This window comes from Astatotilapia calliptera, chromosome 15 (assembly GCF_900246225.1).
Source record: "Astatotilapia calliptera chromosome 15, fAstCal1.2, whole genome shotgun sequence".
Taxonomy (NCBI): Eukaryota; Metazoa; Chordata; class Actinopteri; order Cichliformes; family Cichlidae; genus Astatotilapia; species Astatotilapia calliptera.
This window is the reverse complement of record NC_039316.1, coordinates 15,451,725-15,593,782: the sequence shown is the minus strand read 5'-3', so window position 1 is coordinate 15,593,782 and position 142,058 is coordinate 15,451,725. Positions and strand designations below refer to the sequence as shown.

At 39.0% G+C, this 142,058-nt stretch overlaps 10 protein-coding genes, 1 long non-coding RNA gene and 1 other non-coding gene across 17 annotated transcripts in view; 6 read left to right on the top strand and 6 right to left on the bottom strand.

Annotated features, from left to right (window-relative positions):
* Positions 1–5,293: 5,293 nt before the first annotated feature.
* On the bottom strand, positions 5,294–24,936 carry nudt14 (nudix (nucleoside diphosphate linked moiety X)-type motif 14). The gene is made up of 5 exons (XM_026142379.1): positions 24,759–24,936; positions 16,186–16,229; positions 10,360–10,424; positions 9,589–9,880; positions 5,294–7,284 (listed from the first exon to the last, which is right to left on the bottom strand). The coding sequence occupies exons 1-5, from the start codon at positions 24,837–24,839 to the stop codon at positions 7,035–7,037; spliced, it is 732 nt and encodes a 243-aa protein (XP_025998164.1). The 5' UTR covers positions 24,840–24,936; the 3' UTR covers positions 5,294–7,034.
* A 1,536-nt stretch (positions 24,937–26,472) lies between these two features.
* LOC113006460 (uncharacterized) lies at positions 26,473–28,873 on the top strand. The gene is made up of 4 exons (XR_003269756.1): positions 26,473–26,582; positions 27,286–27,403; positions 27,518–27,686; positions 28,198–28,873. It is a non-coding gene; the product is annotated as an uncharacterized LOC113006460 (long non-coding RNA).
* A 12,217-nt stretch (positions 28,874–41,090) lies between these two features.
* Positions 41,091–54,039, bottom strand: knl1 (kinetochore scaffold 1). Its single transcript, XM_026142595.1, has 32 exons — positions 53,735–54,039; positions 52,948–52,982; positions 52,782–52,818; positions 52,643–52,702; positions 52,454–52,536; positions 52,320–52,375; positions 52,211–52,235; positions 52,061–52,101; positions 51,919–51,971; positions 51,131–51,797; positions 50,766–50,818; positions 50,179–50,566; positions 49,744–49,781; positions 49,019–49,610; positions 48,809–48,861; positions 46,157–48,505; positions 45,955–46,069; positions 45,774–45,832; positions 45,583–45,681; positions 45,373–45,488; positions 44,699–44,789; positions 44,368–44,484; positions 44,164–44,251; positions 43,792–43,854; positions 43,657–43,696; positions 43,417–43,521; positions 43,225–43,325; positions 42,959–43,018; positions 42,693–42,802; positions 42,249–42,370; positions 41,996–42,121; positions 41,091–41,811 (listed from the first exon to the last, which is right to left on the bottom strand). The coding sequence occupies exons 2-32, from the start codon at positions 52,974–52,976 to the stop codon at positions 41,715–41,717; spliced, it is 6,033 nt and encodes a 2,010-aa protein (XP_025998380.1). The 5' UTR covers positions 52,977–52,982; positions 53,735–54,039; the 3' UTR covers positions 41,091–41,714.
* Positions 54,040–54,120: 81 nt separating this feature from the next.
* On the top strand, positions 54,121–58,298 carry knstrn (kinetochore localized astrin (SPAG5) binding protein). Its single transcript, XM_026142597.1, has 9 exons — positions 54,121–54,197; positions 55,924–55,988; positions 56,063–56,198; positions 56,471–56,500; positions 56,591–56,690; positions 57,331–57,445; positions 57,536–57,597; positions 57,885–57,959; positions 58,046–58,298. The coding sequence occupies exons 2-9, from the start codon at positions 55,967–55,969 to the stop codon at positions 58,172–58,174; spliced, it is 669 nt and encodes a 222-aa protein (XP_025998382.1). The 5' UTR covers positions 54,121–54,197; positions 55,924–55,966; the 3' UTR covers positions 58,175–58,298.
* An 84-nt stretch (positions 58,299–58,382) lies between these two features.
* LOC113006557 (adhesion G-protein coupled receptor G5-like) lies at positions 58,383–69,611 on the bottom strand. Its single transcript, XM_026142596.1, has 18 exons — positions 69,555–69,611; positions 69,361–69,465; positions 68,993–69,145; positions 68,844–68,891; positions 68,584–68,739; positions 68,394–68,432; positions 68,155–68,235; positions 67,773–67,926; positions 67,113–67,275; positions 64,984–65,118; positions 64,799–64,909; positions 64,666–64,702; positions 62,870–62,970; positions 62,376–62,497; positions 59,741–60,009; positions 59,531–59,633; positions 59,158–59,441; positions 58,383–58,943 (listed from the first exon to the last, which is right to left on the bottom strand). Exons 2-18 carry the CDS (start codon positions 69,416–69,418, stop codon positions 58,801–58,803), a joined length of 2,157 nt encoding a protein of 718 aa, XP_025998381.1. The 5' UTR covers positions 69,419–69,465; positions 69,555–69,611; the 3' UTR covers positions 58,383–58,800.
* A 3,797-nt stretch (positions 69,612–73,408) lies between these two features.
* On the top strand, positions 73,409–73,481 carry trnav-uac (transfer RNA valine (anticodon UAC)). Its single transcript has one exon. It is a non-coding gene; the product is annotated as a tRNA-Val (tRNA).
* Positions 73,482–75,190: 1,709 nt separating this feature from the next.
* mtif3 (mitochondrial translational initiation factor 3) lies at positions 75,191–77,915 on the top strand. Its single transcript, XM_026143567.1, has 4 exons — positions 75,191–75,291; positions 75,918–76,386; positions 76,871–77,022; positions 77,634–77,915. Exons 2-4 carry the CDS (start codon positions 75,927–75,929, stop codon positions 77,880–77,882), a joined length of 861 nt encoding a protein of 286 aa, XP_025999352.1. The 5' UTR covers positions 75,191–75,291; positions 75,918–75,926; the 3' UTR covers positions 77,883–77,915.
* Positions 77,916–79,478: 1,563 nt separating this feature from the next.
* Positions 79,479–91,818, bottom strand: heca (hdc homolog, cell cycle regulator). The gene is made up of 5 exons (XM_026142889.1): positions 91,390–91,818; positions 86,804–87,866; positions 85,030–85,196; positions 82,514–82,668; positions 79,479–79,995 (listed from the first exon to the last, which is right to left on the bottom strand). Exons 1-5 carry the CDS (start codon positions 91,526–91,528, stop codon positions 79,831–79,833), a joined length of 1,689 nt encoding a protein of 562 aa, XP_025998674.1. The 5' UTR covers positions 91,529–91,818; the 3' UTR covers positions 79,479–79,830.
* Positions 91,819–93,505: 1,687 nt separating this feature from the next.
* Positions 93,506–98,889, bottom strand: abracl (ABRA C-terminal like). 4 transcript variants are annotated; one of them, XR_003269841.1, is made up of 5 exons: positions 98,838–98,888; positions 98,041–98,151; positions 96,385–96,450; positions 94,799–95,896; positions 93,506–93,852 (listed from the first exon to the last, which is right to left on the bottom strand). XR_003269841.1 is itself a non-coding variant. In XM_026143362.1 (4 exons), exons 3-4 carry the CDS (start codon positions 96,443–96,445, stop codon positions 95,712–95,714), a joined length of 246 nt encoding a protein of 81 aa, XP_025999147.1. In that variant the 5' UTR covers positions 96,446–96,450; positions 98,041–98,151; positions 98,842–98,889; the 3' UTR covers positions 93,506–95,711. The 4 variants fall into 4 exon arrangements, 3 of the variants coding, with proteins under 3 accessions (XP_025999147.1, XP_025999145.1, XP_025999146.1); XM_026143362.1 differs by having other exon boundaries at positions 93,506–95,896; positions 98,842–98,889; XM_026143360.1 differs by having other exon boundaries at positions 93,506–95,896.
* Positions 98,890–101,378: 2,489 nt separating this feature from the next.
* On the top strand, positions 101,379–121,042 carry reps1 (RALBP1 associated Eps domain containing 1). Of its 3 annotated transcripts, none has more exons than XM_026194252.1 (20): positions 101,379–101,562; positions 101,961–102,130; positions 103,431–103,554; positions 106,646–106,875; positions 107,694–107,856; positions 108,635–108,765; positions 110,316–110,478; positions 110,559–110,622; positions 111,393–111,547; positions 112,082–112,203; positions 112,602–112,682; positions 113,888–113,975; positions 114,492–114,593; positions 116,122–116,182; positions 116,383–116,581; positions 116,669–116,863; positions 117,304–117,393; positions 117,543–117,700; positions 117,787–117,892; positions 117,988–121,042. In XM_026194252.1, exons 2-20 carry the CDS (start codon positions 101,978–101,980, stop codon positions 118,054–118,056), a joined length of 2,454 nt encoding a protein of 817 aa, XP_026050037.1. In that variant the 5' UTR covers positions 101,379–101,562; positions 101,961–101,977; the 3' UTR covers positions 118,057–121,042. The 3 variants fall into 3 exon arrangements, with proteins under 3 accessions (XP_026050037.1, XP_026050036.1, XP_026050035.1); XM_026194251.1 differs by having other exon boundaries at positions 101,379–101,576; XM_026194250.1 differs by having other exon boundaries at positions 101,379–101,597.
* Positions 121,043–121,716: 674 nt separating this feature from the next.
* Positions 121,717–132,191, bottom strand: clu (clusterin). Its single transcript, XM_026194253.1, has 10 exons — positions 132,102–132,191; positions 128,280–128,455; positions 127,279–127,427; positions 126,768–126,938; positions 126,457–126,627; positions 126,105–126,318; positions 125,242–125,382; positions 123,106–123,326; positions 122,601–122,788; positions 121,717–122,351 (listed from the first exon to the last, which is right to left on the bottom strand). Exons 2-10 carry the CDS (start codon positions 128,398–128,400, stop codon positions 122,339–122,341), a joined length of 1,389 nt encoding a protein of 462 aa, XP_026050038.1. The 5' UTR covers positions 128,401–128,455; positions 132,102–132,191; the 3' UTR covers positions 121,717–122,338.
* Positions 132,192–140,223: 8,032 nt separating this feature from the next.
* The window catches only part of scara3 (scavenger receptor class A, member 3), an 18,650-nt gene continuing 16,815 nt past the window's right edge, over positions 140,224–142,058 (top strand). The window contains exon 1 of the mRNA XM_026142836.1: positions 140,224–140,704. Coding sequence (XP_025998621.1) covers positions 140,698–140,704 — 7 coding nt within the window. The 5' untranslated portion in view covers positions 140,224–140,697. The remainder of the gene's footprint in view (positions 140,705–142,058) is intronic.

The following is a 142,058-nucleotide window of genomic DNA, read 5'->3' as shown; positions in this document are numbered from 1 at the left end:
TTTTTGAGAATTTCAACACCTTAGGGTCAAGCAAACGGACACAAAACACCTTTGTTGTGTGCCTGAGTGATGGAGGTAGAAATGCTGGGCAAATGGTTGAAAATCCAGCATAGGCAAGAATGAAATACTCAGTCATTTGCTTACCATAAATATGAGTTTTCCTGTATATTAAATACAAGTAGCATATGGCTTACCTGTAGCACAGTCTGCAAGCTCACTCTAAACTGTCAAAAATGTGTTTAGATTTGTCGCAGAGGGGCAGGTTAGGCTTGTTGCACTGGTAGACCTAAAGGGACAGTTAACGGACGAAACGTGCTTATTTGCTTTTTTGACACTGTGGCGCCGACACAATGAAGTTGAGCTGCAGCCAGCAGTTATCAGCAAGCCAAAGCTAACTGAGTGTCTACACAGAGAGCACAATGCAACCAGTACATCTAGTAGATGTACTGGTTGCATTGTGCAGGTACACGGTTTGAAGGTGCTGGAGCCAAAGACATAATGACTGTAGTTAAAAACTGAGCAAAAACGACTTGAATAACGTAAATGCATAATGTTCTCTCAGATGTGACAAGTAAAAAAAAAAAGATGGCTGAAATGTTTTTTTGTGAAAACAGCAAAACTCAACTCAAGTCTGGACACGATATCCTGTTCGTTACACAGAAGTGTGAAGAAAACATTTCACAGTTTAGAAGAGAATCTGTTCTCATATTCTGACATCTCATGTTCGCTGCTCCGTAGTATAGTGATTACTATATTTTGCATTAAATGCAAAAAAAGATCTGTGTGTGTGTGTGTGGTGGTCCCAGGCCTGGACTATTGGGAGCATTGTGTCAGGGTTTTCCTCTGTTTCTAGTCCTTATCCCTGTAACTGCCCAGACAGGTCATCAGTCTGCAATTAATTTCCGCCAAAAAAAGGGCTAATAACCACATTCCTCCAAAACTGTGAAACTTTTCCTATAAGTCTCCAAGAATAATGTTAGTCACCAGTGTTGAATTAGTAAAAAAAGACCTCAGAGATTGCCTTTACACTCAAAAGATGTGTGTTTAACACAGAAACACACAGCTGTTTCTAACTAAATAAGATTACACAAAAGCTGATTAAAAAAAAAAAATCAATGGGGAAAAAAAATCCTAAGTACAAAATTAACAGCAGGCCTGATAACACAGAATACGTAATACGTTTTGACTCCACAGGCTAAACAAAACTAAAATAACTCAAATACAGGCTGAAGCTGGCCGAACCAGCTGAACCTGAAGTGCTACCACTCTGTTTGTGCTTCTTTTGGCAACCGAATTCTCTGCACCAATCAATCACATTAGCAGACATCTGACACGATCCTTCCCACTTTGCAGCTGCTATTCACCCGCATGGACGGTACTTTTATTTTCAGTCAGTGAGTCATAATGCTGCTGCAAATCCTCAGCAATGTTCACCAAATACTCTTAACAACTAGAAGGGAAAGTGTTAGGAAATAATCACCTGATAATACTTGCCTGAAACAAACAAACAAACAAACAAACAAATCTATTTCAGCCTAAAGAGAAGTCACTGTGCAGCTCTTCACTTTTGACAGGCACGTTAAAAGTTACAGACTGGCCTTAAAGTTAAAATGGCTTTTGCGTTGAGCCAAATCAGAAGCAAACACTGGTAAAACACATTTCTAAAAATATTTTTTTCTTCCAGCCTTGAATCCTCATGGCTAACACATTTCATGAGTTATTTCTAGACACAAGTGTGATACTTCTATTATACTCCACCATACTAGATGAGAACAAGACAATGGAAAACTGTGAGCACCATTGGAAATCCTTCACTGAGGTTCTCCAGTAAACCAAACAACAAGTGCTGAGATCCACTTTGACCTTAAAAAAACAAAACAAAGGGCTGTACGATTGTCATATGAGAGAAATGGGACTGCAGAAGTGTTGAGTAACTTCTGAAAGCTAACAGCAATTTATGATGTTACAACATATAATACACTGTCTGGCCAAAACAAGTCACATCTGAATGTAACTAAGGAAACACATAAAAGCCTATTACTGCAGTAATGAATATGTTTTTGCTAACAGATTATCCAACACTAACCAATGCAGTTCTCAAGCAACCATGTTTGAAGATATTCTGCGGTTGTGGAAAAGCCATTAGTCCATTTCAGAACGGTCAAATTATTGGCCTACATGGTGAAACTACTAAAACAGATCAACAGCAGAAATCAAGGATATGTTTAACAGTGAAGGTAAATATTTCTAAGTGCACACTGAGAGCTCAATGGAAGCTACGTTGCTTTAAGAAAACGTGGCTTAAATGAGGTTTATATTTGCTAGGGAGCATGAAGATCAGACTCTGGAGCAATGGAAAAAGGTCATCAGATTGATGGGAATATTTGGGGAAGAACAGGCAGGTGAAATGCCTACCACACAACATCCTGTGGGATCAGCGTTATGACCTGAAGTTGCTTCAGTTGGTCAGGTTTAGGTTCGAGAACATTACGTGCCCCAAGAAAAAGGTCAGCTGACAACCTGAAGCTACTGAAGTCAATTAACTTCCATTTTATTTATATATTGCGAAATCACAACATTGGTGGCCTCGAGTTGCTTGAGGTAAGGTAAGGTAAAGAGCCTAAAATAATACAGAGGGCAAGCACTTGGCCACTTGGAAGGAAAAACTCATTTTATTTAACAGGAAGAAACCTCGAGCATGGGTGAGGCGCTGAATTACTAGGTTTTTCCCAATAATGGGAATGGGAAGTTCGAGGGGTACGGCAGACTGGAGAGCGCTTTATCCACACTGAGAATCTTTGCTGAAGAAGGTTTTATACAGCAGTCTGACTCTCCCATCATCAATGATGAAACCTTTGGAAAATCCTAATAGAACTCTGGATGGAAATAAATGCTGGGGTATTCCCTAACCTTACAGAAACAAGCCCACGGCAAGTGCACGTTGTCATCAATGCAAAATACTGAAATTTGTCTTGGTCAGGCAGCATACAGCAGTCTTGTTAGGGGTACAATGTGTAACACTAATAAGTAATCTCATGGTTTTCCAAAGGTGCTTTCCACATTTTTCCAAAGTGTCCCGATATCACGCTCACAAAAGTAAATGCATTTGAGAGAGAAAATATGAACCTATTGAGCAAATGTTTCAAGCAGTCTGAGCAAACTCTACAATCGCACATCGAGGAACGATCCATGGTTGACGAAGGACAAAGAAGCTCAACAAATTATATTTATGGCTTTAGGATTATGCATATTTTTCTAAGCTATTTGGGTGGAAGTTACTCCCCAAATGTTTGCGTCAGTGTGTGGAATAAAATACAACCTTTGATTTTTTTAATCTGCGCGGGTGACGGAATTTCAGGTGGCTCCATGACACACTTATAGGGATATGCCCAAAAGTTATGCTCTTCTCTCTGCTTGATTTCTTAGTATGTAGAGGAGAAGAGCCTCACAAACATAGACATAAACCAAGTGAATAAGAAGCATAAGGTTTAAAGAAAAATTAATGTTGAACTTTTGATTGTCAGCTGTTCTTGGTGCTTGAAAAGCATTTAAAAAAATGCTAGACTGATTGTTCATATTAACCTAGAGTATTTATTCATATGCGCACCTGGCTGCTAAAGCTGAAAGTGCTCTTCTTTCAGAGAGGTGCTGATTTTGGACAATGTTGTCTGTAATGCTAGTAGTAATATTATTTTCTCCCCCCAAACTACAGAGATAAGTACAGAAATGTGGCTGTATATAATATAGGATTTACTGTTATATTACACTGCATTACTTTAAGCTTGTTGTCACTATCTGTACTCAGTCATTGCATTTCTGAAGTTAAAAAAAAAACATTTCTGCAGGTGCACCATAAGGATTTCAGCTCTATTAATGGTTGTTTCAAATGTAGTTCTCTTATTATTATTACTGTACTAATGTTAATATAATGAAATGTGTCTTTGAAGGTGAATTTTTTAAGACAGTATTGGCTTTGCTTCGGTTTTTGTACATCTATATATGTACTTTTTGTTAACAAAACTACAAGGTGGGTGGTTCTCTTCCTCACATATTAAATAATGAATGATGTACCAGCCCTTTTTGAGTGAAGAAAAACACTAACATTTTATAGTATTAGTGATAACTTTCTTGCCTAGTTAGTGAAGCTGCAAGTGATTTTGAAATGTGAAAATATAGTAACAGACATGCTGGTCATCATCACATTCAGAGATCCACTCTGAATATAATCAAAGATTGGACTATTTGGACCTGAGATTTTAAGAAGCTGCTGTTGAGAATCACTTTGTGAGTTCAGAGGTGCGTCTCATTTTCTGATACTTATGAATATTAATTTTGATGTAGTAAACCAAGTACCTACTTGTGTAGGGTGTGACATTTGACAGGGTACTGTCATTTCAACTTGAACATGGCAAGCTGTTCACTCAGAGAACTACTATAGTAGCAGGTAGCTCGAACTGTCGCAATACTTGCAGCATTACAAGTTACAAATCACTGACCTAAAACTAGTTTTGCCTACACTAAAACAACCCAAGCTACGAATGCAGATCCACTGCCTAAAAAAAACAGGTTGCTTTTTGCTAAATAGTGCGCAGCGACTATTTAGCCTGCTCCTACTGGTGGAAAATTGTTCACCGGCTCCTCCCTTTCCACTTCAACCATTAAGGGTCCAGTCATACAAGTCAAGAGACTGGTTGGCAGGAGCCTGGCAACCACTGGTCACTCCAGCAACCATTGATTGTTAAGGTTTCTATAGGCTGCTGACAAGAGACCAGTCAGTGGCTTGTTGGTAATAATTGGTCACTAGGGAAAAATGGGTATTTCTTAATCAGTAGGCGAGTGGTTGCTAGAGGCTGTTGCTAGTTGTGAGGTGAAATCGGCTACAGAGAGGTATACAGTGTGTAACATATTGCCAACACCTGAAAACTGTTCGAAAAGTGGTACTGAAACTGTGAAGAGTCCAATGTAAACACAAATGGATAGTCTTGGTCTTCAGAGTAAAAGTTGTGGTTTTTGGAAGATGTTGGTGTAAACGGTAAGGCACAACTTTTACTTTGAAGGGGACCACTCCCAGTGTCCAGGATGTAGTCCACTTTTTCTTTCTCAGATTCTTGGTGGTCAATTAGTGTTTTCATCTCCGTGTCTTCCATGAAAACTAAGGGCGACTGCAACAATTTGCTAGCGATGAAAGCAATCACAAAAAAGGCAACAACATCGAGGAATCACTCACCAACTGGTCAGGGAATACACAGTTCGGTGACTAGTCTCTAGGCCTATAAGTGACAACTGAAAAGCATTCTCCAATCAACTTTTAATAAATGTTATGTTTACAGCAGGTACTTAGTGTGAATTGCATGTAGTGTACAGAAGCATACAATAAGAGACAGAGCAGGTTTGTGCATTAATGGTTTTCAGCATGTGAGTTTTGCAAATGAATTATTATAAAAATCAGACTTTCACATGGGTTACATTTTCTGAACATTTTTCTAATTAATATTGATGTGATTTATGGGTTCATAATGTAACTTTGATGTTGTGTGCAAAAAATAAACAATCTAAAAATCAGAAAAATAGAGGCTACTGCCTTAAGACATCATGTCCGCAACAGTATACATTTGAGTTCCTCCAAAACTCTAAAAAACAAACATACAAAATAAAAAACGAAACAAACTGTTGTTTGTCTGAGACTCCACTGATGTGCTACAGGCTTGAAAACGCCTGTAACACGGCAGTGTGAAGATGTCACCAGAAGTGGATTTAAGTGTCTCCAACTACAAATAGGCTGCTTTTAATCACGATCGTGCTTCAGCGCAATTGAGTTAATTAAACTGAGGCCCTCTGCGCAGAGGTAAGTGTTTGCTAATGTTAACTGGTTTGACTTCATGAAGAATTTGATGAAAAGGATAAGGGCTGATTTCAATGATACTACGATTGTTCAGCCTGGAGTACTTAGGTAAGTATTGCTTGAAGGCTATGATTCAGAACTTAAATGGGGCATCCCTGAATACCCCAATCATTACAAGGCCCCATGATTGACTAGTATAGTTTTTGCATTACTGGATCATGGATTAAAGGAATACTCCACTGTTTTTTTGTAACCTCATCTATCTATCTTTACATTATAAACAGTGCAAAAAGTAGCTACTGTATATGTGCTTTGCATTGTCACAGTCAGACTTTTTCAGGAAAGCAAAAATGCTTTCAAGATTTCAGTGGAAATGCTGGCAAACTGAAGGTAACCAGCGGCACATTAGAGGTTAATCATGAATACTGACAGCCGTGTTTAATGTAGCAGAGGTGAGAAAGAGGAATATTTTCACTTGCAAGCCTTCTCATCATGTGTGAAAATGTGTGAAAACGGAAATACAGTGCATTGACCACAAATAATTTTGAAACTGGGTTTAATTTAGTCGAACAGTGGTTTTCAGTGGCCTCCAATCTGGTTTTGAGGCATTTCCACATAATAATAGAAAATACAATATTGTTACAGTATTATAAAATAATATATACTGGAGCTTTAAATTCTCTTTACTAAAGCAACTAGCAATGGAGAAAAAGTTTAAAGAACTTTAAAGGCCTTTTTCTCAACCAAATTTTGATTTTAAAAACACTAACATGTAGATAATATTTAATATCTACATTAAAATAAAATTAAAAAAAACAGTGGAGCATTCCTTTAATTAAGGGCAGGCAAATGAAATCTGTGATATGCAGCCACTGATAACAAATGGCACAGTAAATGAATGATTTACGTATAAAAAGAAGAGAAAAAGTGCCAGTGACAACCAGCTATGGCATATTTGTATTTAGGAAAAACACTAGGACCACATAAAACAATTGTCTTTTTAAAAAAGCTAATAGGACAAACCTTAAAGATACCAGCTGGCAACAAGACAAGGGGCCCACCCTTCATCATGTACCAATAAGCAAAAAGGCAATACAGGATGAAGAGCCTTAAGGGGAGGAGTGAGTGTGCTGGGCCAGTGTTTGATTTAATCTGGAATAAATTGTAGAAAGAGGGCTTATTTTAATACTAGTTACACATTGGTGGAGATCTTGTACTTAGGAGACATGTTATTATGGAACCAGATGAAACTAAAAATGACGCCCATGGTTTTGGGTATACGCTCGTCGTAGGCAAACGTCATGGCCTCGTGCAGCGGGACTTTGACCACCTCGATAAGCTCTCCCTCCTTTGGCTCACCTCCACCTGGGCTGACGCAGTTGTCATCGGACACCTCAGCGTAAAACATGGTCTGCTTGGCACCGGTTACACCGACACCCGACCTGGAGGAGAGACAAAAAATAAAAAATCTAAAAGGACATCTTCTTTCATTTTTAAACAGGGCTGAGTGTCTTGTGCTGGTGCTTCAGTATCAACACAACACTCTTAGAGACCAAAACAAAGAACTCAACAAAGTCACATATGAATTCTGTAAATCTGTCTTTCACTCTTTATAATAAAAAAAACCCATATGGTGTAAAAACAATAAATTCTTTAGCATTTCAATAAAATATTAAATCTCTGCCGCAGGCGACAGTGCCCTCAGGTTGCCTGCTATTAGCAGAGCGCTTCAGTATACTGAGTACTTCTGTCAGAAACACCCTCATAGGTGTTATGAGGGTTAAGGTGATCCCCGTCTGTATAATGGAAGCAGCCTACACACAACAATGGTCGTAGACAACACCAACAGAGCTGGAGGTGGTGTGTAAGCTATATCAAAAGCGTCCTTATGAGAGTCATCACTCAAAGCTGTCCAGCTGCTGCTGTCTAATGTGGGACTGTTCGTCTCCTGGGTCTTTTCACTGCCGCTTCAAGCTCTACTCAGCTAATAATACATGGACAAAGATGGATGACTTGCCTAATGCTTATTTCCAGGTCACTTATATAAATTGTGCACTTTTAGTTTATAATTTCAGAACTTCCTCCAACCCCCGCGCCCCCCCCCAAAAAAAACAAACCATACAAAAAACCCTGCACTGTCACAAAGACTGTTAAGTAATGTTCTTATAAATCTCTCTACTTGACCACTCAAAGCGCTTTATTCAACATGCATCATTCACCCATTCATAAGAGCAATTTTTCTATGCCTTTCTAACATTCACAATCCAATGGAAGCATCAGATTGTGCATCCACTGGATTGTGAATCAATTGGAGAGCAACTTGGGGTTGGTATCCTGCCCAAAGATATTTGGGCATGCAGACTGGAGCAATCAGGGATCAAACCACCAACCTTCTGATCAGTAGGTGCTCTTCTGAGCTACTGCCAAACAGTGTTAATGCACTATTAAACCACTGTAAGGGTAATTGTCAGGCACTTTTTTCATTTTTACAGACTAAACTAGTGAAAGAGCACCAAATCACAGCAAGAAACATTCATATATAGAGCAAAGAATGATCTGACCTAAAGCCAGACTGATATATGATTTTAAGACCCATATCGATACCGATATTTAGTGATTTGAAAAAAAATACGATATAGCCTTAACACATGAAGCATAAATGGATTGGTTATGTGTATTTATGAGTCTAAAATATTATGATAATGCAGTTTAAAAATAATCTTGTTTTAGTGTCATAACTAGTGATGGACTAATCGTTTACGCTCTGCCCAACTCTCGGATGAGAGAGTTGTTGCGTTTCCAAACAAGTATTGCCAACAGGAATGTTGTAGAGTGCCCTCTGGTGGATAATCTATGTAACATCAACACCACTAGCATGGCTGTGAAGGGTGTTCCTCCTTTCTCGTCTTTATGTTTTTACATTTTTATTTATTGTCCGTTAAAGCAGATACAGATATGTCAGCTAATATTGGCTGATATATTAGCCCTGTCTACATATCATGTTCACGCAGCTAGTGAAAAAATAAGTGGAAAAATGTTCATTTAGATGAGGTTAATAAACAATCATATACCAATCCAACAGTGACAGCTTTTATAGACTAAGCTCATTTTCAATGGCTGTACCTATTAGCTGAAAGAGTAAAATGGCAAACAGTTATAATATTTGCCTGGTTATTTAAGTCTTTAAAAAAAAGTCTTCTTACTTTATTTTCCAAGTGAATTTTGAGAACTCACTTTACTCCCAGTGCTCAGGATAAGGGGAGCACTGGTTTTGCTATTCACTGGCAGATCATCACACAGGAAAATTGCACACATGATTTGACTAACACTTTCAGTCTGGCACCTTTTAAAATCCATCCATAAAGCTTTCCCAAGCCTTTCCAACAGACAGGAGTTTTTGTGTGTGTGCTCCAATAATCTACAGTATATATCATTTAAAAGTTTGAAACACTGCAAATGTAGGTTATTTCCTAGTAAATGCTGCACAAGGAAGTTCAGAATGTATAATTAAAGGAAATTATAACAAAATAGGACAATAGGAAATTAATTGTTAAGGGACAAGAAATCCAGTGGGAGTGACTAAAGTAGATAAGATACACAAGATAATGAAAAACATTGCACTGAGACTTTCCTGTGATTTGAGTTGATACTTGACAAAAGACCTTGACCTTGACCGAGTGCTCCTAACACAAACCATCAGCTGTAAATTATTTTTGAATTATGCGCAATAAACCCAAAAAACTAACCTGTAAGAAGTAATCTTCTTCAGCTTGGAAGCTGGCACATCGTAGCCACATTCTTCCAGCACCTCCTGGCGGGCGATCTCCTCCAGAGAGAGGTTAGGTTTGTCCACCAGGCCAGCGCAGAGCTCATAGGTGACCCCCGCAGAGGCAGGCAGCCACTGAGAAGTGCTCTCCCCTTCTGAGGCTGACTGGCCCTCCTGAGACTCCGTCGCGGCTTCTGCAGCACCCTCCTCGGTTTTTTCAGCAGACTTTGGTGGCTGCGTCTTGGCTTTTTCCCATTCACACATGTATACAGCTGATGGTGGGAGAAATGGAAGAAAATGCCAATACACTCGGGTAAAAAAAGCTCATTTTAACTGCAATGGCTACTTTTCAATCTTTAAACATTTATTGTCTGATAAATTCTATCGTGAGCTCAAGGTTTAAAATAAAGTCCCATTTTGCACTGCAGATAAATACTTAAAAAAAATGGCAAAACAAACGGACAAAACAAATAAATCAGTGCCCAGGTGTCCTTGAATTTAATAAACGCCAATGTGGAAAAGTCTGGTGACTACTAACAAAGGAGGCTAGGTTGCATCGTAATGGGACCTCCTGCAGTCTATTTATGAGTCTGTATTGTTACTTCCATTCATTTGAATAAAAAGTATGCACAGGATGTCCATAGGATGTATACCAAACTTAATCTAGATTGGTGAACATAATGAAATTGAATAAACTGTACTGCAGTGTTTTTGGTGTGCCACTTTGTGAACACAGAAAAAGAAAACTTACCTGGACGGAACTGTTTGACGAGGACAAAACAGTGTGAGGTGGTGTTGAAGATCAGCACAGATACACTGCAGACATTGGGGTGTGGGAGAAAGGCAGAGTTAAACAAATGTTATTCTCAAAGGACATGTTTTCTACCTGCCAAAATGACACATCACTGGTGCAGTGACGTCAAGTTCAAGAGAGCAATAAGTCAGTGGTGAACCATTTTTTAAATCCCTTGTGATGGAATCACCAGTCTAAAACATGCACAAGTCAAAGAACCCTGGATTCATGTATAAAGGTGGTCAAGCGTCGGGTCCAAACGCTGGTTTTTGCCAGTTGACAACCAATACTTAGACTTCCTGAAAACAAAAGACCGCCTGGTAAAAACTACTACTCTACCAAATTTCTTTACCTGGCACATTCTCAAAAACCAGTATAAAGCTACCATAAATAGTGACATCACAGCTGTTGCACGACACAAGCAATGTCATGACTTTAAACTTAATGCAAGATGCTACTTGGTGAGGGGGGGGGGGGGGGGCTTCTCGTCGCTATGTCTGTGTGACTGAGGCTAAACAATCATACCTGTGTTTCATTGTGTCTGGTTTCCGTTACAATGTTCATCCACTTGAAAGTAGTTTTACTTGATTCTGCAGTTTATAATTAATCCTGGTTAATCGTCTACTGGGTCTTAGTCCTTCAGTTCATCCTCTGTCTGAAACGAGTTGTTTCAGAGACTCTCCATTTAAATAAACCTTCGTCCAATTGGTTACCCTTCACAAATGGAAGATGTGAAAAGCAGGTGTGTGGGGCTTCTGTGCAAAAAAAAAAAAGCCATCTGCCTGAGACGCCCATGTTAAGAAAATCCACCCTTACTAACATTAAAAAGAAAGTTGGGGAAAAGAAACTGAAATATACAAAATGTTATGTAGTTCTGTGTCATTCAGGGAGACACACATCTCAGTGTTTAACAAAAATCATAACCTACAAACAAACGGAACGATCATACCCCTGACTTAACCTTTGTATTAGACATTTCCTGTTACAAAGACCTAAAAATAACATGCCACTAAAAATAAAATGGTCTGCCAAAATGAACAGTTTTCTAAAATAAGAGTCTTGCTTCACTGCTGATATTCACAATGACTCTTAACAAGCAGGATATGGAGATAAAATAGAAGGAAGGTCAGCATGATATGCTTCGCCACTGGCACCCAAAGAGCTCTATAGGCACAGGTGGGTCACCGCTCGAGTGTGTTTGTGTGTATGTGTGTGAGAGTCTGACTGTTGCTGTTTGTGGCGACTTGAGGCCTGGGGTTTGTGTTGGGAAAGCGGATGCGTCTGAGGCAGCAGGAAGCCCTGCCCTGTCTTTCCCATGGAAAGAAGGAACCAAGAGTTTGCTGGTACAACACCTAGCTGCAGCTCCTGGGCTGATACTTGGTTAATGTCTGTTTGCGTTTTAGATTTTCAGTTTTGCCTTTTCAAACATGTGTAATGTCAGCTGACTGGTTAATCCTTCTTAAAAACGGGATCATTCCCTTTTTAGTTTATTTTATTGAATCCACTACCTCATTTAACCTTCAGTGAAAACAAATGTCTAGTCCCTACAGTGTGCATTAAATCAAAGGAAAAGTAACTACAGACCTCACTTTTATTGGTACAAACACAGATCATAGCACACACCGATTAAAAAGTCATTAAAAACACCTCTACTGTGCATACTTAAAGTTAATAAAAAAGGTAAAGGAGACTACACCAGGTAATAAATGTAGCAGCAAGCAGGCCTGTAAACTATGACAGCCATTAACTGCCATTTTTACAAATTCAAACATGCTTGCTGCTTTGTTGGGTCCTTTTTCAAAACACTTTTGTGTTCAAAATTGCAGAATTGAACTTGCACTTCCAGCAATAACAAGTTAAAATCAAAGCTGGAATTAACTGTGGGGTTAACTTATAAATCCTTATAAATTTGCATAAAATATACCATCTTATGGCCCTGAAAACAGCTTCAGAAAAAGGTCAACCATCTTTCTATTACTGATTAAAAAGCCTTTGATTCATATCTGGATCCAGTGAGCAAACTCTGCGACTTATCTATTCAGCTCCTTTCGCCATACTCCATTGTTTGCTCTCACCTTGAGAACACAGAACAGCCATTTTCACCTCCTCCCTTGCATCTTTCTAGAGCTTCTTTTTCACACTGATATTGCTGAAGCTGATTGCAGATATACACGAGAAGACTGCGCTGTAGGGCAATATCACCTCACAAGACACAAGTGAGGAGGATGTAGACAAAAAGTGGGTCACAGGCCTGAGGCATTGGAGCTGTCCCTTGTGGCAAGTCATGGTCTTATAGTGCTGTTACACACCATTACTGCTCTTCTACTGCTTCCTGGTGAAAAAAAGGAGCTCTAACAGTTAAACCAAGAAGCAGGCTAAACAGACACTCAGGACTTTTCATGCACGGTTAAGCTTTCTCTCTGGGGCATCTGGCTGAACAGCGGGAAATCTGGGTTAAGGCAGACGTATGAGACGCAGGACTAAGGTGACTACTGGTAGAAAGCTTATGGTTTAAGGATATTATTATTTGGCCCAAGTCCCACTAGAAAAAAAAAATGGGTTAAAGGCTACACAATCCATCTTCTGCTGTCAGATCGGAGCCAAGGACATAACCACATCCCTTCTTTCATTTACCAGCTTTGGTTTAAATGAGTCAAGTGTCGTAATATTACATTTTTTAAATGTTTTTTTAAATGAATTATAAGATGCAAATTCTTTATTGATATAAACAGAGCCACATTACGAACTAATAAAACTTACAGCAAGCTAAAATGCATTAGAACAAACAAACAAACAAGGGTTTAACACAGTAATCATTTTATTTTTATCTTTGCCTTTCTGTTGCCTCTGGGCGTCTTTTATTCTCAGATTCATTATGTGAAGCTTTCTGTTATAAATAAGGACTACAAACCAATAAGAATGGCACCTGTGCAATGAGAAACCTCCTATTTCCAAAGGTTTATCAGCAAGCATCTTAATACACATATATAAAAACAGGCAAAGAAGGACATGAAACTGATGTCCCATAAGTATGAATGATCTAAATTATAGTTTAGAGTGTAGTTTTTATGTTTGTCTTGTTTGGAAAACCATTTCCACGCAGTCAAGTGTGATTTTACAGTCAGGTAGCTTTTCTCAGAAGGCAATATGCAAACTTCAGTTAGCTTTGTAAAGTTTTAACGCTCTCCAAGCTCTATAGAAATAGCAGTTTCTTAAATAAGTTAAAGAGGTAAAACTATATACTCTTCAGATACTTTATTACTAATTCTGTTAAAAATGTTGCAGAGTTTGTTGTCATCCATGACTCACCTATAAAGTAATTTGTGCTGTTGTGTCTGAATGTCTCCCATGGAAGAGCAATTCAGTTTCATGTGTTTTTGTAGTTTTCAGGTCAAACCCTGCTTGTGCAAACAAAGTAAGCACTTGCTCTAGATAAGTGGCAGCTAATGAAGCATGTACTTCCAGAATCTTTGGCTCCTGCATTGACGATCTGCACCTCTAAGTCAAAAGCCACTGAACATTTTACAGTCAACTGTCGTATTTACACTGAGAGTAAATTGTTCCCCTTGTGCAGAGTTAAGTACTATATCTAAGGCAATATCCACACACGGAGCTATTAGCAGTTGTGTGGCAATCAGAGCCCATAGAATATCAATTACATTGAGCAATTTCAAGTGACAACGGGAGAAATAACCCCCGGGCAAAACGATATGGACAGGTACAGAGGTAAATTTTTCCCATCTTAGAGCAATCGAAGTGACTACCAATGAGAGCAAAGGATATGCAGCAGTCGATTGAAAAACACATGGGTGGCAAATGCATTAAAGGCTTAACAAGGCAAATAGAGCCTGGAATGTCCAGTAGCAACCAACTGTCACAATATTTAAATATTGACAGGCCTTAAGAGGTGAGGCCTGTCCAACAAGAAGATGAATCCATAACATGTGGAATACATGTGAATAGGTGGATAATCCACATAGTGAGGGAAAACCCTTGGGATCCTTCAGAAGAAGCTAAAAGCAAAGACTGTGAACCAGATACACCCTGAAACATCATGAAATATCATGAAAACCCAGGTTATCAGTTAACCTTACAGTTTAATTGTATTTATTTATGCAGTACTGTCAAGACCTTTTAATAATCTTGGTAAATGAAATTTCTATTAACTACTGTAATTTCCCCAGGAGGCCACTTATCAAATAACCGCAAATCTTGGTAAATGTGCATGCTTATGAAGCAGATGAATAACTGTGCACGTCGCCACAAACTCATCTTCATAAGAATTTTAGAAACAAGCTGAAAAAAATGTATTCAATAACGCATCTCATAGCATTCTGACTACAGTCTCTTCTAGTCTAATGTTGCCTTTGATAAAAAAAAATCTGTCTTTCAAATCTTTGACTAGTTCTTCTGAAAGACAACATCCTGCTGAGAAGAAAATGCTATGCACACTTGCACAAAAATGCAAAACAATCCAGGGTCTATTTGATACATGCCCCACGGGGAATAACCCGTTTCGCAATATCCACATGGGGTAGAGAAATGCAGGTTTGGGTTTACTGCTTCTTCCCTCTGTGGCACTATTTTTCAGAAGAACTTCTCTTTGGGGTCATTAGGAGAACAAAATGGGGCTGAAATAACCCGAGACTTACCTCAGGGCATTATGGCAGACTGCGAGTTGGAATTACGGCTTTGACGCAAATGTGTGATATTTCTCTTACAGAGCCCCACTAAAGTTCAGACATTTATTGCCACTTTCCCTGTATAATTGCATGGCACTGCTTTCTTCAAAACAAGGTGTGTTAAGGTTGACGATCCTCCAAATACAATGCATTTTTAAGAGAAACCAGATCATTGTGGTGTAAAAATACCAGAGAAGTCAGATGAGAGGAAATTGGTTTGGATGTTCAGGAGCAATCTAGGAACCAATAAGGCTTAAGCCTACCATGGTCTGGAAACTGCCGTTTTACATAGCCAGAATGACAAGAGGTATGTGTGGAAGACTAAAGGCTTTTAAACTTAAGTACACTGGACCGACTGCCAAGCATGGTGGTGGTAGCATCTTGCTCTGAGGTTGTTTTACTGCCTGTAGTACTGATACACTGCATAAGTGGATGTAATAATCAAAAACGAGAACTACCTCCAAATTCTTAAAGCTTTACTCAACAGTTAGACAACTGAAACTTGCACACAACTGGAATGATGCTAAACACACATCAAAACAGGTTTTGGAATGAATAAAGCAATCTAACATTAAACTTCGGAAATGGAATCCCAAAACTGAGTCTATCCCAGTGACGTTAAAAATGTTATTGCTCCGACTTGTGAAATTATGAATTCTTATAAAGCAACAAATCTTGTCATGATCTAAAGAAACCTGAGAACCAGTAAGAACCAAAGTCATTGACATCTATCAGTCTGGAAAGGATTACAAAGCTATTTTTAAGGCTTTGGGACTCAGGCAAACCACAGTGAGAGCCATTATCGACAAATGGAAAAAAACTGCCAATAATGAGAAAACTTCTGAGCACGGCTTTATGTTTAAAACAAGCTCTCGAGATTGAATAACCCCTCCTGACATAAACATGTATGTTATACAATTTCTCAACAATAACAATGCTGTGTGTCAAGGTCTCATTTCAGGCTACATTAATGTTTTCTTACCTCTTCTGTGTAGTCTGGTATTATTTATTAGCCATTTAGTTTGCCAATAAGATGTATTGAGTAAATATACATGCAAGTAAAGGACAGGAGCAGTAAAAGTAAATTGAAAGTGTTTTTTACCTGTCATGGGTCCGCATGAAGTCCCACGATTTCTTTGTACCATTCTGCGTAGAAATAAGATGACAATAAAACACCATAAATTAAAAAAAAGTATGATCTCATAGTAATTCTCAAACACTGCTGGGTTCCAGCTGCATCAATCAAAGTGTTTAAAAAGATAAAGAGTGCCTACAGTTTGCAATCAGTGTATTATAACCTGTTTTATTTCATATGACTTGCATGACAAGATATCAAATCCCCTCTCATTTGGTTAACAAGAATATTTGCTGCACAATTAATGTTGTCTTATTGAAAAAAGTGCACCCAATAAAAACATCTGCAGATGCAAAGCAAAAGAAAAGCACCACGAAAAACGTGTTTTCTTTTTATGCCTTGCAATTGCCTCACAATTGCAGAGAGAGATTCCTGATAACTAAACAATAAAACCCTTAAGTGACAGAAGTTGTTGTGTTTGAAAGCCCTGTGGACACATCAGCACATTGGCATAACAGGCAGCTTCACTCTTTCAGTAAATTTCCATCTGTATAATTATGATCAAGCTGCAAAGGAGGTGTGTTACCCACACAAAAGACAGACAAAAATATTCCAGAAATCACAGGGCTTCAATTTATAGCTTGTGACACATGCATTGTCTGGCATGTGACTCTCATCTGTAAAATGATGAGCTAACATCCTGAAAGTTTGGTTTCCTTTCTTTTACATTATTTTCATTAAAAATGGCTGGAAAAGATTTTAGGAGTTTGTTCCGAAATGTATAAAGCCAAATTTGTTCAATGGAAAGCTACATGCTCTAAGCTTTGCTGCTTTTTGAAAATATAAAAACTGGCATATCCACTTCTTTTAGCATGTATTGGCCAATACATGTCATTGCTTCAATCAACTGAATTCCTAAAGCTACATTTAGCTACATGGGTCAAAATGTCAGGATAAGGCTCAAGGTCAACCTGCTTTCTACATACAGCAAGGCCAGTGTAAAGCTAGCATGACCTAATGCTACAATACTCAAGGTGAAATAATACCAAAATGTTTGTCTATTTCCAGCATTTACTCAGCCAATACAGTGGCACTGAAGAATAAGTCGGGCAGATGAAAACAACATTCATCAAAGCTATAATTACATGAGTAATGGAAAACAGCGTTTTTTCGTCTGTTTTCCGAAAACAGCTGAAAAAGCAGGAGTAACTTCCAAAGAAAAGGTGTGCCAAGCTTATAGGATCATTACCAAGAAGACCTGAGGCCATCATTGCTGCCAAAGGTTGACTTCTTACTTGTCATTTAAATAATTGGTTCATGTACCATCAACAAGCTCTCCCTGTGTGAAATAACCACATTAACCTAGCATATTCCTATCTCTGCATCCAGTGCTGTTTAAATATGGTAAAGTTGGCCTACATTTTCTATGCCTGAAGAAATATGGCCTTGATTCAAATTTAGGCTGCACCTCCTCTCCACCTACGAGCTCTTTCAAACGCAGGGATGACAGTTTTACTAGAACAGGCTTATCCCAGCTACAACACACGGTGTGTTAGTGAGCTGTTTTCAGTACCACCCAAGAAAAAGGGAGGTGGTACGGCTAATTTCACTGATTCAATCAGACAACATAACTGCTGTTGTAGCAACATGATTTGTGGTTAAAGCTGCAATATGGAATTTAAAGATTTCTATCTGAAAGGGAAAAGTTTAATCACAACTACTTGATTGTGTGGAAGTTAATTTCCTTTCAAAGCATGTTCCACAAACAAAATCAGCCCAAAAAAAAAAAAAAAGAAGAAAGAAATGAGAACGGCAAGCTTGGAAGGAAGGAAGAGGCTTTATTTAGCACCCATATTATCTGCTGCTGCTGGAACTAACCAGGTATAATTAATCATAAAGAGGTATACGGATTTCACCAAAAAACAAACAAACAAACAAACAAACAAACAAAATAGCAATACGACTCAAAACTATGATATTTACAAGACCAAAAAAACCTCACATTTTAGGAGACAGTTCTGTCTTATGTTGATTACTTTTGCTTGATAAATATTTTGAAGACAAGTGAATATCATAATTTGCGCTGTACAATAGCTGTGTTACTACATTACTATCCCCTCTGTAAATCTGCGTCTAAGCAAAGGAACTAAAATGCACATCAACAAAATGCAAGCTACTGCAAGAACACGGCATCCAGCGAATGATGTAAGAGGTCATAGTCACATGACCTTAGCATGAAGCCAAGCCAGGATAATTCTGTTCATGCACCATTAACTGTCCTGATTTGGTGTGAAATGGAAGCATAAAACATTTATGTTCATTTATTTGGCTCCACAAGTAAAAGACTGCCCACTTACATATGCAATTTTACTGCATACTTTTATTTTAAAGCTGAGATAGCAACACTCAGTGATTAACTGAAGGCATTTTCTGTGTCAAATAAGAGAGGAATTCCTGTCAAAAGATCATGAAAGAGTGAAAAAGTCACTGCAATGAAGTCACTCAGAAATGCTGTAAATAAAAATACATTTTTACTCCAATTGCAATGACTAAAAAAAGAAAAAAAAGATAGAACAATGAGAGTCATACATAATCTCATGTTCAGCCATTATTAAAGGCCTGATATTATGTGATTAAAACACTGCAGACATGCTGCGGGTGTAATTACTCACTAAATCCTTCCATGTCAGAAATTGGTATATGTGTTTTACATGCCATCATATGAAACCAAGCCCTTTCACTTCTCCTTATGAAAGCAAAGCTGGTATGGTGATGGAGTGTGTGATAAATCATTTTGTCATGACTGAGGTAGGGATGCACGTCTCGTAGCTTGTTGCTTTATAAAAATGCTTGGCTCTGGAAAATGCTCTGCTGAGGCGGAGTATTTTTGCCATCACTGAACGTATTACATGGAAATTGCAGGGTATTTGCATAAGTAAATGGTTACAAATGCATGCACTAGGGCCCCTAAACCCATCCATGTTGTTCAGAACTGAGCCTTTGTCAAACTGAGGCTATACATTGCATTGCTGTACAGCAGACACATTAAAATATACAATAGAGCTATACTTTGAGATAAAATGGCATTTTATAATCCAGTCCTCCAGCTACGGCAGGTTATGGTTAAAGTGGCCCTACAGCCAAGTACAAAAACAAGATCTATCACAGGACCAGAGCCTCTGTGTGAAGGCAGCTGAATAATCTCGAGAACCCCCAGAACAACCTGGTCAACCTCCCGGTACAGAAACACAAAACAAGAAGAATCTGAGCAAGATTTTAAGACAGAGACTGAACCTTCAGAAGAAAACCTTCAGATCTTTTGGAACAAATGCTAAAAGGAGTCAAAAATGCTTAGGTGGTCAATAATGCATCTAAAGGCTTCTGAATTTGCTCAGTGCAGAAGAAATGTGCAGGAAAGGTGCACCATCAGTTCAGAGTAAGCTGCAAATACTATACAGACATTTCTGGTAACAACACAAACTCAAGGTTATGAAACAGTGAGGATAAAAATAACATCCAAGAAGGTCTTTCTATTTAAAAAAGCAAAAAAGAACAAAAGTCATCTGGATTTCAAGATTAAAGAAATACCTTAATGTTGTCAGCAATTTCAGACAGCACCACAAAGAGACTAGCAAACACCTCGAATAGGGTTTGTTTACAGTACATCACCATTAATTGGCCATGATTACTGTTAAAAACACTGTAGATACAACACATTTATCTTCCAGCAGTGACCTACTACATAAGGTAAAACTGCACCGCATGAATGTGTCAGCGCACACACATTCCCTCTTTAGTCTCCTGTCACCACTCACAGATGGCGGGGTTCCCCTCATTACTCAGGCCACTTGCTGAGAGAGGGGAGGCGGGGACAGCTTGAATGGCCCAGGGGAGATGGAGAATCATGGCCGACACAGATTACGACAGAGAGATTAGCCCACGGGGGGAAAGAGAGAGACACAGGCAGAGAAAGAAAGAGAGAGAGCAAGGCAAGCAGAAGCAGGCTACACAGGACCTTGAAATTAATGTGGTCCCTCTGGCTTTGGCCATCCGAAATGACAGGCTCGTACGTGAATGGCTGTTGTAGGGAGGGATGTATGGTCTTGATCTTTTAGGTGCTTAAAGTCTAATAACCATCACACACACACACACACACACACACACACCTTCTATGCTGACTATAAAGCAGACAGCTGCAGCAAGAATAAAAAAAATTAACTACCATCCTCAAATACAATAGCTCCCTTTGAGTCTCATCATGCGCGCTCCAGTTTTTTTCCTGGTTTCATTTATAGTCTCTCTGTTTGACCCTGCTGTCTCGACAAAGGCAGCAGGACTATCATTACAACGGTCAACGTGTTTTAAAAGTAACAAAAAGCATCTACACGTGCAGGGGGGGGGAAAACCAGCATGTGCAGTTTCTTCTCAAGGACGCAGTTTCCAAGTACAAACTGACTGTGTCCTCCAGTGAAATCCACAGAGAGTATATAAACCTCAAATCAAGGCCAGTATACATCAGTGCCATCACCAAACTGAACTTCAAACCTCCTGCCTGGTCTGTACCATACACACACTGAGCCATATTATTTTATTTAGATACTTCCATTAAAAATGTTCCAAAAGGTACAAACACCACGAACAAGGTTGAGTAGTCCAAGTCAGTGATACGAATTAGCAGACAAGAGGCTAAAGCAGTCACAACCGCCGTGTTCCTAACTCTAAGCCTCACCAGACACAAAAGTAGTACCATAAAGCAAGCACAATACGTCATTCTTCTTGAAACAGGAGCTTTACTGACCTCTCAAAATTCCTTATAAAGTGTTGTGAATGTCAACTACTTCAGCTGCTACTGAAGGAAGGGTTGTCTGCCAATCTGTCTCCAGCACTACTGTTTGAAGTTGTATGCCAACTGCAGGAGGCAAGACAGCACTGTTGGTATCAATACTGTTGCAACTGAGTATCCAATAGTAACATTTTTAGTACTGATTAATATTTCAGTATTGATGTATTTTTTTTTTTTTGACAACTCTGGTGGATTTTAGTTAGTTTCTGGAACTTATTCACAGGGGAACAAAAACTAGATGCTCTCTCTGGATCAACTAAACTGACCATAGTGCACCAACGTTCTATCTTCTGTCATCATTAGCCTAAATTGAGTCTAAATGAACATAACATAGTGCTTATGTTAAGGACATAGTGTTTTCAGTGAAAGAAAAGTTTCGTAGAGTATCGAAGAAATCAAATACTTTAACGCATTTATCTCATGGCAAACCTGTAAAATCAAATTTTGAAATAATTACAATTGATGGAACCGTTATTCATTAAATCTAGACTGTTTAAACTGTGATAACCCGTGTTGTTATTGTGTTGTGAACAAATAATTTTAATAATTATATCCTCCTGGAACTGTGCCCTTATTTATAAGCAGATAATCACTATGGCAATCAGTTAACTGCTGTGATTCAAGCACGAGCAGATAAATAACCATTCACGTAAGAAAATGTGCGCTTCAAGATCATAAAGATCTCATATTCATTCACTGGCTGAAAGACGCACAAGGTACATAATTCTAGATGAATAATTCAAATCATTATAATGAATAAATAGAAGGTAATTATCTCGCTCTAAGCACCAACTCGTGATTCGCTGTCAGCACGAGGCGACAAACATAAGAGGGGTTTCCCAGAGTCAACAGAGCACAATCACCTGCTTTGGAGAAAGCACCAATAAACACTAATGATGCAGAGAGTCTCTTATGCATGACATTATGTACTTTTGGAGTGTGTTGCTGTGAGTGTGAGTAGATTTCTGTTAATGGCCAATAGCAAAAGCTGAAGATGTACAGATGAACATAAAAGGATTGTGGGAGAGATGCTCCCTCGGCATGACTGAAAAGCCTTTGTGGGGAGTCTCTGAACAGCCCCTCCTGACGTGCAAGGCAGAAATGATGAGAATGAAAGAGAAGGCAGGACAGAGAGAGAAACACAGAGGGTCCACCCGTCATCTCTTTTGTTGTCCATCTGCTGTCTTTAGCCGTTCCACCATCCTCTTGACAGGCTTAACCTTCCCCCTCTGCTGTCACAGGTGTGTACCCCAAATGGGACAAACTCCCAAAAAGAGTACCATGGTACTTGAGTTTTTGGATTACACTGAAAACAACAATACAAAAAAGAAGCTTCCATACATGTAAACCACAATTTGTCACTGCAAGTACCAATTAAAAGCCCTTTTTTCTCATTTGTTTCCAAAACAAAATATACAAAAGAGTCTTTTTTGGCATGTACTAATTACATGAAACAGATGTCATTAACGTGCTCTTATAATCTACTGTGTAAGTAACGCAGCAGCTCCTAAGTTTTAAGAATGAGTTCAGCACCACAGTCACTATCCAGGTTTTACACAACCATATCCATAGCCCAGCAACAGAGAAACTGCACAAATATTTTGAAACCTAAAAATAAATTCATCCTGGACTGCCGCCCGTGTTTGGGTAAGGAAGCACTTCTCACTTTGCAAGGAGACCATCGGGACACAGTCATCACACTTTGCTTTTAGTGGGAGGACAATTTTTATAGTAAATTATTAATGGCTAACCTAAAAAAAGTCAATCAAAGTTCATTGGCGGGGACACTTTCGGAAGCCCAGACCTTCTCATATTTAAGATGCATATATAAAGCAGTGCAGTGAGGTAAACGATGAAAATGAATATCAGATTTTGGTCAGAGATAATCAGCACTGCCTAAATTATTTTACCACCACCTGGATAAGAAGCTAAAGGTGGATAGATCATAGATAGATGCTGGCATGGATGGATGAATAGTGACTAAAACTGCACCCGCAAGCCCCTGAGACACCTATGTCCTTGGATAATAAATATTATCGACCTACAAGACAATTGACTCTGCACAAGAAGCGCTGCAAAAGCAAGGACGTGTTTGAAACGATTAAGTCATATTTACACCTGAATGCTAACTAGGAATAACAAAGTCTAGTTAGAAAAAATGAATCCCATCAACATGAGCATAAACATTTTTCCCCTCTTTTAGGTGACTTGGAGATTAGCACTTGCTATTTCAACCTCACTGAACTGCATTGCATTCATATTCAGAAAAATGTGAGATAACTGTGGCACTATGATCTGAGTCACAGCGTGACTAAATGAATGACTGAATGAATAATTTGTAACTGATAGGAAGAAACAGTGAATATCATTATGGCACTGACAAAGAAACCAAATTTTATTGGGGATGGGAATCAAAACCAGTTCACAAGCTTATCAGTTCATTTCATCAGTGTACGCTACATCTCTCAAAACAATCAAACTCAGAGGAGTAGCTTTCCTTTTGCAAATACTTTTTTTCTCCTGTTTTTTCCCATGTGTTCAGGTGCAGTGAAAGTAACAACTGCAGTGCTTCTAAAAAAGTTAAGTAGGCTTATTTTTTTCCACACCTAAAATTGATGATGAGCCACTAAGAGAGTCCGTAAAAATACCTACAAGCAGAATTAGTAATCACATTAGCAAAAAATATACTGACTTATTTTCTATTCATCCTCACTAAGGAAACTTATTGGGCATGGTCAGTAACAGTCCAATCTTACTGATTACAGTCTTCCTCTTTTCCTCTTACCTGGTAGCTCTATATTCAACATCCTTTGTTCAATATATACTCACTATCCCTCCTCTGCACACCTCCAAACAATCTCAACCTTTCCTCTCTGCATCTCTTAATAATGCTGACTCAAATTGCTTGATAACTGAAAAACCAAATTTAGGTACTCAAAATAACTGGGTAAGCCTTATTAAACTAAAGCGTTTGAATATAAAGGCACATCTACTATGGTTTATATTTAAGACAGGAGCATGACGTTGATACTAACAAAAAGACTTATAGTTATATTTTCTTAATTGAAACTTAATGCAAAAGAGTGATGCTGATCTGAGGTAGGAGCATGTTTCTCTGCACAATGTTCTGTCCATGATCTGCACATTTTTGCAGGTCAATAAAACACAAACACACGCATAACACTTTAAATCCCGAAAGGATATGAAAAGGAAAAACTACTCAGTGTCGCTCAAACACAAGCCTGGGCAACTTAGCTCTCTACACATCTGAACTTTCAAAACCTTCGACCTTACTAGACCCACCAGACTGGGTCACTTTGACAGCTGAGATCAACAAGTCTCGCCTGTCTTTACAGTGCAAATAGCGCGAAAAAAACCCCTCTCTTTTCACGTTAAAAAGACCAACTCGAGCCATCTACATCTCCTCGCTCTAATATAAAGCATGTGCCTCTGTTAAACCATGAAAAAAACCCTCTGCAGTAGCAGCAGGCTACCGTTAGCATGGTAGCTCATAGCTCCCTGTTAGCTTAGCTGTCTCGTAAAACACAGAGGTAACTGCGTTTCAAACCAGACCAAATACAGACCTCTTTAGGTCGTCGTGGTGCATGTAATGCCAATTTTTGCTGTCAGTGATTGTGTTTAAGGTCGGCTTAGCCTTCATGTTATGCTAAAAAAAATGAATGGGGGGGGGGGGGGTTGGGTTAGCCTACATCATCCAACAGCATCTACTAGCCGTTATTACTCAATAATAACTCACCTGGCTATAGTGCACCCTGAACGGCTTTAGATAGTCAGACTCTGTGCACGGAACCACTTCAATGTTGTTAATCTCTTCCATAGTTTACACTTGGAGCTTAGATTTGGAGGCTCACCGCTGTTGTCTGTCACCCGCACACTAACTGACAGTGAAGGAATGCCTACGGAAGCCGGGAAAGGACATGAGACTTGGCAGTAAGGGAACAACAAAGGGGGGGAGTGAAATGAATGGCGTTAAATTTATATAACAATATAAATATATGTGAAATAAAGAAGAAAAGAACAATGTTTTATTGTTGCATCATCTTAGCCCCAGTTATCTTTAAATGATTAGTCTAGATTAACCTAAAGAGCCAAGGACAATGCAATATTGCACACTATACATTCTATGTCACTCACCAGTGCTGCCCATAATACTAGGATAAAGGATGTAGCTATCTTCTGATACCTGTTAGATGGCAAGACAATGTACTTTGTGCAAAGGGAAACGTGGTGGCTGATGACTGAAACCAATGAAAATGCAACAGCCTGCAGTTGTCAGCTTTTCAAAGCCAGCTACAGCAGTCAAACCATCTAAGGCTTCACTCACGCAGGCCTAGAGACTGTTCTGACAGCATCTGATTGCTAGGGAAAAATCTGTATTCTCTGACTGGTTGGCTCTCACAAGGTGACTGCGTTGCAAAAAAGGCTACTGTAACAAAAACCTCAAAAAGCTCTTCCGTTCTCCTAACCCTGACTTGTACATTCTGTAACTCCATGCATACATCACCGCTGACAACCATATCCAGGATGTTAAATCCAGTCAGTCAAAACCACATGAGGTTCTACACTGTAAAAAAGGGCAGTGAAATTGACATAAAAACCATGTAAAACCCCTACAGAAATGTATAGTAAACCCCAAAACACAACTTTCCTGTTTCGATCACAGTGAATTATTGTAAACCTTTAAACAGAATGTTCCTGTTATATTTACAACATGAATGTGTGATTATAATCAAATTTATTGGTTAAAACTACAAATACTGTGAATAAAAACAGTGAAACACCGTAATACTCATAACCAAACAATCATGTTAATTTGACATGCAAATACTGTAAAAATCACAGTTTTAGTCAGTTTTTCTTAAAAACACATGACGTATATGTAAGTCACTTTACAACTGCATGGATGTACTGGGCCTACTTTTAACATGATTCATGAAATGATGCAAAGTCATGGATTGGACTAATAAAAATGTTTTCACAGAAGATGTCATTGTGAACCTGAGAGGTTGCCTCTCCATTTATAGGCTATATAAAAATATACAATTAAAATTTTTACATCATGTTTTTTTCTTAAATCATTTGCAGCCTATTGTAGGGTAACCAATAAGAAATTATTATTTAACGACTATGCTTCTGTCATAATGCTTGTATTCTTTATGTTTCTTTTAATTGCAATGTGATACTTAGACTAGAATACTTTTTTGGGTTAGGTCAGCAATGTCTCATTATTACAGGCTAAACAAACTTACAGTGCCTCCCATAGGATCTCTATGGTGCCTCATCTCCACAGAGCTGTAAGCTACTTCAGGCCACTCACAGTTGCACTGAGCGCGCCTAATTTTGAATGTGCATCTGAAGCTCGTCTCTGATTGGATAATGACGTGAGGGCGGGAGGAGAAGAGCGCCTAGTTCACGACTATAGCTAACGAGCCAGCACGAGAGACAAGACGGGAGAAGAAAACATCGAACTTTCAGCAACTACGTTGTTAGGACAAATTACAAACATACGATTTCAAGTGTTTTTTGAGGATCTGTGTTTGTTCGTCAGAAAGTCTGCACGGTAAGTTCAATATCTTGGCGACGTTTTTTCGAGATAAAAGCACCAGTTGATATTTAGACCAAGGCTCATAACCTAGCGCTAGCATGCTAGTTCAGCTGAAAAGCACAGGCAAACTTTAGAAATACTAAAAATGATCATCTGCGTCTTTTGTAAAAAGGTATTGGTCACATTAAGAGGCTATGTACTACATTGCAGAGTGCATAAGAATGAGCCTTGTTGTATTTTTAAATGTGTTGGCGCCAATTGCAGCCAAACATTCACCACGTACTCTGCTTTCAAGGGGCATTTTTATCGTGTGCACAATGCACCTGCACTTCAAGCTACTCCTAAAGCTCTTGTTGCAGATTTAAAATGTGCAGTTTCATTATGTGCCCGCCATTTTCAAACAGTGAAAGAGCTAGTGTCTCACTTAAATGATCATATTGCAGGGGGCAGGTCTGTGTCATGTCCAGTAAGTGGTTGTAAGCATATGTTTACAAAAAAGTCATCATTTACTTCTCACATGTGTAGGAAGCATAAAGCTTGTTCCCCAGATGGTATTGATGACATGTACAAGGAATCTCGTCCTCAGCCCCCAAATGACAGTACAGAATATTCAGAAAACACACATGAAACCATGGCATCTGCTAGTTCAGCCAGTGATATGCCAGAGAAGGATAGTCATTCTTATCTCAGAAACATGTGTCTCTTTTACCTTAAACAGCTACTCAGCTACTTTGAAGAGAAGGAGGAGTCCATGCTTCTCTGTGTTGAAGATACATGTCTGGCAGATGAGGTACAACTGGAGCAAGTGCCTCTGACACCCACTATTATCATGTGTGGTAAGTCTGTTTCATAGCTCTCTCTCTCTCTTTTTTTTTTTAAGTGCATTTTTTATAGAATGTCATGTGACTGCCGTGTTTATTGATATAACCTGTTAAATAATTTCTTCACAGGACAGTCCTGCTATTCCTCAACAAGATACATGCTGAGTGTTGATCGGCACCTCGTCAGCACAAACATATCCTCCTTCATTTCTGCACTGTGCCTCATGTTCGGGAGCTACTACAATTTCAACATCCATTATCCATCTGAGCTGGCTTCCACTTTAGAGTTTCTTCAGAGGTGAACAAATATGGCTTTGTTATTTCTCATAACTGAGACTCTGGGATCTGGAGTCTGGCTTTGATGTGGTTCGAGTCCAGGTCTGGCTCTGAGTCTCGGTCGGCTTTGGAGCCGGTTTCAGTTGTTTTTTCTGTTTTTTGTTGTTGTTTTTTTTGTTTGTTTGGTTTTTTTAAATACATTAACAGTCTGAATCTGGGTCCAAGCCTGGCCGAGACTCAGGGCTAGACCAAGCGTCAACTGACGTCTGACTACCTATAACCTTTGCTTTGGATTTTAACAATGCTAAAGTGTGACATATCACTGCAGAAGACACTCGTGAAGGGTGCCAATACTTTTGACCATGCATTGTTCACTTCCCCACAGCATTTTGGTTATACTTTGTCTTGAACGTGGTCATGGCCATGACTGTATATATATGTATATACTTAATTTTTACTTACTTTGTATGTGTATTTTAACTGATCAATTATAAAAATGCTTAATAAACTTTTATATGATTGTTATTCTACAGGTGTTTCTTCTCCATAAACCCAGAAAAAGGAACCAAAGTAGAGAACAAAAACTCAAAGCGTCGTCTCAGTGTGAACCCTCGAGTCCTCACCCTGATTTAGGATCTCGCCGACCACGAGTGGCGCTAAGCCTAAATCTTGACTCTCTGTGGACTGTTAGTTTTACTTTGTTAATTTTGTTCCACAATGTGTACTGGAACCTTTTACTGGTCGAATGCATGAAGCCAATTCATGAAGATGTTCTTTCTTTGTAGGAATGTTCTTTATTTACATAAGAAAAGAAAAAAAACAACATGCTGCTACTGCAGTGTTTCTAGACCACATGTGTAGGTTTGTTTCACCACGTGGTTTTGCTGATGTTTTCTGACCAGGGCCATGGTTGTGGTGACAGCAGGGTGCGTGTTGCGTTGCACGGTGATTATGATCATTTTTGGCACAATGTGTTTTTTGTTTTAAAGTCTTAACAGGTTATTTAACTTTTTCTGGTGGAGGGTCTAACAAATGCTTGTTTCATGAACATGGTTCTTGCTTTGCAGGAATGTTCCACAGCTTTTATAGCCTATATTTTGATTGAATTGTGTAGTTGCTGTGTGCCTTGCATATTGTGTTAGTTGGAAAAATGGATCCATTTGCTGTCATTTTGCTAATGTGGCTGCAAAATAAATTTCCCAAAAGTGATATTTTCCTCTCTTGTGTTTTCTCATGTGTATTTTTGCATGTTTGGGTGTAGGCGTAGCAGTAAGAAATTTGCTGGGTTATGGTTAAAATTTTACATTAAAACATATAATATTCAGCATAGATTTTATGTATAATTTACAGAGCAGCTCCATTTAATATGCACAGTTTCACCGTAGTGCTACCATTTTAAATTAGTTCTTTGTACGATATTTCCCTGTTAATTTTGCAGTTTATGGATCCACAAAAAGCATTTATTACTTGTAAAAGATACAGGAAATAGTGTATTTATATATCACATCTATGTGTGAAATTAACTTCTTTTTCCTGTAGATTTAACAGTTTTAATCTGAGATTCATTCACTGTAAATCAATTTACAAGTTGCATCTGTAAAGCGTTTTTACAGGAAGTCCCTGGTAACCCCAGCTGCCAGGGTTTTCCTGTAAAAACAGCACGTTTTTTTTTACAGTGTACCCTATATTGACTGTTCATTTATCCCACCTAATAATACCACTTGGGTCAGTTCAGCACAGAACCCAAGGTTAACAGCGTTAAGTTAACTGCCTTTTGATCTGTGTGGATAGTTTTCCTCTGTGCTGGGTGAATTTTCCTTTTTTCATTACTCAGTCATGGATTTGAGCCCACTTTGATTGGCAGATGTTCTAAGACAGGCAGCTGTAGCTGATATGTGTCTGGAAGACAAACTATTACAGTACTGTTTATGTCTGTCCATCACCTGTACACACTTTTTTCCTTTCTCTTTCTTTTGCTACTTGGGGGATTTTTCCTTATCTAAATCAAGACTGTGAACACAGAGGGTATTTTATGCTGCAAAGATTTCTGTAAAGTCTCTTGAGGCCTTGTGCCTTGTGATATTGGGCCATACAAATAAAAGTTACTTTATCCTGTGAAAGATCACAAGAGACCGAGTGCTATTATCGTAACACAGACACCAATTTATTGCTGTAAATAAACCTGCTGGCAACTTTTGACATGTGAGTAAAATGTGAGCACTTGAATTAAACCCATAAGACATGAAGATAGGCTATGTTATTATAAGTCTTCTACAATTTTACTTGAACAGGTTTGAGCTTGTCATAAAACCCTGATCAGTACTAACAGGCTTCAAATAGGGTAACCAGCTGCTGATTGGACCCATAGCTGTAGCTTTCTACCAGCTATGAGCGGCCATGCAAGCCAGGACATGGTGGTACTCTGCCTTTATTATAAAGCTGGCATTCCGTTAATTCGTTCCCCTTTGCCTGCCTATTAGATGTCTTCACGAGGGAAAGACTTTCTAAAAAAAGGGAAAAAAGGCAAAGTATGCAGGAAAAAATATTTGGATTGTACCTATATATCTACAAAGATTAAGCTAAGAATTAAACAGAAGAAGGGTTATGCTGTGTGTCAGTCTGCAGTCATGGGTCACATAAAGGTGGCATAGCTATTACCAACAGTCTCAAATTAGTACTGCATTATTCACAGGCCGCAGCATGACTTATGTTATTGTCTGGCATTTTTTGCCAGAGGAAGCTGAAAGTAGTTCACTATTTTAATCTATCTAATGAAAGAGGGTTCCTGTACCTTCATATTTTTATACATGGTCCGTTCATCCATCTATCTTCTTCTCTTTATCCAATGCACGGTGGCAGGCGGGCTGAGCCTATCCTAGCTATCATGGGGCAAGAGGCGGTGCACAACCTGGAATGGTTGCAAATCTGTTCCTGGACTAACATAGAGAGACAGACAAATATGGCCTTAAATATATTTCATGTACTAAAAATGGCATTGCATATTCTCTTTATGCAAGATTACGCCACTGATTAACACATACTGTAAAAAGTGCAAGGTTGATTTTCAAACTGCTATTAAATAGTCTTCACTGTCTTCATTGGTAAATATAAGCCTTTGAAATGTAACCGCAATGCCCTGAAAAAGTGAGAAAATTTACACTTTAGATTTGAAACATAAAAGAAAGGTTTGGTATTTTATGGGTTTCTGTTGCTCAGACTGGTGCATAAAGTGCTTTTTGAAAGTCATAGGAACTTTGAAGTCTTATTCATCCTTCTTAAAGTCATTCTGTTATATAACAACAGCCACAGGTCCATTTTGTGTGAACCAGAGGCCAGGTATGCTGTGGCATTTGGGCTACATCTGAACCACAATACTTGCATTGACCCATGACAAGCCTTCTTTACAACATCTGGACCACATCTGGCCCCCCTCAGCATTAGCAAGTGCAGTAAGTGAGTCATTAGTGCCAGAAAGTAACCCAGATTCAGCCAAAATGTGTCCGTTCTCTGGGCCTGGCTATAGCTTTGACTGCTTGATTCACCAGAATGTTAAACTATTGCTTTTACAGCACATTTAGGTACTTGCTAGTCAATTTCCATGCTCCAGCCTTCTGCTTTGAGCTTAGCTATTGGAGTGACCCTTTTGCGGGATGGGGGGACTCTTAAAACCTCCACTCAACTTATTTTTGGATGAAACATGAAGACAAGTCCATCCTCCTCGCTGTGCTGAGTAATGAATAAGAGATAGGCTCTTTCTCACCAACGCTGCCTGTGAGGGCGAGGCAGCATGATGTCACCCTCTCACATCAATAACAGCCTTATAATGGAAAACAATCTGCACAGCTCCAATCTCGATGGGGCTGACTTCCTCCAACAAATGAGCACCAGTCCTCCGCCCACTACACAAGGGCAGGACGTAACACTTTTGCAAACTGATTTACATCTAAATAAATACAGGCCTAGACGAAACAATGTGCGGACCCAAAAGAGAAACCGGCGTCTCTCTGCTGGGCAAGTTCAATTTATATTGCCCAATCCGGCCAAGCTGCAGGGCACGATAAGACGGGAGGGACTGCTGAATTAAAGCATTGTACAGGAGTCACCGCCTCTGGTTTGCTGCCACACTTAGAAAAGTGAACACAAAGGGACTATAGCAAATGACAAAGGGGATAAAATGAGAGTGAAGTCTAAAAAAAGTAAAAAGCACAAAAGTCAACAACCAAGAGTAAGTGCAGCCAGTACTCAACAGTTGTAGAGGTTTCAAGGGAGATTGCAAAGTGACCATAGAAACACAATGTTATACACTTGCAGGGCAACATTGGAAATAATCCATATTTTTATGCCTCCATGCTGGAGAACACTGTTGTAGCAGGCGTTGTATTTTCAGGTCGTTCCTTCACCTGTTTGTATGATACATCTGTCTCACTGAAAGGTATATTCTTGGAGTACCTGAACATCCACGGGAACTCTGAAGTAATAATACTTAGGTGGACAAAAGCCAGGTTTAGGTGTTGTGTATGTGCCTAATTCTAGTTATCATTGTCAGCATGAAAATAGTGAAAAGACTAAAACCATCAATGTGTGAACTGATTTCTCACCAAGCTCATCATCTCTTCACCTGCTCTTACGGAGGACTTAAATTTTAAACATTACATAATTCCCTAATATTATCCTTTAAAATCTTACAGCGGCGTGATTGTTGGTGGCAAAATATCAGAGTATGTCTGGAACTGCAGAACTACTTGGCTGTTCCCACATGATCAGCTCTTGGGTTTATAGAGAAAGGTCCACAATAAAAATATTCAGTTCTCTGGCAGGGTAACTAAAACTGGAAAATATGTTGCTGGTCTGACAAGTGTCAATTTCTGCTGTAATGTAAAAGCACAGCCTTGTATGATTGATTCAGGCTGCTGGTGGTGTGAGCTGGTTAGAAATTCCAATTTTTATATGTTTAAGATATTCTCTGTAATTGCTGCAACTTTCATGGGAACCTAAAACGTTAAATACAACAAGTAGAAAGTTTATCAAAAAATTCAATGGTTTTTTTTTTTCAGTTGACATATACAGAACTACTTAAAAAGATATTTATCAGTGCCATATGAACAAAAGACTCCCCCCCTTTCTTAAGTATATTTCCTTCTAGGAAGTGGAAATAAGGGAAGGAAAGAAAACTGAAGTTTGACAATACGCTGTTTTAAGAGGGTCGTTACATGTTTCAGTTAATAAGTACCACTTCACATGCTTATACTGATACTTTCAAGATAAATGGTCAATAGAAAAGACTATTTCACTTCATGTGAACTAACAATACAACAGTGTAAAAAGTCCATACATTTACAAAGAAAAGTCCTGTTTAGCTGTAAAAATATGTAATATTGTTAGGTCATAAATGACCCAAAATCTTATCCTAATTTTTATTGCTAATGTTGCTGGATAACTAAATCTTCTCTCATGTTTTGATTTTTTTTCTTCGTTTTTTTAATTGTTTTATATTTCTTTATATTTACTATTGTTTCTTCCTAAAAGGTGAACTTTAATGCCATCACCCAACGATACTACTTCCTCTCTGAGGCCTCATTTGAACATAACCTGCACAAGAGGCCTCCAAAAGTCTTATCAGCTCCTCAGCCAGAACCCGGGGCATCCATAACGTGTTAATTCCATTCTTCCAAGAACATGTGGGTACAGGAGCCTCTCAGTCATGACCAATTATTGTCTGCATGCGGATGATGCAGGCCAGATCTCCTTGGACTATGTACAACTCCAAACCTGGAGCCTGTTGAAGTCATCAAACCTGGTCCTTCTGTCTGTCCATGTAGCTCATCCTACTTAGTATATTTTTATTTTATGGCATATTGATTGAAAATAAAAGTTTGTTAAATTTATGTAGATATGATTCACACCCAATAATATGTAGAAAAAATAAACCAAAAAAAATCAACACGACTTTGTGAAAGCGTTTAATTATTAATAAAATTGCGTTATTCAATGTTAAGAGTAGAACGAAAATCTTTTGGGGCCCATATTTTGAGTCACAATAGTCCAGTTTGTTGTTGTAAAAACTTTCCACTAACCTTTATTTCAAAGGTAAAAGCTCTCCTTTGGTCTATCCATAGTGTAGTTTATCAGTCAGGGTCAAGCAGGGATTTGGGCTGGGGCCTTTGGGAATGCACTTAGCAAAGGTGGCTGCTGCGTCGATGTTAGTGGGCTCAGGGTGTGGGTCAAGATGACCAGTATCCGTCCACCAAGCAGTCTGGACAATCAACCACTGCCGGCCTTGTTCAGGAGAGGCTCCTAAATCCTCCCACACAAGCCTGGATTTCAAAATAGCCCCATGTGTCAAAAGGGCACTCGATAACGCGGCACAGAAATGTGAACTCTGTGTAACAGAGGTGTGTGGGAAGTTGATGAAATGGCGAGGATGGAAAGAGTGACAGAACTGGAGTTTTCACACTGAGACACATTAAACTTTTTCTTGAGACTTAAATGTCAGATTTAAGCAGTGGGCTTTTAGACCCCACGAATTTGTTGTTTTGGTTTATCACTATCATTGTGTTTCTAGCTGCAGCAGGTAGTTGTTTCATGAAGCAAGTTCAGATAGCAAAATAAGGCTGAGGGAGAAAGGCAGAATGAATATTGATTTCATACCTGCAGGATTTATAAACATGCTATTACATCTTGGAAAAGCTTTAACACCACTTAATGTTAAAATTGTAAAATAAAAAAAGTATTGATTATTTCTTATGAAAACATGAAATAATGCTAAATAATAAGCCAAAATAGTTACATCATCAATTCATCTACATTAAAGCAAGCATTCCAAACTGATCACAATTCAGTTTAATTCTCACTGGATTTGGATGGTAAATTTAATTAGGGATTTTGAGACTGTATTTCAGAAAACCTGTGAGTGTGACTGGGAAAAAGTATTTGTATAAAGTACAAATACTTGGTTACTGTACTTAAGCAGAATTATCAGGTATCTTTTTGACAACGTTATACTTTTAAGCCTTACATTTTTACAGAAATATTTGTACTTTCTACTCCATACATTTTCAAAACATTTGGGTTAAGACATATGAGAGAAGTTATTCTTTCAAGCTATTGTGGGCCTTCAAGCATCAAACCAATTTGAGCCTGAACAGTACACGAAACATGAAAGGCAATCCTAATGGTCTATCAATCACTGGGGGTTATTGCATACAAAAAGATGAAAGAGATAAAATCCATACAATTTATGCATAATTTATAACCCAACAGTCAGGGATTAAAGTGGGCATCGTTTTTTATGCACAAATGTCCATAAGCTGTAGTCGTGGTATTTCAGCATCCAGCCAGCTCTACAGAAGAGGAGCAAACATAAAGGGGAGCAACACTTTTTAAGTCAAGTCATTTAAAATGCAATGTTTCTATCAGCTCAACAAATATCAGCAAACACTGTGTGCAGTTTGTCCCACAATGTGTTGCTAGCTAAAACTCCAGCTGCTGTATTTCACAAGGAGAGAAGTGAATGTGAGATAACTTCTCTCAGAGATGGAGAAAGATGTAAAAAAAAAAAAAAGAAAAAAAAGACAGTACTGCTCAGTGGTATTTAATAAACTGAAAATTTAAAGTTTAGATGTAAGCCCTCTTTTGTTAAATCATATCTTGGATCTGAGGTGTGTATTGACTGACTTTGTGTTATTAAAGGTTCCATGCAAATACTCTGCAGTTTAGTGCAGCATAAACAGGTTAGTCTGCTGTACTGTGAGGGATTTAAAGCAAAGAACAGTTTGTTGGACTGGTGCAAAGTGGCTGTGGTGCTTGTGGTCAGGGTTAGGTTACATTAAGTGTAATAGAGATGGATTTGAAATTAAATTGATGACGCTTAGATTTATTCACAGAATTCCACCTACATACCAACTGTATACTGTCTTGTATAAAGACAGTGTGAACAGTAGACCGTCAGTGTAGAGGGTGGAAATTATCCAGGACAACTCTTACAACTGCTTGCAGTTGGGTAAATCCACTGTATCTGTACTTCTATTAAAGAATGTCTGTATTCTTTCCAGACTTTTTGCACTGGCAGTATTAATTTAATCCATTAATGTGAAAACAAACTGTAACAAATTGCCTTGACTGACAGTGTATTGGCAGTCACTCTGACCATAGCTGATCCCATGAGCACTAACCTAGTAGGTTGCATAAAGAAATCCCCTCTGCAATGGCAAGCTTCATCAATCAGGCTCTTATATTTTTAGAAGAAGCTCTCATTGTCGTGTTGCTTTGTTGCCCGTGTGCCCCAGGATGTGTTTCCCTGTACAAGATCAAGATTCCTTCTATGTCATCGTTCTACCAGAGAATAAGCATCTCACCCACAACAATGCTCTCAGTTGTTGGGGCTCCTGATACTTGTTTTTCTTCCGTGAATACAAACAGACCTGAAATGGCAGTTGGATGAAACATACAGATTTAGTTGAACTCAGCTGGAAGTTATCTGATAGATGAGTTAGGATTCCTTTCCATTCATATATCCTTGGAATCTCCCAAGGCCGACCCCAGCACAAAATAATTACTTTAATCACATGAACTTCTGTATCTTAACATACAGCATATTTTAGTGTTTTATTTAATTTTTCTGCACATTACACATAAATTCTCAATGTTTTATTATCACCTTATTACAAATGTTTTTTTCTGACATAAAATTTCAACTTTTCGTGACTAAAGTTTTTGCCTTTTTCTGTTGAATGTTACATTCTTTGCAAGTCAATGCAGAAGTGCCTTAACCCTGCATTTTTTCCAGGGACCAGCAGGGGGCGACACCTGTGGTAGCAAAAAGAAGTGCTCGTTCATTAGAAGCCATTGGAAAAATGATCCTTTTCCTTCTTTGGGCTATGACCTCAGTAAACATTTGCTGAGTTGTTTGTCTCTGTTTTAAGTCTTTTTTTTTTTTTTTTTTAGAAAGAAAACAATGTATGTTCTACAAATTCTGGCTCCAGTTGGAGTCAAATAGGAGGAATAAAACAGGAAATGCTTTAGAGTGGAGCCACTCTCAGATTAACCAATCGTAACAATATGAATATCTCGTGTCCCTCAGTGTCTTAGTCACGCCCACCTCTACTCATTATGGCCATTCAAAACCTTAAGATTCTGACAAAACAACAAAATGCTCAGCTTGTGGCTCCAAGACAGGACTTGTCTAGCTAGTGGATGACGTCATCATTCTTTCATCTTTTATATACAGTCTATATTATATAAAGGCTGTGGTCTAACATTGGATGACTCACTCTGGTCCTATCACATGCCACATCCTGGATTGCAAATATCCCTTTTTTTGTACATTTTACCCCTATTGTAAAATTACCGTTAAATAAAAACAGACTTTTAATTTTCACATTTTTATGAACAATAACCTTTCTAACATTCTCACATAGTAGCGGAGATCTAGGGAAGGTTTATGTTAATACTTTTAATATTTCATTCCTAATGAGATGTTGTATGTCCTCACAGAAGTATAAAAAAAGCAAATCTTTGTACTGGAGGTTCTGTGGTTGCTCAGACTATTGAAGCTTTATACTATGGGACAGCTGCTGTGGCTCCTGTGTTCCCCCGCTGAGAGGGAGCCTATTTTAACAAGCCAGACCTATTGTCTTTTCCTAAGAATGACCAGAGAATGTGGCAACTCCATGGGTCACATAGTCTTTATTTGAGTGTTGATGATTGGGGTGAGGGGCAGGACGTGGCTATGTCTCTGTCATTCTCATCACCATGGGTGCACATGCCATCAGAGCTAATTACCTGCCTGGAAGGATCAATTAGAACGCCCTCTAATGCCCCCTAACAACAATGCCCCCAACCTCAGCTTTGCAGTAGCGCAGGAAGGCTGTGAGTGGGAAGTGGGGAGAGGCTGATGGTGATAACAACAATGCTTAGTAGTAAACTGTGTAGTGACACAGCTCCCTACCATCAACACACTATCGCAGCAGAAAGCCTGCACATATCCCCTGTTGCAAAAACACCTTTAACCCTTTTGTTCATTCCCGTCAACTGGATATACAAAAGTTACATACAATCCTATTCTTGTTACGGAAATTTGGAAAACAGACCTAAATAAAGTGCTTATGTTCTTCATTTTCATGCATGTTTTATTTCTGGACTAGTTCTCCAGTGTGTCTGACAGATGGCTGCATTTAGATCTAAATACAAATAAACGCTCAATGAACTTTTCCATCATCCAAAACCAATTGTATTACCTCAAACCTTCCGTCTTTCTGATGTCAGTGAAGGACACTGATAGGGTTACTAAGGTGAAATACTGCTCCTAGATCAGAGGATAAATAGATTTGAATGAGGCCACATGAGGCCAAATGTTCCACTTTAGAGAATTAGGCCTTTGGTGCAGTGACAACATGCTACCACCTAATTTCATCCAAAATCACAATGTGACTTTATATTTGTCTCCCAGAAAGAAAAAGTGTTTAATCTCATATACCGTGTATCTCATACAAAGATGTGAAACATGTATGCTTAGGTTCACTTGGACCATCTCCAATCAAGCACAATTTTATTTTCTAATGAATTCTTTATAAATCAGTAAACTTTTGTGCGAAGTGTTGTTTTTATGTTTGTGCTTCAGCAAAAAAACGAACCCTTTAAATTTTGGTATAGATCGCGATCACGTTCTAGAAAACTCTAAGAAGGGGCATCACTTAAAAAGCAGCAGCATCCTTGGTGGAGGATTTGCCAAGTGTCTAAATGCCCTTCTAGTTCTCACCTTCATGTGGTAATTACTAATTAATCACCTCCAATCTGTCCAAAACATCACTCTGAGGCTTTTAACTTACTCTCATAAATTCTCTCATATCACATCAGTTTTAAAGTGCCTGCACTGGCTTCCGGTCAGCTTTAGGTATCAATTTAAAATTGTGTTTTTTACTTTTAATGGCTCTCATTTATATTCTTGATCTACCCCACCACTTTTCTTCAAGCTGGATCCTTAGTCCGTAGACCTTTTTGTTATTCTACGTATCTGTCTAAAAACTAAGTGGGACTGTACATTCCAAACCTTAGCGCCAAAATTGTGAAACACTGTAAAACTCTTTTTGGAACTTTGTGGTATTTTTGAAAAACTAGCTTAAAACTCATCTATTCAGACATTTGGATAATGTTTTTGTGTTATTGTACTCATGCTTACGTGTTCTTACGTGTTGATTAAAAAACAAAAAAAAGCTCTGTAAAGCACTTTGTGACTGACTTCTTGTTTTAAAAAGCACTGTACTGTAGCTCTAAGACTTTCATAGTATTGAGATATTGAATCCAGTTAATTTTTGGTTTCTTCTTCTTGAGGAGCACATAGGTTTGTGAATTACATTGGTTATGCCTTACTCTTTAAACAAACATCAGGTTAGTATTTAGTGGCAAAGTTGATGGCTTGGTAACTGGTGAGCATTACAGCAGCAGCATCATATCAATTGTATGCTGCTGGTTGATCTGTTGACTCTAGTCTTCTAATGTGTTTAAGTACAAAGGAAAGCCCACTGATCTGAATTATTTACCTTTCAGGTGGTTTAATAAATGTTCAGTTGCTTTTCACCCGAATTTGTCCGTAACCATTATTTCATTTTGGGGTAACACTGAAATTACAGTGATGAATACCCATGTAAATAATTGTGCAAAGTGGATTATTAGGCACTTTTCAGGAATATCAACACATAATTATGGACAGTGAAGAAAGGCCATGCTAATAAGATTTAAAACATCAATCAGTCCATCCATTTTCTTAATCAGTTGTCAGTCACATGGGGGCATATCCTGACTGGCACAGGGTGAGCGGTAGGGTACACCGTGAACAGCTTGCCAGTCTGTCACAGGATTTAAAGCAAATTACATAATCATATAATACATTAAGTCTGGAATCTGTTTTTAACGACTTAATTGCACAGCTAATAAGAAGGTCACATAACTGCAATAAACTGGTAAATACGTTAGAAAGGAAATCTTTTCAAGCAGGAAAGGAAGCAATGACTGAGCCACATTTCTTCTCAGGTATTTGCAAAACAAAAAGAAAACCAAGTGAAATTCAATCACGTAATATAACAAGAGTGACCTTGAGGAAAAACTTTGCTCCTGTTCTCAGTGTTGTATGATAATCTAATGACCGAATGAATCGCTCACACACATAATGAAAAATCCTTCGGTTGATCGATTAAAATCAAATTGAGTTGACCCTCAGGAGGTCAGGAGACCCAAATGTTGCTGTCCTCTATTTGGTTTGACAGCAGCCGTTGTTCCTGGGGGAGGAAGGGAGGACTTCATCTCCCCTTGTGGCTCACTCGAGGGTGACGGTTTGGAAACATCCACTTTGACCCTTGATGTCGGGGCTCGGGGAGTAGACTGTCATTGCCCACCCCCATCCGTCTTCTTAGAGGCTCGTCTCTGGCTGTTTGACCTTTCAGATGAACTCCGGACACTGTCCATGTCAGTCATGTCTTGGCTGAGAACAGAGCCAGGATCAGGCAAGGTTTATGCCCGACATTATTTTCACGGACCGGCCTTAAGGTGTCACGGATAAATACAACAAAATAAAACTAGTATCGGTACCGAAAAAAAGAAGATTTATTCATAACACACCTGAAAAGACCCAGGAAAACAGAGTTAACGATAAAAACGATAACAAAATTAACGCTGAAAACCAATAAAAACCCTGAAAACCATACATTTCACACCTGAGCCTCAACTCTCGCGGCCCGGTACCAAACGACTCACGGACCGGTACCGGTCCGAGGCCCGGGGGTTGGGGACCGCTGCCTTAAAGTATAGGGACACAGTATATAATATAGGTCCATAACCTGCATACTCCATCTACCTACAAACTACATATAACATCTTAAAGGTTTCTTTTATTTCAGGACAAACACTATCATTTGAAATGTGGGACAAAACTTTCTAAATATCTTGATTTTTTTTACTGAACAAAGGCAACAGCTACCAGAGCACCATATATTTCAGACCCATAGTGACCTCCGAAGTCTAACCAAAGTACAGCAGTTGCAGAGGAAGATGCATTTTGATGCCTTATTTGTAGAGCTTTCTTTAGCACATTTAAGCTTGCAGTTCAGCTGTTTTGCAAAAGTCAGTTTTTACCCTATGTCCTTTGCAATGCTTGAGAAATATGTTTAAGAATTAGAAATACTGACCATTTCAAAGACTTATTGAATCATTTGAGGTCATGGAAATTTTAAATTAAGCTTAATGAAGATGGATTATTCTCAGTGGTGTCTACTCACCTGCAATCTAATTTCACATTTTAATTTGTATTATTGATCATAGCACGTGTCACATGTTTCAGCCAATTTAACAGACACCCTGTTTTATTCTTTACTGTGATCCATTTTCAAACAAAGAAAATTGGGTGAAAATGTGGCACAAAATACTCACACAGCCATTATAATGCAAAGCATGTTTATTTTACAGTTACTGCTGTCTAATAAAAAGGCCTGGAAAGAGAGTATGTGCTTATAATCATTTCAGTATAAACAAAATGAAGCGATACTGATATTTACATGTGGGAGGTTCAGCAAAAACTTCCAACAGGTGATGGGTAATGTCCACCATCTAGAGGCAACTCTGGGAACTGCACCACACCAATAATAGGGTTTTATGCTTTAAACTACAGTGACCATAATCGTGCAGTCAGTAATGCTGGGTTGTTGTTGTTTTTTTGTTTTTTTTTAAAGAGTTGGGATTTCAATGTTTGCAAATCCTTTTGCCTCCCAACATAGCTTTCATTTGAGCCAATTCATCTTTTTATTTTTTTGCCCATATTGGGACATTAAAGTCTGCAGAAACAGAACAGATTTGTACAGTGAGAACTGTTTGTGTGTACAGCAAAAAGCAAAACAGCACATCTTTCAAACACCAGAAGAAACAGACTAAGACTCTGTACATTATACTTATTCTTTGATTTGTAAAAGAATTTAAGTTTTTAGTTTTTCCCCTCTATACTGTACAACAGAGTTTAATTACAAACAACTAGAATCAAAATGTGATCCTGGACTCATTCCTGGTCTCAACATAATAACACTTCATGAATCTCTCTGACAGTCTTTGTCAGCAGGTTCTTGGCGGGAGTGAACGAAGCCACAATGTCTTCAATCTGTTGAATCCTAGCAATACACAAAAATGTAAAAATTTAATGTTATACTTGAAGATAATATATTATTCCTTTGACACGGTTACCTTCAATAGTAATATGCTCCGTAAAACAACGTAATTTCTGTCAGTATTCATTAAATAAACAATAGGTTTTTTAAATCTAAATTTCTTGATTTATATTAAAATTTTACTTACGTTGTGCTTCCAATTAAGTTTTTAAAGCTCTCTACTTGCAGGACACAGAAGTGGTTGATGAGAGAGATGCCAAAGACTACCTCAAATTTGGAAAATTTCTTCAGAGTGCTGAAGACAATGCGCACTCTGGAAGAATAATTGAATGTTATACACCTCAGTATTGCAAAATGCAAAACTGCATGCAGATGTGAATGATTTTTTTGGATCAAAAAGTGGAATATTTGTTATTTCTGTGAAGCACTGTAGTTCTTACTTGGTGTCCATGCAGCTGATGTCGAGTATATCCAGCCGTAGCCCTCCCCACAGTTTCAGGAGACGCAGTTCCTCTCCCAGAAGACGACAGCGACTCACCACCAGGCTGACATCATGGAGCAGCTGGGAACAACAGCAGGCAAAATACGTTACCACAGACTGTATAAACAATAAACATACATCTTCTGGGTCTCATCACTTAAGCTAAAACAGAGTAATTTAAACTGGCATTTGTTTTAATGGCCACCAGGGGGCGATCACTGCAGATGCAACAAAAGTATGCGAGAAACAGCCCACAGGCCTGATCTAATTAAACACAGGCACTTTTCTCTAGTGCTTTATCACACGCATTCACATTGGGAGCAACTCGGGGTTAAGTATCTGACCTATTTTACATGAGCCTGTTTCTGTCCTTTGTATGCATCTGGTGTTTATTTACACTTACCTTTGGTACTTGTCTTCTTGTTGGGTATTTCTTTACCCAGCAACTTTCACCTTCAATGTACTCGGAGACCAATTTGTGAACAAGGCGTGCATGGCACTGCGACTTCTCATCTGGTAGGAAACATAATTGCTTTCAGTACATATTCTTCATAGTAAGTGCAATTAAAGGTAGCCAAAGGCCATTAATTTAGCATGGCAGGTAGGATGAAAAGAATAACCATCTAATAACCATCCATCACAGAATGCTTCTTGTACTTATTTTCTTACCATCGAGTTCCAGTTTAAAAGTGATGTGTGTTATTTTCTGCTCAGTGTCGGCATCATTACCTTCAAAAGCAGAAAAACAAAGTTATTAGAGTGTGCCTTAAAAAAAAAAAAAACCCAAACCAACAGAATTAAGCAAAATCTAAATTTTAATATTGTTCAAGGTTTGCGCAAACACTACTGACTGAGGTGCAACCATGAGTACAAGATATTCACAACTGTTAGAAACTGCTTTAAACTGTATGAGAAAACATGAAAAAAAGAAATACCATTGGCCTTTTCAAACACCAGCTGCAGATGCATGGTCTCATGGAGGAAAGTGAAGACTCTGCAGTTGTCCCTCATTTCTCTGAGCTTCCATTCATTCATCCTGATGTAAACAATGTACAAAACCAGTTTTGCGTTATCATATTTGTTTACAGGACTGGTCTAAAGCTGTAAAAAATGTTCCTGGTACTGACATATTCAGAAGGCCCATATGAATCTCCAGGTTCCTCGTTTCAGCTCGAAGCCTTTTGACTTTACTTGAATTCTGCTTCTTCTGCATCTCTAGTTCAGATATTTGTCTTTAGCAGGAACAAAGAAAACAAAGAAGAAATAAACGAGACCGCTCAAAACTGGTAATTCTCAACATTCACTGCATAATTCAACGAAGAAAAAAAAAAAAAAAAAAAAAAAAAGGATAGTTAATTTTAACCGACCTCTCATTATCAGCCGTCGTCTCAGTGACTCTCTTCATTTCTGTTAAACAAAATGAACCAGTAAAAGCACTTAGGACTTATTCAATTAAACTGACGTAAAATAAAAAACAAATAGATGAAACTGTATTAAGTTACCTTCCTGCAGCGACTTCAGACTTGGTTTGTCTTCAAACCCTTTTTCTTCAACTGCAGCAAATTCTAAATGAAGGAGAATATGTTAGGCTAGAGCAACACATCCAACCTACTTGTGCCCCCAGAGAAGGGTTTGCTAACAGGTCATCATCTTCCATCAAAACTACTGACAACTTTGGAAATGTGCCAGCAACAAAAGCAATCACATAGAGATTTGCGGTGCAGCACCATCTTTGCGATCGATTTCATCTAGCAACAGCCAAACGATAGAGAAATACATATGTTAGTGACTGAAACATTAGTTAATATCTACAAAACGAGCAAACTCTGTGGTATATCACAAACAGGAAAGTCATGTTTTCAAAGTAGCTATACCTGTTTCTAATTCACAAATACAGTCATCCAGAGTTTTTATCATCTCATCTGCTTCCTGAATTCTTCCTCTTAACTTCTGCTGCTCCTCCTGGAAACAAAACAAAAACAAAAAAACAAACCCCAAAACAAAACAATGTCAATTTCATTTTGAAGTCCCCAATTTTGCATTTTAGTGTTTTTTTCTAAATGTGTGGAAGTTCTTACCAGATTCGCCTGCAAAAGATTTGAGTACAGAACCTCCTTCAGTTCATGTGACTGAACTTTGCTTGTTTTTCTGAAGAAGTTATTTCTCTCCTTTAGTTTAGCACCGAAAGATTTCAGCTGTTGATTCAAACAAACGCCGCATTGGGTGAATTGTGGGAACAGATGCCAAATTCATGTCACACACAAGCGCACAGCAAAGGCCAATAGCTAAATAAAGTTAAATAAAATGCATTGCAATTAAAAAAATATACACTGTAAATTACTTAATGTTCATCCTGCCCAAATAAATGTAAACATATCACATAAAAAAAAAAAAAACTTTGACTAATACCTCTTTATCTGAAGCATATCTCATGTCCTCCCACAAAGATCTATTGACAGTATTAAGAGGTTTGTTTAGATCCTGCATTCGCACCTTCAGCCTAGAAAGAACAAAACAGACATGTTTTTAAACTTCAATTGTAACGTATGAGATTAAACATAAAAAGAATTGTACAATTTCTAATGAGTTATAATTGTGTTTGTAAGCTACACCCAGTTTTTCCTTGTGATTTTGTCAGTTTACAGCGATACAGCGCAATTCATCTAAACCAGTGGTCCCCAACCCCCGGGCCACGGACCGGTACCAGTCCGTGAGTCGTTTAGTACCGGGCTGTGAGTGTTGAGACTCAGGTGTGAATTTTATGGTTTTCAGGGTTTTTAACGTTAATTTTTAAATTGTTTTTATGGTTACACTCAGTTTCTCTGGGTCTTACCCCGTGTGTTATGAATAAATTTTCTTTTTTTGGTACCGGTACTGGTTTTATTTTGTTGTATTTATCCAGGACACCTTAAAGGCCGGTCCGTGAAAATATTGTCAAACATGGTGCAAAAAAGGTTGGGGACCGCTGATCTAAACCACAAGTTTAGATGAATAAATGTATTTAACTACTTAATGTTTTCAGCATATTTCTGTAGGTTTAATCATGTGTACAGTATATGTTATAAAACTTGAAGTGCACATACCCTTCAACCTTTTCGTTGAGGTTAAAGACATCCGTCTCATAAACCATCTGTTTAGGACGACTGATATGTTGGTCTTTCAGTAAATCCATTGGTGAGGCCTCTGTGTCTGACAAAAACTGAAAAAACAACAAAAAGAAGTCACTATAACATAATATTTTTTTTGTGTATATATAATGGGGAAGTAATTTTTAACACAGAAGATTGACCTACTCTGCCAGGAAGGACACTCTCCCGAGGATTATGGATGACAAAGTCAATGCCGAAGAGTTTAAAGAACTCCAAGACCGTTATGGTGCCATCTTTGAGTTTCTGTAATCAAGGCATCGAATGCAGTCAAATATGAGGCAAGTGCACATTTTCAGATTTCAAATAAATCAATTTTTAAAAATAAAACTTCTTACCATCTGCACATCAACAGCACTGTCTTCAAGCTGAGATTCAAACAAGCTGTGTTTAAAAGCTAAAAAACAAAACCAAAAGAAAACAAAGATATTTAATAATAATAGTGTAAAAGGAAACATTATTTCAATCAGGAATACAAGATCTTAATGATGCCCATCAACGTCAAAGATAAGAACTTACTTGACTCAGATGCAGTTTCACATTTGATGCTGGCTGTGTGATTGCTGGAGGAATCTATTGTCTGTGTAGTCGTACGAGCTGTAGTAATATTACTGTCACACTCTATGACCTCTGACTGCAATGCACAAGAAGAAACAAAACACATGGGATAAAAGAAACCATATTAAAGGTAAATTACGTAAAACAGAGAAAGCTGACCTACCACTTCAACAGTCACACAGGATGTTTTCATTCTCTTTTGATCCTCCACATTAGTTTTATCTTCTGGCAGAAGTCTCTTTTGTCCATGAACAGGGCTAATGACATCTTCTTCAAACACAGTGTTCTCTAAAGGCTCGACCATGTTGAACTCTTGACTTTTCTGAGGACTCCTAGTGTCCAGTGCTTCTGACATATCTTCATAACTACCCAGCTCTTCATCATAAATATCACTAACATCATCATCAAAGTTGTTCAGCTCCTTGGCAACGTTGACGGTGATCGTCTTTGTATGGTCTCCTGAAGATTTCACTCTCTTTGACTCATCAGGTTTGCATTTTTGGGGCAGTTTCGGCTTAAAGCCTCCCAGTGAGATTCTTGACATAAGCTGTTTGGTCTTTGAGCTGAAAGGAGTTGTAGTAATAGCATCACTGGGATGCTCTGCTTCTATAAAACACTGAGCTCGTGCATTGTCTTCAGTGTTTACCAATTCCATTTCAGCTTCTGGTTCTGCCATAGTGACAGGTAACGTTTTATCTTTTGAGTTTTTCCCCAGGTCTTGTTCCAAATGATGCAAAGGTGCAGTGCAGTTATCAGTTACGACTGCACTGGGAGCTGCACTTATCATGTGACTCAAACGCCTTACTTTTGACTGAATATCAGCTAAACTGATTCGTCTAGACTTTCGTGAGCACAATGCATCCACATCCTTTCCAGGAACCTTGGGTGAACTTTCCATATCCTGTGATATCAGACAAGCTGTAGTTCTTGGTTCAGGTTCTTCTGTGTTCTCCCTTTCATTTGAGTTCAGAGAATCTGGCACATTCATAATTTCCTGGTCATCAGGATTGGATAACCCCAAATCACCACTCCTCTGTGATGCAATCCCAGTTTGCCGCAAATGGTCTGAATTGGGATCTTGTGTGGAGGACAGGCGCTGAAGGGGGTCATCTGTGCACGTCTGACCCAAAATGCATCCTGTTTGAGCTTCAGTCATATCCATGCTCAAATTGATTTCTGTACAGTCCATCATGGTTGTACTTACTGGCTTCTTTATGAAAGATGAAACCAAACCTGGAGCTTCACTTTCAGTATTCATAGCAGGTTTCTGTGTTTTAAGCTGTATCAGTATGTCCCTTGGGTCAGTAGCTTTTTGAGGGGATGGTATATCATTGTCCTGTGATTTAATATCAGTCCATGGGTCACTTGTGTTTGACAAGTTTTTAAATTCTTGATATAAATCATGTGCTGATGAAGATATGTTTCCACGCAGACCACAGGCTTCACTATTTGATTTCTCTACTTTAAAAGAAAAACCCTGGATTTCCTGGATGGGCAGAACCTTTTGCAATGGTAGAACCAGGTATGGTGCAGAAACACTTGGAATACTTTCAGTGAGGCACTCTGTCATATCCATTGCTCCATCATTTGCATTGAACCTCCCCGTTTTTTCTTCGGAGGTAGGTGGAAAATCCACATTTTGATGTAACTTCTTGTCAAAATCAGTGGCAATCTTTACAGTGTGACTTCGTGTCATATCCATCACTGCATCATCTGTACTGAACCTCACAGTTTTTTCTACATTGAGAGGTAAACTGTGATCTGACAGCAACTTTACATCGGTGGCAATGTTCACCGTGTGACTTTGTGTCACATCCATGGCAGCATCATCTGTACCGAACCTCACAGTTTTTTCTCCAAGAGGAGGTAAAAGGTCTGAATTGTGATCTGACTGCAGGTTAAGGTTGGTGGCAATGTTCACCGTGTGACTTCGTGTCACATCCATGGCAGCATCATCTGTACCGAACCTCACAGTTTTTTCTCCAAGAGGAGGTAAAAGGTCTGAATTGTGATCTGACTGCAGGTTTAGGTTGGTGGCAATGTTCACCGTGTGACTTCGTGTCACATCCATGGCAGCATCATCTGTACCGAACCTCACAGTTTTTTCTCCAAGAGGAGGTAAAAGGTCTGAATTGTGATCTGACTGCAGGTTTAGGTTGGTGGCAATGTTCACCGTGTGACTTCGTGTCACCTCCATGGCAGCATCATCTGTACCAAACCTCACAGTTTTTTCTCCAAGAGGAGGTAAAAGGTCTGAATTGTGATCTGACTGCAGGTTTAGGTTGGTGGCAATGTTCACCGTGTGACTTCGTGTCACCTCCATGGCAGCATCATGTATACTGAACCTCACTGTCTTTTCTCCATTAGCAGGTAAGAGGCCTGTGTCTTGGTGAGACTGCAGTTCTAAATCACTGACAATGTTCACTGTGAGACTTTGTGTAACTTCCATAAGGGCATCATTAACAGGAACCACTGTCTTCTCTTTGCAGTCATTGTCCACATCAAGCTTAACCTGAGAAAGACAGTATAGCAGAGCACATGTGTTCATGAAGATATGTTTCCACACAGACCAGAGGCCTCACTATTTGATTGACTTTTTATGACATCTCAGGTTTGTAGTAAAATTAAAATGTCTTACTGAAACCATATAAACTTGATAAAAATAAAACAAATGCCTTTAATGTAAAGCAAATATTGACCAAAATGACCCTGTCTCTTTAAATTTATTTGATCCTTTGTTAAAACAAAGGCATTATTTGGTGCAGCTACCTGAATAAAACTAACCACAAAAAGATCAAGACATGTTTATGCTCACCTGCTGTCTTTGCACCTTTGTGTTTCCAGAAGTCTTCAGGAAGTTTTCTTTACCTTAAGGTGGACATGGTAAAACTGAGTGAGAAACAGCTACCTGACCATAACTTCAATATATAATAATTATTAAAACTTAACTGAGGCACTCTGTACATTTTCTATGTAAAAAAAACAAAACAAACAAAAAAGCCCAATAACTTTGCCGTTTTCATACCTTTACAGCTTGATAATCCAGTTGCTTTACTGTTCTGCCAGTCAGCTTTTCTGACATTACCACTTTGGGCGTGTATGCTTTGCGTGGGAAAATGATCCTGAAGACGGGCATCTGTAGCTGTGCCTGCATCCCCTTCCAAAATGTAGCCAGTTTGAGCTTCAGTCATGTCCATGCTTATGTCTGCTTTGGGACATACTGCATTTCCATTAGAATTCATTTTAGTAATCATAGGATTAATGCTGGAGGAAGCTGTAAGGTTTTTTGACCCTGGATCCAAACTATGTGCTGACAAAGATGTGTTCCTAGGCAGATCACATATTTGACGGTCTTGTTTCTTCTCAGAATTTACTGAATTGGATGCTGAATTACTGGCAGTGTTGGTAGTGAGGCCATAATTCTTATCCATAATACAGTCATCTGGAGTGAATCTTAAAGTTTTCTCTTTAGCAGGTAAAAAGTCAAAATTTTGGTCAGACTGTACTTGCAACTGGTGGATATTTACAGTGTGACTTCGTGTCACATCCATACAGGCATCATCTGCAGAAAATCTCACTGTTTTCTCGCTGTAGTTGTTCTCAATGTCAGGTTTGTTCTGTGGATGGGAAAGGAAATACTTTGAGTATACAGCAAAATATCAACCTTGATTTGGCAATATGTTCTATCTTCCAGACCAGCTAGAACAAGTATTGCGTTGAAAAATAAAAGGGGAAAATATTTAATCTCACCTGATTTTTTAGTGCCTTTGAAGATGAAGCTTCAATGCCTAAATGTGGAAATGGGTAATAAATAAATAGATTAGCTAAAGAAACCAGAACACTGCAAAACTAGTGAAATCATTAATTAATTGGTTGAAAATAAATAAATAAATAAAGGAGAATCTGTTTTGGAAAATAAATTTCAGGAAATTAAATACAAAAGCATTCACATGACCTGAAACGAAGATTTAAAGTTTCTGTCATTTCCTTTTTTTATTCTTAAGCTCTGGTAGAGTAACTTTGTATGGATTACAGTTCAGTTTTGCTTTTCCCCCCTCTCTTACAATAGGTCTTGGTTCAGCAATTAAATTCATCTACTGTCTGAAATTGTGTTTAAGCTCCTCCTCACTTTAGATTACCCTTTTCCCCCCTCTCAGAAACAACAGGGTTCGAACAGCACCTTACCTTTATGGTTAGATGATTTGAGTGCTTCACTTATCCGCTGTCCTGAAGTACCATCTGCTTTCTTGAGACAGTGGGTGTACATGTCTTGTGGTGGAAAAAGAAACTGAAAAGGATCGTCCTGCACACCTTCCAAAACGTGGCCAGTTTGAGCTTCTGTCATATCCATGCTTAGTTCAGGACAGATGATAACGGCTTTAAAAGGCTCTCTAACATTTTGAGTGGTATTTAGTGGCAAGTTTTCTTTATCAATATCTGCTGATTTTTCCTCTGGAACCAAGGGACCACAGGCGATGTTTACTGTGTGACACCCAGTCATGTCCATAAACTCGTCATCTGCAGCAAACACTACTGTCTTCTCTCTGCATTCGTTTTTCGCATCAGAGCTCACCTGAAGAACAGAACACAAACAATTACTACATGCCAACCAAAACTTTACTTTGAAATAACAATTATTAGCATTCAAAGACAACATTTTAAATCTATACTATGTTACGAGCAACTAAAGACAAAACCTCCCATGCATGACTTGCTTATATGTTCTATTTCATCTAAAAGCAAAGTTTAAAAAAAAGAAATGCCAAACTTACCTTATGTCTTTGATGAGGAGCAGGTACGAGAGGAATTATCAAGGACACTTTATCTGATAATTAAAAGTGAAATGAAATTAAGGCCATTTGAAATTCCATTCAATTAGCATTAAAACTGATGAAGCATAAAATTCATACAATGCATACAGGGATAATTTCCTTGCTCTAGTATTAGACTTTCATAAAGTTGTGAGCCTAGACGACAAGATATTTATGAAAAATGGTCTACATTAAAGGAACCGTGGCAGAACACAAATTTGTCGTCTCTGCTTGGCATCCCATATTTTCTTCTTATCACTTATAAGCTGATGTATAAATGCTGAAGAGTTGTCCTTTAATTTGAGTGACAGACATAAATGTGATACCTTTTGGGTTGGTTAATCCTGATGCTTTACTGCTCTGCTGCCGTTTCATCTGTGAGTGGGTGTACATGTCTTGAGTAGGAAAAAGACACTGGAAAGGATTATCGTCATCATCACAGACTCCCAGGATGCGACCTGTCTGGGCTTCAGTCATATCCATGCTCACATCATCTTCTGGACAGAGTGCACTCCTGTAGGAGGATTCTCCAGTTTTCCTGGTGTTATGTGGTGTCTTCTCCATCACAGCAGAAACGGACACTGGAACTTGATTTTCTTTATCCAAATTAGGCCTTTGTGTTTTAATCTGGACCAGGGAGCCTTTTGTTTCTTCAGAGGATGCTTCAGCAGGAAGAGTCATCGTTATGTTTACAGCATTAGTGCTCTGGCCACTTGGTTTAGACAGACTTGCAAGGAAGTTTTCAAATCCAGGATCCAAACATGACAATGATGTGCTTACATCGACATTTCTGCCTGTGGATAGTGGTGGGACTGTGGCTTTATCATTTATCAAGCGATTTTCTCCAAGAACTGGGAAAATGTCATACTTGTGAAGGGGTATATCTTCAGGTATGTCTGCAGCAATATTTATAGTGTGGCTTTGGGTCATGTCCATGGCTGCATCTTCTGTGGAAAACATCATTGTTTTTTCCCCAAAGTCATCTCCAGTGGCCTAATAAAGGTAAACAACCTTTGGTCAGTTAATGGGAACAACAAATGTTAAGTTAAAATACTTCTGCTATTATTAAGCATTATAATAATGTAATAAATGCAAATATCGACTTCAAATTTACCTTATCCTTTTGTTGGGAAACATGTAGAGGAGCATTCAAAAGAGTTTCCATACCTACATTTGGAGACCTGAATTTAGTAACAGCAATCTCTATAACTATCTAACAGATAATGTGGACAGTACATTGAAAACAATGATCCTACCAATTATTTCACTCCCATCTTCAGTGACTCCCTCTTGCACCCTTGTACAAAAAAATCCAAAGCATTTATGTGAGAGATTTATTTGACTCTTTGTGATAAGACTTGAAATTCACATGACAGGCTGGACCTTAATAGCTCATTTCACCTTACCTATTTTGTGTGGTTGTTGCTCCTGCTGTAGAATAACATACAATATAATTATAAAAATTACAAAAAGTTTTAAAAATTACATTCTTATACATAATACTACATTACATACTTGCTGTTATTATTTCTTGCAAAGGGCTTCGGACAGGGGAGGCATTTTTGACATCCCTATAAAGAGAGAAGCGCTGATTAGGTCAACTTGTGGTTAGGTACTTTTTGTAAAAGGAGCATTTCTTCGTGTCTCACTTAGAAAACAGAAGGACGTCATTAGCAGGGGCAAAACTGACTCGTCTTGAATTCCTCTTTTCCACTGGTTTGACACGTTCCACCTAAGAGGAAAAAGGCTAAATTATATCACCACTTTTTAATTTTTAAACCTTAAGGGTGTCTACTGCCACAGGCAGTTGGAAATCTTATATCAGACTCTCTGTTTACCACATTTTCTTGCTGATCTTGGTCAGGGAACCTGGCTGATTTCCGTGGTGCTTTTAAAATCTGAAAATTACAAGGTGCAAACAGTTTAGTTCATTTGTACAGAAATAAATAAAATCACACCTCTGATTAAGATACTTACCGAGGAAAGGCGGCGCCTTGAAAATCCACTGCCTTCACTGTAACACAAAGCATGAACAATAAAACTATTACATAAATATCACAATACATTTGTTAACATAAGGTGTAAAGTAGGAATGCCTCGATATCAATGTCCTTTTTATTTAATACAGTAATTTCGCACTCACTTATTTTTTGGAGGATCCAGAGGCTCCATCGTCAACTGTACGAATATAAAATAATGCTTTATATAGAAATCATTGTTTCTGCAGTGTCTTCCTGAAACCCAAAATGTTGCTTAAGAAGCATTTTTAATTTGTCCTGGGTATTTGGGATTAGCAGACATGATAAGTGTAAAAATGAAGCATTATCTTTGGACACAAAAACAATTGTTTCTAAAGTAGTGGCAATGGTTTTATTTGACAATAATTACAATAAATTCACCACTGTTTAACAAAGTTTAAAAGACTTTATTAAGCAGAATGAAATGCTGGGGTAAGACCTTATGAGCATGAACAAATGCCAACAAACAGTTATTGCTGCTAAGGTGGTTCTGGAAGCTCCTGAATCTCGGTGTGTAGTTGCACAGTCCTGTGCAAACTTTCTTTTTCACATGACCGTAAGTTACAACCTTGATTTAAAAAAAATTTGAAAACTTAAAGTTACTACGCCACACCTGTCAGGTGTGCAAAAGTAACGCCACTGTTCTCCAGCAGCCATGAAATGGGAAACCACCACTACACTGTCATTCAATTTACCAAGACCTTATGAACAAATGCAGCTCGATAAATACTGCTAACGTAACTTATTTGAAATAATAAACAAAGCTAGGCAGCGTTCTGCATTTCCCCTTGTAAAAATCATATTTTAAATAGACAAACCGATAACCACTAACTCTGACGTTACTATTAGCTTCCCATTCACGTAATCAAACAAGAAAACAACCGAACACCAAAGAAGCATTACGGCGCTTACCTTGCTATTGTTGATTGTGATGTTGCGGCGTTCTAAGACAAATACGTTTTTTATTATTACTTCTTAACTAACTTGAAACCATTTTCAAGTCGTTTATCTTCAACCACATTGCATACGATACGTAACAATTTTGAAGCTAATGTGAACAAGTCTCGATGCTAACGTCTTGAGTTTTGAATTTAGCCGCCTTCACGCGTGCGCACTGAGGTCCGTCTGTAGCTTAATTTTTATTTAGATAACTGGAGTGTAGTTAACAACAGCCTGTCAATTAAAATGTTAAAACTGATAACTCAGTTTAATTAAAAAAAATCTTTTGAGGAACACAATTACTGAAAATTTATTTTATTTACACAGGAAATAACGTTAAAACCGGAAATGGTCGCAGAGGGCGGGACGTTTTTAAAAATTGTCAACTGGTATTTGTCTGTTGAGAATTCAGCTTGCATACTTAGTGTCCTTAAAGGTAAGCATTGATATTGTGCTAATTACCTAGATCACATTCAGTAAGCGACTATTATTTAAGTACTGCTTTTTTGATTTGTTGAGTATTGAAGAAACTACGACCGATATCTATTTTTCCATAGAGGTCGGTCGTTTTAACAGAGTTTTATGTGTCAAGCTCCCCTAGAGGGATCTCAGTGAGGCTGCGGTGAAGAAATAAATAAACTTAAATAAAACGCATCGATTTTTGAATTATCTGGTCAGTTTGTCAGACTTCTGATTTAAGTAGTTTAACATGACTGATATCCAGATAGTTTAGAGTTTTATGTAGTCTTTGCTGTCTCCATCAGGGATTGGGGAACTCCAGGCCTCAAGGACCGGTGTCCTGCAGGTTTTGGATGTGTCCTTGATCCAATACATCTGATTTAAATAGCTAAGTTGTATATAGCATTCGTATTCTATTTTTATCTTATTGTATATTTTTATTCTATTTTATTCTACTGTATATAGTATATTATTTTATTCTATTCTGTACAGCTGTGTACTGTATTTATTCTTATTGTATTCTAATTTTTGCGTCATAACTTTTGCACTGTCCACTTCCTGCTGTGACAAAACAAATTTCCCACGTGTGGGACTAATAAAGGTTATCTTATCTTATCTTATCTTATCTTATCTTAAATTACCTCCTCAATATGACTTGAAGTTTTCCAGAGGCCTGGTAATGAAGTAATCATTTGATTCAGTTTGGTACGGAAGCTGCTCTGCCAGCAGCCGTAAATCACTACAGAGGGTGGTGAAGGCAGCAGAGCAGATCACTGGCATGAGGCTTCCTGCCATTCAGGACATTTATCTCCAGCGATGCCTCCGTAAAGCACACAGCATCATCAAGGACCACAGCCACCCAGCACATCAGCTGTTCTCCTTGTTACCATCTGGCAGACGTTACAGGAGCCTGTCTGCTCGGACTACAAGACTTAAAAACAGTTTTTACCACCAAGCCATACGACACCTCAACCACAACACTTAAACACACACAACACAGCACTCAGAAGCTACCCTGCAGCTTCACAAGTACTCTGTTAATCTGCACTGGTCACTCCACTTTATTGTTATTGATATTTATATTTAAAAGTGCAACACTGTAATTTTCTGCTGCTCATTCCTCCCGTCATATTTCTTTTCAAGATTTTCTTATTTAATCACTAGTGTACATATATTTATAGATGCATATATATTAAGATAAGATAAGATAAGATAACCTTTATTAGTCCCACACGTGGGAAATTTTTTTCTCTTTTACCATGTCTCTCTAATATTTTGCTCCTTACTATTTTTCTATTTTATTTTATTTTATTATATTTTCTCCCACTGTATCATGCTGCTGAGTGACTGCTGCTCATAAAACACATTTCATTGCAATGTTGATCCTGTGCTAACTTGCATATGACAAATAAAACTGAAACTGATTCAGGTGTGTTGACCCAGGGTGATATCAAAAACCTGCAGGACACTGGTCCTTGAGACCTGGAGTTCCCCACTCCTGGTCTACATTCATTGAAAGTTTATTGTTACATACCTCAGTCGCAAGATTTTAGAGTAGCCTGAATGCGAAACAAACCCAACAACAACCTCTTACAGCAGTTAATTTTATTTTACTGTTATACAACATCTTAGTGAAAAAAAGAAATGAAAACACCCAGGATACAAATACGGTCTTACTGTCTTGTGTTGTTTTTCCCATGCAGGTGCCTTTTATTATTGCTGACATTATACTTTTTAGGAACAGTCATGTCTTCAAAAATTCCAAGAGGTGAGGTGAATTTGAACTTTTCTAGTTATTTCAATGGATTACTTTAATTTTGTTAACAACTGTCATTCTTCCAGGTATACACCCATCTACAGAAACAAAGAAAAACAGTCATAAACAAGAATCCAAAGACATAGCAACTGCACCCACAACAAGCACTGCTGCCCAGAGACCAGATGGTGTCCTTAAACCACATAAAGAAAATGCACCAAGGTAACAAATTATGACCAGGTAGAATGGTCACAGTTGTATGAGAACAATAAAGGTTACCAAGTGCATGCATCTCAATGTTTCCCTAGTGATGTTAGGAGTCAACTGTGGTAACAAAACTGTGCCTGATAATTTCCTGGCTTACCTATTCAGCATCATGTAGTGTAAAGACTATCAAACGTTTGCTAGTAAGCCTAAATGTGTATATTCTCTTAGTACATGCCAGACTTTAGATCTGCTGAATTCTAATTTTGTTTCACTTTTTTGTCTTTTAGGAAAAATGTTGCTCCTAAAGTTCAGAAGGCGTGAGTCTTTCATAATCATTAACATGGGTATTGTTTAAGCCTGTTGGTTTTTGCTTTTTTTCCTAACAACTTTGATGCACATTTTCATAGAGTCTTCACTAGATATGGACAACAAGCAGAGCTCAAAGAGCAAAATCAATGTTTGATTGCTGCCAATGAGGAGCTGGCGAAAAACCTCACAGACACACAGGTATAGAAAGTAATCGCTACCACACATGACTGCCCACTGATGTTTGTGGGCTTTTGGTTTATGCACAGCTCTCTTAAGGTTCCACCATACCATTCAAATCAGGTTGAAGTTGAACTTTTGACTGCTTTGAACAATCTTTTCTTTTTTAGCCATTCTGTTGTAGATGCTGTAGATACTGCTATGCTTTGGATTGTTGTCCTGTTGTATGAACCAGTTTATGCTTCTTTTTTTTCTTTTCTTCAAAATTGTGCTGTCATGAGCTTTATCGTTTAAAATATGATTATTTCAGGCCTACAGAATCTAAGGTGTAGCCCTTGTTTTGATTAGGTTTTGTTTTTGGCACTTAACTGAGCACTAAAACTGGTGCTCGGTTAAGTGCATTTATTAGCAGCACCTGGCTGCTACTTACTCTCTTAATTCCTATTCTTTTCTTTATGCATCTGTCCTCTTTAACATTATCTGGTACAAGTTTATAGGAGAAAATGCAAAAGGGCTACTTCATGGATGGATCTGACACAAAAGACACCAAAAACCCAAGCGGAATAAATGCCATGTTTGGTATCAGCCACAGCTGAACAGCCCTTCTGTGTTATCTTTTTACCATATTCTATTTAATTCTGAATTCATTTTCCTATTACAGCAAAGAGTAGCTAAGCTGGAGCTGCAGTGCTGTGACCTTCAAAAAGAGAATGCAGAGGTTCAGAAAAACCTGAAAGACTGCCATGCTCTTCTGATTACTGCCAAAATAGACCCAGGTAGAAAAAATACAAAAATATATTTATCAGTTTCAGTTTCTTCAGTGGTTTCTGTAAGAGACTTAACAGAAATACATCTTTCATTCTTAGTATTGGGCGAAAGAGTTGGAGACACTGCACGGCAGAATGAAAGTCAGAGGAAAGAGGTTATGGTATGTTTATTTGATTTCACTTTACATTATGATATGTTTACACTTGGGTTTTATTCGTTAAACATTTAAGCAAACTTTAAATCATATTCACGCAAATAACCGCAAGCTGGAATATAAAGGAACACCAGAAGCATGCACTTATTAGTTTGTTTCATGCAAAAATAAATGTGCAAATAAAGAACAAATATTATAAATGCACCCAATATACATGTATTGTAGACACCCACAGGATTTATATAATCATTTACAGAAACACCAGGTTAAAATATTTACTCCTTGTATTTCAGAGCATCTCTGCAGACCTGCTGAATGAAATAAAGGCCTTTGGTGATATTGCGTCACAGCAACGTGCTCGACTAGAGGTGAGTAAAACTCTGCTCAGTGAAAGTAACAGGTCACTAAAAGTTACGTTTTATTTATTATTTTTAATTATTTTTACAACCTTTAGGAAATCCAGGAAACGATGAGAGGCCTCAAGGAGGCACGAGAACAAATGGTTCAAGAAAGGGAGAACTTTTCCTCTGAAGCAGCTGAACTGGAAAGAGCTCTCAAAGAAGCGGAAGCTCTTCTACTCTGAACATTTTCATTGATTTCTTAATTTAAATTGTGTCCATTTAAAGAGTAAACGTTGTGTATATATATTTGCAGATATGTATTTCTATGGCAGTGTGAGTGAAACTGAATAAAGAACCATTTCCACACGTTCCACATTCCTTCTTATGTCAGTGTACAAAATTTAATGTCACCCAATTTGTGTTTTTGTTTTGTTTTTTAAGAGGGACTGGCACTTGTATAGAGGCAGTGTGTCTCTTATTCACCCGTTCACACATCAGAAGCAGCAGTTCAAGGCACTCACCTGCTACCAAGTGCAACCTGAGGTACATCCTTTGCCAGGAGATATGGCCAGTTAGTAGTCATGGCTATTATAGTCTTTAGTACTTGACTAGAGCTATAAAACTATTAACAGTTTAAAATGGCTAAAAGAAGGACAAAAGTTTATTATATTCTATTGATTTTTCTCAAACTATCAAAGTTCATTGCTTCCAAGACAAATTAAGACCTTTAACAGTAAAGCCATTTTCTAACATGTATTTACAATATCAACAAACCTAACTGGGACTCTGTGTGTTATTAACTATTAGAGTGTTTTACAGCAGTTTACACTTAACGGTACGGGTCTTCAGTCTCAGTGTGTCTGTTTCTTCAGCTCAGCCAGTTCGAGTAGGGGTTTGTAAAGCTGCTTAGACTGGTTTTATCAGTGATGTTACTGACGCTGCTTGACTTCTCATCAGAGGCTGGAGGTAACATGCGGGAGGTTTTGTAGTAGTAGACGAACAGGAAAAAACCTGGCAAGCAGAGAGACATGGTCAGTAGTGTATAGAGAAAAGGCAATTTGCATGAAGAATATGAAATATTTTTGTTCTTTCAAATAAATATGCACAGTTTTTAATATTAAAAACTGAATTTAATCAATAAAAACATCAAGTGTTATCCTGTGAGTGTTATTATGCAACACGGTTGACTTAGAATGATTGAAAGGTGCTTGCTGGTTGTCAGTACCTTGGAAAGAATTGAGGATGGTGAAAAGGTAGAGCGCGGGGACCTGGAAGACACCATAGGCAAAGAAAGCAAAGCCCCATGTAATGCCCAGCATGAAACACAGGCCCATGACGCTTAAGATGTTTATGCTACTTTGCTCCCCTTTTGCTTTGGCTCCTTTGACATTCCTGAGACAACAGAGCCAGGACATCATGATGATGAAGGTGGTAAAAGTGAAGAGGAAGACCAAAGCATAGTAGCCTATGTTGATGATTAAGTGGACACTGTTGTCTGTTATCCAACACCTTAGAAGGAAAAGACAAGTCAGCTTTTCTGAAATTTAATATGAAATGTAATGGAATAGTAATGGTACGTGATAGTGTAGCAGGCTCACATCATCACTCTATCTGCAGCGTTTCCAGTGTTTTGGTAGCTGATGACTTGTTCACCATATTTCCCAATGCAGAGCAGGACAATCCCAATAACTGAAGGCAGTACTGGAAAAATAAATGGGGAAAAAAATCAGGTGAAACAGCAAGAAGGAAAGAGTGAAACTTTCAAGAAGTCTATAGATGTTCAATTTTTAATTATAACATAAACTTACTCCAGCTGGTAATGGCGATTTTCAGTATGTAGCGATGGATTGCGATTTTCCCTCCTGTATACAGGCTCAGACACAGGTGGAAGGCCTGCGCAGCAAACCAGGTGAAAGTGGCCAGCATAAAATAGTGCATTAGAGCCGCCATGATCTTACAGCCCACACTGTTGTTCAGGTTCGCCACATAGTTATTGACCAGGAAAGTGAGGTTAAGCAGGAACAAGGCACACACAAGGTTGATGAGGATCTTTGTGGCATTAGTGGCCTTGATCCGCCTGTATGGGGAGATGATTAACAGAGAGGAAACAAAGCGTGAAATAATAATGCCCTGTGGGTCTAAATAATTAGCAATCAAGGTATTTGTTGATTTTGGTAATTATTTCATTTTTAATTAATATAAATTGGGAAAAACTGACAAATTCAATATTCTCACATGTGGAGATTCGCTGAATTTAACAGTTTGTAAAAGACTAAAGCCTGCTTAGTCTTTTACAAACTGTTAAATTCAGTCAAAGAAATGTGAAGGGCAAGTTGCTTCTGAGAGAAACTTGGTTTTGAATATCAGCAACCACAAAAGGTCAAATTTCCATATTGCAAATACAGTAAAATAAACATGGTTATAGACAGTAAAAGTAGGAGAGATGTTACATACAAATAACTGTTTTAAAGGGAAATTATGATAAAAGTGATATAGCCTCAAACAAAAAGTATAGACGATCATTTCAAGTTACAGTTGAACTTCCCTTTTTAAGCCATTTTAATACAAAGTCCCAAGTTTTCAGAAGCTCAAATTTTAGATTGAAAATTGACTGACAATCAGTTTCACTGCCCAATAAAACCCGTTCCCTTGTTATTTCATGACAAGTAAAGCACACATAATACCTGAAGTTGATTCAAACCCTTGGACTTTATAGCTTTTAAATGTTAACATTTTGTATAGGAGGGCCAAAGAGATGTTAGCATAAGAGAGACGTTCCATTTTTTAGCTGAAAAAACACAATAGACCTATGTGGGAGATAGCAAAAAAAGTTAGGAGTTTGCAAATCTAAAATCTGGTGCTTTCTTAAATAGATGCAATACTCTGCCCAGCTCAGGAACATCAAAAGACCGCAGAGGAACACTTCACAAAATCTAACCAAGTAAAGACCACTCTTGAGAAGGTGCGTGGATCACTGTCAAGATCTACAATCCAGAGACATCTTCATGAATGGAAATGGAGACAAGAATCTACACAGCACAACAAGATGCAAACCACTGGTTACATTCAAGAACAAGAAGGCCTGGTCAGCTTTTCCAGAAAGATCCCCAAGAACCTGGTGTGGTGGGATGTGGTTAGCTGCACGAGCAGGGTTCAGGGGACAGTGCCAGGGGAGATTGGCCAACACAGCTGATTTTTATCATCTGTTTAACCTCTTGCAGTAGCTGCTGGGGCCTGGGGAGAAGCAGCATGGACTGAGAACGGACTGCGGAGCAGAGCTGGGCTGAGCAGGAGAGAGCTCCAGAGCAGAACTGAGCGGTCAGCTCTGGACAGTGTGTAAATAAACGTCACCTAAAAGTGCAACTGAGAACTCTGTGTATGCATGTGTGTTGCGCCATGGTCAGCTAAACAGTGTTATATCTGGAATTTACTGGGGAAAAAAAAATCTTCGGCCACACGAAACCAATATTAACTTGTATCAGAATGACGCAAAATGTCACATATTAGTCATGGTGGAGGGGATGCTATGCAACTGGCAAAAAACGCAGGTGGTGCCCGTGTAGGCTAGCCGATGTGTGTCATACATCTACAGAGATGCAGGTAACATGCACCTGCTTTTCTTTAAACAATGCTCATTCATAGAGGGTTGTGTGCTGAGGACTTAGAAATACCCCAGGAAACATGGCAGGTAAGGAAAGTATTATATTTGCATAAGATGTACACTGATACATACTGCTGATATTTCCATTACATAACATCAGGCCCCTGTTGATGAATCTCATTTCCCTGTGGTAAACATTATAACACCTCATCACAGTGTTCCACTGTCCTGGAAAGCAGCCTTATTTACATGAAGCTTCATCACACCAGCTGCCAGAAAAGCACGTCTTTCTAAACAAGATTTTAAAAAAAATTCTGTACAGTGTTTGAGGCTATTGCATCAATAACAATTTTGCTCTATTTTATTCATAAAGATCCCAATCATGTTTTGTTTTTTTCAGGAATATATCACCTAGTTATAGTGAGAGCTGTGAATTAATCTGGTAAAGACTTAGTTGCTTACCCTTAAACAGCAAGACTTTGCTCTTATACCCCTTTGTGCAATAAACATTACATATTAAGGTCCAAATTATTTAAAACCTAAACAATATTTCTATTCACAATTAAGGATTTTGACCTCTGATGATGAATTTTACAGTTTCTCTTTACTGAGTCTCTCTCTTTACAGAGATTTTTAGAGTGATTTTATATCTTCTTCCTGGGATAAGTATTAGAGACCTATACAGCGCAGTACTTATTATATCAGCTAATTTTCAATAGATTTTCTCTGTAAAGCTTATTCTGTTCTTCTGTTGTCATCTGTATTAATGCACACTTTTTCTTTTCTGACTATTATATAGTTAAAATGCTTCAATATTGGGAAAAAAAAGCCCAACTTACTACCTTGAAAGGAAGTGCATGAAGAGGACTATGGCGAGGAAGAACATGGAGAGTCCACAGCCAACTTGGGTGATGATTGTGAGGTTTTTAAAATCAGAATCTGAAATGGTTTCATTAAGAGGAGTCTGCAAAAAGCACAGCAAAGCACATCTCATATGAAAACAGTGCCTCGAACAGAAAGTACAGCCCCAGTAATAGTAGCTAATTAGATAAATGGGCAAAAAATTAAGTCCACAAACTGTGGAAAATGTCTGAATAATATTCCTCAACATAAAATTGTGACCAATTTGATTATCGCCTAAAGAGTCAAATTCAAAATGAGCTCGTATTTCAAAACAGTTTAAAGATTTCTTATGTTTTCTGTGATACATTGTTAATAAATTGTGGGTTTACTAATGATTTATAAATCACGTCATTCTGGTTTTATTTACGGTTTACACAGCATCCCATTTTTTGGAAGTGGGGTTGTACATCATTACAGAAGAAGAAAAACATACCATCAAGATAGCGAAGAATGTCAAATGTGAACACTGACACGTAATGCCATGTTTAGTTACATTTGTCACACAGCCATCACTCGTCCAGTTTGGTTGACTTCCTAAGAGAAATAAAACAAGGAACACAATGACGGCCTAACCATCCATAAGTTCAGTTTGCTCAAGTGTCAGAATTTATCTGCTTGTGTCATTTGTACTGCTGATGAGAAATGGTTTCAAGACTGGTTTAAAATAAAACTTCAACTTCTGTTTCCTGATAAATAATTCCACACATTGAAAGCACCATAAAACTCACACCAAAAACTTTTAGCATGCATCTGTGAGGAAACACACTTTCAAAACCATAAAAGTAATGTGATCAGTTTATGTCCATTTTCTGATTTTTACTTGATACCATGATACAGCTGAATCTTTAAATTGGCCATCAGATACGTGGCCTTTGCAGTGGAAACCATGACCCTGTTGTTGATTTTTACTTTGTTAGTTATTCATGCTATGATGTGGCACTCACCAGAAACTGGGTTTCTGTTTTCATTATCTCTCGCAGTGTTTTCCATGTTAAAACATTTGCATGAGCTTTTTTTTTTTTAAAGTTCACCACAGCATGTATTATTGTGAATGCAGGCTAAACTGGTCCGATACTGATTCCAGTAAAACCAAAGAAATGTTGAGTTTATTTAGTCATGACAAGTCATGGCAATGTGGTTAGTTTTGTGTTTTTATAACCATCTAACACCAAATCCAGTCTCAGAGAAGTTTGGAAAAAAGAAGACACAACCTCCAGTCTATTAAGTTGTGTTTCTGTACTTAAAGTGTTCTTCTTCTTCTTTCCCAACCTTATTTATTGTCCCTAAACATCCGGTACTGATTTTTGTTCATTGTCATTCAATTAATATTTTCCACATTTAAAAACTAAAGGTTGGAGTTGTTTCATATTTTTCCATACGATTAATTAATAATACATTGTTAATTAGCATTAAATGCTAACTCGATTAGCTTTAGGATATAAAAACTACTCGGTTAGGGATAGAAAAAAAATCATGCCCTTTTATTCTTGTTTATGCAAATATCTAGTCCCATGGCAGGCATCTAGTGCATTTAAGCATAGAGAGATGACCTGAAACCGAGCATGAGAATGTGGAAGAAAGGTCATTTAAGTGACTTTGAATGTGGCATTGTTGTTGATGTCACGTAGGCCGGTCAGAGTATATATGCAGAAGATCGGCTCTGACAATAAATTCACTTTACTCAAATGGACTCCATAGTGACCAAATCCCAGTCCCATAGGGCACCTTTGGGATGTGGTGAGATGAGATGTGAGATTCACATCATGGATGAACAGCCAAAAAATCGGTAGCAATTGTGTGACGCCAGTGCGAACCAAAATCTCAGGAGAATGTGTCGAGCGACTCGTGGAATCTATGCCATGAAGAAATAAGACTGCTCAAAGCCAGTATTATCAAGACAAAGCGTAACTAATGACATGGCTGATGAGTGTATGCTTCCTACTGAAATACGAGAGTTACAAAATTGTGTTGATTGTCCTGAAAATATGTGTCTACCAATACAAGCAAATACAGTGTTTTTCTGTACATATTTTGGACTTTTACAGAGAGTGGGCTCAGAATTCACTGGCGTCATCATTGAGCTGATCACTTAAGACTGTAACACTTCTCTCTTAAATAATGTAGAGAAGAAACTTTTTGCTCAGCTTTTCTCAGCAATACATAAATAATATGTAACACACAACACTGTAAATGCCTTATGTCAATGTGCAAATGAAGCAGAGAAGCTACCTTGACCATTCCATGAATGACAAGACGGTATCCCTCTCTGCAAACAAATCAACAGAAAATTAATGAATTTATGCTCTTAAAATGGAAAACAAAATAGAGAAAAAGACCCAAAAGACCCAAACTTTTCACTTACATATGTCATATTCGTAAAAACAATGTTTATTTTGTCTGTGAGGTTGGCGATAGCAGCTCCCATTTCAATGGCTAAAACTTCATTCCCTAAAACAGTACTGTTCTTCTCATCCTGAAAAATCAACTTATGGTCAATCCATCACTGAACATGAAATTTTACATTTGAATTAGCCTGTAGCCCCTTACCTTAGCCATATTAATAAATCGGAAAAGAGCTGCAAATGGGATACTGACGTTTTGAGCGATAGCTTTATCAAAAGCTTCTTTTGGCAGCATAACGGCTCTTGAAAATGTTTTCAAAGTTTCTGTGTTGTCTATAATCTGCAGGAAAGAACACAGAAAGAGTCAGGCTCAGTGCATATTTACCTGGATCTTACTCAAAATACCACAAAAATCTGCAATGTGATGCCCAAGTAAGCGGTAACTTGAACATACTATAATAACTACATAATAATCTTAACTGTTGTTTTTAGTTGCTGTAACTGTTTCAATTGCACAAAAAAATCTATAATAAAAAGGAAGTCGTAGGATTACAGTGGGGCAAAAAAGTATTTAGTCAGCCACCGATTGTGCAAGTTCCCCCACCTAAAATGATGACAGAGGTCAGTAATTTGCACCAGAGGTACACTTCAACTGTGAGAGACAGAATGTGAAAAAAAAAATCCATGAATCCACATGGTAGGATTTGTAAAGAATTTATTCGTAAATCAGGGTGGAAAATAAGTATTTGGTCAATAACAAAAATACAACTCAATACTTTGTAACATAACCTTTGTTGGCAATAACAGAGGTCAAACGTTTACTATAGGTCTTTACCAGGTTTGCACACACAGTAGCTGGTATTTTGGCCCATTCCTCCATGCAGATCTTCTCGAGAGCAGTGATGTTTTGGGGCTGTCGCCGAGCAACACGGACTTTCAACTCCCGCCACAGATTTTCTATGGGGTTGAGGTCTGGAGACTGGCTAGGCCACTCCAGGACTTTCAAATGCTTCTTACGGAGCCACTCCTTTGTTGCCCGGGCGGTGTGTTTTGGATCATTGTCATGTTGGAAGACCCAGCCTCGTTTCATCTTCAAAGTTCTCACTGATGGAAGGAGGTTTTGGCTCAAAATCTCACGATACATGGCCCCATTCATTCTGTCCTTAACACGGATCAGTCGTCCTGTCCCCTTGGCAGAAAAACAGCCCCATAGCATGATGTTTCCACCCCCATGCTTCACAGTAGGTATGGTGTTCTTGGGATGCAACTCAGTATTCTTCTTCCTCCAAACACGACGAGTTGAGTTTATACCAAAAAGTTCTACTTTGGTTTCATCTGACCACATGACATTCTCCCAATCCTCTGCTGTATCATCCATGTGCTCTCTGGCAAACTTCAGACGGGCCTGGACATGCACTGGCTTCAGCAGCGGAACACATCTGGCACTGCGGGATTTGATTCCCTGCCGTTGTAGTGTGTTACTGATGGTGACCTTTGTTACTTTGGTCCCAGCTCTCTGCAGGTCATTCACCAGGTCCCCCCGTGTGGTTCTGGGATCTTTGCTCACCGTTCTCATGATCATTTTGACCCCACGGGATGAGATCTTGCGTGGAGCCCCAGATCGAGGGAGATTATCAGTGGTCTTGTATGTCTTCCATTTTCTGATGATTGCTCCCACAGTTGATTTTTTCACACCAAGCTGCTTGCCTATTGTAGATTCACTCTTCCCAGTCTGGTGCAGGTCTACAATACTTTTCCTGGTGTCCTTCGAAAGCTCTTTGGTCTTGGCCATGGCGGAGTTTGGAGTCTGACTGTTTGAGGCTGTGGACAGGTGTCTTTTATACAGATGATGAGTTCAAACAGGTGCCATTCATACAGGTAACGAGTGGGGGACAGAAAAGCGTCTTACAGAAGACGTTACAGGTCTGTGAGAGCCAGAGATTTTCCTTGTTTGAGGTGACCAAATACTTATTTTCCACCCTAATTTACGAATAAATTCTTTACAAATCCTACCATGTGAATTCATGGATTTTTTTTTCACATTCTGTCTCTCACAGTTGAAGTGTACCTCTGGTGCAAATTACTGACCTCTGTCATCATTTTAGGTGGGGGAACTTGCACAATGGGTGGCTGACTAAATACTTTTTTGCCCCACTGTACATGCAATTATGGACAAAGGCCCCTTCCAGTTTGTAGGTGTCATGATTTCTAGGTAAATCTTAAATCGAAGCAATGACATTTTGGGAACCCGCTACTGCTGGGATTTTAGTGGAGGAAATGCTAGGACAGAACAATAGAACGTGTAAAAGTCAAAATAAATTTAATTCCACCTACATTTATGCTGTCATTTGGAGACTGATAAGCAAATAATACTTCTTCTACTTCGTCTTTATGTGTTTCTTTCACCAAAACTCCTTTGACTCCTTCTCCTACAGATATTTCAGCTGAAGATCCATTTATGTTGGCGGCCAAGTTGCTCATGTCATTCATTAGTTTACTGCAGACAAATGTGAGAACATTTCTATATTATACTATAAATGTAAGATGCTGTACGTAAAATCAGTTTTTAAAAAAACATGTTTTACAGTGGGGGGGGGGGGGGGGTTAAATGTCAAAAACCAAATTAAACTTTTCAGCATTTTCCTTCTGGGGAAAATAATGTAGGAGTTTTTCAAAGCTGCTAGAATGTCTTACACGTAAGTTGTTTTTTGGCAGCAATGTGTGACGCACAGTTTAATTGTATTAGTGAGATATGGAGATCACTTTCAACTCTTCAGTTCAATAGTAAGGTTTACTGATCCTGAGCCCAGTAGGTAGTAGTGCCTAAATCTAAGTAGCAAGTGAAAGCAAAACTAGACAGTGAGTGGAAAATGAGAAAAACCGAGTGGAAAACTCAGATTTAGATCTTCTAGATATAGATCTTCTTAAATAACTCAATAGAAAATAAATGACGAATACATGCAGTATATCATTTGGTAAGTGAGTGTGTCTTACGCGGCATTTGCAGGAATAATTTCTCCTCCTTTTTCAGAAAGTGTTGTATTAAGTACTTTTTTCTCCTCAGGCTTTTTCACTGGATTGTTACAGTTTATACAGTTGGTGGTTGTTGAGTTTATGTCGATTATGTATTCATTCTGGAGATTTGGAGCTGGAAGGTGGAGAATTTAGGTTTAAACTTAAGAACTCAACATTTAACAAAATATAAAGAAAGGTGTTATTTTACTCTCAGCATTTTACTTATATGAATTTTATTTAATCAAATTATGGCATAATGCAAAGACTCTGTTAGGCAAGATTTGTCCGATTCATTGTGCACTCATCAGGAAAAATGACTATTATGAAAGTGTGATACTTGCCTGCACTTATCTAAACTTACCCATGGTACTGCATTCTTCTTTACCATAGGCAGAGTTTTTACACACCGTGTCTGTATTGATACATCTGATGTGACATAACTCTTCAGAATTATTTTGTCAGATTTTACCACCACAATCAGAGAAAGAAAGGCAGGAGAAAAAAAATTAACATTGCATTCTAATCCTTATTTTCAAGGTTTCAACTTTTAAATGTTTCCTATTAGCTCTGCATTTTATCTTTTCATTGATATGAATTTACCTGTGTCTGTGGTATTGAAGCTACAGTTTTCACCTTGATCTGGATGACAAAAATGTTTGGTTAATTAGATATTTTTTTATTTTATCATTTATCATATTTTATCATTTTTTAATCTTTTTTATTTTAATTTGCTAACAATGCTGAAAAAACAAGAAGTTCAAAAATATAAAATACTGAAGAGTTGTTTTACCTGGAAAGTTCAATTGTGTGTCGTTGCAGAATGTCCCATACAGAACGTACATATGCACACGTTGATCTATATGCCATTTTGAAATGTGAAGTTTCAAAATGTTGCTATTGTTTTTAATTTTTGGCCAAGTGTCCTGAATTTTTCTGGTATAATTTTCTGGTATTAAAAAACAACATACAGATACATTTTTATTTGCTAAAATGCTGATTAGAAAGTCAAATATTGGCAACTAAAACAATATGAAACTAAGCTGGACTCACCCAATTCAGTTCCGTTTGTCTCTACAAATACTATGCAATTCACTTTTGCTGTAAAGGCAAAGAACAGTGTGTGTTTTTAATACATTTAAATCTTTTACATGCCTTAACAACTATAAATCAATATCTAGAAAAAAAAAAACATGACTTACTCTGTCCCCAGTAGTTTGTTCCATTGATATTGCCATAGAAACTATCGACAACAACAGAACTTTTTTTCTGCTTGAAACAGTTTCTGATATCCATGAAATTATTTTTATTGGAATTTCCATTTCTTGAACAGTCATGTCCAGAATTGGATGACCCTGAAATAAAAATTGACAAATATTTTTATCGATTTAGTTAACACTGACATTATAGCTACCATAGTTGAACTTGTGATATTCAAAATTTTTGGTCATCTTGTTTCAAAAGTATAATTCATTTAAAGAAAAATGAATTGTGATACACTAGCACTTGCTGAACGTTTAGCTAAGATAACAAATGTCCTGTAAAGATTCAGCAGAATTCATGTACTCACCTGGACCCTGCAAAATGCTCATTAACAAAACCAAAGCAGTCCAACTGAGCCGAGTCATGTTTGGATGGGATGTGATGTGAGTCAGGATGTGTGACTCATTCAGTCCTGCAGTTAACATATACCAAGTATTGTTCAAAAGCCATTTTTAAAAAGGAACTTTCAGCCAAAGATGCCCCAAGCATTTCATTTTTTACCTTTCTCTGGCTGAAGTCAAATCATTAGTCAGCAGAGCACCTGGAGAGGAACTGAACCTCTGGCAATGTGCACTTGTTGTCAAACTTTGGGTAGATACCCACTGCACAAATTTTGTCTTGCAAATTCAGTTTCTGAATATGTCATCAGACTTGAGTGTGCTATGCAAAGCAGGCATAGGAACTGTGATGTGCTTGGATGAGGATCCAGGTCTAATTTTGTGAGCTGCACACTGGCTGTTATCATGTTGTGCATACAGCATCATTTTTCCATTGAAGACGTGTTAAAAGCGTAACCTTTCAGGAGGATTTGTTTCCTAAAACTCTCATAAGTGATCATTTCTCATCATTTCAAGCAGATGAAATATGTTCATATTATTTAACAGCTCAGATGCTATCTGTGTTGCCAAGTTTAATGGAAACATAAATAATGTTATTCACAAAAAACTACAATGAGCTAAATTAAAACTCGGAGTAAAGACCCGACTATGGCCTTTAACAACAAAGTGGAGGTTATCAGTTTCAGTGTCAATCTATATTTTTGGAAACAAGTCTGCGTCACAAACAACCTCCCACGTTTTCAAAGGTGTGACATTAAAATCAGTATCACAGTGGGTGGAAAATGAAAGATTTGACCTGTTTTGCTCAGTAAACCACATTTATTGACACAACTATATGAATATTGCAATATGTAGTCCAAATTCTTTGGGCTAAATATTTGGCCTCTGGACACCACCACAGAGAACATTTAGGATGTGATCAAAGCCCTGATTTTTGCCCGTAATTATAAAGGTCTGACAAAAGTATTTCATTAACTGTTAATGAATTACAGCCATTTTTATATATTTCCTCTTATTTTCAGTGCGGCTCAAAAGTAATAAGTGGTTTTATGGCCACGCGAGCTCAGTTTCCTTGTCATTTCATTACAAATGAAGCAGTTAAAATATCTGGAGCTAATTTTTAACTATTAAACTTTTTTTTTAAAGACCATCATTAGGCTGAAAAACCACAACAAACCTATCAGAGAGAAAGTCAAAATTTCAGGATTATAATTACTCTAACTATGACGATAAACTATAATCTATAATCTATAAACTATAATCTATAATCTATAGCTAACTATAATCTGCAGACACCTTCATGAATGTACATACTGTGATTTTACAGTGAGGTACAAATCACTGATTAGAAAGCATCTGTCTAGTTTTGAAAAGAAAACGAAGATTAACTCGCCCTAGGATGATAAGAAAAGTATACAGCAGGAAAGTAATAGTCCATGATCCAAAATATACTGCACCTGTATATGTATACATGTATGTATGTATTGCATCATCTTCATTTGTGGTGCATATAAATTTTGCCGTAATGTTACGGTACGGGCATAATGATGATGATGTGACTGCTGACAGAAACAGCTGGATGAATTGTGACGGCTATCTCATAATGACCAAGGGAAAATGTGCTCAGATTTGTAGCATTTTATTGGCCGTGCCATTTAAAAATCAGAAGATCAACTATATTCTTTAACAAAGTGTGGAGATCGTTTGCTGTGGCACCTCAAATTGGGGTTGGCTGCAACTTGTCTTGAAATGTAACAGCTTCCTAATGTGACATCATTAATCAACTACCCATCAGTTATAAAGTCACAGTGTATATAAGATTTCACTCTGTAGACTTCCATGATGAAACTGTGATGGAGGTATAGATCGGGGGAGGGTAGAAAACCACTTCAACAGCATCAGTGGAAGATAGAAGAAATCTGTGCTGTTAATAAGATAAGATAAGATAAGATAAGATAAGATAAGATAAGATAAGATAAGATAAGATAAGATAAGATAAGATAAAACTTTATTAATCCCTCGGGTGGGTTCCTCTCGGAAATTCGGTTTCCAAAAGCACAGCACCAACAAAAGTTACAGAGTTACAGAATATTATATATACTGTATATATACACACACACACACATATATATATATAAATACAGAGACATATATAAATAAAATATATGAAGGGGATAAATAGAATAAATAGGAATAAAAATAAAAATACAAGTGAATTGCACATTTCAAGTATTGAGGTCTATTGCACCATTGACTATTAACAAAAAGTATTGCACAAAAGGTATTGTACAGTGAGGTGAAGAGGCACTACAGCTTAGTTGTTCCCCCCTCCTTTGTCCTCCTGTTTCCCCTCCCTCTCCCCTCCAGAGAGCAGTTAAACAGTTTGATGGCGTGTGGGACAAAGGAGTTTTTAAGTCTGTTAGTTCTTGTCTTGGGGAGAAGCAACCTGTCACTGAACAGACTCTTCTGGTTGTTAATGGCCGTGTACAGAGGATGCCCAGCATTGTTCATAATGTCCAGCAGCTTTTTTAGTGTCCTTTTCTCTGCCACTGTCACCAGAGTGTCCAGCTTCATGCCGACCACAGAGTTAGCCTTCCTGATCAGTTTCTCCAGCCTGGATGAGTCCTTCTTTGCTGTGCTGCTCCCCCAGCACACCACAGCATAGAAAAGTACTCCAGCAACCACTGACTGGTAAAACATCCTCAGGAGCTTCCTGCAGATGTTAAAAGACCTCAGCCTCCTGAGGAAGTACAGTCGGCTTTGGGCTTTTTTATACAGGTGCTCTGTGTTGCATGACCAGTCCAGTTCATTGTCCACCCACAGCCTGAGGTACTTGTACTTGTTGACCACCTCCACCTCCTCCCCCTCTATCTGAACCGGCAGTGGATGGAGCAATAACGACCCTCAGTGATGTGACTAAGAGCCCAACACTCATGTTATACAGCCTTAGAAGTTAGAAGATGACTCTTGTAAGGCACACATCTGCCAAACAGTATTTAAAGCATCCTGAGAATGAAAGAATTTCTTGGAAAAACATTGTTGGAATTTTGTTGGCTTTCCAAAAAAGGCAGACATTTCATATTTGCACAAATAACCTGAAGGTATTCCATTGAATTTAATTTTGAAACTCTCTTTCTCAACATTTGAAGTTACTGCTGTTATTGTAGTCAGTGTGACTGGGAATTTGACTGTCTGGCAATTCCCACATGCATGCCAGTTATTTCCATTTCTGCTTTCTTCTAAAAAAAGGGGCCCATAGGGGCTGCTTGCTGATAAGCTCTTGCTGCTGATGTATTTATAGTACTATCTTATATACACAAAACCATTTACATTTTGTATTTTGTTTTTTCTTGGTAACAATATTTGCATGCTGTTGTGGTTAAGTGGAGTGGTTGAGCTGGAATTAGTTTGCATTTTCTTTGCTTACCAGTTGCCTGTGCTGTCTGAAATAAACATGTTAACTTTTAGATTTATGAGTTTATGTTTCAGTTCCCACGCTCACTAAAAGCCTCAGGGTCTCAGTATTAGTCTGGATGATGAAAACCTCACATTATCTGTGCACTGTCTCCAGTCAGGTTAGTGTAACCTGGTATTAACAGTCCACGGAGTGACTTTTTCCAGTCAAGAAATAGTGTGGCACGCAACTCTTCGTATACCAACAGTGACACATAAACAAATAACAGGCAAAGTATGTACCTGTTGAGCACATAAGCTCTTGGAAGCACACCGAACACTTCCTGTCCAGCACAAAACAGCACACATGTAGTCAATGTTTAGCCAAATCCCCCTCTATGCCACACACAGAGGAGCGTTTATCAGCAGCTACAAAGCAACGCTTTTTCTTGCATTAATAGATAAACATCAAAATGACTGAAAAGAGCAAATATAAGCTAGAAGACTCTTGCAAACACTCACATGGACAGATATGAAAATGTTATTACACTAAATAAAAGACATATTATTCCATGCATGCACAGTAGAATGCGGATGAGCGACGAAGGGAAGATGTATTCTTCTGGTTCCATAGTGTAGCGGTTATCATGTCTGCTTTACACGCAGAAGGTCCTGGGTTCAACCCCCAGTGGAACCACTTACTTTATAGCAGCTGGACAGTGTAGTGGTAAGATACACGCCTGTTCAATTCCCACCATGCTAAAAACGAGCCCTGGAGAGGCGCAGCCTGCCTGCAGTTCAGGACAGAAGCATTTCGCTATATGTTGTACTGTGTAAGTGACAAATAAAAATTTGTATTTGTAACCGCCTCTCTATCAATAATGAGGACCAATAATAAAATGAATACCATGTTTTAATCAGTAAAACTTGACACTAGTATTTGAGCCTATAAGCTTATCAGCAAAGGTGTTTACTCTTATCACAAAGCAAATGAGCCAAAGGCCATTTTCTCTTTAGTCTTTTATAACCACAGGACTCGTCCCCTGTTGGCAATTTTTTTTTTAAAAAGCAGTTTTAAGTAAATTTGGATTGATTTTACCTGAAAGCAAGGGCAATTTTTTTTAAATGTGGTCCATGTTTGAGTTCTAAAACTGGCAAGCTTTATTAGCAAACTGCATCCATAGACTGCATGAGTGCATCACACAGGCATACATCTGTTACTGCCAAGTCACATATAAATTCACAAAAACTATAATCACACTCCTTAGACTGGTTGCACACTTCAGTCAGCCTCTAGTAGATGGTGGCAGAAAGTCTAACACTGAATCGAACTGAGCATCAGATTGGGAAACAAAGGTGATTTAAGTGACTTCAAACATGGCATGGCTGTTGGTCCCAGACAGGCTGGTCAGATTATTCCAGAAACTGTTGATCTGCTAGGATTTCTAACAGAGCTCAGTTCAGTTCATTTTTATTTCAAACATATACGTTCACCAACATTTCATAATATAATTCCATGCAGTTGTAGTTGAAAAGTTGTAGGCAGAAGTATATACTTATTTAGCCCTACCCTCTTAGATTTACGTCTTAATCATTTCCTCATAATCTAAATTTGAACAACAAAAACGTATACAATGCCTTCAACTTAGCACATAACGTCACAAAAATATTTTCTCATATACAATTAAAACTATATTTAGATTTACTGATTTGCAGAAGAAAATAAAAATCACTTTGATTTGATAGGAAGGCAGCAGTAACTGAATTAACCACTGGTTGCAGCAGAAGAGCATCTTTGAACATACAACACATCACACCAAAAACAGACAGGCTACAGCAGCCGGTCGTGTAGTGTGTGGGGAACATTTTCTTGGCACACTAAAGGGCCCTTAGTACCAATCAAGCATTCTTTAAACACCACAGCCGACCTTGGGTATTGTTGCTAACCATGTCCGTCTCTTTGTGACCACACTGTAACCATCTTCTAATGACTGCATCCAGCATATTGCAAGGTTTCAGTATTCTCACAATGGTTTCTTGAACATGACTGAGGGTTCACTGTACTCAGATGGCCTCCATAACCACCAGATTTCATTCCAATAGAGCACCTTTAGGATGCAGTGGAACGGGAGAGTCACATCATGGGAAATGATCAGCTGCCAAAAAAGTATTTGCCAAAAGGTGATTGTAGGAATTTAAACTGTTGTTAATGTTGTGACTTTTCCCCCTGTAATCTGTCAAAAAGGGAGAAGGTGCAACAGCCTCATAAATCCAGTTCACTACAGTGCATTTACCAACATAAGCAAAGCTATTAGACATTACAAAAACAAAAGAAATAGAAACATCGGCGTTAGCAAGGATTTGTCCAGTGAGTGTAGTGTCCTAGGTTTTCCTCATGAGGGCAGTATAGGGGTTATTTGAAACAAAGTAAACGAAGAAGTGCATGGCGGAAGGAGTTACAGTAGTCACCCTGATGCGGAGAGCAATAATAAACGGCACTGACACGAGTGAGTAGCAAAAACGCACTGCAGGAGATAAAACGGGGAGGTTTAGTTTCTGTCTGGATTCTTGCGCTTCTCTAATTAATGCATGCATTGATGTTTGTAACCCGCTGGCTCCACAGACAAACTGCTCTGTCTAGGACACTTAATGACATCCAACCCGAAGTGCATTCCTTTTCTCTGTGAACTGTAACACACCAGACACTTATGTGCTAATTTCACACTCATTAAAAGACATTCACTCTTATATACTTCGCAAATAATCAAGGTTTTCTAGCTACCATCGCATTCCAGTTTGCCAGACTATCCATTGTCCCAGTGTAAAATGCCCAAAGTCAAGCGATGAAACAAAGCTGATGTGTCCCGAATGACAGATGGGACCCCGAAAGTGTTTTTACTCGTAACTTGTGTGGTTTGTTCAGTAACAAGTAAAAGTAAAACAAGCAAAGAAAATTAAATTCGACTATTTTCGAATGGAGGCTGGCTCGATTATGAAAACTGGATAATTAAACTGTTTTTTTCGCTTGAAAGACAATTATTGATGTTTAAATTGTGTTTGATGTTGAGCTTTGTGATATTAGTTCTTAAATTGTGAATGCACTGTCGAATAATCTCATCATTTTTTTCTTAAGGTTTAGGATATGTCTGCAGGCTGTGTAAGATGGGTGCTAAGCCATGCAGTGAGAACGGTGTGTGGTGGGAGTCCCTTGTATACGCCACCAGCCTTAAGATTTACAATATGCAGCAAAAGATGTAATATCATCGCTGCCTCTTGGAGACAGTCTGCTTTCTCCACTGAAGTACACAATACAGAACAAACTCCAGCCACGCCAAAGAAGAAAAAGCAAGATCCCCGAGCAAATGCCTCGATCAGCAGCATCGGCCGTAAGATCCCTGAGCGTCAGATACAGGTGATAAGTGCAGCTGGTGAGAACCTGGGCGTCATGCACCGTGCAGATGTCATCAGAATGATGGATGAGGAGGGTCTCAAGTTAGTGCTACTCAGTGAGCACAAAGACCCACCAGTCTACCAGTTGATGAGCGGCAAACAGATCCACGAGGAGCAACTAAAAATGCGGGAGAAGAAGAAAGCGAAAGCAGGTAGATGGTTACCAGATGCTTTTCTCATTCCTCTCTATCCTACTGCCTTCAACCCAGACATTATGTTGAAGGATATCTCAGTTCCTAAAATGTATATGAAGGACAGAGGACAGGGGAGGTAAGGCAGAGGAGCTATAATTGAGGATGCTCAGGTGTATCCTTTGCAGAAGTGTTTTCACCTTGAACATATTAACGAGGCATGGCACACAGCCAGTTCTCTCTACTTGCATTCCTTCTTTGTCCTCGCTGGGGAAATAAGGCTCCAGGAGAGGATGTGAGGAAAGGAACTGGGGATGTACAAACTGAGAAATGAGAAAAGAGGCATTACCTAGGTCAGTTTAAGGACGGTTCAAGAAACAAAGAGTTACATTACACCAAAGTCATGCTCTTTGCTTGAAATTGTCATAGACTTTAGAAAAGCACTTTTGGGGTGACAGGTTGACAAGCAGCTGTAAGTCCAAAAATAGTTGTTTTTTTGCTCCAGTTCCTGTGCAGGTGAAGGAGCTCAGCTTTTCAGGTGGCATAGCGTCTCATGACCTCACCACAAAGCTGAAGCAGGTGGAGAGCTGGCTGGAAAAGAAACACCATGTGAAGATCACTCTGCGGGCAGTGCGTCGTGAATCTGCAGTTAACCTGGTGAGGAAGAACGCCTATAAACCTGAGCGAATTCCTTGATTATTCTTTTATTCAGTAAGGGTCTGAGTTGTGACTAATATAACATAACAAATGTATATACATATATGGTTGCAGTGGTTAATCCACCACTATGTCAATTTTCAAATTCATTATTTCACAAAAAAGCAGAGAAATGGGCAAAGCACGCTATTATTTTGATTAAGATGCCAAATTACAATTATTCAATTGTATTGATGAACAAAAAAATTAGTTTTAGAGATTAATTGTTTTGCTTGATTAATTTCTGGCTTCTCAGAGAAGTCCCCTGTGTCGTTTCAAATACAGTAAGGAGCTTATTTAGCAATAAGCTAATGTATTTTATTTTAAATCCCTGTTATTGGTTCAGAAATATTTAGATGTAGGTCTTGCTTAATTACTTAAACAAAACTTTGCACAGCAATTTAGGGCTGTTTATAGCAAAAAAAATTAAAGTAAAATATGAGTAAGTAAAATCCTCAGTAAAAACTCAGTATTGCTCATATTTCAGTAAAAATTACTTTCACATTTAGGTTTTTTTTTTTCTTCCTTAAAAGCTTTTTATGCAGAAACATCTTTGTGTTTTCTTTCCACAGGATGCCACTCTGGAGCAAATCGTGGAACAAATGGAAGTAATGGTGGGATTTGTCTCAAGGCCAAAAGTGATACGTGATGGCCAAGCAGCCGTGTGCATCCTCCGACCGCCTTCAGCAAAGGAACTGTCACAAAAAGGAAAGAACAAGGCTGCAGAAGCACAGCCTGCCAACTCCACTTCAGAGGCCGCTCAGAGTGAAACGTCTCCTGTTGGCAGCACGGACACAACACAAGGGTCCACACAGCACTGATGTGACAGAAATAAAACTTTTTCACAAAAGCAAGTTGGAGTCTGTGCCTAGTGCCACAACTTGTTTCGTCAATCAGACTTTGTAGTTTAAAAGTTTATAACCCAGGGCATGGAGGTCCCACGGGATACAAGACCAGGCTGTCATGTAACCTTTGGCCAAGTAGACACAAACACAAACGCAAAATTGCTTAACAGAGCCACAAAATGACTGTACAGAAAACTGCAAACAACAAAATAACAGTGAAACATAATGAGATACAAACGCACAAAATGTAGACATACACAAAATATTTCATGTAGGCAGCCACCAAAAGGCAAAATGACTAGAAGCACATGTAAAATAAACACAAAAGTGACAAAAAAAACATCAAAAAGAGACACAAAACGATTCAAAACAGATAAAACATAGCTTTAAACACAAGGTAACAACAAGGTAAACACAAGACTTAAAATAGGAGAAAATGTGTATGAATTAAACAATAAAAATGAAAGACCTAATACAGCAAGAAACACTTGCAATAAAAGCAAGATTAAGCAATATGAACAGAGGGCGAAACAAACATAGACAGATAAAAGCAGTGAGAAATGCAGAAATGCAACAGTAAAAAACAATTATACATCTTATTTGTTGGCCTCCATGTGAGGGGGAAGGCTGTTGTTTTCTAATTATGAATAAATGGATTAAGGGCATTTTTGAGAGGCTGAAACGTGCAGGTTTTGACTTAAAGTTATGTGTACACTGCAGCGTTCCAGATACGGGATGAATCTGCATCTGGATTCATTTATAAGATCTTCTTGAGCAAATCAACATGTCTTCAATGTTTTCTTATTGTGAAGCTATGACGGGAACTTGAAATTACTTTTTGTAAATGTCTGAGTTTAAAAGTCATTTTAAATTCGCAAAAACTCACTAAAACCATCAACACGACGTGAAGAAATGACTTCATGTCCAAAATCTATATTGAAGTGAGATCAGCTGAAATCAAACTGAGGTCCAGTTGTACCTGTTTCTACCACACGGTAGTGCAGTAAGTCAACGTTGCTTTTGTTTAACCAAGAAATGGTTATTTTATGTTTGAGAGATGGCAGCGTGCAGACAGTGTTTGTTGTCAGACGAGAATAGTGTTAAAAAATGGGATTTTATATATATATATATATATATATATATATATATATATATATATACATACACATATACACACACATATACACACACATATATATATATATATCTATATATATATATATAGATATATATATATAAAACAAAGACCTCCATCATGGCTGCTCCCTGTCAGACACCCTACAAGTCTTCAGTAAAGTCATGAAGAACATAATCCTTTTAAAAGGGAGAAAAAAATATGTGGAAATCGTTGACACAGTGTACATCAGGTTGGTCTCTCAGGATGTAGTGTACAAGTTTTCTAAGATGTTCACAGCTCAGATAGGAACATACTACATGGTAATACCAGACTTATAAACTGATGAATCTGTCATAGAGTAAAAGGTGTACATTTTATTTATGACGTTTTTAATCAAGATAGAACATATTCTTATCAAAAGCTGCTTTAACAAAGAGGAGCACACCAAACCAGCACCAGTGTCTATCTCTCTCAGCTTTATTCAAGATTGTTTTTGGTAAAAAATAAAAGTAAATTTGGCATACAGATACATTCACTCGTCACGGATAAATGTGTTTGCTTGACTGAAATGTCAGTGCAACACTTTCATCAACACTTATCTCTAACCGCAGAGATACTGCCATGGAACTTTTCTCTAACTAGAATCATACATTTCCTATACATTAAAAAAAAACTGAAATCGTGAAATCAAAAGAGAGAACTTAAAAGCCTCCTTAAGGCCCCAAAAAATAAAATCTTTCCTAGATTGTGTTAGAAAAAAACAAACAAACAAAAAGCAGCTCAACTAGCATGCAAGAGCAACATTTGTCAATAAGCCTCAAGAACTTTGTAGGAGGAGAAAGGTTTAACAAAGTGATAGTCCAGGTTGCCGCAGTGGGGGCACTGCTGGACGTTGCTGTACTCGGAGAAATACTGCATCCCGACTCGAACGTCCACCACCGGTTTCCCGCAGTGCTTACAGTTGAGACGGGCCTGAGGACATACAGGACACAGGTCAGCAAACAAGAGGCTGGAAAGAGGCAAGATATCAGCATGGAGGTTCACTCGTGACTCCCTGGGATCTAAGTGTGACAAAATCATGTTAATTCAAGGGTCCAAGCAGCTTTAAATGGGTCTTTAGATGCAAAAAGTGACGGTGAAACTAGATAACAGACTGGATGCACTTTTACTACTATAATACAATCACTATTTTTAGACTAGCGTAGGTTATCTAGCTATTAGGCTCTTCTTCCATGGAACCAGCTTCCAGTGGATTCAGGAGACAAACACCTTTTTGATAAAGCTTATAGTTAGGACAGGCTCAAACCGGCTGCTAGGGGACTTTCCATGATGCAATGGGCATTTCTCTTCCCCATGTGTTTACATGCCACTATTTCATGACATTAACGTCAGTCTACTCTCTCCTGTAGTTTGTGTTTTGTATTTTGTCATTCACGGTCTCTCTACGCTCCTGTTTTTCACCTTTTTATTTCGCCTCATGCTCCAATAGTTTGCAGCGGATGGCTGTAGCTCCCTGATCTTGGTTCTGCGGCAGGGTTCTTTCTGTTAAAAAGGGAGTTTTTCGTTTCCTATGTTGCCAAGTTCTTGGTTGTAGGAGATCGTCCAACTTTTGGGGTTTAAAATTGCCTTAACATTTCTAGAGCCTTGGGATAGCTGTTGCTATGAATTGGTAACAAATTAAGTAACAAATTAAGCGCTACAATTAGCAAACAAATGCTGTGGTTTTTTTGCTATTTGGTAGATACTTTGTAGATGCAGGTAATGCAATAAAAATATTATACGCCATATTCCAAATTATGCAAACATCCAGTTTGTCGTTTTCAGTTAAACTTGTGGATGGTATTGTGTCTCAGGGCTCTTTGGATCACTGATATGAATCTCAGACAGTTTTCATAATTAGGTTGCCAGGCAAGCTCAATTAAAGGAAAACTAGCTAAAAAAGATGTTCCAAATTATTAAGCATACCACAGGTTCCATGCAACATGGGAAAAAAGGATTTCTCTGCTGCAGAAAAGTGTCAAATAGTAGAATGCCTTGGACAAGGTATGAATACATTCAATACGACACAAAAACTTAAGCGATTATTGTACTGTGAAAAACTTTGTGGCTGATTCACAGCACAGACGGGTTAATGAGGAAGGTTTCTGCCAAAGAAATTCATCAGATTAAGAGAGCAGCTGTTAAAATGCCATCTCCCACAAGCAGAAATACATCAAGATTCATTTTCAAACAGTCTTCCAAACTAATGGATGTCGTGCAACCCTGGGTTAAGGTTAGGAATCATGGGGAGAGAGCTGGTAGCCCCCTTTAGGATGCCCAAAGGTGTGAAAATGACCTCTGCAAAATACTGGTATGTAGAGTTTCTTCCTATCTTCATGCATGACAATGCACCATCTCATCCTGCAACGAATACCTCTGTGGCACTGGCTGCTCTGGGCATAAAAGGAGAGAAATTCATGCTGTGGCCCCCATCCTCCCCTGACCTCAACCCTATTGAGAACCTCTGGACCATCCTCAAGCAAAAGATCTATGAGGGTGGGAGGTAGTTCACATCAAAACAGCAGCTGTGGGAGGCTATTCTGACATCTTGCAAAGAAATTCAAGCAGGAACTCTCCAAAAACTCACAAGTTCAATGGATGCAGGACTTGTGAAGGTTATATCAAAAAAGGACTTTTGTTTTTGATAGAAATAGCTTTTGGTTTTTAGTAAATGTGACCTCCTAATACTGCAAATTCAACAAATGACCATTTTCAGTTCTTTACAACCAATAAAATTTTTTGAAACTCTATTGTGCATAATAGTTTAGAACAGTGTTTTTTAAGGTTTGTTTTATTTCTGCAAAAACATGGTTATCATTGGGAGGTATGTTCAATAAAATTTGAATTTGCAAAGCCAAAAACAATCCATTTCCACTAAAAAGCAGGTAAGCGGAGCTTCTATTGAGATTATTTAACCCCAGAAAGGAAGATTTAATAATCCAATTTCAAGTCAGACAAACAAAACTTTATATTAACAACGTGGAGTCAGTAGTTCAGAAAATGAGTTATACGTTGTCTGACTTTTTAAATTGGTATTGAATCATTTAACTTTTGTCAGATCGGTGCTAACAGTTATTTTGGTGTCCATGAGCAAATGTTGGCATCTGCAAGTAACATGGTCACAGCTTTGTAGGAGCTGCAGCTGTTTAATCTCTAGATTTGGTTTAGAGCTTTTTTAATTAACTTTTTGGCTCAAAGTGGCAGAGGAGAAAGCTGTAAACACAACACTGAATTGCTATCACCTCATAAATTGATAACTTTAGCAAACACCTGCTTACACACCCAGCAGAGATAAAGCATCATGTCACTGTACCTATTTGTTGTCAGAAATTACTAATACGGGGAAGGTCTTTGGTTTTTGCTCTTATCGCTTTTGTCTGTCATATTACTCTTCTTCTTCTTTTCTATTTATTTCAGTAGCATGCTCTTCTATGCCCCTCAGTGTTTCTACCTGGCAACACGGTGAAGCAGCCAGTATGTCGTAGGTATACATGGTGCCCAGCTGGTGCCAGCTCCCATCCCAGCGTGACTTGCACTTGATGCAGACAATCTTGTGGACGCCCTCTAGACAGTCCACACAGATGGCGTAGAGGTGCATCAGCCGGCCTGTTGAAAGAACCAAAAGGAATAATTAATCATACATAAAAAAATAAAATAAAACAATAAGCCTCCTCAAAAGTCCACTGTCACATCCCTGCAGTATATGCAGACCTTTACGTTGCTTCATGAATATTATTCTTTTTCTTGCTCTGGTGTTTTTCCACTCCACTGCATTATACAGAGTCATTTTATTACCGCCGCCAAGGAGGCTTTTTTTTTTTTTGCAGCATTTGTGATATGATGATAGCTCAAAAAGTTTTCAATTAATTAAAAAAAAAAACCTTTGGACTGGTGTAGAGTGGGGTCATGTTAACAATACATTCAAATTTTACTTCCATCCACTGAGGTCTTCAGGGTTAACTTAATGATTTATTGGTGAAAATTTGTCAAAAAATCAGAAGTGTATTGTCAACATATAAAAAAGTACCATAAAAAGAGTTCTAATATAATGTTACATTTGACCTCTGACCTCTTCTTCAAGGTCAGTGGATTGTTCTGAAGGCCAAAGGAATAATAATGCTGCACAAAGCTATTTAAAACAATTTTTTACTTTTATTGTTTGTACTGACGATATAAAGGCATATACTGTAGGGGATGATATATGGGGATTCTAATTATTGTGTTATTTTGGACTTCATAAAATGTCTTGTATCTATACAAGACTATACTTGTAATGGCAAACATTTAGAAAATCATACTGGCATAGATTTTAAATATCACATTATAGTTTTCATCCAAATGTCATGTCACATTTGACCTCTGACCTGACTTTTATGTTTGACATCTTCCTTCCTCTTAAAATGACCCCAAAAATTGTTGCATCTTAAAGTCAGTAAGTTAGAAACATAATGTAGAAATATAATATTATATATTGAGCTCAAGTTATTCGCTTAACATTTACAAATCAATATCCATTACCTACTCCTACATAATGTTTGCGTACTCAAAGTAAACACCTGTCACTCTGCCCTTATGTCATTTTTACTGCACTATTCCCTTAAAGGTAAATACAGCCCAGAGAGTGAGCTGTCTTAGCGGAGGCTTGAACTCTCTGAGTGCTTCTTCTTCATGTTTTTGCCACACAGTTCAAGCCTGAGTTATGATTATGTTTTCTGGGGGGTTCTTACTTACTTCTTCTGTTTTAGCTCAAATATAGAAAAGTATCATGGCTAGTATAATTTAACTGAACTCTTTTTTTTTTCACATCTGTTGGACAGAAATTAAGCTACTCCTTCACCAACATTTAAATTCTGCCTGACAAAAAGCAGCAAAAATGGAATAAATAAGCCTTTCATACTGATGCATATCAAGGACATACATATCAAAGCTTGGAGGCCAGCACATCAAAGAAGCTTCACGCTGATTTACATTCATGTAGGACTGTGCAGAAGCCAGCAGAAAACCTTTCATGTGTATTCACACAGTGAATATTGGGCTTACTGATGGATCAATTTCTCTTTATATAAGGAAAACACAGTTTGAAAACACTTTAAAGGAGCAGGAATGTATAATTGAGCATCATGATGCACTAATAATTTATTTATAACCACTGAGAATATACATTTTTCATGATTAGCGGCAGTCCTGTTGTCGTACTCTGCGGTAGTCTTAACAAGGCGGTGACCCTGAGCTCTCAGTGCGCTGCCAATTAGGAAAACATGCAAATACACAAAAACAAATGAAGAACTTATTCTCATGAGTTTGAAAACGTAGTACACAACAAGATGATTCACAGATCAGTTTCATTTCCTTTAAAGGTTTAAATATCTTTTTTTACTCTAAATAGTCTGATTGCGTGATGTATTACGACTTTATTACATTTGTTTGCTCACTTTTGAGTTTGACTGCCCAAGTCAGAAGCTTAATCACAATAAGGTCTGTGTAAACTTAAAGGTTTCATTCAATTTGCACCACTAAATAAAAATCTGATAGAAAATGGGTGAGGTTAGAAGCCTCTGTTATACATTTTTCCCTATTCTCCCTGCCCCATGTACAATACACAGGCTGTATATCCTCACCAAATCTGATGTCATTCCCCCCTTTCTCAACTCTCCTGGCGCTATACATTAAAGGCAAAATAAGCTGATGAAACAAATCTTGCGAGGTCCTCTACTTCCGCTATTTTAATCTTCTGTCTATCTTCTAGCCAGGCATTGTAAATACACTTGATTAATTGATGGTTAGCAACCGTGACGACCACTGAAAAAGCAGAAGTTCTGACAGATTGCTGTTCAAAATCAGACCGCTCAATGCTGAGCGAAATTTCAGAAAACTCAAATAATACATCTCAGACTCTTACATGCATGAATATTTACCTCCACAAATTAAGCACAGGCCTCATTCCATGCAGTTAAAACCATGTCTGACCTTGAAGGTGGCACGGCACATCGTACTCAATCTCATCATGGCGTGAAGGGCTGAGGAACAGCGTCCCATCCACCAAAGGAAACTGCTCAAATACAGGCAGCGCCCGGTGGCACAGTGCACAGTTGACCACGTTTCTCTGGCTCGCACTGAGAGCTGACAGGATGAACCTACAGGGTGGCGACACAGTAAGAAGAACCATCATCAAATCACTTGCACTGAAAGTTCAGGCAGTTCTTCTATGTAGGATATCAGCAGAAATGATTGTGGCACTGCATCTCGTGACCTAAATCAACAATCATTTCTTTGTTTTAATCAGTGCATGCAGTCAAAATTCTGCTAAAAACAGTGATAAGCCACTCTGTTTACAGGAGGTACAGAATTATAATAGAGGAAGCATGTATGAGGAAAGAAAACCATATCATAGATCCATTTTAAGAAGCTTTTTTTTCTGAATATGAACGATGAACTGTGCAAAAGTCTCTGGCCACCGCTCGTTTCTTTATATTTTGTTAGGAAGATTGGAAATACACACAGTGATTTAGTGAAAGATGTGCAAACATAAATATGTATTTCAACAGTTTGTACAATTCTATCAAGCTGTCGCCAATCAGACACTTTCAGGATGACGGATCCAGATGGTAGATCAAAATCTGATACAACTATTCAGCATTTATATTTCCATCGCTTTTAACAAGATCCTCACCACCACTTGGTTTTTCCAGATGGCTGTAGACACAGTGTTTCACCTTCGTCCTGACGTCTTCAGTGCATACAAATTCAAATTTGTATTCATTACTCTTGTGAAGTACCTCAGCCTTCTCTGTGTTTTCCTTCCCTAAGAATGGCTTCTTGACAGCCACCATTCCTTTGAGATCATTTCAGATATCCACGTTTTTAGGCCTGTCACTTCTTTTTTTGACCTCATCTTGTCCATTTTCCTCAATATTTTTAGGCACACACTTCACACCATGCTGTGATATGCCAGGTTTTCAGCTAATAGCTGTTTGTTGTACAAAAGTAATACTTTATGCCTATCAAGCTGCGCTATCTTAGAATTTTTTTATAGATTCAAATAAATAAATTGGAACAAATCATGCATTTTTGTGACAGTCTGCTAGTAACAAAGATATAATTTAAAAATTTTGTGTTTCTTAAATCGTCTATTGTGTGTAGACACAACTGGGTCACTGGGCTAGATGCCTATTTTAAATTTGAACAAGTCATAGTTCAGTATTAAGCTTAATGAACAAACAAACAAAAGCCTTTCTCTGAAAAAGATTAGGTCTTATCTAAGGATAAGAGGTGGTTTAAGACTTTTGCACAGTACTGCATGTAAATGTATACATGAATGAGTGCTGTGCAAATGCTGTAATTATATTGCAACTTTAACCGCTGTGTGGTTATATGATGTTATAACTGCAAAATGCTGCAGTTACAATATATTAAAACCACATGTGCCACAAGCAGCTGTGAATGTGACGACCTGCTCTGTGTGCAGCCTGCTCGTTCTTTACCTGTACTAAGCACATGAATATAGGACCTGGCCTGTCTGACAGTGAATCACGTGCATTGCATGGGCACATCTGGTAGGTTTAAAAGTTCTGAGTTTTATTTAGCATTTTGATTAAAAAATATGTTTAAAGTTTCAAGATTTGCATGCAAAATAAACATTTCAGATTGATCACTTTCACCATGTGTTCACTGTGTCGCAAGTTTAGTGTTCAAGAAATGTTGCAAGAAATAGATTTGTTATATTATTTCCCAAAAGCCCTACCTGCGCAGCTCCTCTCCCTGGCCTGCCTGGGCATCATCTTCCATGCGGACGTGGTAGGTGTTGAGCTTGTGGCGCGGGATGTGGGTGAGGAGTTCCGAGAGGTCCAGCCTCCTCAGGAACTGCACCGGGTGAGGGTGGCTACCATCACCCACACTGCCAGAGGTGAGCCGGTGATGAAGCGGGAGGGTAAAGGATAGCTGTAGCGGCAGGACAGACCCTGCATCTAAGTGAGGAGCACCAGCTGCACCGCCAGAGGCTCCCAGGGAGCAGCCTCCGCTCCGACCGAGAGATCCCCCAACCAACAGGTGTTTCCTCTGTGCGTCCATGTGGACGGCTGATTTGAAGAACTCTCCCAGCTGACGGGAACCCCGCATACCTGTTCCCCCACCTCCCGATCCGAGAGCAGCAGTGGGGGAGAAGGTGAAGCCAGTAGGAGGAGACTGTCCCGGGGAGTCACATGGAGATTTCTGAGGAGGCCCAAAAGGTAAAGGCCCTCCTATTGCATATCCCCCTCCTCCTGCTGCTCCACCTCTCTCTGTGGAGTTCTGTCGATCAACTGATTGTCTACGAGGCATCTCCTGACTAGAGGCCCTATTAGCTAGTTTGGCTCCTCCTACAGCCCCTCCAAGTGGTTTGCTTTTCTTGGGCTCTTCAAAAAACCCATCCCCGGACCCTGAAGCCCCTCCGCTGGCTCCAGTCCTGCCTGAGCTCCTTTCCGACGATTTCTTCTTACGCTCATCCTGCATGCGTTTCACCTGGTACCAGTCGGTGTCCTTCTTCAGGTGACCCTGGCCACAGCGGCAGGAGCAGAACCTGAAGGCTAGGTCGTAGCCTTTCTTGGTCCACATGTTTTGTCGGCATTGCTTCTCATTCCAGGACCGCGCACGGCCGATGCAGTTGAACTGGACAAGGATGGAGCTCTCCCACTCGTAGAAACACTGTAGATGCATCCAGTTGCCATAAGGGCAGAGCTCGCTGTTGCAAACAACCCTCTGGCAGTCGTCCTTCTCCAGATCAATGGCACGGCTCAGGCTGCAGCCGAGAGGGGTTGCACACTGGGCCTCTGAATGAACAGAGAGAAGAGAGGAGGGAAAAGAATTTATTTATAACTCAAATTCATAAAAAGTTTAAAAGCTGTGTACAATGTAGATGAAACCAGACCGCAATGATTTGTAAATCTCATAAACCCATATCTTATTCACAACAAAGCATACAAAACATATTGAAGGTTTAAATTGAGACAACAAAAGGTGGGGAAAGTACCAAAGAGAAACCCCTGGAGGAACACAACAGGACAGTAACAAGACTGGGTATAAAAAGAGCATCTTTGAGAGTTTCTCAGAAGTAAAAGATGGACAGATGTTCACCACTCTGCAAATAAGTGTGTCTACTGTGTCTGGAACAATTTCAGAATGTTCCTCAACATAAAACTGTGACAAGTGTGAACATCTCATAATGTACAGTACTGAGTATTTTCAAAAGATACAGAGAATTTGTAGAAATCTGTGTGTGGAAGAGACGAGGCTGAAAATCAATATTTGATGACCGTAATCTTTGCTAAAAACAACCATGTTTCTGCATTGGCTCAGGAACTACCCCAGAAATCATTATTCAGGGATACAGTTCATCATGCCATCCACAAATGCAGGTTTAACCTCTATTTTGCAAAGAAAGAAGCCAAATGTGAACATCTTTTTTTGCTCATTTTGAGGGTCACCGCACCGGATCATCTTCCTCCAGCTCCCCTTTTCTCAAGCATCTTCTTCTATCACACCAACCTTCTGCATGTCCTCCTTCGCTACATCAATTAATCCTCCTATTTTTCTCCTACCTGGCAGCTCCACATTCAACATCCTTTGTCCAGTATGCTCACTATCCCTCTTCTGCAAACCATCTCAGGCTCGCCTCTCAAGCCAATCTTCAAATGTTATTTTGAAGATTGATATATGACGACATTGATCTACGCCTATCAGATATTTGACAACAAATGTAACCTAGCCAATCAAAATTAGGGTGACTTTGCTCTTTTCAGTCTACAGCCTATTTTATTTCTTTAACTCTTCTAATAAACCTCAAGTACTGCAAACAATAAATCTGTTAATGTAAAATACATAAAATAAAACTAAAATATGAAGATTGGAAATAGCTAAAGTTAAAGATAAATGAATAAAAGTATTAATAAACATTCTGATTTGCTATTTACTGAATTAATATATGTGTAGGCATTATTTATATTATAGAATGTGACATAGTATTTTTGCTCTTTTAATTTCCTCCTTATTTACCTTCACTTTGACTCTCCAGCTTATTCGGTTTTCCATTTAATTTTTCAAATAATTCAATTGTTTTAGTTTGGCACCTTTTGTCCTCCAGAGAAAATTCTAATTACAAGTTAACCATTAAACTACAGCATTGTTTAATCCAGTGGTAACTTTTACTATTCATTTACTGCACAAGAGCCTAAGAAGAAGTCTTCAAATTAAGTAAACAAAACAACAGCAAACCCTAGAAGCTAATTTTACTTTCATAAACTGCACTTATGACGCTTTCAGCTTCTTAAAAGCTTTTTCGGTGTCTCGAATTTTTAGAAACTGAAGAGAGTTGTGGGGTTTTCTTTCGCACAAACTGAATACACCACTTTGGGATTTTTATTATTATTTTTTATTTTATTTTAATCAACCATTATGTGCAGCTGAAATACTAAAGGCAACAATTTATTCATGTCTTCAGCACAAATGCATTTTGGGTGACATTTTCCCTCCGATTCTCCATCCTAAGCTTCATCGCAAACAGACACAACATGGGGTGAAAATGTTAAACGGGTGCTTTCGGTGTCCTTGCTGCCTCTTCTGCATCTATTTATGAAATTCAAGTAGGCCATCCTGTGAGCAGCTCTATTCACAGGATGCCAATTCTCAAATCTGGATGTGAATCAAACAAAATGTGGCCACATGGTCTCTATGAGAGGAGTAGCTCATGATAATACACTGTGTGTGTGTGTGCGTGTGTGTGTGTGTGGGGGGGTAGTTTCCTCCTTCCTTTTCCGGTACAATTGCAGGGCTTTCTTCTTCTTCTTCTTCTTCACTTTCTAACTCACCACACAGCAGAAAACAATCCACTTTTAGCACCGTGTATCACTCTGGTGTCTACAAGTGTGTTCAGGCTTCAGCATCCGCAGAACAAGAGCTTTGCAGAGATTTTGTAACTTCCAGTTAAAGGCATCTTTCATACCATAAACCTAGTCCTAGACTATAAAGTTATTTCAGTGAAGGTCTTCAATGAATTTTCTTTTTTAGTGCAGGAACAGGCTTAATCCACATCTGGGGAAACCTGCTGCAAAAGATAGATGACAGCAAAAAGGTAATTTTTTGTTAAAAGGCCCAAACCCCCTCTTGGAACCGCCTACCTTCTGGTTTTGCAAACATGCACTTTACACTCTGAACTAAAAAAAATAAATAAGTGTAATTACTAACTACCTGTACAGTATATACGTTAAGTTTCTCTGATGAGTTACACGGTAAAAATCCCGATTTGTGCTTTGCTTTCCCTTTTAAAAAAGTTAAAGCAGGGCTTTACTTAGTCTTATAACACCATAAGAACAATCTGTTGTCACTGGATGTGTAATGCTGCACTAGCAATACCTGACAGTTAAGATGAGGTTTGCTGTGAAGTGGTTTCCAGTCTCAAGCTTTGTTTAATCTGTACAGTTTGTATGAATGCACGCACCTCCAGCAGCTCCACGTCCGTGTGGACTGCATTTGAACTTGAGTGCGCACACAAGCGGTGAGCTGTCAGTATTACCCTGGAGGAGGAAGGCCACAACCGAAAAACTGTTGTGGACAAGGTGCCCGTCAGGAAAAGACAGCTGAGGCCTGCGAGAGAGCCCGCGATCACTGACGTGCACGTGCAGACAAAGAAATAAAAGAAGGGTCGCGCTGTGTCGTTAACACCTCTTATGGCCACTTTTGACGGCGCTGCGCGTCACATTCACGGGCGATAATCCCTTATATTCCTAGAGGAGTTCCGAGGAGCCGAACTCCATTCATAAATTTCACGATTTCGTATCTCTCCCATCATCCACCTCTGAAGCCAATAACAAACTACGACCACAATCGACTTAAGAAACACCAACAGCCGCTGTCAAGTTCGCCTTAAATCCGACACATTAAGTAACACCTACTACTTCAGCAATATTTCAACTGCTTTGCCGCCTGCTCGGCATTCGTCCTGTGCCCACACAAACCCCGAATGACCTTTAAAAAATAATAGAAAATCAGTTTCCCAACCACGATTTAAGCGCAGTTGAGCAATAGCTACTCCAACAGCTACAATTATGCAAGGCCTGAAATCGTGCTCGACAAATGTGGCCCATGTTTGCCACTATTCACGGAACCGTAATGCCGCACATTTTAAACGAAGTTTGGGCTTGAGCTGCAAGGAACAAGTGGATGGGGGGGGATCGAGACATTTGCACCGTTGCAGTGAACGTATGTCACAGTCGTGCAGACAGACAGACAGGGCTTCCCCCCTGGCAGGAAGGCAGCATCACCAAACTTCACTACATCTGCGTCCGTTTCCTCTCTTACCACTTGAGCGCTCGCTCCTGGGTGCAGCCGCCGCGGCCGCGCCTCCTGTTACGGCCGCACAGGCTCCATTTTCCTGCTCATCTCCGCTACTGTTCGTGCGTTTGCTTTTCTTTCCCTTGCTGCTCTTCTGGTTGGGCATTTTACAGGATTCGAGTGTCAAGTGTTATTTTCGACCTCTATCAACGGCTCCTGTCAGCGCTGTCTGACATTTCTGTGGACTCCATTTCAGCAGTGGACCCTTGCAGTGCTTTGTTTTTAATGCGGGCTTTTCTCTTTGTGGTGATGCTTTTGGGCCTCTTCTTGCACGGCGGGTTGAATTTAGTGCAGCAGGTCTAAGAAATAAGCTGGTATAACCTTTAGGAGCGAAGGCGTGTCCGTCTCTTGTTTTGATTCCTGCTCTGCTGTTCTCTTCCACCCCCTGACGTCACGGGACCCCGCCCCCTAGTGTTGACCGTCAGCGATTTAGGCTGCGTTTGCGTCCCGTGGGAAAGCTCGGAATTTGCTGCCTCTAAAGGCATGTTTCGGTTTTTAGTCAGGTATCAGATTTATTCCCCATACATAGAAAGTTCACAGAAAGGTCTTAGCAAAACAAAGCCTTAAAAGTTACTTCAACTTCACACCATATGATATTATTATATAATATCTTTCTCTATACTTATTTTACTGTACTGTATTTATTTTTAATTAAAAAAAAATTTAATTTCATTAAGCTATAGTTTTATGTCACATTATATACTATTGCCTTATGTACTCTACCACTTTCTCAAGCCATTTGTTATATACTTGTTATTGTTAATTTAATTTTTTCCCTAATTGTCCTATCATAGCTTACTTAGCCATTATTTATTTTTAAAAACTAAATAAAGAATCTTTTTTTCATATCTTTCTTAAAGGCAAAAGCCTGAATCTGACCATTTCATGGTTATGGTGAATTTCACCAAAATAAGTAAAATAAATAAATAGTTTAAATGTACCATACAGCCCACCTTTCCAGTGTGAAGCCACATGCACAGAAAATAACCCTAAAAACTACAAATTAGCTGCTGTTTCTCAGAATTTGAATGAATTGGTGGGCCAGATTTACATTTGCAAAGAACTATGCTTTAGTTTGACACATGTGGCCGAGTAGTTTAAAAATTAATCAGATTCTTGACTGACTGTGATAGCATTAGTAAATTAATTATGTTATTTCTAAGCTAGGAGAATACGGTAATTTGTTACTTGTCAGTACCTTTGTTATACCTCATTATAAAAGTACTTTTATTTGTCTACAGTGCTGTTATGACAGTGTTCCAGCGTCATCACCCATCCTCAAAATTTCCCCACTTAATGCTTCATTTAAAAAAAATAATTATGCCAATTCGAGATTACAGTTATGGGAAAGTTCATTCTCCAAGTTGCTATTGAAGTGTTCACAACAATAGTAACTATCAGTGCTATCAATAGCATTGTAAATGTATACTTATCTCCATAGATAAGCATAAATGGTGATCATTAAAACACACACACGTTACACAGCCTCTGGTTAACTATTTACATAAAGCGGCAGCCTCAGTTGGCACTAAAGTGAACGATAGAAGAGGATGGGAAGTAATCAGCACCACATACATGTGGGGAAGTATCACTGCCTCATTCAGGATACCTGAATGTGCAGCTTCACAGCAAAACAGTATTCAAGGGTGCAGTAAATGTGTAACTCGCTGAATCTGTATGCCAATATAAGTAATTAAATCAGATAATTTACAACAGGGATGAATGAAAAGATTGATTGAAATGAAGTGAGAATATGTTATCAGCAGGAACCAGACTCCATTCATAAATCAGACAATTTACAGACCTTGCTTGTAGGGTACTGCTCAAAGCTGGTAAAACCTGACTAAAGATGATTTATGAAACAGCAGCCATCATGCTATAATTCAGCTTACAGTCAACACCCCAAGCAACAAATGTTTTCATAATGATGCTAATAAGTTTGCCATTACCACAGTATTCTCACACCACACCATAGTGGCCCATAAACCATTACACAATCTTTTATTACAGTGCTTAGATGAGTATCTTCCTCAGTTTAACATCTAGAGTCATAAAACACACAAGGAAACAAACAACAAAGAAGTTTCAAGGCTTCGCATGTAAAGATTTTATTCCTTGGAATGTATTCCACAGTAACACAAACCTCTTGTAGGAATGTGTTATTGCCAATAGAAAACACAGTAATGACACACTTGAACACATCACACAGGCGTCCCACTTGTTCACAGAAATGGCTCGAGGTATTGGCTCGGCAGTGATCATTACGTTCTCCCTCCTGCCAAACGTTCGCTTGTAATTTGCATTTGTGCTTCGAAAGTCACCCGAAAGTCACGCCTGAGCATCAGCAGGATGGCAAGCAGCACGTTTCTGTGATCAGGTTACAGTTTAGTTTCATTCATAATCGAGCTGGATCCATTTGTGCCATTGATACTGAGAAAGAGAGAAATACACATTTCAAGTCAAGCTTAAACAAATACACCTGAATGTAAAATATTTAGCAAGTCTGACACAACAGCAGTGAACGTGACATGGGTCAAAAAAACTAGCAGACCAGGTGTCGTTTCACAAGGCTGATAACCAGCTTCGCATCACGAGAAGCAGAAAAATGTGACTGATAACATGATGGAGGCCTAATTTTAAAACAGAAAAAAAAGGATATGACTTTATTAAAGAGGTGTCAGCTACAAGATGTTACACATTCAAACAGCTTCAAGATTTTCCAAATGTATGGAGGTCCAAAGTGCTCAAAACGATATTAATTTACATTAAATGACTTAACTAAGATAAATTGTGTTTAAACTTTGTAAACTAAATTTTAGTTTACAAAGGAATTTATCTGTAAAGATTTGCAAATGTAATTTTTCATGGCTGTGTCTTGTCTGTCCATCGACACCACCAGGAAAGAGTGATGCAGTTGTAAAACAAGAACATTGTGAATAATATTTTCCCAAATTTTCAGTCAGAATAAACTCTCTTATTAGTAGAAAGAAGCGGGCTAGCTTACAACCGGATGTGTCTTGCCTTTGCTCCAAATCAAAATGAATAGGAATTACCATTTGATTAATACTCCATGCTGATTTCAAACATCTGTTTTTTGTTTTAAATCAACCATATCAATAGTTATTCAGGAAATTACTTAACTCACAATTTTCTTTTTCTATTAATTTGAACTGCTTTGGGCCTCCATAGTGGGCCAGGAATGGCTGTTGATGATATTTCAGAAAAACTGATAACAAAAATGGCTAAAACAGAATAAATCACCTATAACTGCTGAATTTTGATATAAGAGTGGTCATGCCTGGTCTGCTAAGTTTTGTTTGACCTACAGTACAAAACAGTGCTAAAATTAAAGAAACTAACAAAACTGCAAATGCACCTTTTGTATCTCTAATTTAAGCCGCAGCACGATAGTTAAACAGATTTTGGTTGCTTTGTTTTGGTCCTGAGTCACCTTTAGCATTTGGCACCAATCACCCTGTAATTATACATTAATAAAAACTGCACAAAAAATACATTCGCCATTGCTCATCAGCTATTTCTATGAAAAGGCAATTTTTGGAGTTTGTTTAGCAGAGAAATTTCACTAATGACTACGTATAAAAAGATGGAATAAAAACGACTTTAGCACATCGCAGTACAAAAAAAAAAGTGGGTTTTTTTTGTTGTTTTTTTTTAATGCACTTGAGCTGTCATTTAGTTAGTTTCTATCACGGAGATGTTCTTGAATTTCCAAAAGCCCTGGGCAAATAAGAGGTAGTAGACATGTCTTGTGTAAACAATTACTGGAATGGCCGTTTGGTGGCACAGTTGGAGAGCACACACTACCCTTTGTCTCAGAGCTGGACAAGATTTTAAAGCAGTTACACGCACCAAGTAATGAGGTCGTAACTCCCACTACCAAAGGGAGGATTAGCCTAGTGCAGCTTGGTATCAGTCACAAACAATTAGAGAGAGCAAATGAAAAGTGTACAGTAGTTTGCTAAAGCAGCTAAATCTAGTGAGCATGCTGTCCTGTGGGTCATCTCAGGTTATGATAATAAACTGTAGAGAGGCAAGTGAATGCATTAGCACAAAGTATTATATTCCTGATCTGTGGTCAAAATCACTACTTAATTTGTCACATAGAAAGCAAAAAAAACAAAACAATCCTATGCAGACATGCCAGCTGAGTCTGCCGGTGTACTGTTAGGTCAAATCCGATTGGTTATTGCAGTTCAGTTCAAATACTGAGCCTTGTGAAGGAAAGATCCGCAGCTGCTAGAAGGCTGTCCTATCCCAACACCGGCTTCTCATTCTTGGAGCAGGATGACGTCAACGTTGTCGTGGACGCCCTGCAGAAGCAGCTCCCCCTGGAAATCGATCACCTTCTTCTTCTTGGCGGCCTTCAGGGTGCCCACCAGCGCTTCGAAGATGTTGGCACAACGGTCGTCATTAAACAAGACCCCGAACTTTACGCTACATTTACCGTCAGCGTCTGAAATAAGAGATTTAAACGATCGTTACAGCTTCGGGCAGTCAATTAAAATGACTGTAGCGATTTCAATCTCAATTCAATTTCAAAATAAAATGAAACAACCTAATTTTTTACTCCAATTAAAGTACCAAATCATTTCAATTGATCCCTACAATTACAGACATTCATGCCTATTATGTGTATTTGTAAAATAACTAATGGACACACCTGCATTAACTCAGAGTGGTTTGATCCACTGCCGTGTTTATAGAGGCCACCCTCCACAAACGTGGCAGTGCCACCCTGTTTCCAAAAAACCTTGACACACCCCTGCTGCAAATGGCATAACTCTGAGTTTATTTGTTTCCTGCTTTAGAAGTGGTCAGAACCACAAATCAACACTGGATGACTGCATGATTGTTGTTTATTAAAGCTCATGGGATAATATATCAAAGTACTTCAAGGCAAACCATGTCATTCAGCAATATACAATGACAGTTTTGACTTACTTTTACTGCCGAGTCGCTGGATCTCTTGAACCAGCAAATCAATTTCATGGGAGACGTTCATTGTTGCTGCAGGCGAAACAAAATGCAAATAGTTGCATTAGCTTTAAATCTGACATCACGGTTTTGAGTGCACTAGACATGAAACTAAACAATTAAACCTGTATTGCACAATTCTGACCCAACTTGTCTATTTACTACTGCAGTGCTTTAGATTATTATGGTTGATTTATAACTCTGCTGCCAGGGCGTTTGGCCAGACTACATAAAACTTGGCTGCCTGTCAGCTCCTACATCGATTTTAAAATCTATTTACTTGTTTTTAAAAGCCCCTGATGGTCTTCTTGCTCCAGTATTCATGTCTCACATCCTCAGTGCGTAGGGTGCAGTATGGATGCTACATCCTGTGAGTAGTTCCAAAGTGCACGACAACACAGCTGAGGAGGCAGATTTTTTAACTTTTACACTCTGAGTCACGAAGCAGTCTGTTGTAGAGAAAGAGAGCAGCTGAAGTGTTGAAATCTTTAAACATCTTCAGCCCAGCTTTTGATTGAATATGGTAAACAGACAATTTATTTCTATTTACACTTTCCTCATTTGATCTAATCTGTAGATTTGTTACATTTGATCTACCTTACATTTTTAAATCAATGAGTAGAGCTTATAGATTATTGTGCATTAAAACACAATGAAGTCTATGCACTGTGATGCATTTTATTTTGTCTAATGTCTTCTATTGTACTTACAGGCCATTTTTTATGTAATTTTAGATCTGTTTTTTTTTTCTTTTTACACGTTGAAAGTCTTACCATTACACATTACCGGTACTTACTTTTTGTCTAATAAACATCCGTGTAGCACTGTAAACAGACATACCTGGTGTCATCTGAACAAAATCTGACTGATTTATTGAGTGATCATCCACCAGTAGAGGAATTTTCTGACTTTGGAAAAACAAGGCTAGATTTAACAGCAAGTGCAGTAATTAAAGTTAAAGAGCTGTATTTCGTCAATAAATATGCGCCAAATTTTCCTTTCTTTTTTTTTTACATTTTAGACAAAAGTCTTAACATTTATTCTAATCATGAAATTGGGATTATCAGAAAGGCGTTTTTTCAATTTTGTTCCTATTGTGAAGGGTGTTTTGGGAGCTGGGGGACTTTCATTAAAAGAAAACAAACTCAAAGTCCAGTAAACCCATAAATAAATGCAATTTAATTATATATATATCAGACACATATAAAGGCACTCGGTATGAGTACAACATATAAAAGGAGGACTGACTGCAGCAATGCAACAAGCTCCAACACGAGCAGGGCGGACTCATCAATGCGGAAGTAAGGGATTAGCGTTCACGGCTAGCCAAACCTGCTAATAAATACTTCTTGCAGTTGATTTATTTCAGAGATGTGCAGACATTCTCAAGTGCTGAATAATATTAGCAGCTCGGCGATGTTTTACGCGACTTCAGGTGCAAAAGAAAAGACTCCTCTGAGTGGCAGATGTGAGCTCGCCGGTATGATTAGCTTCTAACATCCGACAAATCCTCCGCTGAGAGGGGAGCGAGGAGTTATTCAGACCGATGAACGGTTGGAATAAATGATGGAAAACGATGTAACACAAGCGAATATAACACCGACACAAGGATATGAATTTTACCTGATTACTTGGGCTTGTTTTTGCTTGTAATGAGGTGAGGGACGACTTTCTGATGAATCGGCACCGGTGGAAAATGATGCTGCGTTCAGAGTGCGCTCGGAGAACTCCACCCTTTAGAAATGGAACAACAAAGTGGTGTAAAACGAACGGAGTGAATGTGTTTAATATTCAAAAAATAAGAATATTAAACAGAAGCATGAGATCACTAAGTTATCTTAGTAAGAATATGCATGTAAAGATAATGCAGTGTTAGTGTTTATTTATATAGCACATGTGTGAAGCTCTACAATGTCTCCAGGCAATAAAAATAACAGAACAAAAACTTTACAAACACATAAGATAGAAGTTGTCACACCTGTTTTAAGCCTGTTTTTTTAAGTACACACAGCTGTAATTGACCTGTGGGAGCAATTTAAAGATCTGTACCCGATGTCCTGAGATGTCTTTACCTTAGGATCAAAGTATTCTACAACAAAACACAAGACAACAACAACAACAAAAATCCCTTCACAATAGAGCCCAACCAATATTTTGTTTTGGGAGCCAACACTAGTACTTAGGTCGTAAACAAATCCAGTAATGGTTTATATTCTAAATGAGGTAATTATTAACTCTAGTTCAAAAGCTAGTTCCCTTGAGGACACTCCTTGTATGCTGTAAAGTCACGAAATGTATGCTATTCCCCACAAACTGCAGTTTACAATGTGTATAATGTTCCCCCCATAAATCAGAAGTACAGAAGCTCTTGTCCAACAAGCCACAAATTTCAGACATTTCCGCGATTAACTAATAATTACCTACTCGTAGTGGAATGCTGTGAAAATGTGCAACTGTTTTCATTTACTGGCTTAATTTGAGTAGATGTGACAAATTCCCTACAACATATGAAGGCAACACGAGCGCTCATCTGACTTCATCGTGACACGCTGCCGATAGTTTGATGGGCTGTGGCCCATATAAGGTATTGAAGAGGCAGGAGACCGCGTGTTGTCCTACGTTTCGGCCTCTCCAAACTATTTCTTGCGTCTCCAAGAAACACACAGGTGCTCAGCGAACACAAGTCCCATTGCAACACAGAAAGAGCTTGTTAGAATAGTGTGCTGACTCCAAATGCTGTTACTTTTTGTTCTGCACATTGAACTCTATTCTTCTCCACCCCATCCCTATACCTCTTATGCATGCACTGCAAATAACAAAGCAGTGACTCCATCGTCATAGTGTTTAGAACAATGGAAAATATTACATATGTGAAGGATTACTAACCGAGCAAAGGCATAAAAACTCAGAGGGCCCCAAAAAGTTGCAGTTATTCAACAAGTTTATTAAAAATATGTATCAAAATGCAGTTTAATTAACATGTTCTTTATTTTATTTTATGTTTAAAGAGCACTATACAGAACTAGTGAGAAGCAGATCTTAAAAAGGGTTTTTTTCCCCCAAGTAGCTGACTGTTGCAAATGTGTCACCAAGACGTCAAGACGGTTCCAACAAGAACGAGAGTGAAATAAATAGAAAACAATTTATTGTTTTGTTACATAGTTCCAAGAAACGACTTTATGTGTGAAAACATTTCAAATGGCCACACAACTAATCATTGGAGTTAAATGTCAGAATATCAGACACAAAAAAACAACAACAATGGGCGACTTATTTGCGGGGGGGGGGGGGGGGGGGGGGACATGTACATCTGTATAGCCACTGCAGTATCAAGTCGCGTCTCTATCAATTATAAACCATGATATGAGTGCAGCTTTTATTTTGGAAATTACTCATCCGGGTCCCCGAGCCCAAGCAAGCTCGCGCTAACTCGGACGTCGCGAAGTGTCAAGCTATCTCATGAGAAACCTGAACTGAGACCGGAAGTGTATAGAGTGTGACTTCGCTATAAAAGAAAACTTCTATTCCATTTTTAGAAAATGCTTTGAGTGTTTGACACCAGTGACAGAACTTGACAATTAATTATCTCATTTATGATTCACTAGTTAAATTGAAACATTTAATGGAAAATCTGAACAGATGTCATTACATCAGATTTTTTTCTTATCTTTCTTTAAAAGGCTCCCACATGATAAGACTTAGGGAAAGACTGCTCAATTTAATTGTTACCGATTGTAAAAGTTAAATTGGGCGTTTTCCTTTATAAATACAAAGATGCCACAAACATGAGGCCTCGGGCTTAATGTGGAGCACAGATTTACACAGAAATATGCCACAACTTCTGTCATCCATTTGTGGTTTTATCCTAAACAAAAATAACTGCACAAAATTGCATGTTTTGTTTTAATCATAAATATTTTTACATTTGTTATCTGATTCTAAATACCTAGGGTCAAATATCTCCAAGTTTTTTGCAATTGTTACACTTACATGTTTCAGATTAATAAACTATTGTTAATGTCGCACAAAGATAACCTGAGTAAAAATAAAATGCAGTTTTAACATAAATATTTCATTTTTTTTCCATTCAAAAAGTAATTGCCCCTTAACTTAATAACTGGTTGTGCCACCCTTGGCAGCAAGAACTGCAATCCAAAGTTCGTCATAACTGGCAATGAGGCTTTCACGCCTCTGTGGAGGAATTTTGATCAACTGTTTTGTGCTTGTGTTATAATTCAGCCACACTGAAGGGTTTTTGAGGATTAATGGCCTTTTTAAGGTCATGCCAAAGAATCCCAATCTCAAGTTTAAGTCTGGGCTTTGAGTAGGGCACACCAAAACCCTCATTTTTTTTAATCCATTCAGAAGCAGACTTGCTCAATTGTTTTGGATCATTATCCTGCTGCATAACGCAAGAACTGAACAAACTGATGGTTGGACAATCTCCTTCAGGATTTTTTGGTAAAGAGCAGAATTCCATCACTTACAGTTTGCAGTGTATATTTACTCCTGTTATATTTGTCTAACAAAATGTGTGTGTTGATGTGAAACATTTAAGTTAAGTGTGACAAGGAAGGAGGCAAATACCTTTTCTCATCAACTGGTTGTAACAGGTTTATAAAGAAATAGAAAATAAAAGGGGACTTCAAAAAAGTTCAATTACAGTGAAAATTGTAAAATCAAAATACAGTTCTTATATTCTTTCAAAGGCCTAAAAATGTTGGTACTTTAATGGCAAAACAATAATTTAACTTAAATCACTATGAAAATATTAAAATAGTTGAACTGCAGGCGAAGTGAATACAAAAGTTGTCAAGTGTATAGTTATATGTAGTTTACTCTTCCAGCACAAAATGATATTTTATAAAAAATAACATAAAAAATAATACATGTATACAATCTATAAAACTAGATGCTTCTGAGTGAACGCTATGTTTTTCTTTAATCTGAAGACTCGGACCGGAAGTCTCCTCTTAACTCCGCGTGACTTGACACTGGTGGCAGGAATGGCGGCTATGATCACTGGAGGAAGGAACCAAGAGACCCTGAAACTTTACTTCTGACGGCCCCGCAGAGGAATGTGTTTCTAGTGAAGGGCAGAAACACCCTCCTGTAACGGATTACAGCGAGAAGAAGTGCTGTAACGTGAGATCACGGCGGTAGATGTCCGGGTCGGGGAGGTAGACGCACTTTGCTAGTTAGCCTAACGTTAGTGCCACTGACTTTGATTCAAGGTAGCTGTTAGCCCGCTGCACTACTAGCCAGCTGTTGGCTACTTGGCTTGGCTGGCCCAACAAGTTATTAACTGTGTGAAAGCAACCTTTATTTGAATATTCGAGTTGGGATCGGCTCCTGCTTGGTACACAGTATTAGGGACGTTTACAGAGATTGGGATAAGGCGCGTTGGGAACATCATTACAACAGCTAACCTCAACGTTAGCTCGGCTTAGCTAAGTTGGGATCCTGAAGTCTCGCCCATTTTTTGGATCCTGCCCCAGCCATTGGCTAAGGGCTAATCAACAGCCAACTTGTGTTCTTTTCAGGCTCATTTGGTACTACGATGGAAAGTCTAACGCTGAGTGATGTCGAGCAGAAATATTACTCGGATTTGTTCGTTTACTGTGACACGGACAACACTAAAAAAGTGGCTTCCAACGGGAGAGTTCTTGACCTTTTCCGGGCGGCCCAGCTACCCAGCGAAGTTGTCCTGCAGGTAAGCTAGCGTAACCGTGTTATCATTCAGACTGTGAAGGTGTGCGTGAAACGAAGGGCCATTGGGGGATTTTTGGTAAACTTGGCTGGCAGGCTGACTGTTGGAGCTGTCCTGTCAGCCAGTGTCGTTGTGGTTATTTAGCCCGGGTGCTTAGCAGAGCTGCGCAGCAAGAGAGACACACCTTCTTCTGGCTAATGTTAGCCTTAGCTAAACAGAGTAGGTAGACAACTCACACAATTTATTTCTTTATTGAGTTTTTTTTTCTCTAACTGACATATTATACATGCAATAAAAGCTGGCATGCCCTCTTCAGTTACCTTTCTGTGGGTATGTGTTGAACTGTGTATCTAACGCACTAAATACTTCTCATTGCTCTTGCTGCCCACTCTTTCCTGTCTTCTCCCTCCATCAACATCTGCCTTTTTTGTTCATTACTGGCTAACATGGTGGAAATGCCTGTGCCTGCACGCCTGTGATCCACAGAAGTGGAGACTTTGTTTATTAACCCTCAAATACGGATTGCCTTCTTGGTCAGATTGCAGAGTGTCCCTGCTCTGACAACTGTGAGTCATGAGTAGCCAGTTAAACTGCAGCAGCCCATTCTTGTGACTCCAGATCTCTCAGCATGGCCAATATTTGCAGTTTGTGAGTCAGCATCCTTTTCAAGGTCAAGAGGGGGGGGGGGGGCTGTGTGGTGGGAGAATTAAGGAGCGTTGTAATCCTACCACTTCCAGAATCTACACTGAGCTCTGTGTTGGCCCGTGAGACACATACTGCTACAGTGTCATGTTGTAACAGGCTGAGAAAAGTCACTGCTGCTTTGTATCCAGTCATACTTGGATAAAGTCCCTCATCGGCAAGAAAAGGATCGCTGGTCAGCTGTGGCAGTTTTTTTTTTTTTGAGTGACTCGCGGCACTTAAGGGCACCCTCTTAAACAGTTATCCTCATGTTATAAAATCTTACCAGTAGTACTAATCCTGAGGTTTCAGTTGTTTCTTTTAACCACTTTATCTTTTGTGTGTAGAAGGCCGTTTCATTGTTTTGTAAAGGACTACAAAACATGATAACCAGACTTTTTACGCATAGAACACACTGGACATCTGCTTGTGAACATGGCAGATGAGACCATTCTTAAGGGAACAGTTCATCGGATAATTTAAACAGACACTAAACGATAGCTGTTGTTTATTCTCCTTTTTATTACTTGGATGCTATGTTTGCTTAGAGGAAAAAGCTGCTCTTTCAGATGAATACAATGTTGTTAACTGTTCTCCCTTGTCCTTGTGTGCGTGGGTTTAGATCACAGAGCTATGTGGAGCCACTCGGCTGGGTCACTTCGGTCGGAGCCAGTTCTACATCGCTCTGAAGCTCATCGCCATCGCCCAGTCAGGGCTGCCTCTGAGGGTGGAGAGCCTCAACTCGGGTGAGTCCATAAATCGAAGTGAGTCATTGTCATTGTTGTGCATTGATTTCTAAACAATACCATTACACAATTGTGGTCTAGGTCCTCTCTGAAGTACTTTTAGACTTTGGTTATATAGAGATATACTGTTGTTCTCAGGCTAGTTAAAATGTTTCAGGTTAGAAATGAGTTTCATGAATTTCAGACAGCTGTTCTCTTCATCACCAATCAATTACATTTAATGGCAGAGCTATCATTTGTCAATTAGAGTCTTAAAGGTTTTTTTGATAAGAAAAAGGTATTTATCTCAGAACTGCATGCATGTGGTGCAGTGTATTTTAAGATTTTCATACAAGCATGTTCTCATGTTTTTTTTTTAAAGCTGTTTCTTTGTATGTTAGCAGGATTATTTAATACTTTTTTTTTTTTTTTTTTTTTTTTTTACCACATTTGAGTCTTGGGCCATTGTATAAGCGAGTAACTTTTGGGTTAGATCCAGATATGGTTAATAGAGCTTTTGGAAGGACTCTTTACATTCATAGACACAAATCAGATTCTTCTTCTTATGCCTGATCCCTGCAGGGCTCCCACCCTATTCCTAATGTCCTTTTTTGTCACACCAAAATTCTGCATGTCCTCTTTCACTACGTCCATGAAAAAACTCCTCTTTGTCTTTTCCTCTTGCTTAGCAGCTCCATAGTTAACATCCTTTGTTGGCTGTATCCACTATCCCTACTCTGCACATGTCCAAACCATCTCAGCCTTACCGCTCTAACTTTGTCCAGACTGCTCAACCTGAGCCGTCCCTCTGATGTACTCATTTCTGATCCTGTCACTCATGAGGAAAAAAGTCTGCCACCTTCATCTCCGTCATAACCGGTCTCACTACCATCCTGTAAACTTTCCAGTTTAACTCTTGGGCCTATCCTTCTGTCACAAATCGCCTCTGACACTCGTCTCTACCCGCTCTGCCCTGACTGCACTCTGTTCTTCACCTCTCTTGTGCGCTGTCTGTCGCTTTAGAGGTTTGAACCCAGGCATTTAAACTCATTCACTCTGTGACTGCCTTTGCTCCTTGCGTCTTCACTATTACGACTGCCTCCCTCTGAAATTAAATGAAAATGGATCAAATTAGAGAATGTATTTATGTAAAGAAAACAAACAATTGCTGTCTGATCCAGAAGAATCCAAAAGGAACTTTTTAGCTTTTGGAGAATCTATTTCATACGCTGGATGTTTGATACATAGGGTGTCTCATAACCCTGTGTTTCTAAAACTGGGAAAATAAACACTGGTACATTAAAAGTAAGCTGTAAAAAGAGAACATTTTAAATGGAAAAATGGCTCATCTTGATTAGTTGATGGGGCAGATGGCATCACATTGCTGATTGGAATAGTATTGGCCATTTATTTGTGTCACCAGATGATTGTAATAGTATGAGCTGTTTCGATGACTTCCCTATTTATCTTAAGTAAACAATGAAGCCGTGGTGGGTTTGACTGCAAAATTGCGCTTTTCTATTTGTCCCTGTTGAGTTCTCTCGAGGAAAAAGATAAGGAAAAACGCGGCGCACGATGTCACACTCATCCTCTATGCAACATGATCAGTTTGGCCTGAATATATTGCAAAATCGATTTCATAATTTGACAACAATATGAGGAAGCAAACAAGTCACTTCCTTCTAACAAAAGATTTAGGGATGTTTGAGCTCGGTAAACCTCGCCCTCAACTCTCTCTTTGTAAAGTTGGTGCTTTCTCAGAAGTAGACAGTTAATTACAGGATTTGGAAAAAATGTTTAGTTTACTCAGTGCTTTCAGAAAGCTTGAAGTCACCACAGTTGTTCCAAAATATTAAATAGAAAGTTATTTCTGGAGCGGAGGCTTTTGGGGTAATAATACAGGCGTTCAGAAGCAAAGGCGGTGGTTTGGTTTCTGTGTGCTTACTAAAAGACAGAGCGCTGCACATAATAATCCTGTGGTGAAACAATTCTTTTAACCAGACTTAACTTAGAGATATAAGAGGATATTGTTAGTAGGTTTAAAGGAAATTTCAACCTTTTGTTAAAACTGATTATTTTTCTTAAAAGTAGATTCTCATATTCACAATGCTTGAAGCAGCAAACGACTTGTACTTTTGGTGGAGGAAGAAAAAAATGTATGGCAAAAAAAATCCAGATCACTTTCTTCCCACTAGCTAATCAATTTGTTGCTGAGTCACTGAAACCATAGTGGGGTCATATACAACAGGATTAGCTTATTTGGGTGTCTTGGTCTTGGGTCTGTTTGCTTACCCACTCTCTGAGAAAGCCATAAACACCAGTAGAAAGGGTTAGGGTTAACAATATTAGTACCAGTATCAGTTCAGTATCTGCCAATGAGGCTGCCTAAAAACTACAAACCCCTCTTCATTCAACCATAGTTTTGTGGCACACGTTGAATTTTTGAATCAGTTTTTTTTTTTTTTTTAAATAACTGTGGAGTTTAGAAAGTCCTGCCTCGCTCGTCTTTACCTCCTTGAGATTGGATTGGTTTGCCTGAGACAGATTTGCATTAGTTTTTTAGCAGAGGTTGACCCAACATAGAAGGGATTAACGTTTGATTTGGTCTGGATCCAGGATTTTTTCAAAGGTGTCTTTAGCATTGTAAGATAGAGCAAACAGAAAAAAATACATTCCCCAAGGGGGAAAAAAAGAAAAACAAAAATGGGCAAGCTACAGTGTGGTAGAAATTTTCAGTCTTAGAGCAGGCATGCTGGCACGGACTGTATTCCTGTGTTTGTTTATCACAGATCTTTGTTTTAAGTCCTCAGCATTAAGAGTTAAGAGACAGCAAACATACACTCGGTGTGGCAGTGTGTTTCATTTTCTATTTGAGGAAACGGCTCTTTCTGAAAGGTATACTGTTGTTCCCATTTTACAGCAGTTACTCTCTTTCCAAACCCTATAAACGTCAGCTGATTGCAGCAGGCACAAGGATTCTGGGAAATCTACGGAGTCAGTAGTCGGTTTTTCTCTCTCGAAAGCCAGAAGCAACTTCTGGACTCTAGTGCACTGAAGTTTTCAGCTGCTGCTGAACAAATATTGAAACTGAATTTAATTTGTGTCTTGACAGTCAAGGATCTACCGTTGCCAAGGTTTGTGGTGGGGAAGAATGAGGCAGAAGCGAGACATGCTGCACTGTACCAAGATCCCGACAGTCAGGGATTGTACCCTGCCCCCGGTACTGCAGTAATACCCAGGCCACCTGGCAGGGGTCACCAGAACAAGAAAGGACATCCCTCATCCACTTCACTTCCTGTCCACGAGGTCATTCAGCCCCTGGCAACTACTATAGAATCACAGGTTGGTAGTAGCAAATGCAAGAATCGATGTTGCAGGGACGATTGTATACAAACTTAATATTTCTTTGAACAACTGAACCCAGTGGTTACTTGGAGATAAGCTGCTGTGTTTCCTGTGTTTTTCCTGTGTATACTTGACAGAGACATTAAAAGGGACACTCAAAGCATCTTGAATTGAAATCTATAGCAGAGCAACAAAGTGGTGGTGGAAATGATAAATTCTTTTCAAAGCCTCCATTTGGGGGAAAAGTCATGAAATTTTTAAGTGATCTTTACCAGATTCGAGTGGTGAATTTCTTTGTCGCTTTTATGTGTCCATGACTCATTGAAATTAAAGTCAATGTTGCTTCAAAGTAACTGCAAATAAGTGTCCAGAGTGGGAAGACTTGCCTCTGGAAGGACTTTGATGTTTGAATACATTCCTTTCTGAAGTTTTCTGCTGCGGACTTAAGTGTGTTGACACGTGTGTCAGTTATTTAGATTTCTTTCGCAAGTTTTAACTTGTATGTGCTGCATAATCATTCACTAGTTCCTTCAGCATCCCTTATCTGTGATGATGCAGATAAGAACTGATTGATGTAGCAGTTATTGGTCTTGGTTTGGATGTGGCGTGTTGAAGATTGACGTCTTGTTGTGTATTAGATGTGATCTAAAGGTTAACGCCCAAAACACTGAACTGTTTTAAAGCAGTAATACTACCACCTTCAAATCATGCTTATTAAAGTTTGCTGATTCCTTATATGTGTACTAAATGTCTTTTTAACTGCTTGTTTATTTCATCGGTTTGTTTTTTTTTTCTTTTTTTTAATATGTCACCAGCCTGAACCAACGTCCCCAGTAGTCTCCCCTCACCAGTCTCCCCCAACCTCACCTCATTCCTGGAGGAAGCACAAGCGGCAACACAGTGGAGGAAACGCAGAGCGACAACCTGTGGTGGCAGCAACTGGAGCCGTGTGGACGCAGTTCAGAGAACCACAAACAGGTGACCCACTTCTTAATGATAGTTTCTCAAAAGGAGAACTATTCTGCCTATTTCCAACAACATATTTCTAATCTTAGACTCTGCTTGAGTAGCTTTGCATTTGCATTTATTTCCATTCACAGTTCAAAGCAATCCTTATTATTTATACGGATGCAAATCATCCCTTGACCCATCTTCTGATTGGGTGCCCATCGTAAACAGAAGGTCTGAATGCCAGGCACGTGGGGCTTCTGGACTCATCTTGGAAAATGTTCAAATCTTTTCAGATGTTTTATAGACTAAATAATTATTTAAGATGATGATGAGCAAATTTGTTGATAATGAAAATAAGGACAAAGAGAAAGAAAAGTGGCAACAATTTGAGTTAAAATGGCTTTTTTCCTTTCTTTTTTGCCCTCAATAAAGAAAAAAAAGGTAATGCATGTGACAGGGGTTTCACTTGCAAGCACTCACGAGCAGCAGATGATAACAATAACATCTCTAAGGGCAAACAGAAGTGACAGTGTGGTAAAAGTTGCTTTTAGCTTTGACTCCAGTGATAAATTGTCGTTTGTACCACTTCCTGTTGTTTGCAGCGCCTACATGCTGTTAATGATATTTGCTGACACAGACACTTGCTGCAGTTTGTCATTAGGGGACCAAAGTAATTGTGCCTGCTTTTTTTTTGTTTTTTTCCAGCATAAAAAGTAGTTGAGATATTACAAAGAATGGTATGAAAACAAAACTTCTTAATTAACATTACTTGCAAAAACATACTTTCCTGTCCTTCTCCTTTCAGGTCCAGTGGCTGGCGATGGCATGTGGCCGTCCCACTCACCACCTCTTCCAGGTCAGGAGAGTTGGGTCAGTTTTACAGCGGACACACCGCCTTCCAGCACGCTTCCAGCAATGCATCCATCATCAGTCCAGGTACAGCGCTGTTGGTTCGACTCGCTTCCTATTGCAACAGGCTTCATTATACAAGCAAGCTAGAAAGATGCACATCAGCGTTCCATCTTAAATTACAAGGCGCTAGTTGGATGTTGGATACACTACACTGATTCAGTACTTCAGCAGCAATAATGTGAAGTAATGGGTTGCCGTATGATTTTTGTCAATCTCTCACATCATTGTGGCTGAAACTTGGCCCAATGTTGTTAATATTGCTTCAGTTTGAAGTTCATTTATGGGCGGTTCTCCTAAGGCCCCGCCACAACATTTCAGTCAGGTTGAGATCTCGACTTTGCCTGGGCCAGTGCATCGCCATGATTCTTCTCTTTTTCAGCCATTCTAATGTAGATTTGCTGCTCTGCTTGGGATCATTGTCCTGTTGCGTGACCAAGTTTAGGCTGAGCTTTATCTGTCATTGTTCCAGAAGTCTTGCCGTTTGTTCAGATTTCACAAAACAGCATATAGTCCTGTGAAAATCTTCTTTTTCACAATACAGTGAACACCCACTATTTTAAATAAGGGCTCTGATTACGGAAATGAGTTTTTTCATTTTCACCAGTGAAATCCTTGAACTAAACCAAACAGCTATAAGGTGAATCGTGGCCATATATATAAAAAACAAACAAACAAACATTTGATTTGGGTAAAAAAAACAACCCCTAAAAACATAACTACTCAACACTCTTGTGTTGTGTGCGTATTTGGTAGTGTGTAGCCCACAGTTAGTAACAACAATCACCACTTTTGGAGTTTTTGACATTTTGCACTTACTAAGTGAGCTGAGATAAAATTAAGGTCAATCATTGCCAATATAAAAACACTGAAATGCTCAGAAATATTTTGGATCTATTCTATCTTTACCACCATTAGCCAATCACTATGCAGAGATGGGACGAGAAGACAGCAAAGTGAGGCTATAAATTAAAGGACACATGTACACCCTCACAATACAGACCTAGAGAAGGTGATACAGTTCAATAGAGCATTAATAGATCAGCAAGTTACAAGATGACCACACAGAGTATTTTAGCTGGAAAATGTGATGCAAATGTCTGCCATCAGAAACTGCAAACATAAAGCACGAGATATCACAGTAACCACAATCGGGCCTTGAATGTCAGCCAGCATCTTGTATCAGTACTTTATCTGCAAACGCTGCTGCTTGACTGAAACATGAGCAGCTTCTGTGACATTTCTCAGGCAAAGGCCTCTGTACCCACTGTCTAATTATAGGTACACATCATGCCCTCTTTTAGTTTCTTCTTGTCGTTCTGAGCTAACAAGCAAAAAGTCAGTTCTACTTTAGGCTGAAAGTTCTGTAACCATTGTTTTGTTTCAGTTTTGAATATTATTCTTTAAAGGTTTGATTTCTTGTAGTGCCAAGTTTGTATGTATGAGTAGGGGGCCAGGGAGACACGCACTGTACATACTAACAGTGAAGAAGCTGGATTTGCATAGGTTAAAGTGTTATTCTTAATACTTAATTATGCTCGTCTTTCTTAAATGTTTCTGTAAATGGGTTCTCGTAGGAAAGCACAACAATACGAACAGTAGCCTCAGCTGCAACGACCAATGAGATCCAGCGACAGTCCAGCACGTACGATGATCCGTGGAAGATCACAGACGAGCAGAGGCAGTATTACATTAACCAGTTTAAAACAATTCAGCCTGACCTCACTGGCTTCATACCTGGTAGGAACAAAAATACACACACACGTGCTATCAGGATAAAACATGGGTTATTAATAAACTGTGGTTTCTGCGTGTTTCAGGTTCAGCAGCAAAAGAGTTCTTCACTAAATCAAAGCTACCGATTTTAGAATTGTCACATATTTGGTGAGTCACTGCTCTTCTGCTATTTATGGCCTCTGTGTGTGTTTGTGTATCTAAGGGAAATTAAGGGCACCATAAACACGCGTTCATCACCTGAATGGAGTTGATGGCCACATTTAACAGTCTGACATGCGGATATGCTGTAGGTTAGAGCAGGATGGGCATTGATCTTTGCACCAGTGCTCCTTTGTTCTATTGAAAGATCCCTAATTTCATATTTATAAAACTTAATAGGAAGCTGTAGTAAAAGCTTTATTTACTTTTTAGACAAGTGCAGTGTGTGGCAGTTAATCCTAAAAACACCAAGAAGCTTTTCTTTGCTCTTTATCAGAATGTATCATCACTGATCGGACAGCATGTGCAACCTGGATATGGTTAACTGTTAAACTTCAAGACTAATTTTTACTAAAAAAAAATGCCAAACATCAACAAAGACAAAAGGTTTGACCATATGTAGTTGGTGCAAAGAAAATGTGTTTCACCAGTTCTTTGTTAACTCCAAACCAACCTGGCTTTATTTTGCTGATGAGTAAGACGTTTGTGGCTAATCGAGCTCATCAAAAACAAGTTGTCAGTTCCTGTTTATGGGATTATTTCCAAAGAAGCGTGCAGTGTCAGTTGACACAACTTGTTTTGACAGGATTCATAATGACTAGTATCACTAGCTCTAAGCAGCAAACGCGGCATGTAAATGGGCAAGTCGGATCAGATTCAATGTCTGCTGTAATGCCGTATATGATATGATATTCTTACTGTCTAATGTGTGTTTAAAGGGAGCTGTCAGACTTTGATAAAGATGGAGCGCTGACCCTGGATGAATTCTGCGCTGCCTTTCACTTAGTTGTGGCCAGGAAGAATGGCTACGACCTCCCCGAGAAGCTTCCTGAAAGCCTGATGCCAAAGCTGATTGACCTCGATGACTCAGCAGGTGCTCAGGCTTGCCTCTCTCTTCCTCTCTCTGCTGCACCCTTTATTCATTTTCTTATCTCACACCTCATTAGACCTAGGGTAACAGCGCTATTGTGCAAAACCCGCATGTTGGAAGTAGTTAACTGATTTTTGGGCTGAGCTGCACTTTTCAGGACACAGTTTTGTGTTCTCCTGCCCTCTTTTAACTTGACATTGACTCAGTTGCTGATAGCCATAACAAACATGTTTATCAAGTGTTATAATTCAGTGTTGACCTTGTTTTTTTACATATCAGGAAAACAGCAGAGAAATAGTCTTTCTTATGTGCTTATGCAATACTCAGAAGCAGAAACGATTGCACTTTGAAGTTTCACGATTTTTGCCATTGATGGTTAAATGTAGTTGGCATTTTGACTGCATGAAAAAAATGTTTTATCTCAAGCTCTTCTCTGAAGTTCATCTTTTTGAAGAATCCCAACCAAAAGTAATGTTGTGTGGATTTTTTTAGTTTATTTATGTGTATTTAACTCGTGTCTATTTTTTTTTTTTCCAGAAGTCCCAGAGCAGACTGCTGATGTTGGATACTCTGCGTCACCAGTAGAGGTGACCCCCAACAAGTCTCCCTCTATGCCTTCGCTCAATCAAGCCTGGCCAGAGATGAACCAGAGCAACGAGGTTCCAACGTGCACGCACCACATGACTATATTTGTCGTTTTTACACATCCTCTAAACTCGAGGCTGTTTGCTTTTGCTCCGTTTGCGTTTGATTCATCTTAATTGCTCAGGGTTAATTAAGTGAGGTTGCTCTCTCTTTATCCATCCATTATAATTCGAGTGCCACGTCATCCTATTCATCATCAAACATATTTTCTGATAATTCAGCACCTCCTCTCTCACTTCTTGAGACTGTGTATGAAAGTCGGCAATGTCCGTTTTGTTTCCACGCCTGCTGATGATGCCGCGTCGGTGTGGCATCACGGCAGAGGCTGAGACTGATGATGTAAATGTGTGATGTCACTGCACTGGCTGACTGACTGACATGTTTTTTCTCACTGTCTGTCTGTCTCCTGCAGCAGTGGGAGACGTTTAGCGAGCGCTCCTCCAGCTCACAAACTCTGACCCAATTTGACTCTAACATTGCACCAGCTGACCCTGTAAGTCAATCACTTAGCATGCATGGTTTCACCATTAATGGACAGACATTAACCCTCTCCAGATCTCTCCTTTTTCTCTCTATCTCTCTCAGGTCCTCTCTGTCTCACTGCCTGCATGATGTTCTTTCAAAGTGCAATTAAGTGCATCAGCAATAGAAGTGTGTGTTGTGATTTGGCTTGCTCAGTTTCTATTGGACATCACCTTTTTTTTTTTTTTTTTTTTTTTTCTTTAGAGTCACATCCACCAATCACATTTTAAGATTGTAAGAGATGCATTTTTCCTCACATGATTAAGAACTAAAGGTTGTGCACAATTCTGTTGTGCATTTACTTTTGAACAGTCAAAGTTCTTCACGTTTATGTATTTTTAATTTTTAAACCGTAAACAAATAATTGTCCCAAAAATAGCTCTGACTTCAAATACGGTTTTATATTGCAGGAGTGTGCATCTGTTTTTAGACTGCTTTTATGTACTCCCATTCTGAGCTGAAACTCAAGATTAAAAACAAAAACAAAACACTTATCAAGCTTAACCTATAAATCTCCCAAAAATTAGATTTATCAAAGTTTTCCATGTTAGTCTTAATTGACCGTTGAATTTTCTGCAGTCAGTTTGTGTATGAATGTAAGGCTAATACAGTTATTTTTAGCCATTTGAATAATTTAGAATTTAAGTAAATGTAACCCCACTGATGTAGGAGTAAAAAAAGCCCCAAATCTCTCTCTGCTGTGGAAAAATCCTGCACCGACAGCAGGCCCAAACAGCTCCACAAATTCTTTTTTTAATTTGTTTTTTGTGGCTAAATTCTCTGCTGCCATCCATGCACCAAATCTTAATGGGTGCATAGGATCTTTGCTGTCCAACTGTGAAGAACACACTCGGAGCGGAAAATAATTTTTGAAACAATAACAGTCTTTTGTTTGTTTTTAGTTGTCGTTAGGATGGGGGGGGGTAATAATTGTATGGGCACGTCTTTTATTTTTATTTATTTTTTTAAAAGCTTATTTAGAAAATATGTTTCCAGGTCTTTCACATCTTCTCATTTAAACATGTTTGATGAGATGCTCAGTGAGCATGTCAGCTAAAAGAGTGCCACACAGGTTTTCATGTTGACCCTTCCTCCTCACAGGACCAGCAGCAAAAAAAAAAAAATTACCTATCTTCTTCCTGTCGGTTTGACCCTCTCTGTGTCTCTTTTCCACAGGACACGGCCATCGTTCACCCAGTTCCCATCCGGATGACGCCCAGTAAGATTCACATGCAGGAGATGGAGCTGAAGAGGACTGGCAGTGGTGAGAAACTCTCTGACCTTAAACTGACTGTCCAAATCCTGACTTACAGTTGAATAAATAATAATGATATTGCTGCACATGTGCAGCAACAGGCAGACCTCTAAATCTGTTTTTGTGGGCAGCAACGTGAAGGAACTTTAATATGACTGAAACAGAATTATGACCTAATTGCATTAGAAAGCATGCTAGTATGTTCTTTATATACTGAAGAAAAAACATATTGTAACAGGTGGGAAAACATCCAGCTGTGCTAATACAGTCAGCTTACTTTGTGCTTTGCAGAGTGCGCACTATTGGGAAAGTAATAAAAATCCAAAAGGTCACCATTTGAAATGATTCAAAGAGCGCCTCACAGGAGCTTTTATTACTCATATACATGTTTTTGTTTTTCTGCAACTGAGCACGTTTTGTCCAAACTAACAGCCGATTGCTAACATTTAATTTTCCCTGTTGATTGACTGCATTTGCTTCAACACTTTCCCCTGTTTGTGATCTCCCCCTTCCTCCAATATTTAGACCACAATCATCCTACCAGTCCTCTGCTGGCTAAACCTCCAGAACTGTCTGAAGAAGCCAAATTACCCGCCTCCATGAAGTTTGTAGCTGCCAACACTGTAGGTGAGTAAAAGATGAGCTGCTATGGCAGGGAGCTTTACTACGGTGTTCCGAAAACATCATCCGACACATGATGCAGTTATTTATTTGTTTAGCCATTTTAATCCACTTTCTATTTTAAGGACAGACTAGAGCAGGGCGATATGATCAAAAATATTTATCACGATATACATTTGAAAATTTGCGATGACGATATAATTGACACTAGACAAAATACTTTACAACTCCACAACTTTATTAGTGCAAAAAAACCCAGCAATGTATTTTCACTTAAACAAGCAGCTGTTTTTTATGTGGATTAAAGTTATAGAAAACTTTAACAGTGCAAATGCAAATTCCTTGCTGACAGTTTAACCAAAAGGCATTTCCAGTGGAAACTGGCCGACATATCCTCAGCATAACCATGTATAATATCCACAAAACTTAAAAAGAGGTTATACACACACAATACGCGAGCCTCCTGCCTACGATAGTCGTAATGCTTCAACAATCCATCAATCGGTGCGGGTTTGTAGCTTAGCAAAGTCGTGCTGAAACATTTGACAGATTGCTGAGCGCCGTGTACGACATAAAATCGTTTCGAGGTCAGTAAACACAACCAGAATTCATACATAAGGCACACAGGATTATAAGGGGCACTGTCGATTTTCAGAAAAATCAAATGATTGATTTTAAGTGTGCCGTATTTTCCAAAAAACACGGTAATAACGACGGCCCGCTAGCATGCTCTACCAGAAATAGTGCTTTGTTGTGTATCTGACGGACGAAAGCTAAAACAGTTCCACACCACTGAAGTTGCAGCATTTTTTCAAACCAATTCTGGTTCATCCGTTTCATTCAATGATCCACTTTCGCCCTTCTCATTCTCCGCCGTCGCCATGCTTTTTACGCCATGTGTGTATGAAAACAAAGGCACTGCGCATGCGCGTTTTACCCATATTCTATCGCGATATTTCATTTTCTTATCGTTGCCCAACATTATACCGGTATTACCGTGAACGGTATGATATGGCCCAGCCATAGGTTACATCATTAAGAACAAAATTACAGATAGAAATCTGGCAAGCAGTCGATTTAATGACAAAAGAAAACCCTTGATACTTTAAAGTAACATACAAAAATCAAGACTAAAAATAAATAAATAAATAAAAATGGAAGTATTTTTCCCTTATATGTTGGAAGGTGTCTGTGGCTCAGGTGGTAGAGACAGTTGTCTACCAATCCCTGCTCCTCCATACCACATGTCAAAGTACTGAACCCCAAGTTGCCCCAAATGCATCCATTGGCATGTAACTGGGTGAATACAATAGAAAATACTTAAATTTGGTAGAAAGGCACTATCTTAGTACCATTTCACATTTGTCTTTCCTTGGTGGTGCCTTCATAACCTCAGTTCAGCTGCTGATAGTCCAGACTAAGATTCCAATTTTTTGTGGAAGAATTAAAAAACAAACAAACAAAAAACTACCATTTTGTTAATTTTCTCATGATTTGTATGCTTGTGGGGTTTTTTTCTTTTCTTTTCATGAAGGTGATGGTTACAGCAGTTCAGACTCTTTCACCTCAGACCAGGAGCCAATCACAAGGCAGAGGTTCGTTCATTTTCTGTCTGTCCTTTCTGACAATTACTGAAAGTGATGCTTTTGGGTTTTTCTACTTCCTCACATTGTTACTCAGTTGGTCATGTTGCAGCTCTGTTCAATGATCAACTCCAGACCTGAACTGTGATGAATCGTGTTGTAAATAAAGCACTGTATCCTGTGTGTAAATCTTTAAACATTAATGTGCTCAGGTCTCAGTCGGGTACGTCCCCAGAGGCTTTGAAGGTGGTAGCCCCGCCTCCCCCTCCACCCCGTCCCCACCCCTCCCACTCTCGCTCCTCATCTCTGGACATGAATCGCACCTTTGCTGCCACGTCTGCCACAGGACAACCCCAACCCTCTACGATAGCTTACCCTCCTGCTGTGCCTCCACGACCGCTTCCCACACAAGTAAGAAAAGTATTTTATGTGTCATTGGCATTATTTGTGATTTTGATACTACGAAAGCTGTCACGACACCCTTTCATCCCTCCCCAGACATCAGTACCACTCACCGGGCATCGCGTAGAGGCGGAGAGTATACCAGGAGGCGCGGCGGTGCTCACCACCACATCCCCACAGCAGATTCCCCAGCAGCCCAACTTTGCAGATTTCAGCCAGTTTCAGGCCTTTGCAGCCTCTGAGCAGCCCTCAAGCCTACCAGAGGTGGACAAACACATCGAGCCAGGACAGGTAGGTCGATCCTGGAGGGTCAGGGTTTGGAAATAGAATGATGCTCCTCTAGACAACATCAGTTCTTCTCAGAGATAGCATTTATAGTCTGGCTTTGTGTATAATATGTTGATGTTAATGTATTGATTCTTTTGATTTTTGAATGTATTTCTTTTGCTCTTTCCCCAAATCCCCAATTGGTTGTTTATTTTAGTTTTCCTTCCCTTTGTTATATAATGTTCTAAACCCACACATTGATTGACAGATTTCATCCATGTTACCGTTTTTTTGTTTTGTTTTTGTTTTTTTTGTCTTCTAGTATTAAATATTAGACTTCTTATGAAATATTATTGTTGCAAACCATCTGCAATCTGCATCTTTTAATTTCTTAACTGTGGCTGTTGTGTTACATTTGAGTAAACACTTTCACTTTCACATGCATTGTTTGTTTATGTCCGCAGGGGGACAAGCCTTCGGAGGGGGCCGGCCCCTTGAGAACAGTTAAGAGTGACGGCCAAGCTGATGAGAGACCCTCAGCTACAGTCAACTCTGTACGTCTTTGAACTTTAAACTCAATAAGACCAGTGGTTTTTAAACTTTTTGTGTTTGTGTGGAACATCAAGAGGCAATCTGAAATTCATAGGCACACTTGTTTATTAGACTGTGTGAAAGTGAGGTAAACTCTTTGTTGTCCCGTCAGGGAGCCAAAGGCTCCTCCGGCCCCCTGGCTCCTCCCCCCAAACCTGTACGTCGAAGGTTGAAGTCTGAAGACGAGCTGAGGCCGGAGGACGAGCAGCACGGTCCACAGAAATCTAACGTCATAGCCGCCGTCCTGGCCACTCAGCCTTCCATTCCCAGGTGGAGAAACTTGCTTTGGTTGGGGACACTTTACAGGGCGTTGTGTTTATCAGCACTTTAGAAAAAGCATATTTCTCTGTTTGCAGGTCAGTTGGAAAGGATAAAAAGGCGATTCAGGCTTCAATCAGAAGGAACAAGGAGACAAACACTGTTTTGGCACGACTTAACAGTGAGCTCCAGCAGCAGCTGAAGGTATGGAAGACATTAGTAGTGTTTTCTAGTTTTAGCAAACAGACTTTGTTCTCCTTTTAACTCCCGCTTTGCTCACACCTGTTTTCTTTTCCCAGGATCTGCTTGAAGAAAGGATATCTCTAGAAGTCCAGCTGGAGCAGCTCAGACCCTTTTCCCATCTTTAACCTACATATGGAGAGCAACTCTACTGTAGTTCATCTGAATCAAGGCTGTGGCCCTCGTTGTGACTCCTCCCTTCCTCCTCTCCTTTTCCTTCCATCAATCTCGGCTTTTCCCGGAGGCTTCAACCTGCCTCAGGGCATTCCGTTAAAAACTGTCACGCTCAATCACACACTGCTCAATCGTAAACCGGACAGACCTGAGGGCACAGTCTTACCAGTGGGAGGGGATCTTAGAAACTGGCACTTTTCACTTTTTGCTAAAGAGAGGCGAAGGTGAGGAGGATGACGGCAAACTGAGAGGCAGAGCGCTCCAGCTCCAAGTTCGCTCTGAGGATAAAACTGCTGGTGTCTTGATTAAATCACTCTCTGAATGACTGAAGGAGAAACGCGGAGTGTATTTGTCATGTTTGTGTGACTGTTTGTGCATTTGTGTTCCTGGTGGCTGGCACCAGTATGCTTGACTCGGCTGCACCAAACTCCTGCAGAAAATTTAAAAAGGGGGCGAAACAGTTTTCTTTTCGTCTTTTGTGTAAGTGAACTGAGACGACCTATAAAGATTTTAGACCTTCTAATATCGTCTGATGTCACAAACTCGACAGGTTGGGTCTTGTTTATTACACTGAAATTGACATGGAAGAGTAAAGACGGGCAAATTGTGCTTTAAGTGAGCATTATATGCTAAAACTTAGAAGTTTCTGGTTTATAAAAAAAGGTTACATTTTTCCTCTTTTCACTTTTTGATCCGTGCTACTACTGTAGTGCTCTGAAGGCATTTCTTGTTTTTGAATCCTCATGAATGGTCTGTTCTGCTGAACACGTGGCACCCATGGCTGTCCATTATTGTGAAATAATCCAAAGAACACAGATTTTATGGGCTTGCAATGGGACACATGAAGACCGAAGGAAGTCTACAGCACAAATCATCCGTCGGTACATCGGTCAATAAGCAAGTAAGGATAAATTTGTCTTTTTCTAAATGGAGTTTGGTGTAGTCGCCTCTCTATTTGTGAAACATACTGGGCTATCTCCAGACAGGACCTTTTGTGTGTTTGTGTGGGGCTTAATGACTAAACCAACACGGTGAAGGCTTTTTTTTTTTTTTTTTTTTTTTGGTGACGCATCCTGTGACATGAACTCAGTCCACCCTTCCTCTCTTACCGCCCCCTTCAAGTCTACATGTAAACATTTGCGTGGTTGATGGCATGATGCAGTGAGTGAAAGTGCCATGTCTTCTGTTTTTTGTTTTTTTTTGTTTTCTATGTGTTACAGTGTTTTGTTTTTTGGGATCGTGGTGACTGAAGGGTTTCACTTTATGCCAAATGACTGAACTTTCACTCTTCTCTTTCACTTCCGCTCGGGCTGTGTTTGAAGAAAAATGCACCACCTTTTCTTTCCCTGAAGTTTTCTTCATTTACTTTCAAACCTAGCTCTGGCTTGACATTTCAGCTTTCTTTCTAACGCTGTGGGTTTTGTTTCCTTTTTTTTTTTCTTTTTTTTTTTCTCTCCCAAACTTTAACTTCACCTTTATGAGTCAAGAACAGACGTTCATATGAAGGGTTTGAAGATATTCCAGCTGTTTGATTGCAGGAAGCGGCGTTTATGAAGAATACATTTGTTGCTGATTGGGGAGAAGTTTGCCTGTGATTTCTCTTCAGCAAACATGTGCACAGATCCAAACTGATGCAGCAGGTAGTGATTTTTGATGATTTAAAAAAAAAAAGAGAGAGAGAAAACAACAACAAAACAGCTGTTTTCCAATCGGGCAGTCAGCACTATGCAAGAATGGGCGATACATCCTCACAGACCAACTATACCTAAGTGTTTGTCCGATGATAGTAGCAACCATGTGAACAGTATACTCTGGTTTTTGTATCGTAGCTCTTCCAGAACCTCATCTACTGTATGTTTGTGATGTATTTTTGCCTTTTTGTTGTGTTTTTTTGGGGTGGTACTGATGAGCAGTCAACTTCCCCGGGCTCCTGGCTCCAGAGGGAAGTAAACTCCAGATCAGTGTTGTATCAGGGCAGTTTCACCTGAAATCTGTGGGTGTAGATGAAGCTTAACAGGAGACCAGTCAACAGAGTGGGAGACCTGAATGTCCCAACTGCACTTTGAACTGAATCCCCACCTTCCCCCCCCCTCTTGTTCCCTCACAATTTCTTTTATTTGTTGTCTCTCTTTGCTTACTTTTAATCTGCATGTTGTCTTTCACGTGTATTTAAAAAGATGCTTTAAGATGAAAAAAATGATGAACCACTTGTTTTATTTCTCATGTTTTTGTTTTTGTTTTTTTGTTTTTTTTTTGTGCCAGTGTCATAAAATGCCCCGTTTTTGGTCAGTGAATTTTTCTTTTATTAATGATTTATCCTTGTGTTGTTGTTTGGTTTTTTTTTTTTTTTTTGGTGAAGCATCAGTCTTCTTCTAAAGCCTTACTTCCCCCGACGGCGTTCAGGTTTCCACAGCGGCTGACTGACCTCTCTTCCTTGTTTTATCAAGGCTCGCCTTCTTTTTTTTTTTTCTGCTATTGAGGACGATGATGTAATTGGTGTGTGTGTGTGTGTGTGTGCGCGTGCGTGCGTGCGTGCGCATGTTGTTTCCAGACCTGGAACTAGTACCATTTAAAACCCTGTTAGACACCTTCAAGTGGGATTGATTTTATTTTTGCTAGCACAACAGCTCCCTCATCATCCTTTAACCCAAAAGGCAATACAGGCAGGCAGAAACAATCAGTCGGTAATGAAGTCTTTGATGGGATTTTGAATGCTATTCGCTCCCAGATCTGTGTTGTATATTGTATATGATACACACTTTTGGACTCATATGTAAATTTGCATTAATTGCTGACTAACAGCGAAAGAATATTCTATTTAATTCCTTCTCTCTTGGCTGTGGGAACCCTAGATGTTTAACTGCATGGATGTACTGTATCTCTGCAGATTCAACTAGCAGCTGTGTGATTTTTACACAAAAATAAAAAAACGGCACAATATTTTAAAAACTGCTCTCTTTACTCACTAATTTATCTGGAAATGGTTAAAAGAAAATGCACCCAGTCACCAAACAAGTCATCTCAAACTCTTTATGACCATGCTGGTAGACTTCCCCAGTTAGCCAGCAGGGATGTACATCTGACAATTCTGTCGAGAGTATGTGACGAAATCATGTCTATGTGGAGTAAGACGCTAATTTACTTGAAATTTATCACCCCATGGTTTAATGGTGTTGGGAAGAAAATGGGTTCCATAGTGTAGCCGTTTTTATATATTTGCCTAACAAGAAATTTTGATTTTGGTCAGCGTCACTTGTTTTAAACTTCCGACGATAAAGTATGATCACAGCAAGACTGTAAGATGGATGATTATCTAACAGGGTTATGGAGAGTGCAGCCCATCCCAGCTGTCACAGAGGGAGAGGAGGGGTACACCAAACCTATCGCAGAAACCATTCACACTCTTACATCCACAGGAACACAATGCTAAGCACTGAAGCATTACGCCACCCCAGTTACTCCAAAAAATATAAAAGCAGACTTTTTGTTAATTATCTGGTTTAGTTCAACTTTGACCTGTGAGGTAGTTTGTTGTAGTCTGTCCACCGGAGCCGTTGATCAATTTCTTATAAGTAAAACACAAACTCAGAATAAGAGTAGACAGGGAAGTGGAATAGGTTAGAGCAGGTTTTATTCAGTTTCTACATATTGCTTCATTTCTAGGTTGTTTTACTGAGCGGCTCAAAGCAATCCTGAACTTCCCAGCTTTGGTCGACGATTTTAATTAAAGCCAATAAATCGCTTTCATCAACTCTATACAGGAAGTATCTGAGCTCTGCAAAAGTAATGATCAAGCCATTAAAGTTACTTCAGTGCTCCAGTTTTCTTCAAATCTTTGCAACCATTCAAAACTTTGTTTTTCCATTAAAGATTGTACCATCTTTTTAATCACGTGTGACTGCGGCTGAATGCAAAAAGAATACATTTCAAATTCCACAAAAATAAAACTGCACAAAAAAACGTCGCCTAGTGCCCCCCCCCCCCCATGTTGCCTGTAATACAAGTGCGTTTGTTGGAAGTACTATACACATGAGCGGAGCTGTTATCTACTAAATATCTTCTCTTACAGCAGGACTAATGTAACAATATAAACCTCTGAGGTTAAACTGTGTCGTTTGCAAAGGCAGGACTTGAAGAGGAACATTGGGTTAGCGTCAGGGTTTCAGGTGTGTTTTGATGATGAATCCAGAACATTCTGTGGTCAGAAGACGATGCAGGTTCAGGAGTAAATCCAGCTTATTTGATGACACTGTGGAAGAAGAAACAACAGAGATGGAGATCAGAATCTATCACTGATCTGTGAACTGTTATCCACAGGCTGTTAACTGTCACGGAGGGCATTAAATCAATGTCACAACAAGTCAAAGTAGCAGTGCTGGGTTAGGAAAAAGGAAATGAATAAAATCAATCTTTTTGAATCCTAGTCCTCTTCCTAACATTTTTAAATAATCCTTTAATTGATGATTTTCAGCCTGCTGCAGTCCTCTCTGACACTCACACACTGGTTTCCTTGTAGCGATCCAGAGCTTCCTGAGCTACCACCTCAGAGAACTTGGGGTCGTTCCAGGGGATTTCGCTCGGCACGGTGAAGTTCATGGATGGTGAGTCGAAGAGCTTCACGCTCACTTTGGTTTCTCCAGGCTCCTCCTCCCCATCAACCTTCTTCTCGGAGTCCTTGCACATCACCTGTAGCATAAGGAGGTGGGGGTTTTAGCTTTTCAGGGGGTTTCTGTAAGTTGCAGCTGAAACAAATGATTAAAATGACTGATGATAAAGAGAAAAATCGTTTCTGGATCTTTCAGAAGTTGGATAATTTTGCAGGATTTGGTGTTTTTCTTTGTCTTGTAATAGCTGTGGGCAGATACCGGTACTTAGACACCTAACACAAGTTTTTCAGGTGATAAAAATAGAAGTGTTGAAAAGCATAACTATATCTAGATAACAAATTACAACCATAATATTGCATATTTTAAATTAAGGTCAAATGAAGCAACAGTGCTTACCGCCTGAACACTGAAGATGCCGTCGCTGGTGTTGTTCGCGAGAGAAGACACCCAGCCAAACTGACGGTTGAACAAATCCAAGATGGAGGAGGTGTTGAGCATCTGCTCTTCGAACCTCTTCAGGAGGGAGTTGTACTGCTGGGTGAAACGCTCGGCCAAGGCCAGAGCCTCCTCCAGCTCCTCCTTCAGGGGGCCCTCCAGAGGTTTCTTCCCAGAGCAGTCTGTGAGGGAAAAACATCATCGTGGAGCTTGAGTAAAGTTGGAAAATCACTTAACTGCTACATCAGGCTTAAATTAATTAGATAAATGCTGACCCCACCCCCTCTTTTTTTTTTTTTTAAAAATTCAACCACTAATGCGGTCTCCTAGTTTGGCACATCTGTTTCTACCTACTACTTTCCAAAAAGTCCTTTAAAAGTAAAGTAAACAATGAAATAAAATACTACTCTGTGCTTGCTGTAATTGAGGAAGAAAGGCAAACTTATCCTCACAAGTACTACACACAAGATGGGGAGTGAGTCATCTCTAAGGCATTAACTCCAAAGCGTTGTCACACATACATGTTTCAATTTCAGAATAGTCTGCAGTTATGCTATAGGCAAGCAGACCCGCTGATATTTAGCAGCTGTGACTATTATATATATGCAAGACTGCACATAATGTGTAGGTATGAATGCACTTGCATGTGCATATGGGCCAGTGGTAGGTCACTGGTAAGTTGGATGAATATTGCTATCATTTATTAGACAGGAAAGAGGGGTAGTTTATGTCTTCCTGCTTCTTTTTGAGCATAAATTTGAGTTACTTATATACTTATAATGCATCGGATTTTTTTTTTTTTTTTTTTTTTTTGCTGAATGCCCATATATTCTTTATTCTTTTAAATGTTTGAAATACATGTAGCTAATTTTGTCCAAACAATTGAGCTACATGACGTTTCTTACCCTCACTTTTGCAACAGTTACTACCATATTTCAACATAAGGCAAAAAGTTCAACCTGCTGGTTGTGGTAAAACTCCTTAACAGGTCACGGTTATTCATCCTCTGCGATCCTACATCTGTACATTCAAGTTTTGTTGGTCTCAATCTCAGATACGCCACATAGACAAACACCTAAAGGAGCTGCTTGGTCATGGAAATTCATGCTACGAAGCTCCGGGTGCACAGTTTATGTGCTGATATTGATGCCAGAGGAGGATTGGAGCTCTGCCTTATTTGCCTCAGCAATTAGCGACCCTGTTCTATAACTTTGTGGCTGAGTTGCTTTGGTTCCTAAACTCTTCCACTTTCCCCCCAGATTTCCCATGATCAACTGTAGGTGGTAATAATGCAAAGTCATTTCCCGAACTGATTTGTTGCAGTAGTGGCATCCAATAATAGCACCACACTCCATTGAATGAGGTCTTTAGAATGAGCCGTTCATTCACAGACTGCATGACTAACTGTTTTACTTTATACAATGTAGCAATGGGACTGAAAAACACCTGAATTACAAGAATAAGAGACACTGCAGACCGTTACTTCTGTCCAGACCGGAGTATTTTAGTTAGGACAACCGTACATAGAGCCTTGATATTATGCCACTGATTTAAAAATGAAAAACAGGGAAACAAAGAGTTCCAGCTGCTTTTCATTGTTTAAAATTGAAACTATAATTTATAGCTAGTTCAAATCAACTAGCTGATGGATCCCTCTGAGCGCAAAAACAAAACAAAGCTCTTTGTATTTTCCAAGAGTCTATAAATAGATGCTTTTGTGTCAGAGCCCAGTTCTGTCCTGCCGTTTAATGGAAGAGTAACAATAGCATGATCGACACAAAGGAAGAGATCACATGATTAAATTACACTCTCTATAAATATTAATTGTGCTGCTCTAATCAAGACATCCCTGGATCATTATTCAGGTCTCAGAACCTGGCTTCCTGCCAGTCGAATTTGGATGAAAGGCAGTTTGAAGAGGCCCTCATAGCTGTTAAATGGCTTCTTATATAATTTTTTTTTTAAATAATGAAGGATGATGTTTTAATTTATTTTGGTAATATTTCCCATATGCTCCATCTTAACTATTTTTACTCCTGTATCCATGTTAACAGGGGGAATAAAAGGTTTTAGTCAATGAACGAGACACCATCTTACCAATGTGCTGGATTTCTTTGCACTTCTGACACTCGTCGCGGAACTTGAAGCAGCCGGCTGAGTTGCGACGGATCTCTCTGCAGGTCATCCTGCCGTTACCGTAAGGTTTGGTGATGATCACGTCCTCATTTACGTTACCATCTGTGTGAATGACACAAACGTGCGTTATGAACGTTTCATGTGAAAATAAAACCCAACAGTGATGTGCCTCTGCACACGAATTAAATTTTTCTTGTCTGAACGTCACTATTGGTCATGTGACTCCACAGAAACCAGAGGAGATTTGCTTTTTATTTAAGCTAAACCAATTATTACCTAGTAAGTTATTTACCAGCCAATGCAGCAATGCCGTTTACAGCTGCACAGGTATATATTACATCTAAGTTATAGCCACAAAACCTTAATTATGCATTTTCAATTATATCATCATTTTGACAAAAAACGCCTAACAACATGCTAAAATCACAGACCAAACGGTACTCTAATGTCATTAATACAATTTTATGTTTATGGTCTCAAGCTATTACTTGAGACTATAGTCTGATCACGAACCTGTTCACTGAGATCAAAGATCAAGTAAATGGTGGATATATAGTCACTAAAGGCTTCTATATACCCTGACTACCTTTTGCAACCAGATGAGTTGAACCCCCCCTGCTGGTCATTACAAAGAATGCAACTTAAGGGTCCACAAGCGACGTCCACATTTTATAGACAGTCTGTAGTTAGACTTAAAAGCTCTCAGCACACATTACTTTCATTAAAACGAGGGGTTTTTGAGTTTACAGCATGTGTGATTCTGCAGCCGATAGCTCTCTAGATAGTTTCTGAATAAAAACATTGAACCTGACAGAAAAACCGACCCTCATTGGGAACAGTGTCACTGTCCATGTCCATCATGGAGCCCATGGAACTGAAGAAGTTCCGGCTCATTCCCATCATAGGGGAGAACAAGTTCTGGAAGCCGTGGAAAGGATCGTGGAACAGAGAGCGGATGCTTCTGCCGCGGCGAGCGTACGGCGACAGGAAGTTAGGCAAATAGATCACAGGAGGGCTGTAGTGCACATAATCGGCCACCTGAAAACAACAAATACAGAGACCGAGCTGATGCTGGTACTGATGTAGTGAGTGAGTGTGTTTGCTGTATACTTGTTCAAAGAGGAAGTGGTGCTTAAAGATTTATTCTGCACATAAACAAGCAAAGGTAAACTGTACCTTCATGCTATCTGTGAATATGTTGTCCACGCCGTCGGCCATCTCTGTGTATTTTTCCTCCAGGTTCTTGAACTCTCTGTTCTGCCGTTGTCCTTCTTGCTCCAGGATGTCGATCTTCTCTCCATTGATCCAGATGGAGAAAGGAGATGTTCTATTCAGAACCTCCTCCAGCTGCAGACCGAAGGAGCAGGTATCATTTTGAATCAAACTTAAAATGTCTTTCATGGCTTAATATTTCAGGGGAGAGAAGAAGAATGATGAAGGCGAAAGGATGAAATATGCATAGTGTTGTATCTCCTTTAGTGTCTGACCTGACGTCCCACCAGTCCAGATCCGCTGCTGCAGGTTCGGGAGTAGTATTTCACACAGGTGTTCTTCAGACAAGGCTTGCACTCCTCCCACAGAGCCTTCATGGTCTCGTTACAAACCTCCTCCTCCTTCTCCAGCTTGGCCTCCATCTCCTGAGCTGTACGCATCGCTTCCTATACATTAAAACATCCAACTTTATTCTGGCCCCATCTTTGGTAATAATTATCTCGTCCTTTTGTGTTAAATGTGAGAATCGTCAGTTTAGAGTAAATTCTCTCAGGAAATATGTTCTTATCTGCAGCACGGACAGATTTAAGTGAAAAAAAGAGAACACTTTCTCGCTGTTAAACATTTAAAAACAAAGTCTAAACCTCTGGAACATTAAAAAATTACTTTTCTGTGTGTTGTGGCCCAAAAAACCCAAATCACTAGACATCTTTACTTCACTTATTCCCCTAGAGCATCGCCAACAAAGATACTGTTAAAACATATAGTGCTTAATATTAGTGCTACCTCTTTCTTCTGCTCGGTTTTCTCCAGATCATCCAAAAACCTCTTGTGCTCCTCTGAAGATTTCTGCATCACACTCTTCATTTCCTTCACTCCATTGATGGCATTTTCAATTTGTCTGTCCAGATACTTTTCTCCCTGAATGGAAATCTCTGTAAACCACAAACAACACGCAGAAAATGTTAACTTCCATAAAATGGCCTTGAATGTTACTGATATTACATGACGTCTGTTCTGTTTGTTCTGCTCACTGTCAACTTCTGCTCAGGCGATTATTTTATTCTACATATCCTAAGCGGTCCGGTATGTAGAATCACAGCACAAATGTAACACAGACCTGGACATTTATGCATTATCTTTTAATAATGAATTTAGAATTTAGTCATTAAATTAACCTCAGCACCCTGTCTGTCATCCACAGACTCCAGAGTCTGTAGAGTCCCAGCTGCAGAGTATTTTATCACCCTGGAGGAACCAAAAGACATTTGAAGGGCAGACTAACAGACCACAAATGTGCTCATGCAGATAGAATATCAACTACCCTGTGTCTAGACACAACACGGACCTCCATAACAGTAATGCATGCATATTACAAGCTCTTGGCATTGCACAAATCACAGAAATTTGACAGACAAGGAGATCTGCATGAATACTAAATATCCAGGCCTAATTGAGGGGCCTTTTATTGGTTATTGTTAACACCTTTTTTGTTTATATATTTCCTTTAACTATTTTTTTAATCTTTTATGCTGCTCTTTGACTCAACTTTAACAAATATGCTTGAAAAAAATGACATCATCTTCAATACCTTTAGTTTTATAGCACTAATGGAAGATTCCTATTAGTGGAATACCATGAAAAGAAATCTGTTGCCCTATTAAAAGCTATTTATCTAGATAACCCTAACATTACTTCCGTAACTACCAAGTTGTTAACGTCATCAGATCAATCCTTTTGTGTGAACTGGCCCTTTAAACCCTTTTTTCCACACCCTGCAAACTTACGGTTAAGATCTTCTTTTGTCGGAGGAAGGATACAGCTGGCTGAGGCCACCAGAAGAGCCACCAAGGTCAAAGACTCTTTCGAGCCTTTCCTCTTCATCATCATCATCATCATCATTAGCATCCTCTCTGACTCTTGCAGGGCCAGCAGGTAATGATGTGAATATGATGCCAAAGACCTGGAATGTAAATCAAACACACTTTCAGTCCAAACTGACTCTGGACTGTGAAAAATGTCATTGCACAGACTCCTTATCTCCACCAGAGGGCGATGGAAGCTGGAGAAAAAGCAGGTGGGGAGCTACGCAGTAAAAAATCATCACGTTTGCTCAGCGGTTTTGTGCCCTTACATGGCAACAGCTAAAAATAACCAATCAATAACACTAAATAATTCAAACTGATGAACATCTTATTCGTCCCCAGTTTCAATCATTAAAGGATGTTTTGAGTTCAGATCAGCGTTCTCCTGCGGCAATGACCAAAGTGCCTTTCAGAGGCATTATATAATAGAACAGCAGGCTCTTTCTCTATTTACCCATTTCTTCTCTGACGTGTGCTTGGTCAGCTGCCCGTTCACCCAACAATGACATATTCAGCAGAGGATGTCTGTGGTGTATGACCCCCCACTCACGCTGACATGAGACGGACAAAGACAGAGAAGTTCACCAGTCAGTTGGACCAGGCTTCTCTCCTCTCTGTGCAGCTCTTCCCCAAGCAGCATAAATAATCTCTCCCATGTGGGAGTCTAATCTCTGCTGATTATTTCTGCAGTCAGCAATAATCCTTATTTTCTCTAAAAACACATGGCCACATGCAGCAGTCTAGCTGAACTTTGCTGATTCATTTTGCTGTTTTTCTGGAGCCTTCTGGAGATTAGTCTTTATCAGGATTAGCTCAGTGTTTAACCATCCATAATAACCAAAATTACACACTTACACAATTACACACCATTAGATAATGCGCATGCTTACTTGACACAAAACATAACAGAAAGGAAAAAATCTACTTAGAAGACTTTTTTTTAAAGGCTATTTTTGTTTTGTTTGCAGAACTTGGCGCACACAGTGGAAAGGCTGCCCATTTCTATGGTGATTAAACCGGACGTAGCTTTTGCTGTGGATCAGATTTGGCAGAATTACGACTAAGAATTTTTCAAGACTCTTATGAAGCTCTTCACCCTGATTTAGAGTTTTGATTGAGCAAAAGGGTAGCTACACAGATGCTTTCAGGCTTAAAGAGCTAACTGATCACATAAAAAGCAGACATTGTTTAATAGGAAAGTATAGTGAAAACATTTAAAGAGGGATTCGTTGGTTTCCAAAAATCAAGAAAATCACTGATGTAGAGGATTGCCAATGTCTTCCACAAGATTTGTGAATGGGCAAATCTGTCATGTTGAGACAAGATGAACATCTTTTTCTTTCTTCTAAACTGCTGGAATTAAGATTCAGCCAACGACGCATTTACCCCTCTAGTTCTGTTCTTAATGAGTGTGTCTTCATGCAGACACACTGCAAGCACCAGGTACTTCAGGTGAAGCAAAGCGTTTGCACACCCAGTATAAAAGCACAGGTCTTAGGAGCGTCTTGCTCATCTTCTACAGTGTGTTTTTGTTTGCAGTCGCTCGCCCACAATCTCCTCCTGTTTCTATGGAAACAAGCAGAGTACAGTATGCATACAAATCTGCTGCAACATCCCAAAAACCGTCAAGAACTTTTTCATTGTTTGGTAGTTGATGTTTATATTTCCTGTTCCCTTTATTTATTCAACCCTCTCCTACTGAATGTATTCAATCATCCCACTGAAAGAGGGCCATTCATACCCCTGACTCTGCATGGGTTCAGTCAAATAAGAATATTTAAGATGACCTGCAGATCAGCTTACACACTCTTCCCCAGAATCAGTATGAAAGCTCTCTATCTTTGGAAACTTTTTGGGTCTGCTTGCACTATATGATTAAATGCCCACAGCGAATTAATAATTACTAATCAGAAAAGGTTTATGCCATCTTAAAAGAGTTTCAATTTAGATTTTTTGTGTCCATTGTCTGTGTTCTTGTTACAGTACACAGTATAGTCTTAAATCAGCACTGATGTAACCTTCCTGGATATTTTTTTCAGTCCTTCAAAAACTGCAAAATGTCATCAGCTGTTCTAAATCCAGCAGGGCTGGACTGGACGTCCACCTGGGAGCAGATAAAATGTCCCACTTTCTGCTGCTTATATGAACTTTCTGCGTTTTTAAACATACAGCAAACACAGTGAGGTCATCATCCACATAATACTAAACGTCTTGCTTAATTAGAGCATGCCCGGAATTAGAAGGTTTGTAAACACTATTTCCAATCCAGCCTTTTGTAATGAGAGAAAAAACGAATGAGTAAGGCCAGACATTCAGTGAGGGGAAAGAATGAGCAATGCTGACATGAAAAGCACAGAAAAAACAGTGTGAGAGAGAGATGGAGAGAAAGTTAGGCAAATGAAAAGTATTAACAATGCACGGGCCCAGTTGTGTTATTTGCTGAACAACAACTGCAAGTATCCTGGTTACACAACTGAAATACCAACACTCCTCCTCTCCAGATGTTCCTCTAGAAAGTTCAGCATTACCAGTATGACATCAACATCTGCTCAGTCTCCCACACGTCACCTTTATTTTGTGGAAGTATTTATTTACCATTGTAAATATTTTATTTGACACTTAGATTACTATTAAAAGACATTTAGTACTGAGAAATGAAATCTTGGCTGCTGAAGAGTAATTTTGTTCATTTTTAAAGCAAACCTCGGCCACTTTAAGCATCGGGAACACAACAAATGTGTTTGTCTGATGTTGTAGTTTATGTTTATAAAATCAGAAAAATACAAAATGTCTTGCTAATTTTGTTTTTTGCATTTTGTTATTGTAACATTTATCTCATACAAATTACACTTTATACTCTAAAATAGCTTACACTACCATACCTTTGTATTTATGACGTTGTTGCCCTACAGTATACTGCTGCACAACTATTCGCACATTTCACTTATAATGTTTAATATTGTGCAATGATTTAATTAAATTTCTTTCATTTTATTCTACTATTTCTTTATTAAACTAGTGTTACAGTGACAGTGAAATTACCCAGGTATTTCTAAAATATCTTGCCTGATGGATTTGCTCCTTTTGCTTCTGTCCCCCCATTAATGACTTTCCCGGTGCTTAAATAAGAAGAAAAAAATGGACTAATCTGTCAAAAATGGGACACTGGCCTCATTATTTAAAGTGTTTGGGGACTTCTTCACCCATAGGACTTAACTGTCCTATAGGCATGCAGGAGTCAGGGCTATTTCTATTTATAAACCAGAAAATGTAACAATAATGATAAAGATCCAGCAATGCTTTAATAGTTTAACATTTTAAAACCTGCAAACATGCATGTGATTACAGATTTATAATTTAGTTTCACGTTTTTATTATTATTTACGCACCAAGCACTGCGTAAAATGCTGAAGCGTGTTATTGAAGTAAACCACAGCGGGACGTCATACCCCCTAATCCAGTTGTTTTGATCCAGAGATGGAGGTCACACCCATGAGTAAGCAATTTAAACAGCAATCACCTTCAGTCAGCACGACCGCATGAAAGGGAATAACACGACATGGTTTTAATTAATAAGTTAGAAGTGATTTTTACAGTCTGACGTTTTATCTGCAAAACCTGCAAAAATGCAAACGAGGTCTGTTCTGTTTTGTTTAAATATGTTATAGCTTATATAAAAATGTAACCACCACAGTCTGCACACAAAAACACCGACCTGCAAAAAGCAAAGGTCCTCTGACTCACCTCTGTTTGTTTCCTGAGACTCCAGCTCGTCCGAAGCTGCCCCAGGCTCGCTGCTGCTCTTATTTATACCAGCGGATAACGGGGACGGTGCAGACATGTGATTCACTGACCGAGCATCCTGCTGCCGCCGCATCCAGCTCTCAAAAGTACCGCAATGTGAACACCAACTTCCTGTAATACGCTTCAAAATAAACCTTTAGAAAACAAAACGAAAATATTTTCATGCAAATTGCTCAGTTCCAGTTTAGGAATTGCAGTTCAGTAATTCTACTTACCTCTTGTAAACCTTTAACAACAAATATGGATAGACTTGCCAAACGTGTTTCCTTCTTTTAAAAACTGAATCATCTGAATAAGTCTGAACAGTGCCTGTCAGAAACCTCCAAAACTAGAAGATTAAGATCATGTAACAACACTACAAAATATAAAAGCACAACATTTCAATAGCTGGCACTGACATCTGCTCTGCTGATTAGAAAAAAAGGCAAAAAAGAACAAAATAATTAATAAATTATTGAACAGCAACAATAACAAAAAAGAACAATTAAAACAAACTGATATTTTTAAAATGACGCATTTAGTAAGAAGATAATATTTTTGGGCTGTAACATAAAATTAATAACAAAAACTTTTCACACACACATATATATAGACCTTCATATAATATGTATTTGTATTAAAACTAATACAACAGTAATAACAATATGAGACTCCTACACCTTTAACGTGGTACATCCCAGAATGAACGAGGGCCCTAAAATAAAATAAAAATCAGGCCAATTAATTATGTTGAGTTTTTTTTGTGTAGAATACCTTTTTTGTAAGATGTAACACACATGCTCAAGATAGTCTTCAATTAATATTTTATAACTGATTATATGTTATTGTGTTCACTAACGCGCTATTTAAATTAAATTCAGATTCATTCATAAATTTGATGTACTTTTCCCCCCACATGCTTCTTCCACAAATTACGGAAAGCAGACTTTTATTTTGACATTAAAAAAATGTTTCCTGTCATGGTTGCGTTCAATTGCTTCTGACTTGACATCAGTGAGAAGACTTTTCCAGAAGTTTTTTGTCATTTATTGGCACCTCTCAGAGGTGGTGAGCAGACACAGAAACATTTGACTCATCCTGACAGTGACTCAGTATTTAAAACGTTTCTTTATTGGCATTTTACCAAACCACACTGGAAAAACACTGTTTCATAACAACCAACAATAACTGCCTGTAATAAACTACTGAGGATGTAAGCTTCCTAATGGATATACTATTATATAAGTATAAATATAAAAGTACACAATGTAATATTTGGGTTAAATTAGTTTGCTGTATCATTGTATATACAGTGTTTGTGTTTAGTCATAATCACACGATTCTTCTGCAGTACTTTCTCTGCAACAGATGCAGTTCAAAAGGATTTACACTGTTTAAAGAAACAGGATTCCTGATGTTACTAATAAGAATGAATGAGGAATGAATGAATTCAGAAAAAAATGACGTTTGTGCTGATCTTCTGTAAATATATAATGTGGTTGATTTTGCTAAATGAATTTGGGCTGAGTTGAAAAGACTTGAAAAGCTTTGTTTATTTCTATAAGACAGAAAATACTAGTGTAATGTAAGAATGTTACCGGGGGTTATCGTTCTATTTTTTAAAGCTTCACTTAACACAAAGACCCAACAAGGCTGGAGTAGGCTCCTGTTTTGCTGATGACAGTGAGTTTTCAGATAAATTCAAGGACTAAGTGTTATCTTAAAAATAGATCATTCTAAAAAACAAAAGCTCCCAAAACTGAAAAACAGAGCTGCATGTATTTGCTGATCTACAGCTGATGTTTTGCACTTGCATGTTTGTCCCAGGAGAGCAATGTAATACAAACTCTAGTTAAAAAACTCAGAGGTCACCGAGATTGTTTTGACACTAGTCATTCTGCACCTGCTTTCCATAAGTGTGAGAGTGTGAGAAGTGTGAGATTATGGAAATTTGAAACATATGACCCAGGAATGTAGGAAAGTTAAAACAGAAGAATCTGCTCATGAATGCACGTCAAATACAAATGTAGTTACAGTCCTAGTGTCTTTAAACACAATTAATCCTCCTAACAAACAACTTACAAGGGCTTGTGTCATCTCAGGGCACGGATGTTCCAGTAAATCTCATGGACACGCACAAAGACACACAAACACAGCGGGTAAAACACAAATTCTTTTGTTGTGCGTCAGCTGCAGTCATGTCTCTGCAGAGCTGTGATCGGCAGTGTTAGTTAGATGTTAGTCTTTAAACAGCTCTGCAGCTTAAATTGTGTGGTTTAGATCAGTGTAACGCAAGTACAGACTAACCTGTTCGACACTCCTTAGTAAAGTTGTTCATAGAGGCATCCGTGTCCTCTTAGAGTCACAGCAGTTGAGTGGTTTGATCAAACTGGTGTAAAGCTCTTTGGTCAGGCAGGAGTTGTAGTTGGAAAAATACAACTGTATGTAACTAAAATTCATAGATTAGAAACAGCAATAAACACACAGTATACTAAATTCCCATGCTTTTTTGTGACAAAGTGTAAAAGTAAAGTTGCTACACTAGGTGGCACAAACTCCATTCTTATAAGGTCTCCTCCTCCCAGGACTTAAAGTTTGAAGACTTACAGTGAGGGTACTTGACTGGATTGTTTAATGCTTTCCAAACATCATTAGCACACTCGTGGTTACATTTCCAACTTAAAATATTTTACATCTTGACCTTGAAATAATAGAAAAATTCAGATGACAACACACATTTGGCATTTATTTCTTTTTAACCTGTTTATATTAAATATAAACATGTTAAATAGTCTTATATTTAAGCTATTTAATCTGTGAAGTTACAAGCCAGAGCTGGTTATTACGCAAATAGGCACACAATTCTGATGAGATGAGAATATATTGACAGGAAGAGCAGTTTTGATAAACAGTCTTTAAAAACATGCACTATTTTATCTAAGCTCAAGTTCAACACAATATTGTTGGATTATAATATTATTTTATGCCATGTTATACCCCTAATTAAAGATTGTGAATTATGTAGTTTTAGTTTGCATTATTCTCCTGGATTAGAAGAAGGTGATAACTATTGCATTTGTTAAACTGATTTGCATTACAATATCATTCATTGTGAATGAATGATATTGTTTTATGATGCATTATACTGCTGAGTTATAAGAAATACTGTTCGCAGAAAGTCATCGCCTTATTTGTCTGATTAGAAGAGAACAGAACATACTGGAGTTTTCTGCCCCATCTCAGCAGGAGCAGATAAACAGGGAGCCAAGGTCGTAGCTTAGGCGCTGTGTGAGAGAAAGCATGTGAATGTTTAGGCTTTTATGATAAGGTGGGGGCCACTAGAGGCTATAAGAGTTTGATCAATGCTCCACCATTTTGAGATCTGATGCTGTCTGCGTACGGTGTCCATCTCCCACGCGTGTCATCATTAAAATCATCTTTTGACTCAACCTGGCCGGACCAGTCTTGTTATTGTGGTTTTCCTCTTGTATCCATCTGTTACGTCCCCACTTAAAAGCTAGGCGATGAGGGTGGGGGACAGTAACAGTTAGATCCAGGTGGAATGAAAAGAACGCCAGGCAGAGGTATTTAATATAAAATAGATCTTTATTGTAGGCAAACACCTCAATAATCATATAAATGGCAACAACAAAAGGAGACAGCACCGCTGCTTTAACGAGAAATCAGGGAGGTCAACCCAAAGTGGTAATGACCACTTCAACAAAGAAAGCAACAATAAGGCTTCAACAGAAAGAGACAGCAACGCTGCTAGCAAACAATATCCAGGCAGGCCACACAAACTAGTGAAGGCCGCCGTCACTCATGGGCAATCACTGCTCAGTTAAGCACTACTCACAAAGAGCCACACACCAGAAGGCTGGTCACACACAGCAGGCTGTTCCACACCTAAGCCAGTAGCACACTCTGACCAGCACAGAGGAAATCCACCAGAAACCTCTCCCTCCTCTTCCACACTGCTCTTCTCCAGCTTATATCACCCCTGAGGGTAATTGGTTGTAACGAGAGCAGATGAGCAGCAGGTGTGACCTAAAGGAGAAGGCAGGGGCAGAGAGAGACAAGGGGAGGGGCCAGAACAAAGGAGGAGGAGAGGGAGAAGACAACACCACGCCCACACATTCCCACAGCCTCCCAGAATGTAACACCATCCCCAATATTTGAATCCGTAACAATATCTAATCAACCAATCACATAGCAGCGGCTCAGCATGTACACACGCTGGAGATGACCTACTGAAGTTCAAACTGAGCATTAGAATTGGGTAAAAAGTTAATTTAAGAGTTTTGAAAGTGGCATGGTTCTTGGTGCCAAATGCGCTGGTCTGAGTATTTTAACTCCGTCCAACTTGGTACTTGCAAGGTGTAGCGAATGAAGTGTTCTGAACTCTGTTGCAGGTGATGTATTCAGGATAGCACATTCTTCTAGCTGCCTTCTAGGGGTCAACATCGGGGCTCATTGGCCTCCACCTTACTCTCCCAGCGCCATCTTCAAAATTCTTTGTCCAGTATTGCTTCCATCTTTCCTCTACACATGGATAAACCACCTAAGCCTTGTCGCTCTAAATTTGTTGCTCCCGGTCATTCCCCCCAAAGTCTTAGCATCTTCCTCCAGTTCTGCCTCCTGTCTTTTTGTTAGTACCACCATCTCCAAACACTACATCATCCCTTTACCAGTTCCTCCACTTACTGTCCTTCCTACCCATATTGTGCCCCCAGTGGCTGGTAAGACAAATATAGCAACCAAATTAAACACTGCTGTGCTTAAATTCTTTAAAGAAGTCCTTTGAAAGAACCAAAGCAAAGATCTGGCTCCTCTGAGTGGTGGGCTGACATTAGACAAGGCATGCAGGACATCTGCTGTATGTAACACAACAGTAAGAAAGCAATGACCTCATCCTTCAGAATTCCTGACAATGAGAGGTAACAGAGAGTGAAAGCGAGAGAAATACTATACCAGTGAAACATCATACTCAGGCATTCTGGGAAATGTGTTTTAAATTTACAATTTGTGATTTGTAATAGAAAACCAGGTCAGAAAGGTCGGATGAATTTGTCATCTGCAACTCACATTAAGCCTTTTGGGTTACACATGACCTGTGTGACACTGGTTAATACTTGAACTTTCATTATTTCACCAACTGATTGGTGAACACATCCAGTGAAGCATTTAGCTTCCAGGGAAACATTTTATGGTTTGTGTTGTGTTGCTTGAGCAACCATCTTTGTTTTGGTCAAAAAGTGCCCTGTAATTATTATTGCCACATGAGCTGATGAACACCAAAACAGAGGTAAAAGAAGATTAGCCATACATTTGCTAAGATGTCAAAAACACAACTTCAAACAAATGGAATTGGTTTTAGCCACATACGCATATTTTCAAAAGAGAAGATATTACATTTCAAATTAAGCCTCACACACTGTGGTTTACAGTTTCTCTTTCCTTTCACAAAGGAGTAGACACCAACCAAACCCTGCCCCTACTCAGTTTTTGGCACTAAGTGGCCAAAAACCGATTTTATAGATCAAAATCAGACTTAAATGCAGTTCCTAATTGACTTGTACACTACAGATGATGTGAGATAAACCATCCGCACTCACTGCTGCTTCCTTTGTTTGAGCTGTGTGATGTAGTTCCAAACGCTACAAGGCTGCAAATTTGTTTTTCACAAATTCAACATTTTAACTTCACGCACACCAGCAGCGCTCACGTATGTTCAACTTGTTTTCCTCAGTTTTGATGATTTACCAGCAACTGATCTAGTGTTGCTAAACCAATTATCTGTTGCGTGACCCATAGCAAATGTACTTTACACCCAGTGTGAATATGCGTTAGTTCATACAGGTGTTGACAAAGTGTGGTGTACTGTTGCGTGTGTGTGCCAACTGCTGGGCTGCGGCTGTGTTCACTTGGATAACTACTGAACTGAAACCATCCAGCTCTGGAGCCAACCCTCAGTTGGTGCCATGACTTTGAGTATTTCAGTATATACACATGCAAGCAGAGAGCTTACTCCGCTGATGTCTAACACAAAATATCATTATCAACAGGCTTAATTGGTCCCACTGGCGTGCTGAATAACCGTGGCTAACAGACCATGGAACTTCAAACATTTGGATGATTCTGGTATCAATTTAGGGAAGAATGTGTTTCTGTGTGGATGGATGTGTGAGTGCGCTGGAATGTGCGTCAACGAAGCTGATTAAAAACCCCCAAAACTGCACAGTGTGATCAAAGCCCGGTGGGTTCATACAATAAATAACCTCATGGAATTCAAGCTTTTTAGAAACTGTAGCATCTTTTACCTTTATACTGATGAAAAAGAGCATTTCCCGGGGCTACATTTTAGACAATGACAATTTGGCAGCACTGAAGTATCCAGATAAGAATATTTACCATAGTAATGACTGCAAAGAATGTCCTTTGGGTTGTTACAGATTTCTGTACTGGAAAGTCCAGTCGTCCATTTTCTTAACTGCTTATCCTGGTGGAGCTTATCCCAGTTGCCACAATTTATATGAAAACATCTTCGTATTATTTTTCTTACCTATTCAACATTCCTTTTCATGTCAGCCATATCCAGGAGCTATGAGTGTGAATGGCTTTCTGTCTCTCTCTATTAGCCTTGTGATGTACTGGTGACCTTTCCAGAGTGCAGCCTGTCGCTTAGCCCCAGGCTTCATTAGGCTCCAGGTGTCCAGTGGGTCTAAATGTTTACATCTGGAGACTGTGAAGGTCATCAGAGTACAGTGAACTCATTATCATGTTCAAGAAACTAGTTTGAGATGGTTTGAGCTTTGCGATCAGAAAATGACTACACTGTGGTCATAAAGGGGAGTCCATATCTCCCACACCATTGCACAACCAGCAAATGCCTAAACCCAGGCTTGATGGAGCCATGCTTTCATATCATTTTTAGAAAATTCTGACCCTGCGATCTGAACATCACAGCGGAAATCAAGACTCATCAGACCAGGCAATGTTTTTACAATCTTCTATAGTCCAGTTAGAGAGCTTGTGGTAATCGTTGTCTCAGTTTCCTGTTGAGTTACTGTTGCTTTCCTTTTAACTTGAAGCAGTTTGGCTGTTCCCCTCTGATCTCTGGCATCAACAACAAGATATTTTTACCCAGAGAACTGCTGCTCACTGGATGTTTTTTCTCTCACATGGTTCTCGGCAAACCCTAGAGATGGTTGTGAGAGAAAATGTCAGTAAGCAGCAGTCTCTGAAATACATCTGACACCAATAACCAAGAGCCACTTAAATCACCTTTCTAATGAAGCCAAATGAAGTGGTTCGTGAGTGTATACTTTATCAGTAATAATATCAGCAAGTACACCATAAACAGTTAATAGACCTTCTGTTCTGAACTGCAGCTCAGACTAATTATGTGATGAGACTTTTTCATTTCCTGCCTTTCAAAACTAATACAGTTATCTATTTATTTAACAGTAAACAGCTATATTAAACTGCACAGTGAGTGCAGGAGAGGGAAGACAGAGCGAAAATTGTAAGTCTGACAGACGGCCACTGGAGCTGCCTCGTCAGCTGACTGGCCGGGTGTGTGTGTGTGTGTGTGTGTGTGTGTGTGTGTGTGTGTGTGTGTGTGTGTGTGTGTTGGTGCAAAATTTACACCTGCTGTTAGTCTAACTCGCTGGTAGTCAAGGTTAAGGGGAGCAAACTGAGAGGCCTGCAAACTGGTGCCAGGTCTGGATTATGGCCTCGACATGTTGTAGTGTGTGCACTGGTGTGTTTTCAAAGAAACTATTTTCCTGTCTCACAGGCCAAGGCCACAGATATTCAAGGTGCTCACTCCACAGTGTTCTGACATTTGTTAGCAATTAGCCTCGGCCACAAAACTGACATTCAACAAAACACACGGACCCTCCCTGCCTCTCTCTCCCCCTCCCTTTGCCTTTGCATTCTGTCCTTTTCCCTGTCCCGCCCTCGTTTTTTACTTTCTTTGTTTCCCTCCCATCTCTCTCTCTCTCTCTCTCTGCCTCCCTGCCTTCTTGCTTATATCTCTCTTACCAATCTTGTGCTTTCTCTTCATCCTGCCATGCTCCAGTTGTCCCTCCCTCTATAAAGCTACACATGGTTTCTGTCTAAGGAGGTTTAGCTTTATCAGGCTCTGGATGGGGAAGGGATGATGCCAGAGAGCTGCAGGCAAATGTGCAAAAGTTAGATGAGCTTTGATCACCTACCTTCAGCATCGACAATTTTTTCAGAATATTTCCAATAATCCAGATATTGCATAGTTATTTTTTTTCTAAATTTTAACAAAGATTGTTTTATTCTTCACTACACTGGATGTGAATGAACATCTTTTGTGCATGATTTGCTTCTTTTTTTCAAATTTGGAGGTGCTTTTTTTTTCTCACTTTCTCTGGAAATTTGGTCACCACTGGAACGATGCGCATGAATGACCCATTGGTACACTGCTGACTACTTCTGCTTTTCCTTTGCACTTGATTTTGAGAAGAAAAAAAAATAGACCGCAACAAGTTGGCAATACTGCAGACGATATCTGGAGCCAGAAATCATGAAAGGTAAAGAGACTTCACCTACAACATTACATCTTAGCATCTAGAAATGCAACTTTGCCCTGTTTCACCAACTTTTGAACATGCAAAAGATCCATCTGATGAAAACGTAGGTGAATTTCCCAGTGTGGAAAACACTTAGAAATGTAGTGAGAAACATTATGTCTCATGGTGAGATGCAGACAGGCACCTGCGCAGGGCACTAACAATCACATATGCTTCTCATCATCTCTGAAACCTGGCAGTGCAGATCCTGAGAAAGTGCACGTGTGTTGTTGTTGGATGTGACACTTTGATGAGTCATCTTTAAATCTCTGTAATGCGTACATGCGTGCACCACAGCCTGGTCTCATAAAACTTTAGATACTCTCTAGCCATGCCAATCTACCGCAGACTGAATTAATATTCCGCTTAAGATAGGGCGGGTGAAAATATACGAGTTGAATTTGAGTATTTTTACAACAGTCTATGCAAGGAAAACTGCCAACAGCTGTGAAGAAAGCAGAAGTACTTAGATAGTTTCCAGAGATACAGTATGCACAGCAGTCACGTGGGGGAGTGGATACAGAGGGAATGACTGAGCAGGAGTGAGAGGGAGAAGCCAAACAGAACTAACAGCTTGAAAATATGTGGAGATGTCCTCACATATTCATTATCATAACTGATAATTATTTTTTTTTACTTTGAATGATCTCTTTTAACTTTCAAGTTTTATGTTTATCATATAAGAAGAGTATATTTACTGGAAATATCAATCTCTACCTCTAACTGGTACATCGAGCTTAAATGGGGGAGAAGCTGCACATGAACCACAAGGCGACACAGCAAATTAACTCCAAGAACAGTACTCTTCTCAGCCACACAATGCAGGAGGTCTGTTAGTGGTTTCAGTCCAGCCCAGCCAGAACAAAACATGCTGCCTCATACATTCCTCCCAGAATGGAGAGGAGAGGGAGAGTCCAAAAACAAGGAGGTGCAGGGAAAGGAAAAGCAGGCAGACAGGTGTATGGCTGGCAAAGGAAAAGGAAAGAGTGAGCAAAGTGGAGGCCTGAGTGCAATTTTTGCTGTGGAAGCTTTATATAAATTTACAGTCAACGCATCATGAATTTGAAGTGAAAGGAGAACAAGGACACTGAGTATCTGGAAGCTGTGTTGGCTTCTTGTCACTGTATTCAGAGTGCGTTTCCTCATTTGTTTTTACTAGCTTGGATTCATAATCTAAATGTTTCTCCTGGGCATTTTCATGTTTCCACACTAGAGCTGGCAGCACAAAATGTTGACTGTGATGTTGAATCTGCAACTTGATCTTTAATTAAGACCTTAGCAACATTATAAGTTCCAGCTATAACAGTGGCTGTTT

Excerpts from the sequence above, each read along its gene's own strand:
- nudt14 (XM_026142379.1), bottom strand. The coding sequence starts at position 24,839 with ATGGAAGAGATTAACAACATTGAAGTGGTTCCGTGCACAGAGTCTGAC. Across the intron at positions 16,230-24,758 it reads TCAGGGTGCACTATAGCCAG|AATGGTACAAAGAAATCGTG; the intron begins GTGAGTTATTAT and ends ATTTCTACGCAG. Across the intron at positions 10,425-16,185 it reads TTCATGCGGACCCATGACAG|TGTATCTGTGCTGATCTTCA; the intron begins GTAAAAAACACT and ends CAATGTCTGCAG.
- clu (XM_026194253.1), bottom strand. The coding sequence starts at position 128,400 with ATGCTAATGATGATGATGATGATGATGAAGAGGAAAGGCTCGAAAGAG. Across the intron at positions 126,628-126,767 it reads CTGGACTGGTGGGACGTCAG|CTGGAGGAGGTTCTGAATAG; the intron begins GTCAGACACTAA and ends TTCGGTCTGCAG. Across the intron at positions 122,789-123,105 it reads GCATCTTCAGTGTTCAGGCG|GTGATGTGCAAGGACTCCGA; the intron begins GTAAGCACTGTT and ends CTTATGCTACAG.
- knl1 (XM_026142595.1), bottom strand. The coding sequence starts at position 52,976 with ATGGAGCCTCTGGATCCTCCAAAAAATAA. Across the intron at positions 52,376-52,453 it reads GACGTCCTTCTGTTTTCTAA|GGATGTCAAAAATGCCTCCC; the intron begins GTGAGACACGAA and ends CTCTCTTTATAG. Across the intron at positions 48,862-49,018 it reads TGGATTATCAAGCTGTAAAG|GTAAAGAAAACTTCCTGAAG; the intron begins GTATGAAAACGG and ends GTCCACCTTAAG.
- abracl (XM_026143362.1), bottom strand. The coding sequence starts at position 96,445 with ATGAACGTCTCCCATGAAATTGATTTGCTGGTTCAAGAGATCCAGCGA. Across the intron at positions 95,897-96,384 it reads CCAGCGACTCGGCAGTAAAA|ACGCTGACGGTAAATGTAGC; the intron begins GTAAGTCAAAAC and ends CTCTTATTTCAG.
- LOC113006557 (XM_026142596.1), bottom strand. The coding sequence starts at position 69,418 with ATGACTCGGCTCAGTTGGACTGCTTTGGTTTTGTTAATGAGCATTTTG. Across the intron at positions 65,119-67,112 it reads CTCCAAATGACAGCATAAAT|ATTATAGACAACACAGAAAC; the intron begins GTAGGTGGAATT and ends TCTTTCCTGCAG. Across the intron at positions 59,442-59,530 it reads GCTGCAGATAGAGTGATGAT|GTGTTGGATAACAGACAACA; the intron begins GTGAGCCTGCTA and ends TTTCCTTCTAAG.
- mtif3 (XM_026143567.1), top strand. The coding sequence starts at position 75,927 with ATGTCTGCAGGCTGTGTAAGATGGGTGCTAAGCCATGCAGTGAGAACG. Across the intron at positions 76,387-76,870 it reads GAAGAAGAAAGCGAAAGCAG|TTCCTGTGCAGGTGAAGGAG; the intron begins GTAGATGGTTAC and ends TTTTTGCTCCAG. Across the intron at positions 77,023-77,633 it reads GTGAATCTGCAGTTAACCTG|GATGCCACTCTGGAGCAAAT; the intron begins GTGAGGAAGAAC and ends TTCTTTCCACAG.
- heca (XM_026142889.1), bottom strand. The coding sequence starts at position 91,528 with ATGCCCAACCAGAAGAGCAGCAAGGGAAAGAAAAGCAAACGCACGAAC. Across the intron at positions 87,867-91,389 it reads CAGGAGCGAGCGCTCAAGTG|AGGCCCAGTGTGCAACCCCT; the intron begins GTAAGAGAGGAA and ends CTGTTCATTCAG. Across the intron at positions 85,197-86,803 it reads CAGGGAGAGGAGCTGCGCAG|GTTCATCCTGTCAGCTCTCA; the intron begins GTAGGGCTTTTG and ends GCCACCCTGTAG.
- reps1 (XM_026194252.1), top strand. The coding sequence starts at position 101,978 with ATGGAAAGTCTAACGCTGAGTGATGTCGAGCAGAAATATTACTCGGAT. Across the intron at positions 103,555-106,645 it reads GGTGGAGAGCCTCAACTCGG|TCAAGGATCTACCGTTGCCA; the intron begins GTGAGTCCATAA and ends GTGTCTTGACAG. Across the intron at positions 108,766-110,315 it reads TGCATCCATCATCAGTCCAG|GAAAGCACAACAATACGAAC; the intron begins GTACAGCGCTGT and ends GGGTTCTCGTAG.
- knstrn (XM_026142597.1), top strand. The coding sequence starts at position 55,967 with ATGTCTTCAAAAATTCCAAGAG. Across the intron at positions 57,446-57,535 it reads TACTGCCAAAATAGACCCAG|TATTGGGCGAAAGAGTTGGA; the intron begins GTAGAAAAAATA and ends TTTCATTCTTAG. Across the intron at positions 57,598-57,884 it reads GTCAGAGGAAAGAGGTTATG|AGCATCTCTGCAGACCTGCT; the intron begins GTATGTTTATTT and ends CTTGTATTTCAG.